This window comes from Ahaetulla prasina, chromosome 5 (genome assembly GCF_028640845.1).
Source record: "Ahaetulla prasina isolate Xishuangbanna chromosome 5, ASM2864084v1, whole genome shotgun sequence".
Classification (NCBI taxonomy): domain Eukaryota; kingdom Metazoa; phylum Chordata; class Lepidosauria; order Squamata; family Colubridae; genus Ahaetulla; species Ahaetulla prasina.
Window position 1 is genome coordinate 4,744,291 of NC_080543.1, and position 138,175 is coordinate 4,882,465.

General features: G+C 44.4%; 2 protein-coding genes across 6 annotated transcripts; both read left to right on the plus strand.

Moving 5' to 3' along the window:
- The first annotated feature begins 14,297 nt into the window (after nt 1-14,297).
- LOC131199386 (retinal guanylyl cyclase 2-like) lies at nt 14,298-71,190 on the plus strand. Its single transcript, XM_058185117.1, has 19 exons — nt 14,298-14,907; nt 18,909-19,210; nt 22,533-22,899; nt 25,753-25,872; nt 26,594-26,627; nt 29,528-29,618; nt 33,620-33,751; nt 35,947-36,027; nt 36,120-36,296; nt 41,251-41,407; nt 44,274-44,423; nt 46,275-46,423; nt 50,672-50,835; nt 52,089-52,281; nt 63,151-63,325; nt 64,439-64,537; nt 65,420-65,514; nt 69,206-69,291; nt 71,056-71,190. Exons 1-19 carry the CDS (start codon nt 14,298-14,300, stop codon nt 71,147-71,149), a joined length of 3,276 nt encoding a protein of 1,091 aa, XP_058041100.1. The 3' UTR covers nt 71,150-71,190.
- Nucleotides 71,191-90,789: 19,599 nt separating this feature from the next.
- On the plus strand, nt 90,790-110,073 carry LRRC32 (leucine rich repeat containing 32). 5 transcript variants are annotated; one of them, XM_058185977.1, is made up of 4 exons: nt 90,790-91,107; nt 96,764-96,887; nt 99,402-99,496; nt 106,183-110,073. In XM_058185977.1, exons 3-4 carry the CDS (start codon nt 99,407-99,409, stop codon nt 108,103-108,105), a joined length of 2,013 nt encoding a protein of 670 aa, XP_058041960.1. In that variant the 5' UTR covers nt 90,790-91,107; nt 96,764-96,887; nt 99,402-99,406; the 3' UTR covers nt 108,106-110,073. The 5 variants fall into 5 exon arrangements, with proteins under 5 accessions (XP_058041960.1, XP_058041961.1, XP_058041959.1 ...); XM_058185978.1 differs by having other exon boundaries at nt 99,405-99,496; XM_058185976.1 differs by lacking the exon at nt 96,764-96,887.
- The last annotated feature ends 28,102 nt before the right edge of the window (nt 110,074-138,175 follow it).

The following is a 138,175-nucleotide window of genomic DNA, read 5'->3' on the forward strand; positions in this document are numbered from 1 at the left end:
TTTTATATGTGTCTCTTGCAGGCAAATCACATCATTTTTAAATTGTTTCAAGTAGTGAAATATTTTCCTTCTTTTCTGAGCTGAATTCAAGCCATTAACATTCCATGACAAAATTCTATTTGCCATTACTGGCCTCCTGAAGCTTTGAAGCAAACAACGGAAGATCCTCCTCCGGTATCTTCCGTCTAGCTCCTCCCACAGCTTCCATACTGGGATCCTGACTTTTACTTTGAGACTGTTGCTCTTCTTTACGCTTAAGAGCTCCTCTTGTCACCCTTTGCTCTTGTGGTTCCTCTAATACTGGCAGCAAAGGCTCTTGGATCACCACGCCTTCTTGAATCTCTTGAAGTCACTTCTATTTCGACTTTCAAAACTGTAGAAAGAAAATCCTTTGCCTTTAAAACAGTGTCAATTCTATATCTCCTTCCTTGATAGAATACTGTCAGTCCAACTGGCACCTCCCATCTGAATTGAATCTGATGTTTTTTAAGTTCTTGTGTAAAAAAAGCAAATTCCTTCCTATCTCTTAACATCTTTGAAGGAATCTCTTTCAACACCTTCAGCTCCTGTTCTCCAATTTTTAAAGTTGTCTGATATGAAACTTGCAGAATCTGATTTCTCATAGTCCTTTTCACAAAATAAACCACAATGTCCCGAGGAAGCTTTCTCTGTCTTGCGATCCAGGAATTAACTCTATATATTTTATCAATTTGGTAAGCTACCTCTTGGGGTTCCACTTCAATAAATTCAGCCAATGCTTCTGATATAATTTTTCTTAAGTCTTCTCCTCGCTCTTCTTGCATACCACGGATTCTAAGAGCTCCTTCCATAAGTTTATATTGTAATATCACAACCTGATCTTCATTTTGATCCACTTTTTTCTGAACACCTTGCATTTTGTCTTCTAAATGCTTATTTGACTGAGAGATCTGTTGCATTTCTTCTTCCAATCCCTCAATTTTTTTACTCAATCCTTGAACTGCCATGAGAATATCTTCTCTTATTTTTGCATTAAAATTCTCCATCATCTCTTTTTGCCTATCTTCAGAAAGTTTTAATTGTACTTTCAATATATCCTCAAGACTTGGTTCAGATCCCCTTCTTCCAGAAGGCTTTAAAGGTTTAGCTGCCATTCTGTCTTCAAAAGAATCAGGAATTTAAACTTAACAACTTTCCTTTACTCCTTTCAGTATAAGAGAACTCCGTTTGTAACAATCCACAAATAACGCTACTTTGTTGTACTAAAAAATTTCACTTTCACTTTCAGACGCCATTTTAAAAGTCAATTAATCAGAGACAAAGAGAGGTTTCAAGTTTCAAAAAGGGAGTCGGTATACTTGCCGTGTTGATTCTACTTCAAAGATCGAACGCTTGTGAAATTCCCGTCTGCTTAGAAAATCAATCAATTTAATAAGTCCTTTTGAGCAGAAATGACCCCTACTCCTTTTTCCTGGAAAAAAAACAGGAGCGCGTTTGAAGTCGGAGATAGTGAAGTTCAGTGGGACCATAAATCCAGGAAAATTCGCTCTTAAGAGCAAACCCCCTGTCTAGATCTACCACTCCCCCACAACTCTGCATAAACCCTCTTATGCCCAAAGGGTATGCTAAGGTCAGTGAACAGTGATTTATACTGTTTCACTGACTTTTACGATCTTCTAACGGGGAGTGCCCTGTTAGAGCACCCGGCACGAGCGGTGACGTCACTGGAGCCCCACTGATTAATTGTTCTAACTGTCAGGAAATTTCTCCTTAGTTCTAAGTTGCTTCTCTCCTTGATTAGTTTCCACCCATTGCTTCTTGTTCTACCCTCAGGTGCTTTGGAGAATAGCTTGACTCCCTCTTCTTTGGGGCAGCCCCTGAGATACTGGAACACTGCTATCATGTCTCCCCTAGTCCTTCTTTTCATTAAACTAGACATGCCCAGTTCCTGCAACCGTTCATTGTATGTTTTAGCCTCCAGTCCCCTAATCATCTTTGCTGCTCTTCTCTGCACTCTTTCTACAGTCTCAACATCTTTTTTGAGTCCAACCAGGAGATCTCATTCCATTCCAGACAAATGGCTGTCCAGTCTCTTTTTAAAAGCTTCCGGCGCACCCAAAACCGCTGAAGGAAAGCTGTTCCACTGAATAATGAACTAATAAAAGAGAATATTTGTAGCTCAGGTTGACCTGAGGAGAGCTTGCTGCTCTCTGAGCTTGCTTGTTTCCTTGTAGACATTTCATGACCTAAACTAGGTATCATCAGCAGTACTGATTAACGTCATCTGCGATTAATTAACAGAATAACAGAGTTGGAAGGGACCTTGGAGGTCTTCTAGTCCAACCCCCTTGCTTGAGCATTAGTTCCTTCCTCTTCAAAACAGAATAACAGCGTAGGAAGGGACATTAGAGGTCTTCTAGTCCAACCCACCATTCAAGCAGGAGATCTCATACCATTCCGGACAAATGCCCATCCAATTTCTTCTTAAAAGCCTCCAGCGTCGGAGCACCCAAAACTTCTGGAGGGAAACGGTTCCACTGATTAATTGTTCTCATTAGCAGGGATTTTCTCCTTTTTTTTTTTCTTTCTTTCTAGGTGGCTTCTCTCCTTACTTCGTTTCCATCCTTCGCTTCTTCTCCTGCCTTTTGGAAAATAAGCTGATCCCCTCTTTTTGGTGGCAGCCCCTCAAATATTGGAAGACTGCTATCATGTCACCCCCCTAGTCCTTTCTTTTCATTAGACTAGACCAAGGGTGTCGAACTCAAGGCACGCAGGCTGGATTAGACTCACGGGATGCTTAGATCTGGCCCATAGGGCCAGCCTGGAAATAACAAAGGACTGCCCCACCTCCCAGTACCTCTGCTAGTGAAAACAGTCCATGAAGGGGCAGCACAAGGCTCGCCCTGTGCCCCATTTTTGGCCTGGACGGCCTCTTGCATCAACCTACCATGCAAGAGGCCATCCATGCATCGGGGCCTCCCATGCGCACCCCGTTTTGGCCAGCAGGGTGTTGCAGGAGGGCAACTACAATGCTAATCTGGCCCTTGAAGAAATCCAGTTTGACACCCCTGGATTAAGGTAAAGATAAAGGTTCCCCTGGCACATATGTGCCAGTCATTCTCCGACTCTAGGGGGCGGTGCTCATCTCCGTTTCAAAGCCGAAGAGCCAGCGCTGTCCGAAGACGTCTCCGGGGTCATGTGGCCGGCATGACTCAACGCCAAAGGCGCACGGAACGCTGTGACCTTCCCACCAAAGGTCACCAGTAGCCTCCCACCGACCTGTGTGCTCCCACAGAGAGGGCCTCCTCCGGGTACCGTCGGCCAAACAATGTCGGCTGGCGACCCCCAGGGGGAGGGCCTTCTCTGTGGGGGCTCCTGCCCTCTGGAATGAGCTACCTCCAGGGCTTCGTCAACTCCCTGACCTCCGGACCTTTCGCCGCGAGCTGAAGACGCTTTTGTTTCAGCGTGCAGGGCTAGCTTAAATATAGTTTTAATTGGGGTTTTTAAACAGGGTTTTTAAACAGGGTTTTTAATAGTATTTAAATTTTTAGGCCATATCTGGAATTAGTTTTTTATACTGCTTTTAACCTGTGTTATATGTATTTGTATTTTATTGGCTGTGAACCGCCCTGAGTCCTTCAGGAGAAGGGCGGTATACAAATTTAATAAAATAAATAAATAAATAAATAAATAAATAAAGGTGGTTCCTATTTCTCTACTTGCATTTTTTTTTAACGTGCTTTCAAACCGCTAGGTTGGCAGAAGCTGGGAGAAGTCACGGGAGCTCACCCCATTATGTGGCAGCACTAGGGATTCGAACTGCTGAACTGCCAATCTTTTGAGCGTCAAGCTCAACATCTTAGCCACTGAGCCACCTGTACTAGACACCCCCACCCCTGGACTAGACATATACCCAATTCCTGCTCCCGTTTTAGCCTCCTGCTCCCTATCGCTCTTTGATCTGACTTCTCTTGCCAGGGGTGGTGGGGTGGTGGCAGAAGAATTAAAGAACGTAATAGATAGACATGTTCGTGAAACGATCTCCAACAGGCTCATGTTTTCCTTTCCCTGTATTTTTGCAGACCCCAATCAGACCGTCGTTAAGCGAAACTGGCTTCTTTTGCTTGTGGGAAAGGACACAAATGGGGATCGAACGACCCTGGGCAGGCTGCAAACAGCGTAGAAGAGAAAAAGAGAAGAGAAACAACCATTAAGTAAATATGAGAGATGACTTGCTTCCCCGTCTTCTGGTTCACAACTCTAAAGTGCAAATACTTCATGAAATAATTCCCACTGAAATTAAAGAATTTTCTGGCTGCTCTTGTCTGTTGATAAGAATTCCCTTATCTTTATAAAAAAAATTAAAAAAAAGCCAAAACATTATTCTAGGGAGAGAGCGCCCTCTGGTGTCCTCAATCGGAAGTAAAATAGGGCAGAGAATGGATTTATTTATTTATTTTATTTTGTCACAACAATATATGTAGGTATCATACAAAAAGATTATATAGTAAATAAACACATATATGGGTAAATATAAGGAGGTATAAGCATATATATAGGAAGAAGAAAAGAAAAACAATAGGACAGGAGCGGTAGGCACGTTTGTGCGCTTATGCACGCCCCTTATGGTCCTCTTAGGAATGGGGTGAGGTCAGTAGTAGACAGTTTTTGGATAAAGCTTTTAGGATTATGGGAAGAGACCACAGAGTCAGGTAATGTATTCCAAGCACTGATGATTCTGTTACAGAAGTCATATTTTCTGCAATCTAGATTAAAGCGGTTGACGTTAAGTTTAAATCTATTAGTTGCTCTAGTATTATTGCAATTAAAGCTGAAGTAGTCTTTAACAGGAAGGACATTCCAACAGATGATTCTGTGAGTTAAGCTTAGGTCTTGTCGAAGGCGACGGAGTTCCAAGTTTTCTAAGCCTAGGATTTCAAGTCTGGTGGGATAGGGTATTTTATTGTTTTCAGAGGAATGGAGAACTCTTCTTGTAAAATATTTCTGGATTCACAGTACAGATGGACAACTAGAATAGAATAGAATAGAATAGAATAGAATAGAATAGAATAGAATATAGAATAGAATTTTTTATTGGCCAAGTGTGATTGGACACACAAGGAATTTGTCTTGGTGCATATGCTCTCAGTGTACATAAAAGAAAAGATACGTTCATCAAGGTACAACATTTACAACACAATTGATGGTCAATATATCAACATAAATCATAAGTGCAGATTTAGTAAATATTTTGACAGTGTTGAGGGAATTATTTGTTTAGCAGAGTGATGGCCTTCGGGAAAAAACTGTCCTTGTATCTAATTGTTCTGGTGTGCAGTGCTCTATAGCGTCGTTTTGATGGCAGGAGTTGAAACAGTTTATGTTTTTAACATAAACTGTTTATGAGTTGAAACAGTTGAAAACATAAAATGTTTATGTTTTGAACTCATAAAGTTCAAAACATAAAACAGTTTATATTTTATGTTTAACTCTGAATGGTCACTAAATGAACTGTCATAAGTCGAGGACTTCCTGTATATTAGGTGTAGCAGATGCATTACATTCTTTTCCATGTGACGTAACAAGAGTCCTTAAATAGAATAGAATAGAATAGAATTTTTTATTGGCCAAGTGTGATTGGACACACAAGGAATTTGTCTTGGTGCACACGCTCTCAGTGTACCTAAAAGAAAAGATACGTTCATCAAGGTACTATTCGTTTAGTGACCATTTGAAGTTACAACGGTACTGAAAGAAATGACTCCTGGCTGTTTTTCACACTTACGACCCTTGCTTGCATGCCCATGGTCACGTGGTCAAATTTGTAACCTTCCCAGCCGGTTTCTGACAAGTAAGTTAATGGGGAGAGGCAGATTGGCTTAATGACCATGTGGCAAAAGTGGGAAAAGTTCGTAAAATGGAGCAAGATTCACTTAGTAACCGGCTCGCTTAGCGATGGAATTTTAGGCTCAATAGTTGTTAAAGGCTACCTGTAAAGATTTTTTTTAAAAAAACAACAACAACTCTCTGTCTGTAAAGATAAAATACTTAATGAAGAATAATATTTTTTTTAAAAACAAAGAATTTATGAATTGACCCATGACAACAATTCTTAGGGCAAAGAACTATTAATTAGCACCGAAGGCTTTAAGGAATGAACCAAAGACTCTCTGTTCAATCCTTTTTTGCATACAGGCACCGGTTGTGAGGTGTTGAAAATAGTTGTATACGTGATGTTCAAACCGTATTCGGGATTTTGGACATTGCCCCGAAGTTAAACATCTCAAATGTCAAACTTCATGATTTCCTGGTGGTCTCCTGCCCTTTCCTTACAGCTGGGTAATACTGTACCCTACTGTCAAAGCATTGACCTTGCTTGTCAGAAGGTCGCAAAAGGGGATCCCATGATCCTAGGCAGTGGCGGGATTCATATAATTTAACAATCGGTTCTCTGCCCTAATGATTGGGTGGGCGTGGCCATGGTGGGCGTGGCCAGGAGCGTGTGACAGGCAGCACTCAGCCTCCTATACCGCCCTGGGAGCAAAAACGGGCCACGGGGTTGGGGATGCGCCACCCCACACCGCGCCGTGCTCCGTTTTGGGCCTAGGAGGCTTCCCGGCACTTACCTGGCAGCCAAAATGAGGCACATGGGGACTCCTGGAAGGGGAGGGGCAGGGAGGGGAGGGTCCAACCAGAAATTTAACTACCAGTTTGTCCAAACCGGCTGAATCCCACCCATTGATCCTAGTGTTGGAAGAAAAATCCAGGTCCGGTTCCAAGCCGGAAATAAAATGGAGGCTGCTTAAAGAAAGAAAAGTCCGTTTATGAATGAGCAGAACCACCAACAGCCTGTGATTCTGGGACAGCTGACAAAATGGAGTTGAGAGTGGGTGTGTTTTTTAATACCTTCTTGATCCTTACGGGGTCATGTAGGGTTCATTAGTGGCTCTATAGGCAAAAGGGGGAAATGCAAATCCTGGGTGTTTGTCTGAGCTGATCTTGTCAACCTCTGGCTTGCTTAATTGTGTCCATTTATCTGGAGTATCCCTCTGACTCAGTCTTTCTGAATGGATGACCAAACCTGACTTTCTAACAGCTGGCCTCCTCCGTGTCGGCTTGGGGCAGGGAGACTGAGTGTTGTGTCTGCGCCCCCCAAGCCGGGCCCCCTGCCAGAAAGTTACTTGGAAAGTGAGGGGGAAGGGCCATCAGGACTTACTTCGGGAGCACCGGCTTCCCTGGCTCAGTCCAGGAGCCAGAGGCAGGACAGGTGGAGGAGATAACGAGGCCTCCTGTTGTGTCTTGCCTGCTCTCACCGCAGCCGGGGTCTGCTTATCTGCTTCCGAACGCTGAAGAATGTCCTCCCGGCCCCAGCCCTGGCTCCATGCCCAGACAGGCTGAGGAGGGGGCATCTCCCGGCCCCAGCCCTGGCTCCATGCCCAAGCAGGCTGCAGAGGAGGGAGCATCCCCCGGCCCCAGCCCTGGCTCCATGCCCAGGCAAACGGAGCAGCTAGACCCCTCCCCCTCCTCCACAGCATGTGAGCCTGAGGAAAGTTTATTTCCAACAGCTGCTGATTGGAGTGGCCCTCGCATCAGAAGACTGGATAGGCGGAGGCAACAGAAGGAAGGGAGGGGCAGGCCTTAATGAGTGCTGAGTCATGGAGTCACACCCCATGGCCTATATAAAGGATCTGCTTTCTGGCAGTCTCTGAGTCAGGCAAATTTGAACTTATCTTGCTGAAGTCACTTTCTGGTCTCCTGCCTGCTCTGAGGACTTTGCTAGGACTTTGGGCAGAGCTGCAGAGGCAAGCCTGATTCGGATTTCCCTGACCCGGCCGTCAGCGGAGGAGTGGGACACGACACCTCCGTCCCCTGACTCTCCCCCCCCAGGTCACGCCTCTAGACCCAGCTGATGGCAATCAGGCCTGGCTGGACCCTAGGTTTTGTAGGCAGAAAAGGCGGGAACAACAGAAGCAGGGGTGGGGCAGGCCTAGGAAGTGCTGAGTCATGGAGCCACACCCCACAGGATATAAAAGCAGCAAGGGCTGCTATGCCTCTTCATAGCAGGCAAATCAACTGCTTGACTAGAGCTGAAGTAGTGTTTGTTGACTCATCGGCATCAAGGGAGATAACAGAGTCACTTGGCAGACGCTCGCTAGTTTGCTGCCAGAGCTGATAGTTGCCGGCTAATTAAGTCATCGCTCGGACTGAGGCGAGGGGGACAGAACATTGGGTTAGGTTTCTGCCTCCCTTAAGATTTTTCCCCCCATTTCTTCTTTAGGGGAAATAGTCTATCCTGCCTTTTTAATATCCTACTATATTTTAATAAGAGCAGGGGGAGGGGGCTGCGTGAGGCCCCCTGTGCCCCATTTTCAGCCTGGACTGCCTCCTGCAGCACCTTGCCGACCAAAACAGGGCACAGAAATCCTTAGGGGGGCAACGCACACCCTGGTTTGGCCGGCAGAGTTCTGCAGGAGGGATCCATCCCGTCTCCCCTCCCTCTCCGCCTGGCCCACGGCGGCAACTACAGTGCCGATCCGGCCCTTTGAACTAATCCAGTTTGACACCCCTGCTTTGTGGGGGGGGGGGGGTCCCAAGACCCAATCTACTAACCGACCAGCTGGTTAGCATTTCTGCTAATGAGTCTCTCTACAGCAGATGCCAAACACGTAAGAAAATGCAAACTTTCGTCAATATTCCCAATAGGCTCTGCTTTTACCGGTTTCTGTGCTCCAGCGATTTCTTCCACCGTTTGATCGCGGTGGGTTGATCAAAGGAGGGACATGCCCCGGCTTGTTCTTTCGCTCACAAATTAATGCCTTAGTCAAGCAAGTCCCTTTGTCATTTGCAAAAACCAAAACACACCGTCCAACAGATGGGAAAAATTAAAAAGCAAAACTTAAAAAGTACCTGAATGGCCCTTTCACATCTCATCTTCCTTTCTAAACCCTGCCTAGAAATTATGGATTTATTTTAATGTCTTCCAGGCAGAGACAGTAGAATAGAATAGAATAGAATAGAATAGAATAGAATAGAATAGAATAGAATAGAATAGAATAGAATAGAATTTTTATTGGCCAAGTGTGATTGGACACACAAGGAATTTGTCTTGGTGCATATGCTCTCAGTGTACATAAAAGAAAAGATACGTTCATCAAGGTACAACATTTACAACACAATTGATGGTCAATATATCAATATAAATCATAAGGATTGCCAGCAACAAAGTCGCAGTCATACAGTCATAAGTGGAAAGAGATGGGTGATGGGAACGATGAGAAGATAATAGTAGTGCAGATTTAGTAAATAGTTTGACAGTGTTGAAGGAATTATTTGTTTAGCAGAGTGATGGCGTTCGGAGAAAAAACTGTTCTTGTGTCTAGTTGTTCTGGTGTGCAGTGCTCTATAGCGTCGTTTTGAGGGTAGGAGTTGAAACAGTTTATGTCCTGGATGCGAGGGATCTGTAAATATTTTCACGGCCCTCTTCTTGATTCATGCAGTATACAGGTCCTCAATGGAAGGCAGGTTGGTAGCCATTGTTTTTTCTGCAGTTCTAATGATCCTCTGAAGTCTGTGATTATCCTCTGAAGTATATGAAGCCCATGCAGAGGTTTTAATGTAGACCAGGGGTATCAAAGTCAAGGCCCGCGGGCCGGATCTGGCCCACGATGTGGTCGGATCCGGCCCGCGCGGCTATCCTGGAAATGGAAAGGGGACGGCCCGCGTTGCTTCGGCCCATCCCATCCCAGTGGGCACACATGTGCGCAGGAGGTGGTGGGCACATGCATGCACAGGCCCAGCCCATGCCATCCCGGCGGGCACATATGTACACAGGAGGAAGCAGATGTACACATGAATGCTGGGATGGGGTGGGCTCTATCTATGTATGTGCAAGCCCGCCACCTCCTGTGCGCATGTCTGCCTGCCAGGTTGGCATGGGCCAGGCGAAGCGACGGGTGTGCCCACCTCCTCCTGCACACATGCACGCCCACCAGGTTGCGATGGGCCATGCCGAAGCGACGCGGGCCAGTCCCTTACCGTTTCCAGGATGGCCACACGAACAGGATCCGACCACACTGTGGGCCGGATCCAGCCCGCGAGCCTTGAGTTTGACACCCTCACCGTAGAGATTACCAACCAACTCACAGGAGATGTCATGTCCCATTCCTCCTCCGACGGCCGGGTCTGGGAAGTCTGTATCAAGCGTGGCCACGAAGCCTCTGCATCTTTGCCAAATTCCTGTCAAGAGTTCTCAGGGCAGGCAGGAATCCAAGGTGTGACTTCAGCAACCAGATTAGACTTTGCCTGACTCAAGGAATGCCAGAAAGCAAATCCTTTATATAGGCCATGGGGTGTGGCTCCATGACTCAGCACTTATCCAGGCCTGCCCCTCCCTTCCTTTTGCTGACGTCGCCTCTCCATTCTCGGGAAGCGGGGATCCGTCCACGGTGTCTTTCTGTCCTCCTGATCTGCTGCCGGCAATTCTAGCACGTGGCTGGCTTCGTGCTCACACGCTGTAGGAGGGAGGTTTGTTTGCTCATTCTGTCCGGGCATGGTGCCAGGGCTGGGGGCTGGAGGCATGCCAGGCCATTTGTCTTGCTCAGTCTGTCTGGGCATGGTGCCAGGACTGGGGGCTGGAGGAATGCCAGGCCATTCGTCTTCATTATCAGTCTCTGGCTGAGATAGCAGGAGATGGGAGGGGCCTGGCTGCGGAGAGGGGGGCGGGCGAGGCACAACGGGATTGCTGTTATGAAGAAGACAGAGGAGGAACAGAGATGGCATTCAGCTGGTTCAGACTGGTTCAGGCGAACCGGTAGTGGCCACCTGCCCGGATGCAATCCCATCCTATATCGCTGTGTTTTTGACGCCGCACGCATGTGAGGACGCCGCGCGAGAGCGAATTGCCGTGTTGTTTGACATGCACGCATCTGCAGACAGCGCGCAGGAGCGAATTACCGTGTTTTGTGACGCCGCTCGTATGCGCGGATGGCGCGCGCTGACATTTCCGGTGCTGGGTGAATTGGTTGCTAGAGTATGTGAAGCCCACTTCTAAAGAGGTAGATGTGTTGAATAGGTTCATCATCACCATGAGTTGTTTGTAAAAATAATAAAAAGTCAGGGTACAAATAAATAGATAAACTGCATCAGGCTGTCCTTTTTTTAGAAGCGGGATAAAAACTGAAAAACGAGGAGGCCTGTACAAAACTCCTGCATCCCATAATATTACTGCCAAGAGAATACATGCTCTTCCAACGAAGCATTCATCGTAAATCTCAAGAGGAAAATCTCCTTGGTGCGGAATCCTCCTTCTACTTCATATCTCCAATCACCGTTGGGGGGAAAAGGGCCAGCTTTTTAGAGAGCAAAAGGTGACTTGTAAAGTCATTTTTCCAGAATTATTTTCTTTCAGTTATTTTCTTTAAAAACAAACAAACAATAACTAAACGAGGACATCCATCAAACAGACGGTCCCTGAACGTTGTGGTTTTTCTGCATCGTGGTGTCCCTAACTTTGGACAATTCCACTCGAGAATTTGGTAAGTGGATTCCTGCCCTGTCAATTGCGACCATCCGAATAGCTTTTCCAAGTTTGGCTTTGGAAAGAGAGAATCAACTATTTCATTATTATTTCTTTTATTCATTAAACATGAAACTCAGTCAACTGGACATTTAACAATGCATCACAAATACCATTGACTGGTGCTAATGGTTGATACGGGTTGCTGCCAGCATCCTAGGTATCTACCAAGTACCTTCTTAAAATATATGTTGTTCTGAGTAGCGCAGTTCTTTTGCAGGAAGCTGCAATTTCTTGATGTGTTTTGTAAAATTCTTGGACATGGTACCAAGTGCCCTGATGACAATGGGTATAATATATCATCCATAATATGTACGTTTCGATGGCCAGGTTGTGCTACTTCTTCTTCTTCTTCTTCTTCTTCTTCTTCTTCTTCTTCTTCTTCTTCTTCTTCTTCTTCTTCTTCTTCTTCTTCTTCTTCTTCTTCTTCTTCTTCTTCTTCTTCTTCTTCTTCTTCTTCTTCTTCTTCTTCTTCCTTCTTCTCCTCCTTCTTCTTCTTCTTCTCCTCCTCCTCCTTCTCCTTCTTATTATTATTATTATTATTATTATTATTATTATTATTATTATTATTATTATTATTATTAAAATTCCAAATCATTGTAAACATCTCACTTGACTTGAGAAAGCTGCTTGATTTCAAGCAATATTTGGAAGTCGAGGCTTCCTTATCTGGACCGCTTGCTAGAGAGAGAATTTGAACTGTTGAAGGCTTTGATATATTTGAGGAAAAATTACTTTCCCTTATTATTCAGTTCTTCAAATCTCTCTTCCATCCGTCCACACATCTCCGTAAAACAAACCTCTGGTGGCTCAACAGACTAATGCAGTCTGTTATTAACAGCAGCTGCTTGCAATTACTGCAGGTTCAAGCCCCACCAGGCCCAAGGTTGACTCAGCCTTCCATCCTTTATAAGGTAGGTAAAATGAGGACCCAGATTGTTGGGGGCAATAAAAGTTGACTTTGCATATAATATACAAATGGATGAAGACTATTGCTTGACATAGTGTAAGCTGCCCTGAGTCTTCGGAGAAGGGCGGGATATAAATGCAAATTTTTTTTAAAAACCAGTTTAGAAATTGAGTCACTCACTGTATTTTATAGCGAGAGAATGAGAGGGAGAGGGAGGGAGGGAGAAAGAGAGAGAGAGATGAGACAATCTGTGTGTCTCCAGGTAGTCTCTCCAGGTAGTCCTCGACGTATGACCACAATCGAGCCCCAAATTTCTGTTGTTGTGAGGCATTTGTTAAGTGAAACTCTATCCATCCATCCATCCATCCATCCATCCATCCATCCATCCATCCAGATAGATACCATCTTTCCCTGAAAATAAGATCCTGTCTTATATTTTTTTGAATCTTGAAATAAGCGCTTGGCCTTATTGCCTTGCACTCAAAAGCCCAATTGGACTTAATATCAGGTGATGTCTTATTTTGGGGGAAACAGGGTAGATAGATAGATAGATAGATAGATAGATAGATAGATAGATAGATAGACAGACAGACAGACAGATAGATAGATCACATGATCATGGGGATACTGCAAAGATCGTAACTGTGAAAAATGGTCATAACTCACTTTTTTCCATTCCATTGTCACTTTGAACGGTCACTAAATGAACTGTTATAAGCCTAGGACCGCCTGCTGTTACCACACGCCTCCCACAGACCCGTACGCTCCCATAGAGAGGGACTTCTCAGGGTGCCGTCCGCCAAACAATGTCGGCTGGCGGCCCCCAGGGGAAGGGGCTTCTCTGGGGGGGCTGCTTCCCCGGGTTTACGCCAAATACCTGACCTTGGACTTTCCGTGTGAACTGAAGACACATCTTTTCATTCTTTAATGTTAAATTTATTAATTTTAAACAGGGTTTTAGTATGGTAAATTTTAATCATTGGGCTAATTTAAATAAGTTTTTTAAATTGTATTTTAAACTTGTATATTATATTGTTGGTTTTATTATGCCTGTACACCGCCCTGAGTCCTTCGGGAGAAGGGCGGTATAAAAATTAAATAAAATAAATGAATAAATAAAATAAATAATAGGACTAGCCATAGCAATAGCCCTTAGACTTATATACAGGGGTGAAATCCAGCAGGTTCTGACAGGCTCTGGAGAACCGGTAGCGGAAATTTTGAGTAGTTCGGAGATTCGGCAAATACCTACCTCTGGCTGGCCCCAAAGTGGGGAGGGAATGGGGATTTTGCAGTATCCTTCCCCCTGGAGTGGGGTGGGAATGGAGATTTTGCAGTATCCTTCCCTTGCCACGCCCACCAAGCCACGCCCACAGAACCAGTAGTAAAAAAAAATTGGATTTCACCACTGCTTATATGCCATTTCACAGGGCTTTTCCAGCCCTCTCTAAGCGGTTGACAGAGTCAGCCACTTGCCCCCCAACAATCTGGGTCCTCGTTTTACCCACCTCGGAAGGATGGAAGGCTGAGTCCACCTTGAGCCTGGTGAGATTCGAACTGCCAAACTGCTGGCAATCGGCAGAAGTAGCCTGCAGTACCGCATTCCAACCACTGCGCCACCTCTTGTACTTACAACTGACTCATCCAATGCGAATCTCTCAGTCCCGTCTTTTAACCTCTTCTCTCCTTCAACAGGTTGGTCATCCCCTATTTATGGTTGTCTTGGCCTCCTGAGCTGGGAATGCAATGGCTGATAAGCTTGTCTTCTCCTCGTATGTCAGGTGGCCCTCTTGGATCTTCTTGAACCTTCACAGGGTTATTATCTTCTTAGGGATGGTCCTGACACTTTCTCCAGCCTGTTGCCCGGCCCTTAAGATCGGTCTGATAGGACCTTGGTCCTGTGACTCCTACTTCTCCAATGCCCTGCCTGAAGTTGCCGCTCAACTAGCGATGGAGAGGATCAGGAAGGATCCTTCCCTCGCCGCGGTCCATCCGCTGGATTATGTATTGTTTGAGGAAGATCTCCAGACTTGGAAAGCAATGGCTAGGTTCGTTGACTCCCCCAAGAATCAGTCAGCATTCATAGGACCGCTGAATCCTAGCTATTGTGAGGTTGCCTCGTTGCTAGCTCAAGTTTGGAACCAACCCATGTTATCTTGGACCTGTCTAAACGATGACCTGGAGAAGCCAATTCACCAACCGTGGTTTATCAGAACTTTGCCTTCACCGGTTACTGTCCTCCTCAACATCTTGAGATATTTTAACTGGGCTCATGTCGGCATCATCTCTTCCAAGGGGGACTTTTGGATGGACACAGCCCAGAAGCTGGCTAGCATTCTCAAAAGCCACGGGCTACCTGTGGTTCTTGTTACCTCCACCGGGATAGAAACAGAAAAAGTAGAAGAGGCTTGGACCAAGATAGAAGCTTCTGGAAACATCAAAGGTAAGTGGGAAAGCGATCTGGATGGGAAGTTAGCAAAATGGAGATGGATCAGGTTCCCAACCTACATTTCAACGTCTTGGAAAAGCTTTCAAGATTCCATGGAAGCAAATATTTGGAGCTGTAGGGTCCTTGGTGGTCTCTGGGCTTGGTTGTTTTCTTGCAAATGTTTAATTACCCAACTAGGTAACATCATCAGTGCTAGAAAAGAGTGGGGATATTCTCTCTGGTTATATACTGGTGGCTTGCCCTGTCACTGTTGGTGGTCCCTTGATTAGGCTGTGTTGATTTTGGTGGTCCCTTGATTAAGCCATGGTTTACTCTTGGGTTGTTTGTCTGAGTTAGTTGTTCCTTGATTGAGGAAATTCCTTGATTGTTGGTCTAATATTTTCCTTCCTTCCTTCCTTCCTTCCTTCCTTCCTTCCTTCCTTCCTTCCTTCTCCCTCTTGTTTCTCCCCTCCCTCTCCTATTTCCTTCCTTCCTTCTTTGCTCTCTTCCTTCCTTCCCCCATTTCCCTCCTCCTTCCCTCCTTCTCGCTCCTATTTCCCCCCTCCCTCTCTTCTTCCTTCCTTCCTTCCTTCCTTCCTTCCTTCCTTCCTTCCTTCCTTCCTTCCTTCCTTCTCCCCTTGTTTCTCCCTCCTCTCTATTTCCTTCCTTTCTTCTTTGCTCTCTTCCTTCCTTCCCCATATCCTCCTCCTTCCCTCCTTCTCGCTCCTATTTCCTCCTCCTCCCTCTCTTCTTCCTTCCTTCCTTCCTTCCTTCTCCCCTTGTTTCTCCCTCCTCTCCTATTTCCTTCCTTTCTTCTTTGCTCTCTTCCTTCCTTCCCCATTTCCTCCTCCTTCCCTCCTTCTCGCTCCTATTTCCTCCCTCCCTCCCTCTCTTCTTCCTTCCTCCCTTCCTTCCTTCCTTCCTTCTCCCTCTTGTATCTCCCCTCCCTCTCCTATTTCCTTCCTTCCTTCTTTGCTCTCTTCCTTCCTTCCCCCATTTCCCTCCTCCTTCCCTCCTTCTCGCTCCTATTTCCTCCCTCCCTCCCTCTCTTCTTCCTTCCTTCCTTCCTTCCTTCCTTCCTTCCTTCCTTCCTTCCTTCCTTTCTTTTCCTCTTCTTTCTTTCGTCTTTGCCTTCCCCTTCTTTCCTTCTTTCTTCCCTCCCTCTGAATGTGTTAAGAAGTAAGCAGACCAGGTTCGGTAGGGCAAAACTCAGAAAGAAGTTAGAAATGGACTACAGGTAGTCCTCAACTTATACCCATTCGTTGAGTGACCGCTTGGACTTTTGTAACTGAAAAAAGTGACTTATGACTGTTTTTTTAAAAAAAATTGAATTTATATCCCGCCCTTCTCCGAAGACTCAGGGCGGCTTACACTATGTCAAGCAATAGTCTTTATCCATTTGTATATTATAGACAAAGTCAACTTATTGCCCCCAACAATCTGGGTCCTCATTTTACCTACCTTATAAAGGATGGAAGGCTGAGTCAACCTTGGGCCTGGTGGGACTTGAACCTGCAATAATTGCAAGCAGCTGCTGTTAATAACAGACTGCTTAGTCTGTTGAGCCACCAGAGGCCCAGTTATGACCCTTTTGCAGCATGCCCATGGTCACATAATAACAATTTAGAGACTTGGCAACTGCTTCGTATTGATGACGGTTGCAGTGATCTCCTTTTGCGACCTTCTGGGAAGCTGAGTCAGTGGGGCAGCCAGATTTGCTTAACAACCACGTTGCTAACCGAACAACCTCAGTGATTCCCTTAACAACAGTGGCAAAGAAAGCTCATCAAATGGATCCAAACCCAGTTAACAACCGTCTCGCCTAGCAACAGAAATTGGGGTGCACAATTTATTTATTTATTTATTTATTTATTTATCATATTTATATACCGCCCTATCTCCCTACGGACTCAGGGCGGTTTACAGGCAGTTAAAACACATATAAATACAGATTAAAACGACAATTAAAAAACTTATTCTAAAGCCCAAATCATTAAAACAGTATAAATAATAAAAAACCCCTTAAAACCAATTACTTTAAAAACCTAATCCAGTCCCGCGCAGATGAATAAGTATGTTTTAAGCTCGCGACGAAAGGTTCGGAGATCCGGAAGTTGACGTAGTCCTGGAGGGAGTTCGTTCCAGAGGGTGGGAGCCCCCACAGAGAAGGATTGTGGTCGTACGTCGAGGACTGCCTGTAACGAATTCAAGTCTCCAACTGATCTTTCAACTTTAATTGTGGGATGGATGCAGTGGTGGGATTCAGCCGGTTTGGGAAAGCCGGTACTTAAATTGCTGGCTGGCCCCTCCCATTCCCTCCCCGCCCCTTCCAGGAGTCCCTACACACCCTCCCCATGACCCGTTTTTGCTCCCAGGGCAAAGGTGGGTTTCAGCAGGTTCGGACCAGTTCTGGAGAACTGACAGCGGAAATTTTGAGTAGTTTGGCGAACCGGCAAATACCACCTCTGGCTGGCCCCGCCCCCATCTATTCTCTGCCTCCCGAGTCCCAGCTGATCGGGAGGAAATGGAGATTTTGCAGTAACCTTCCCCTGCCACGCCCACCAAGCCACGCCCACCAAGCCACACCCACAGAACCGGTAGTAAAAAAATTTGAAACACACCACTGTTTCAGGGGAGTGCAGGAAGCCAAGTACTGGCTGTCTCACCAGTGGTGGATTTCAATTTTTTTTACTACCGGTTCTGTGAGTGTGGCTTGGTGGGCGTGGCATGGCTTGGTGGGCGTGGCATGGCTTGGTGGGCGTGGCAGGGGAAGGATACTGTAAAATCTCCATTCCCTCCCCAATCAAGGGGAAAGTTACTGCAAAATCCCTATTTCCTCCCAATCAGCTGGGACTCGGGAGGCAGAGAATAGATAGGGACGGGGCCAGTCAGAATTTTTACTACTGGTTCTGTGGGCGTGGCTTGGTGGGCGTGGCTTGGTGGGCGTGGCAGGGGAAGGATACTGTAAAATCTCCATTCCCACCCCAATCCGGGGGAAGGTTACTACAAAATCCCCATTTTCTCCCGATCAGCTGGGCCTTGAGAGGCAGAGAATAGATGGGGCGGGGCCAGTCAGAATTTTTACTACTGGTTCTGTGGGCGTGGCTTGGTGGGCGTGGCTTGGTGGGCGTGGCAGGGGAAGGATACTGTAAAATCTCCATTCCCACCCCACTCCAGGGGAAGGTTACTGCAAAATCCCCATTCCCTCCCAATCAGCTGGGACTCGGGAGGCAGAGAATAGATGGGGCGGGGCCAGTCAGAATTTTTACTACCAGTTCTATGGGTGTGGCTTGGTGGGCGTGGCTTGGTGGACGTGGCAGGGGAAGGTTACTGCAAAATCCCCATTCCCTCCCACTCAGCTGGGACTCAGGAGGCAGAGAATACATGGGGGCGGGGCCAGTTAGAATTTTTACTACCGGTTCTGTAGGTGTGGCTTGGTAGGCGTGGCTTGGTGGACGTGGCAGGGGAAGGTTACCGCAAAATCCCCATTTCCTCCCGATCAGCTGGGACTCGGGAGGCAGGGAATAGATAGGGGCGGGGCCAGTCAGAATTTTTACTACCAGTTCTGTGGGTGTGGCTTGGTGGGCATGGCTTGGTGGGCGTGGCAGGGGAAGGTTAATGCAAAATCCCCATTTCCTCCCGATCTGCTGGGACTTGGGAGGCAGAGAATGGATGGAGACGGGGCCAGTCAGAATTTTTACTACCGGTTCTCCCAACTACTCAAAATTTCCGTTACTGGTTCTCCAGAACTGGTCAGAACCTGCTGAAACCCACCTCTGTGTCTCACCCCCCTGGCTACGCCCACCATGGCCACGCCCACCCAGCCGGTCATTAGAGACCCAGTTGTTAAATTATTTGAATGCTCCCACTGGATAGAAGTTCCTCCTATTGGAGGGTGTTGGACTAAAAGACCTCCAAGGTCCCTTCCAAGTCTGTTGTTGAGTTAATTCCATTTTTCTTTCCCTTCCTCTCCTGTGTCAGCAGAAAGTTTTAACCCCTTCCTTTCCTCCTCTCAGTCCTCCTCCTCTGCATGGCGTCTGCTCTCATCGGAGGGGAAGTCCAAGCAACCTTTCTAAGCAAAGCCCAGGAACTCGGACTGGCTGACGGCCGATACGTCTTTTTGCCCTACGATACTCTCTTCTACAGCCTCCCTTACGGAAACCATTCCTATTTCCTTCTGGAAAACGCTGGAGCCTTCCGGAAGGCTTACGACGCGGTGCTGACGATCACCTTACAGTCTGGAGAATGGACTTTCTACGAAGCTTTCCATAAGGCCCAAGAAAAAGGCGAAATAAAAGCGGATTTGGAACCAGAACAGGTCAGTCTCATCTACGGGTAAGTCTTCGACTTAGGACCGCAATTGAGCCCCAAAAAGTTATGCTTGCTAAGCGAGGCCTTTGCTAAGTGAGCTCAGACCCATTTTACGACCTTTCTTGCCACGGGCACTAAGTGAATCGCTGCAGCGGTTAAGTCGGTAACACGGTTGTTAAGTGAATCTACCTGCTCCGTTGATTTTGCTCCTTAGAAGGTTGCAAAAGGAGATTGCATGACCTCGGGGACACTGCGACCGTCATAAATATGAGTCAGTTGGCAAGCATCTGGATTTTGATCATGTGACCATGGGAACGCTGCAATGGTCATAAATTCTATTCTATTCTATTCTATTCTATTCTAGTCTAGTCTAGTCTAGTCTAGTCTAGTCTAGTCTAGTCTAAAAATGTGAAAAACGGTGATAAGTCGTTTTTTTCAGTGCCGTTGTAAGTAGAAACGGTCTCTAAATGAACGGCTGTAAGTCAAGGGCTACCTGTATCTTGAAGTCCATCATTCCGTGCGCAGCCGTAATATATTCGCGAGGATACCATAGCCTTACTGAATTTTCAACCTGGCCGCCTTCGCACAATACAATTAACCTGATTATAGAAATTATACCTTTTCTGGATTCACACAGTAGCTCCAGGCGAAATCTAACCAATCTCGATGGATTGGTACCACGGTTCGAGCAATATTCCTTCATGCCCACTGAAATTAAGCAAGGGTAAAACTAATCTATGGTCTTTCAACCATTCTATTTTTCGTTATGCCGATTGATAGATATACAATTGATCTACAACCAATTTCATTGTATACGTGATGTACAATGATAATAAAGGCTATTATTATATATATCTTTATTCATTCAACATGAAACTCAGTCAACTGAACATTCAAAAAGGCATCACAAATACCATTGACTGGTGCTAATGGTTGATACGGGTTGCTGCCGGCATCCTAGGTATCAACCAAGTACCTTCTTAAGATGTACGATGTTCCGAGTAGCGCAGTTTTTTGCAGTTCTGCTGGTGTTATTGCAGGAAGCTGCAATTTGTTGATGTATCTTATAAAATTCTTGGACACGGTACCAAGTGCCCCGGTGACAATGGGTATCCCTGTTACGTGTTTCATCCATAGCCGTGTAGTTTTGATGGCCAGATCGCGATATTTCACGATTTTTTCCAGTTCTTTTTCTTCGACTCTGGCATCTCCTGGTACCGCGATGTCAATAAATTGTACGTTTCGGTTTTCCACAACTGTGATATCTGGTGTGTTGTGTTTCAAGTGACGATCTGTCTGTATTCAAAAGTCCCAGAAGATCTTCACCTTCTCATTTTCTCTAACTTTTTCCATTTTATGTTCCCATGACTTTTTGGATACAGGCAAGTCATATTTTTTACATAATGATCAAGGATTAATTTAGGAACTCGGTCGTGTCTCGCTTTGTAATCAGTTTGTGCAATTTTGCTGCATTCACATATTAAATGTGAAACGGTTTTGACTTTGTTGTTGCAAAGTTGGCGGTTTGGATTGTCGGTGGATTTTTGTATCTTTGCTTTCATGGCATTAGTTTGTAAATTATTATTATTATTATTTTATTTACACAAAATGACAGTCTATACAGCAAACGAGATAATTATGCTGGATTTCGTATCACAGATCACTAGTCAAACACTTCCCAAGTGTTTAGGACTGCGTGATGTATCGGTGGATTATGTGAGCAGATCCCAGTAAGGTGGCCTTCTGCAGCCGACCAATGGTGATCTTGTCAGCGCCAATTGCTTTGAAGTGCTTGCCTAGGTCTTTAGGCACAGCTCCCAGTGTGCCGAGTACCACTGGAACCACCTGCACTGGTTTACGCCAGAGTCTGTGCAATTATTATTATTATTACTATTACTACTACTACTACTACTACTACTACTACTACTACTACATAGTAAGTATCACTGCGGGAGCCAGTTTGGTGAAGCGGTTAAGGCTTCAGGCTAGAAAGCAGGAGGTTGTATGTTCTAGGCCTGCCTTAGGGCATGGAAACCGATTGGGTGACCTTGGGCCAATCACCAGGAGATGGTGAATTCTAGTCCTGCTTTGGCAGGAAAGCCAGCTGGGTGACTTTGGATTAATCACCAGGAGACAGTGAGTTCTAGTTCTGCTTTGGCAGGAAAGCTGGGTCGGTGAATTTGGACTAAACACCAGGAGACGGTGAGTTCTAATCTTGCTTTAGCAGGAAAGCTGGCTAGGTGACTTTGGGCCAATCACCAAGAGATGATGAGTTCTAGTCCCGCCTTTGGCAGGAAAGCCAGTTGGGTGACTTTGGGCCAATTACCAGGAGACGGTGAGTTCTAGTCCTGCTTTGGCAGGAAAGCTGGCTAGGTGACTTTGGGCCAATCACCAAGAGATGATGAGTTCTAGTCCCGCCTTTGGCAGGAAAGCCAGTTGGGTGACTTTGGGCCAATTACCAGGAGACGGTGAGTTCTAGTCCTGCTTTGGCAGGAAAGCCAGCTGGGTGACTTTGGGCCAATCACCAGGAGACGGTGAGTTCTAGTCCTGCTTTGGCAGGAAAGCCAGCTGGGTGACTTTGGGCCAATCATCAGAAGGTGGTGAGTTCTAGTCCCGCCTTTGGCAGGAAAGCCAGTTGGGTGACTTTGGGCCAATCACCAGGAGACGGTGAGTTCCAATCCTGCTTTGGCAGGAAAGCCAGCTGGGTGACTTTGGGCCAATCATCAGAAGGTGGTGAGTTCTAGTCCGTCTTTGGCAGGAAAGCCAGCTGGGTGACTTTGGGCCAATCATCAGAAGGTGGTGAGTTCTAGTCCCGCCTTTGGCAGGAAAGCCAGTTGGGTGACTTTGGGCCAATCACCAGGAGACGGTGAGTTCTAGTCCTGCTTTGGCAGGAAAGCCAGTTGGGTGACTTTGGGCCAATCACCAGGAGATGGTGAGTTCTAGTCCTGCTTTGGCAGGAAAGCCAGCTGGGAGACTTTGGGCCAATCACCAGGAGACGGTGAGTTCTAGCCCCGTCTTTGGCATGAAAGCCAGTGGGCCAATCACCAGGAGACGGTGAGTTCTAGCCCCGTCTTTGGCATGAAAGCCAGTGGGCCAATCACCAGGAGACGGTGAGTTCTAGTCCCACTTTAGCCATGGAAGCCAGCTGGGGTTCTTTAGCCAGTGTCTGTCTCTCTCTCAGCCCAACCCACCTCACAGGGTTGTTGCTGTGAGGAAAACAGGAGGAGGGGGAAGGTGGGTTGGTATTTGCCACCTTGAATCATTTTGTCCAAATAATAAAGGAGGGAATGTAGAAGAACCTGTTGTTCCAACCTTGTGTTCTTCTGCAGGTCACTCCACTTTTTGGGACAATCTACGATGCCATTTACCTGCTCACAAAAGTCCTAGCCAAAGTAGCCCGGCCTCAAACTTCCGAACCTTTGGGAGCAACTTTGAGTCATCATGTCAGAAATTTGGACTTTGCCGGCTTCAGCCACAGGATTCAAGTCGACAGCAGAGGAAGGCCGCTGGGCAGATACATGATTCTGGACACGGATGGGAAAGGAAGTCACCTGTACCCGACTTACCTGCTGGAGGCATCTTCGGGCGTGATGCAGCCCCTGGGGAGGACAATCCATTTCCCTGGGGGGAGATCGCCCCCAGTGGATTCGGCCTGCTGGTTTGAACCCCACGTCCCCTGCGAAAGAGAGGACGCCTGTTAGTATCACACCGTGGGAAGAAAAAAAAAAACCATTTGCACAATGATTACCCTGCAAAAATATTGCCAAGAGCTTTCTCTGGCTCGTTTTCCTGCCTAGGGACGACCCTTCCCGATTTCCTGGAGTTGTGGGAATTGTCACTTCCATACGATTGGATGCTCTCCTTCAATGGAACAATGGTTTATAATAGTATTGGCGTATCTTTTCGGCGCTGAGTGCCCAAACCAAAACGCATGGGCTAGTTGAACACAACTTTTTGGAAAAAACAGCTGGAAAACGGCCCGGAAAACAGCCTGTTTTTTGGGCGTTTTTCAGGCTGTTTTTAGCCTGTTTTTCCAATAATGCATGTGCATCAGAGGTGGGTTTCAGCCAGTTCTGACCAGTTCTGGAGAACCGGTAGTGGAAATTGTGAGTAGTTCGGAGAACCGGTAGTAAAAATTCTGACTGGCCCCGTCCCCATCTATTCTCTGCCTCCGAAGTCCCAGCTGATCGGGAGGGAATGGGGATTTTGCAGTAACCTTCCCCTGGATTGGGGTGGGAATGGAGATTTTACAGTATCCTTCCCCTGTCACACCCACCAAGCCACGCCCACAGAACCAGTAGTAAAAATTCTGACTGGCCCCGCCCCCATCTATTCTCTGCCTCTCGAGGCCCAGCTGATCGGGAGGAAATGGGGATTTTGCAGTAACCTTCCCCTGGATTGGGATGGGAATGGAGATTTTACAATATCCTTCCCCTGTCACGCCCACCAAGCCACGCCCACAGAACCAGTAGTAAAAATTCTGACTGGCCCCGCCCCCATCTATTCTCTGCCTCTCGAGGCCCAACTGATCGGGAGGAAATGGGGATTTTGCAGTAACCTTCCCCTGGATTGGGGTGGGAATGGGGATTTTGCAGTATCCTTCTCCTGGAGTGGGGTGGGAATGGGGATTTTGCAGTATCCTTCCCCTGGAGTGGGGTGGGAATGGAGGTTTTACAGTATCCTTCCCCTGCCACGCCCACCAAGCCACGCCCACCAAGCCACGCCCACAGAACCGGTAGCAAAAAAAATTTGAAACCCACCGTTGATGTTCATGCGCACCGGTCAGCTGGTCTTTGGGTTTCCGGCGCTCCAGCCAAAGTCCAGCTGGCCGGCACTCATGTGCATGCTGGAAACCGGAACAGTAGCTGGCGACGGTGCAGGTGCCCACAGAGGGCTCTCTGTGCTACCTCTGGCACTCATGCCATAGGTTCACCATCACAGGTTTATAGCATCTTGAAAGGGTCAAACATCAACCAACCAACTATAAATGCAATTACTTGATGGATCCTTGAGGCAGTTCTGAGCTTGGTTGTTTTCTTGCAGATGTATCATAACCCAACTAGGTGATGCCATCTGTGATAGAAAGGAGGGGGCTTGTGAGGAGGAGGAGGAGGAGGAGGAGGAGGAGGAGGAGGAGGAGGAGGAGGAGGAGGAGGAATACTAATAATGTGGGCTGCTTGGTGCTTGCTAAGCATGTTTATTTTCTTGCAGATGTTTCATGACCCAACTAGGTAACTTCATCAGTGATAGAAAGTAGGAGGGTTGTGGAGAGGAAGAGGAGGAGGACGACTGTGGGGGTCCTTGGTGCTCTCTGAGCTTGGTGGTTTTTTACCCAGATGTTTCATTACACAACTAGGTAACATCATCAGTATTAGAAGAGAGTGGAGTTTTTTGGAGAGGAAGAGTAGAAGGAGGAAGAAGAAGATTGTGGGATTTTTGGTGCTTTCTACGCTTGGTTGTTTTCTTGCAAATGTTTCATTACACAACTAGGTAACATCATCAGTATTACAAGAGAATGGAGCTTGTGGAGAGGAGGAGGAGGAGGAGGAGGAGGAGGAGGAGGAGGAATACTGTGGGACGCTTGGTGCTTGCTAAGCGTGTTTATTTTCTTGCAGATGTTTCATGACCCAACTAGGTAACATCATCAGTGGTAGAAGAGAGTGGAGTTTGTGGAGAGGAGGGGGAGGGGGAGGAGGAGGGGGAGAAGGACTATGGGGCCCTTGGTGCTGTCTGAGCTTGGTTGTTTTCTTGCAGACGTTTAATGACCCCAACTAGCTAACACCATCAGTGTTAGAAGGCATTGGGAGAATATAAAGAATAGAATAGAATAGAATAGAATTTCATTGGCCAAGTGTGATTGGACACACAAGGAATTTGTCTTGGCGCATATGCTCTCAGTGTACATAAAAGAAAAGATACGTTCGTCAAGGTACAACATTTACAACACAATTGATGGTCAATATATCAATATAAATCATAAGGATTGCCAGCAACAAGTTATAGTCATACAGTCACAAGTGGAAAGAGATGGGTGATGGGAACGATGAGAAGATTAATAGTAGTGCAGATTTAGTAAATAGTTTGACAGTGTTGATGGAATTATTTGTTTAGCAGAGTGATGGCCTTCAGGAAAAAACTGTTCTTGTGTCTAGTTGTTCTGGTGTGCAGTGCTCTATAGCGTCGTTTTGAGGGTAGGAGTTGAAACAGTTTATGTCCAGGATGTGAGGGGTCTGTAAATATTTTTACGGCCCTCTTCTTGATTCGTGCAGTATACAGGTCCTCCATGGAAGCGAGAGCAAACCCCTCTTCCTCTTCCTCATAAACCCCACGCCCTTCTAGACTGGTGATATCACCTAGTCGGGTCATGAAACGCCAGCAAGAAAACAAGCAAGTTCAGACAACACCAAGGTCCCCACATTTCAACCCCCGAGTTACAAATAGTCTCCTTTACAAATGGTTGTAAGTCGACTAATGTAAGGACTATATGTCCTCACACTCAGATTGGTCAACTCTAAACCATCGTTGTTTGATCTCTGTTTCTTTGGCCAGATCCAGGGTTGCTGATCGTGATTCTACTACTGTCACCACCCATCTTTTTGCTTCTCTTTGGCTTGTACCTGACGTACCTCATCAGGTCAGCATTTGTCAACGCCGTTGTAACTTTGAATGGTAGGAGTGATGTATGGTGGCTTAGAGGTGGAGCTCTCGCCTCACAATCAGGAGGCTGTGAGTTCGATCCTAGGTAGAGGCAGATATTTCTCTCTCTGGGCACCATGAGAATATTATCTGCTGAACAAAACTCCGCATTGGCAACACGAAAGGCATCCGGCCATTAAAAAACTCCGCTTGCTCCATTCAGTTGCCCAGACTCCACCCCGCAAGGGATTATGGGGTTGTTAAAAGATGAAGATGATTGTAACTTTGGTCGCTAAATGAATGATTGTAAGTCGAGAACTATCTGTATAGGCTAGTTATGTTTTATAATAATGCAATCAAGCAATTCAAGGCACAGTGGTGTGGTTAAAACTTCACCTGTTTGCATGGCTCCTAAAAAGCAGGCGGAGCTTCGGCCAAGTTGCTGGGGCCACCGACTCTTTTAATAATAATAATAATAATAATAATAATAATAATAATAATAATAATAATAATAATAATAATAATAATAATAATAATAATAATAATTTAATTTGTATACTGCCCTTCTCCCGAAGGACTCAGGGCGGTGAACAGGCAGATAAAATAAAAACGATACATTTCAATAAAAACAATATTTAAAAAACTTATTCCAGTAGCCTAAATTTAAAATACTATACAAAATATAAAATAAACCCCAATAAAATCCGTATTTAAAAACCCCTATTAAGCCTATTTGACCTCACCCTGCAAACAGATCCATCTTCACAATGGCACAGTCTCGACCAGAGGTGAGTTTCAGCAGGTTCTCATCAGTTCTGGAGAACCAGTAGCGGAAATTTTGAGTAGGTCGGAGAACCGGTAGTAAAAATTCTGACTGGCCCCGCCCCCATCTATTCTCTGCCTCCCAAGTCCCAGCTGATTGGGAGGAAATGGAGATTTTACAGTATCCTTCCCCTGCCACGCCCACCAAGCCATGCCACGCCCACCAAGCCACACCCACAGAACCGGTAGTAAAAAAAAAAAGAAACCCACTACTGGTCGCGACCCATCCTCAACCAGGAATCCACTCCAGATTTTGTTCACAGCCGGACCGGAGCATCCTTTATCTCTCTCAGGAGCCTTTCTGGGTGGCCCAATTAGCTAATGATCTCAGGAAATCAATTGTGCTAAGTAAAGAAATTTTAAAGGGCAATTACGGCAGGCCAGATGTTTGGATTCCTCTGACAATTCAAGGCGGGAGAGCGAATTAATCCGGCTTCCTGCTTCATCTCTGAAAATAATAATAATGCAAAATTATTAACGGAGCCAAAGAAAACCCAGTGCGGCTGGACTTTTTCTATATCTGATACGAGAGATTGTATCTCCTAGTTTTCGTTGGAATACCGCTAAGGCAGGGGTGTCAAACTGGAGCAAAATGTGCTGCGGGAGGGTTACATCACCCCCACACCGCTAGGAGGCCTCCCTGCACTTACCTGGGAGCCAAAATCGGGTGCATGGGGACTCTTGAAAGGGGCAGGGTGGGAAGGGGCGGGGCCACCAAGCAATTTAACTACCGGTTTGCCTGAACTGGCACGAACCAGCTGAATCCCACCACTGCCCATGCCTCATTTTGGCTGCCGGAGGTACTAGAGGTAGTTCCTTTGCTATTTCCAGGCCGGCCCTACGGGCCAGATTTAAACACCCCACAAGCTAGATGTGGCCCACAGGTTGGATGTGGCCCGTGAGCCTTGAGTTTGAGACCCCTGCTCTAAGGCAGGGGTCTCCAACCTTGGCCACTTTAAGACTTGTGGACTTCAACTCCCAGAGTTCTGGGACTTTACGACTTGTGGACTTCAACTCCCAGAGTTCTGGGACTTTAAGACTTGTGGACTTCAACTCCCAGAATTCTGGGACTTTAAGACTTGTGGACTTCAACTCCCAGAGTTCTGGGACTTTACGACTTGTGGACTTCAACTCCCAGAGTTCTGGGACTTTAAGACTTGTGGACTTCAACTCCCAGAGTTCTGGGACTTTAAGACTTGTGGACTTCAACTCCCAGAGTTCTGGGACTTTAAGACTTGTGGACTTCAACTCCCAGAGTTCTGGGACTTTAAGACTTGTGGACTTCAACTCCCAGAGTTCTGGGACTTTAAGACTTGTGGACTTCAACTCCCAGAATTCTGGGAGTTGAAGTCCACAAGTCTTAAAGTTGCCAAGGTTGGAGACCCCTGCTCTAAGGCATTGTGCAAACTTAGCGACTGAATCAAACATGGGTTGCAAACCTGCCTTAGAGTTAGAAGGGGTGTCAGTTGGCCAACCTACACAGCCCCTACCTTACAGAAAGTCCTCGACTTATGACTACAATTGAGTCCCCAAAATTTCAGTTTATGTTAAGTGAGACATTTATTAAGTGAATTTTGCTGCATGTTACCACCTTTCCTGCCTCGGTTGTTAAGTGACTCCCCTGCGGTTGGTAAATTCGCAACTCGGTTGTTAAGGGAATCCGGCTTCCCCATCGACGTTGCTTGTCAGAGGGTCACACAATGGGATCGCTCCACCTTGGGACACAGCAGCGGTCATAAATACGAGCCAGCTGCCATGTGTTCGGATTTTGATCACATGATCATCGGGGATGCCGCAACGGTCGTGAGTGTTGCAAAACAGTCATGAGTCGCTTTTTTCAGTGTTGTAACTTGGAACGGTCACTAAAAGAACTGTTGTAAGTTGAGGACTACCTGTAATTGTTTGCTCAAAAGAGTTTTTGGGGTTCCAGAGACCTCTTGGGAGATCTAGGCCAGGGGTCTGCAAACTTGGCTCTTTTAAGACTTGTGGACTTCAACTCTCAGCAAAGCTGACTGAGGAACTCTGTGTTGTGACTCGTCCTCCCTCCTCTCCTCAGCCGGGCCCCTCCCGTCTCCAACCAGGCCTTTTATCAGACTCCGAATCTGATAATGAAGATGAACGGCATGTCATGCCTCCAGCCCCCGGCCCTGGCCCCATGCCCGGAGAGGATTCCAGGAGTGAAAGGAGTAGCCCAAGAAACCTCACTCATACAGCGTGTGTTCCTTTGGCTCAGCCTTCAGAGCAGGAAGCCAGCCAGGTGCTGGAATCACTCGGCCCTACTCCCTCTGACCCCTCCTTTTCCCAGACGCTGACAGCAGATCCAGTTGAAGACAATTCAGGGTGGGTGGACCCTCGCTTCCGGAGATCTGAGAGGCGACGCCAGCAGAAGGAGGGGTGGGGCAGGCCTGGATAAAAGCTGAGTCATGGAGCCACACCCCACAGCCTATATAAAGGACCTGCTTTTGGCATTCCAACCTTGAGTCAAGCAAAGTCTTATCTAGTTTGCTGATATCGGACCCTATCGCTGAAGTCACAACTTGGACTCCTGCCTATCCTGATAAACCTCGAAGGAACTTGACAGGCTGCAAAGGCTTCGTTGCCGAGTTTGTTACGGACTTCCTTGACTCATTCGTCGAAGTGGGGGGTGGGACACGCCACTCTGGGAGTTGAAGTCCACAAGTCTTAAAAGAGCCACGTTTGCAGACCCCTGACCAAGGCCAATCACCAGGAGATGGATATGTGTCGTGGATATGTCCACCACCTGGAGTTATTTGTAAAAATAATAGAGGGATCCGAATAAAATGCACATTTGTATGGCCATGGATGGTGGCCAAAGACACATGCCTGTTTTTGATCTCTTTTTCAGAAACAGTCACCCCAAATTCGTGAAAGGATCGCAGAGGCTGTTTCTGACTTTAGACGATCTAACTTTCGTGAACACCAAAATCAGTAGAATGGTAAACGCCTATGGAGATTCTCCGTCATCCAAGTCGTGGTTTGTCCCAATTTTGCGTTTTTTTTTTAAAGAGGCAACTGGACTTCCTGGTTTTTCTCTGAAGACGTTTCGCTTCTCATCCGAGGAGCTTCTTCAGCTCTTCAAAGACACAGGCCACTCTTTCGAAGACAGCAAAGTCCACATCTTGGACAGAGAAGACCGCTGGTGTGAAAGAGGGGTCTAAGAGGCCATCTGTATCCACCCTCTCTCAGCAGAGGGGGAGGGATATGATATCATCTATCTCCAATCTACAGTAGTGGCCAAAATTGTGGAAACCTTTTTGGGAAAAGTGCATTTTCTAAAACTAGCTAATAACACCACTTTTTGGGGGGGAGTAGTACCATAAAGTTATATATCAGTAATGGAAAGATAATTTAATCAAGAATGCAATGCAATAACTTTTATGAAGGATTTGCTGTTAGAATAGCAGCCACAGTATAAAGAAGAAAAGTGAAACATGTAGAAAAAATGAGATCTACAAAAATGATCCCCATGTCAGTTAATTCTTAGTTGGGTAACCTTTAGCATGAATTACGGCCTTACAACGTCTTTCCATGGAGTGAACCAAGTCTTTTAGTTCTGTAGCTGTTATAATGTGAAACCAAGATTGAAGGATGGCTTCAATTAACTGGGTTTTATTGCTAGGTCGTTTCTGACTAACAAGTGTGACTAACGTCTTTTTTTTTAATAAAAAAGTTTTATTTTTACATTCATATCCAACAACTCATCCAATGTACAGTCATTTCTGCTTATTTGAAAGACTATACACAAGAAAAATATATTTTAGAATGGAAAATGTGGATTGATTGATTGATTGGCTCCAACACTGGAAATTTTTAAGAAAATGTTGGATAACCATCTGACTGAGATGGTGTAGGGTTTCCTGCCTGGGCAGGGGGTTGGACTAGAAGGCCTCCAAGGTCCCTTCCAACTCTGTTGTTATGTTATGTTATGATTATATTCAAAATAAGTATCAGATAAAAAAATATTGAATAGCATATGAGTAAATTTAGGAAATATTTTGTATTAGATATATTTTTGAAGGAGAGGGGAATTGAGAGTGTGATTATATGTGGAGTGACTAGAGATTATAATTTAAGATTTATTTTGGATTATGATTGTTAGTTTTGATACCCTGCATTTTGTTCTGGGAAGTCGGGTGTGTGTGTGGGGGGGTAAGGGGGAGGGGAACTGGGGGGTGGGTTGAGGGTAGAGGATGGAGTGATGGTTAATATACAGGGATTATTGAAAATGTATAAATATAATTAATGTAGGGTCGGGTCTGCCCAGCTACCATTTTAGAATGGTGGGGAGGGAGGAAAGAGGAGAGAGTAGGAGGTAGGAAAGAGGAGAAGAGGGGTAGAAGAGGGAGAAGAGGAAGGAAGAGGGGTAGAAGAGGGAGAAGGAAGGTATAGGGTGGAGGGAGGAGATGATGTAGATAAGAGAAGGGGAGGAAGGTCTGGAAAGTAGAAGAAGGTAGAAGAGGGAAGAGAGTTAAAAGGAGGGGGTGGTGACTGGGCAAGCCCGACTAATTGTATATGACTGTACTAACAAGTCTTTAGTCGGCTCCATAGATTTTCAATTGGGTGAAGGTCTGAGCTATTCCCAGGCCATTCCATCAGAAAAAAGTTCCAGAACAAAAAAAAGTGGTGTTATTAGCTATCAACCCTCAAAAACATACTTTTCCCAAAAGGTTTCCACAATTTTGGCCACATGGAGGTTTTGGCTAACTGGAGATTTATCAGTGTTCCTGGGGACACTGATAAATTTCCAGGTAGCCTCAACGACTCTCTAAAACACTGGTGTCAAGGCCCAGGGGCCGGATCCAGCCAATGGGGTGCTTAAATCTGGCCCGCGGGGCTGCCCTGGATGACCTCTGGCAATAAAAATGGAGGTAATGAGGGTTGCGCGTCACCCCGAGCTCCATTTTTGCTAGCAGAAGGTTGCAGGAGGCAGTCCCAGCTGAAAACGGAGCTCGGGAGCCCGTGTTCGCTGGCGGAGCATTCGGGCCCACGGTGGAATTCACATAATTTACCTACCGGTTCGCCCAGCACCGAAAATGTGAGCGTGCACATGGACACGGCCTTCCGCGCAGGTGCTTTTCTCACACACGCGGCTTGCACACATGCATGTGGCTTGAAAACGTGGATAAATGCGATAGCATAGCGCCGGGGCGAGTGGGTGGCCCACCCCACCCGCAGGTCACTACTACCGGTTTGTCGGAACTGGTCTGAACTGGCTGAATTCCACCTCTGGTTCGGGCCACCACAGGTGCCCCCAACACAGTGATGTCATGCTACCCGTACCCACCCTGGCCACGTCCACCCGAGGTCAAACACAACCCCCATGCAGCCGTCAGTGAAATTGAGTTGGAGACTCCTGCTCTAAAAGAATGCAAATGACCAGCTCTGTCTGCAAGGAACATAAATCCTTCCATTCCCCACTGTTGTGTCCATGCCCCCCCCCCTGGCCCGAGCCGGGCCTCCTGCCAGAAAGTGACTTGGAAAGTGAGGGGGAAGGGCCGACAGGATTTACTTCGGGAGCACCGGCTTCCTTGGGTCAGCTCCAGGAGCCAGAAGCAGGCCAGGTGGAGGAGATAAGCCTCCATCCCCTGACTCTTCCCCCCCCCCCCCAAGGACACACCTCCATACCCAGCTGATGGCAATCAGGCCTGGCTGGACCCTAGGTTTCGTAGGCAGGAGAGGCGGGAACAACAGAAGCAGGGGTGGGGCAGGCCTAGGAAGTGCTGAGTCATGGAGCCACACCCCACAAGATATAAAGGCAGCAAGAGCTGCTGTGCCTCTTTGTAGCAGGCAAATTAACTGCTTAACTAAGAGCAGAAGTACTGTTTGACACATCAGCGTTGAGGGAGATTACAGAGAGACTTGGCAGACGCTCGCTGTTTTGCTGCCAGAGCTGATAGTGCCGGCTAATTAAGCCATCGCTCGGATGGAGGCAAAGGGGGAGAGAACACCCACCATCCAGTCAGAGTCGAAGAAGCCTCTCGGATGAGAAGCGAAACGTCTTCAAAGAAAAACCAGAAAGTCCAGGTGCCTCCAGAAAAAGCACCTTTGGGACACTAGAGTGGTAAGTCATATGGGACTGTCGCTTGCTGACACCTTAAAGGGGTGTGTGGCCAGGTATCCAAAAAGTCACGATTCTGGTCGGTTGCATCAGACATAAGTCCCTTTTTTTTCAGTCCTGTTGTAACTTCGAACATAAATGAATGGTTGTGTGATGACCCAGGGCGCGACACAAAGGCAACACAGCCAGAGAACCGATGTGAGTCCCTTTATTATCGCCAACTGTGCCCCCCAATGTCCCTTTCAATTCTCCAGCCTGGAGAGAGAGCTCTTCCACCCACCTGTAACAGTCCTTGGCTGACAATATTTCAGCCCCAAATGTTGTAAGTTGCAGAAAACTTCCAACTAAAAATCCAGCAAGGCAAGACCAGGGAATTATATTTTGCAGGGCAGTAAATCAAACTTGTTGGGAGGATGCCAGGATTCAAAGAAACACCAGATAAACTCAGCGTTTGTTCCCGACAACCGCTCCTCCCATTTGCCTCTCCTTTTAAACTCCATCAGCAGCTGTGCCTTGTAAAGAGGATCCGGTCCCTTTCTTCCCTCGTAAGCCACGCAACCCACTCATGTTGCTCTCTTCTCCATTCCTCCCTGCGCTGCCTGGGATGAGGAGGGGCTGGGCCTTGGTCTTCGTCTGAACTCCCTCTCCCTTGTTCTTCCTCTCCCCTGCTCTGCCCAGCCTGACTTTGCCCTTCCCCAGTTTCTTCCACAGCCAATAGATCCCCTCTCTCACTCTCTGTCAGCTGTTCCTCTTCCTCTTCCTCTTCAGATTCCCACAGGGGCCAGACAGGTTGCAAGTTGAGGACTGCCTCTATATGTTCTTTGCCCCATTGGTTTCCATCTTTGCTTAATCTCTTGCTGTGATTGTTTGCCTTCACAGTGGTTAACTCTGGACAATCTCAGTGAATCGAGAAGCTGCTCCGAAGTGCACAGCTTGAGATCCGTGACTCACTCGTTGTCGGTGAAAAGCACAACTCTAACCTACGAAACCTCGAATGTGGCTGTGTATGAGGTAACGTATAATGTGTATAAGGAACGTGGTGGCTCAGTGGCTCAGACGCTGAGCTTGTCGATCGAAAGGTCGGCAGTTCAGCGGTTCGAATCCCAAGTGCCACGTAACGGGGTGAGCTCCTGTGACTTGTCCCAGCTTCTGCCAACCTAGCAGTTCGAAAGCAGGTAAAAAATCCAAGTAGAAAAATAGGGACCACCTTTGGTGGGAAGGGAATAGCATTCCATGCACCTTTGGCATTGAGTCACGCCGGCCACATGACCACAGAGACGTCTTCGGACAGCGCTGGCTCTTCGGCTTTGAAATGGAGATGAGCACCGCCCCCTAGAGTCAGGAACGACTAGCATATATGTGTGAGGGGAACCTTTACCTTTATGAGGTAACAGGGACCTTGATGAAAAATGAGCAATGAGCATTTTTCAAGATGCCTTCTCGATCAATATCGATAAAGGCCAAATTAGGGCTATAGACAACAGATAATATTAGCTCTGTAAGGAAGACCAAGAAAGCATGTACATCATTGTATTTATTTATTTTATTTTTTTAAAATTTATTTTCCACATTCATTATTTTCATAAATAACTCAGGGCATCGAACACGCCTAATACCCTTCCTATTCTGGCCACATAAATGTGTATTTTTATTTGATTTATTTATTTGGATCCCTCCTTTATTATTTTTACAAATAACTCGGGGCGGTGAAAATGTCCGACAGACCTTCCTCCTCCTTTTTTTCCTCACAACAACAACCCTGTGAGGTGGGTTGGGCTGAGAGAACGGGATTTGCCCTAAGCTACCCAGTTGGCTTTCATGGCTAAGGTGGAACTAGAACTCACCGTCTCCTGGTGTTTTTGGCCCAAAGTCACCCAGCTGATTTTCATCTCTAAGGTGGAACTAGAACTCACTGTCACCTGGTGATTGGCCAAAAGTCACTCAACTGGCTTTTGTGGTGGAAATAGACTCACCATTTCCAGGTGATTGGCCAAAGTCACCCAACTGGTTTTCTGTGTTTAAGGTGGGACTAGAACTCACCATTCCTGATAATTGGCCTAAAGCCACCCAGCTGGCTTTCATCTGTAAAGTGAAACTAGAACTCACCATCTCCTGGTGATTGGCCAAAGTCTCCCAACTGGTTTTCATGCTTAAGGTGAGACTAGAGCTCACTGTGTCCCAGTGATTGGCTCAAAGTCATCCAGCTGACTTTCATGCCTAAGGAGAAACTAGAACTCACGGTCTCCTGGCATCTAGCCTGGTGCCTTAACCACTAGATCTTTTATTGTAAAGCTATAGTAACAAAACCTTGCAAGTCTGAATGTACTCCCCCCCCCATTTTTATTTTCATGAGAGTGGGGCCAGTCTGAGGTGTTTTCTCAAGTTATTTTCTTTGTCTGGGCTCAATCCCCGTTTATCTTGGTAAGATCCAAGCGACTGATGTTATGAATGGGCCTTACAACTGGTGGTTGCGCTTACAACTGTCATAGTCTGCCCACCATCCACAGATCACAATTCAAGTGATTCGCAACCGCATGTATTTACAACGGGTTGCGATGTCCCACGATCATGTGATCACCATTGGTGACTTCCGATGAGCAAAAAATCGATTGGCAGGAGCAGATTTGTTTTAACAAGCGCACGACTCACGTCATGGACGCAGTGAAAACAGTGGTAAAATCAGGCCCAACTCCCTTAGCGATTTAACAATGAAGGATTGCTTAGTGAAGGATGTTCCTGGTCCCATTTGTGGTTGTAAGTCGCGGACTACCCATAGTTAGTCTCTGTCTTCTTTAAACTTTGGTTTAAAAACTGGGGAGGGATTAAGACATTTTAGCAACGGGTTCTCTGCCCAGTTGCTGGGTGGATGTGGCCAGGGTAGGCGTGGCATTTTCAGCCTCCCCAAGCTCCAGAGGAGCCTCCCCCAGGCTCTGGAGGCCCTCCGGAGGGTAGAAACGGGCCCGTTTCTGGACTTCTGGAACTTTCGGGAGGCCCAGAACCTTGGCGCGGGCGCTGAACTTACCTGGCATCCAAAACGGGCCATGTGGAGACTCCTGGGAGGGGAAGGGAGGAATGGGCGGGGCCAGCCAGTCCTTGCAACGACTGGTTCGGCAAACCAGGTGTAAAATTAGCATCCGGTTCGCCCGTATTGGTCCGAACCGGCTGAATCCCACCCCTGTTTAAAACCTCTTGCTCTGCTTCAACAGGGTGACTGGGTATGGCTGAAAAAACTCGAGACCGCAGTGACCGCTGATTGGAAACAACGTGCAACCCCTGTGCTTACTAAGGTACGTAGCTCGGGAGTGTGGAAACAGTGCCCCGCCTACACGCCTTAACCGGGTGTTTCTCCTCGTTCTCTTCCTTTTCGATTTGTCTGCAGGTGAGGGAGTTACGCCATGAAAATGTGAATCGGTTCCTAGGTCTTTTATCCGACACGGGAGTTTCTGCACTTGTGATGGGCTTCTGCTCCAGGGGAAGTCTCCAGGACTTGCTACAAAACATGGACATAAAGCTGGACTGGATGTTTAAATCATCCCTTTTGCTGGATTTAGTTAAAGTAAGCCTCCTTCTAATTTCTTGATTTGTCCTCGCCCTAAGGTTCTACGTTTAGGCAAAAAAACCAAAGTGCACAGATACCATATATGTGGTACCTTGCTCAATAGAATAGAATAGAATAGAATAGAATAGAATAGAATAGAATAGAATAGAATAGAAGAATAGAATAGAATTTTATTGGCCAAGTGTGATTGGACACACAAGGAATTTGTCTTAGTGCAGATGCTCTCAGTGTACATAAAAGAAAAGATACGTTCATCAAGGTACAACATTTACAACACAACTGATGGTCAATATATCAATATCAAGGTTGACTCAGCCTTCCATCCTTTATAAGGTAGGTAAAATGAGGACCCAGATTGTTGGGGGGGCAATAAGTTGACTTTGTAAAAATATACAAATAGAATGAGACTATTGCCTTATACACTGTAAACCGCCCTGAGTCTTCGGAGAAGGGCGGGGTATAAATGTAAACAAAAAAATATATATATATAAATCATTAGGATTGCCAGCAACAAGTTATAGTTATACAGTCATAAGTGGAAAGAGATTGGTGATGGGAACTATGAGACGATTAATAGTAGTGCAGATTCAGTAAACAGTCTGACAGTGTTGATGAATTATTTGTTTAGCAGAGTGATGGCCTTCGGGAAAAAACTGTTCTTGTGTCTAGTTGTTCTGGTGTGCAGTGCTCTGTAGCGTTGTTTTGAGGGTAGGAGTTGAAACAGTTTATGTCCAGGATGTGAGGGATCTGTAAATATTTTCACGGCCCTCTTCTTGATTCGTGCAGCATACAGGTCTTCAATGGAAGGCAGGTTGGTAGCAATTATTTTTTCTGCAGTTCTAATTATCCTCTGAAGTTTGTGTTTTTCTTGTTGGGTTGCAGAACCGAACCAGACAGTTATAGAGGTGCAAATGACAGAATCATTTGTCTGTGTAGTAACTGTGAGTAGCAACTGTGAGAGGGATCTTGGAGTCCTAGTGGATAACCATTTAGATATGAGCCAGCCGTGTGCAGCAGCTGCCAAAAAAGCCAACACAGTTCTCGGCTGCATAAACAGAGGGATAGAATCAAGATCACGTGAAGTGTTAGTGCCACTTTATAATGCCTTGGTAAGGCCATACTTGGAATATTGCATCCAGTTTTGGTCGCCACGATGTAAAAAAGATGTGGAGACTCTAGAAAGAGTGCAGAGAAGAGCAACAAAGATAATTAGGGGACTGGAGGATAAAACATATGAAGAACAATTGCAGGAATTGGGTATAGCTTAATGAAAAGAAAGACTAGAGGGGACATGATAGCAGTGTTAACAATATCTGAGGGGCTACCCGAAAGAAGAGAAAGTCAAGCTATTCTCCAAAGTACCTGAAGGCAGGACAAGAAGCAATGGAAGAAAACTAATCAAGGAGAGAAGCAACTTAGAACTAAGGAGAAATTTCCTGACAGAACAATTAATCCGTGGAACAACTTGCCTCCAGAAGTTGTGGGTGCTCCATCATTGGAGGTTTTTTAAAAGAGATTGGACAAGTATTTGTCTGTAATGGTACAGGGTCACCTGCTTGAGCAGGGGGTTGGACTAGAAGACCTCCAAGGTCCCTCACAACCCTGTTGTTCTGTTAAAAAAAGATTGAAGGCCTATTTCATCCAGATGTAAAATTCAGTGCTTTATGTCCTTCAAATATGATAGATGATCCTAAAGGGAACTAGATGTTAGGTAGTCCTCAAGTTATGACTGTAATGGAGCCTGTCCTTTATGGCTGTAAGTTGTAACGGTTGTGGCCAACCTGATGTTACATTTTTATATTAAGTTGTTAAGTGAACACAACTCTTAAGTGCGACCCTACTTCAAACCCCAAGGAGTTAGACACGGTCAAGTCATTTATGGATGCTCAACCATCCTGCTTAAAGTAGCTTTCAAGCTTGCAAAAGGCCTCTAATTTTTTTTTATTTATTTAATTTTGTCACAATAGTATACATAAACATTGTCATAGTAAAAAAAAATGTATCATGAAATATGTTTCAAGACACTTCCAATTTTACGCGGGAGAAAACCCGAATAACCAAAGACCTACATATATATATATATATATATTTGTTTTCTGAGGTTTTCACGGGTGTTTGTATATAGGTCTTTGGTTGTTCGGGTTTTCTCCCGTGTAAGATTGGAAGTGTCTTGGCGACGTTTCGACGAAGTCTCATTCGTCATCTTCAGGCTTCAGCTTCGTGCTTCTGGGAGCAATGTGTGATCGCAGCTGTTTAAAGGTTAAAAGGAAGAAACAGTTAAAAGGAAGAAACAGCTGCGATCACACATTGCTCCCAGAAGCACGAAGCTGAAGCCTGAAGATGACGAATGAGACTTCGTCGAAACGTCGCCAAGACACTTCCAATCTTACACGGGAGAAAACCCGAACAACCAAGACCTATATATATATATATATATATATGTGTGTTTTCTGAGGTTTTGGTGTTTGTATGTAGGTCTTTGGTTATTCGGGTTTCTCCACATAATTGGAAATGTCTTGGTGACGTTTGAAGTCTCATTCATCATCTTCAGGCTTCAGCTTCGTGCTTCATTGCTCCCAGAAGCACGAAGGTGAAGCCTGAAGATGACGAATGAGACTTCGTCGAAATGTCGCCAAGACACTTCCAATTTTACGTGGGAGAAAACCCGAATAAGCAAAGACCTACATATATATATATATATATATATATATTTGTTTTCTGAGGTTTTCACGGGTGTTTGTATGTAGGTCTTATGTAACCAAAGACCTACATATATATATATATATATATATATATATATATGTATATGTAAAGGATATGCATAGCTATATTAATTAGATATAATAAAGAGAACAATAGGACAGGAACGGTAGGCACTTTTGTGCTCTTATGCACGCCCCTTATAGTCCTCTTAGGAATGGGGGGAGGTCAATAGTAGACAGTTTTTGGTTGAAGCTTTTGGGAGTTTGAGAAGAGACTATGGAGTCAGGTAATGAGTTCCAAGCATTAACAACTCTGTTACAGAAGTCATATTTTCTGCAATCAAGTTTGAAGCGGTTGACATTAAGCTTGAATCTATTTTTTGCTCTTGTATTATTGCGATTGAAGCTGAAGTAGTCATTTACAGGAAGGATATTGCAATAGATGATTTTGTGTGTTAAACACAGGTCATGTCGAAGTCGACGTAGTTGTAAGTTTTCTAATTCCAGGATTTCAAGCCTGGTGGCATAAGGTATTTTGTTGTTTTCGGAGGAGTGAAGAACTCTTCTAGTAAAATATTTCTGGACGCATTCTATTGTATTTATGTCAGAGATGTGGTATGGGTTCCAGACGGATGAGCAGTATTCGAGAATAGGTCTGGCAAATGTTTTGTATGCTCTAGTTAGTAGTGTAGAGTTTTTGGAAAAGAAGCTGCGTAAAATTAGGTTAACTACTTTTAGAGCCTTTTTTGCTATGTAGTTGCAGTGGGCTTTGGCATTTAGGTCATTTGATATGAGAACGCCAAGATCTTTGACAGGGTGAGGGTCGTCAGTAAGGTAATGACCATCAAGTTTGTACTCGTTGATACGATTCTTTTTTTCAATATGTAAGACTGAGCATTTGCTGGTAGAGATTCTTGGATGTGGTCCCAGATTCCTTCAGCCGAGGAAACATACATCAGAATTCATCACATTCACGGTATTTAATGCATCAAATGTAAATATGACTCCATCTGAATTTAAACAAACGATGTATCCACAGGAGTTTCCATGCAATCATGGCTGCCATCTTGTCTTCATTGACATTGGATGGTTCTGGAGTCAAACATTTAAATTTTGTCTTATCCCTGACAATTTCTTTGTGTCCCCTCCTCATTTTGGAGTGTGACTCACATATCCCCAATCATCATTCTTTTTTAGCGACCCCATAATCCCTTGCGGAGTGGAGTCTGGGCAACTGAATGGAGCTTAGTGTTTACTGGCCGGATGCCCTTCCCTGTCGCCAATGCGGAGTTTTGTTCCGCAGATATATTCTCATCAGTGCCCAGAGAGAGAAATATCTGCCTCTACCTAGGATCGAACTCACAGCCTCCTGATTGTGAGGCGAGAGCTCCACCTTTAGGTCAGCCACCACACCACTCCCCACATCCCCAACCATCCACTCTGTAAAAAAATGACCGTGGCCCTCATAAAAATCAGTTTGTCCTGTTCCAGTTGAAGTAAAAATCTTGAGGGCCTATTTCTGAAGGTTATAGTAGTAGCCAAAATTGTGGAAATCTTTTGGGAAAAGTGTATTTTTGAGGTTTGATGGCTAATAACACCACTTTTTTTTCCCTGGAGTTTCAAGATAAAACTATTCCACTGCTGGAATGGCCTGGGAAGAGCCCAGACCTTCACCCAATGGAAAATCTATGGAGCCGACTAAAGAAACTGGTTAGTCAGAAGCGACCCACCAATAAAACCCAGTTAATAGAAGCCATCATTCAATCTTGGTTTCACATTAGAACAGCTGCAGAACTCAAAGACTTGGTTCACTCCATGGGAAGACGTTGTAAGGCCGTCATTCATGCTACAGTTTATCCAACGAAGTATTAACTGACATGGGGATCATTTTTGTATATTTTGTTTTTTCTAGGGTGATAATTTTTGTATATCTCATTTTTTCTACGTGTTTCCCTTTTCTTCTTTATACCATTACTGCTATTCTAACAGCAAATCCTTCATAAAAGTTCTTGCATTGCATTCTTGATTAAATTATCTTTCCATTGATATATAATTTTATGGTACTACTCCAAAAAAAAAAAAAAAGTGGTGGTGTTAGCTAGTTTTAGAAAATGCAAGTGCATTTTCCCAGAAGGTTTCCACAATTTTGGCCACTATTGTAGTTTACTTTTTCTTCCGTTCTTTCTTCTATTGGCCAAAGAGGAAAAGTTTCTGGCCAAAGTTTCCCCTCCCCCCTTTTTCTTTTCCAGGGCATGAAATACTTACACAGCCAGGACATTAGCCATGGGCGCCTGAAGTCTCGCAACTGTGTGGTGGATGGACGGTTTGTGTTGAAAATCACTGATTATGGCTACGGAGAGCTAATGGCAGCCCAGGGCGTCTCCCAGCATCAGGCCTCTGCAGAAGGTATCTCTCTCTCTCTCTCTCTCTCTACCTATCTATCTCTATCCATCCATCCATCCATCCATTTATATCTATATCTGTCTGTCTGTCTGTCTATCTATCTATCATCTATTTATCCTTCATCATCCATCCATCTTCTCTATCTATCTATCTATCTCTATCCATCCATCCATCCATCCATTTATATCTATATTTGTCTGTCTGTCTGTCTATCTATCATCTATTTATCCTTCATCATCCATCCATCTTCTGTATCTATCTATCTATTTATCTATCTATCTATCTATCTATCTATCTATCTATCTATCTATCTATCTATCTATCATCTATTCTATCTATCTATATCTATCTATCCATCCATCCGTCCATCCATCCATTTATATCTATATATATCTGTCTGTCTATCTATCTATCATCTATTTATCCTTTATCATCCATCCATCTTCTCTATCTATCTATCTATCTATCTATCTATCTATCTATCTATCTATCTATCTATCTATCTATCTATCTATCTATCTATCATCTATTCTATCTATCTATATCTATCTATCCATCCATCCGTCCATCCATCCATCTATTTATATCTATATCTATCTGTCTATCTATCTATCTCTATCATATCTATCTATCCATCCATCTTCTATATCTATCTATCTATCTATCTATCTATCTATCTATCTATCTATCTATCTATCTATCTATCATCTATTTATCCTTTTTCATTCATCCATCCATCTTATCTATCTATCTATCTATCTATCTATCTATCTATCTATCTATCTATCTATCTCTATCTATCTATCTATCTATCTATCTATCTATCTATCTATCATCTATTTATCCTTTTTCATTCATCCATCCATCTTATCTATCTATCTATCTATCTATCTATCTATCTATCTATCTATCTATCTATCTACAGGTAGCCCTTGACTTATGACGACAGCCTCAAATCTCTGTTGTTAAGTGATGCATTTGTTAAGTGAGTTTTGCCTCGTTTTATGACCTTTGAGTCATAAAACAACTGAGTGACAGCAGTTGCTAAGTGAGTAACCCAGTTGCTACGTCAACCTGGCTTCCCCATTGCTTGTCAGCCGGTCGTAAAAGGGGATCATGTGACCTTGGGACACAGCCACGGTCATAAGTACGAACCGGTTGACAAGCACCTGAATTTTGGTCACGGGATCACGGGGACGCTGCAAAGGTGGCAACTATGAAAAACGGTCATTGTAACTCACATTTTTCAGTGCCGTTGTTGTAACTTCGGACGGTCACTAAACGAACTGTTGTAAGTCAAGGACTACCTGTGGCTGATTTATTTGCCATTCATCTCACGGTAAACAGCGACTTACTAGCAGTTGTTGTTTTTTTCTTAAGGAAGAAATTGAGCGCTTGGGTGAATTTCTATAAACGGCGTACTATGGAATTCTGGATATTATGCTTATATCGTTTTTAGGTTACTGTGGAGTAGAGAAAGAGGCAATGACGAGATAGATTGTAGAGTTAGAAGAGACCAGGGGTGAAATCCAGCAGGTTCTCACAGGTTCTGGAGAACCGGTAGCGGAAATTTTGAGCAGTTCGGAGAACCGGCAAATACCACCTCTGGCTGGCCCCAGAATGGGGTGGGAATGGAGATTTTGCAATATCCTTCCCCTGCCACATCCATCAAGCCACGCCACGCCCACGCCCACAGAACCGGTAGTAAAAAAAATTGGATTTCACCACTGGAAGAGACCATAGAGGTCTTCTGGTCTAACCCCCTTCTTGGTGTAGAGGCTGTCAGTACTTAATAATAATAATAATAATGATAATAATGATAATAATGATGATAATAATGATGATGATGATGATAATAATAATAATAATAATAATAATAATAATAATAATAATAATAATAATAATAATAATAATAATAATAATTTAATTTCTATACTGCCCTTCTCCCGAAGGACTCAGGGTGGTTTACAGCCAGCTAAAAACAACAGTAAATAATACAATGTACAATTAAAACCAATTTTTAAAAAACCTATTCAGTTTGGCCCATAATATAAAAAATACATAAAAAACCATATAGAACCCCATTAAAATTAATAATACTAATGGTATTATGCTACTTCTATGATAGATGACTATTCAGATGCAGTTTTCTGCTTAAAAAACATCAAAGAAGGAGAGGGAAAAGGGGAAAGGGAACGGGAAGGGAGGAAGAAGGAGGGAAGGAAGGAGAGAAGGGAAGAGGGAGGGAGGAAGCAAGCAAGGAAAAAAGGGAAAAAAGAACGGGAGGAAAAGAGAGGGAAAAGGAGGAGAGAAGGGAACGGAAGAGGGAGAGAGGGGAGGAAAGAGAAGGAAAAAGGGAGGGGGAGAAGCAAGGAACAAATGAAAGAAGAAAGGAAAGAAGGAAGGAAGGGGAGCGAAAGGGAAGGGAAGGGAAGATGGAGGGAGAGAGGGAGGAGGAAGGAAGGAAAGAAAGAAGGAAGGGGAGGAGACAAGAGAAAGAGGGAGTGAGGAAGGACCGGGAGAGAAACGAAAGGATCAATTGTTCTCATTTTTCCAATGGCCTTAAATTCACCTAGAAAAGAAACCAGAAAAAAATAAATAAAACAAAAACCATAAAAGTTCAAATGAGTGAATGCGCGATAACTTTCAATCCCAGTATGCTTTGCAGGGAAGTAAAGGTCCTTAAAGAATGATGAAACCGTTTCAAGTTTGCAATTTGAACCTAAAGTTTATAACTTAAAGTTATAAACAGCTACCCAACGTTTTAATCTGTATTGTAAGAGCTAGAGCAATTATTACAGAATCTCCCTGCAACCAGCTGTTGACTAACAAGGTTCTGTGTTTTGATTTTATTTTATTTTTATTTTAGGATTGCTCTGGACCGCTCCTGAATTACTGAGAGAGCCCGACGTGAACCCCAAAGGCACCTTGCAAGGCGACGTGTTTAGTTTTGCCATTATTCTGCAAGAAGTGATTCTCCGAGGGCCTCCCTATTGTACGATGGAACTGACAGCTGAAGGTGAGCTACTGTCAGTCCTGCCTCAGTTTAGAGGCTTAGAAAAGAAAGACCCTCGACTCCATTTGATGGAAGTGATAGGTTCTTTTACTAAAGTTAAGTGGCTGCAGCGAAAGTAAAGCAAGATCTGAATATCCCTGCACAAAGGCTACACTTTCCCCACACTTTCCCTGGCTGTCCCTCCATGACCAGTCCACCAGTGTCCAATAGGATGGCTTTCGGATGTTTTGGGAACAGCTAAAGGTTTTGGCACCGCTCACTGCAGTTTCGCATTTGGTTACCAAGCCAGGTGTCCTTGGAGGCTGGTCCAGATTGGCACCTCTGGTTCTCATCAACATGTCACCCCTCCCATTATTTGTCTTTTGATTCCCAGGCCAACATGTTACCACCCCAAATTCCTTTCCCGTCCCTTGCAATTTATGGCAGGATGGCCAGCGAAGTGAAGAAGCTGAAGATGGCAGACAGCTGACCTTGTTGTTCAAAGGTTTTCGCATCCCCTAAAGTCCTGTCTTAACACCGCGCTATAGGTAGTCCTCGACTTATGACCACAATCGGGCCCCAAAATTTCCATCGCTAAGCGAGACAGTTATTAAGTGGGTTTGGCCTTATTTTACAACCTTTCTTGCCACCGTTGTTAAGTGAATCAGTGCATCATTAAGCGAATCTGATTTTCCCCCGTTGACTTTGCTGGTCGGAGGGTTACAAATGGGGATCACATGACCCCAGGACACTCCAACTATTGTGAATACATGCCACTTACTACATGTCTGAATTCTGATCGCATGACCATGGGGATGCTGCAATGGTTATAAGAAGTCACATTTTTCAGTGCCGTTGTGACGTTCAACGGTCAGTAAACAAGTAGTTATAAGTCAAGGACTACTTGTACGGTGGAGCTGTTTGTAATTCAGAGCTTCAGGACCAAGGACAGCATCATAGCTGTCTCTTGAAGCTTTGGGTCTTCTAAGGCAGGTCTCTCCAACTATGGCCACTTTAAGACTTGTGGACTTCAGGTCCCAGAATTCCTCAGCCAGCCATGCTGAGGGCCTCATGGTAGGCCTGGCCCTGAGGCTTCCTTAGGACAGGTCTCTCCAACTATGGCCACTTTAAGACTTGTGGACTTCAAGTCCCAGAATTCCTCAGCCAGCCATGCTGAGGGCCTCATGGTAGGCCTGGCCCTGAGGCTTCCTTGGAACAGGTTTCTCCAACTATGGCCACTTTAAGACTTGTGGACTTCAAGTCCCAGAATTCCTCAGCCAGCCATGCTGAGGCCCTCGTGGTAGGCCTGACCCTGAGGCTTCCTTAGGCTATGGCCACTTTAAGACTTGTGGACTTCAAGTCCCAGAATTCCTCAGCCAGCCATGCTGAGGACCTCATGGTAGGCCTGGCCCTGAGGATTCCTTGGAACAGGTCTCTCCAACTATGGCCACTTTAAGACTTGTGGACTTCAAGTCCCAGAATTCCTCAGCTAGCCATGCTGAGGACCTCATGGTAGGCCTGGCCCTGAGGCTTCCTTGGAACAGGTCTCTCCAACTATGGCCACTTTAAGACTTGTGGACTTCAAGTCCCAGAATTCCTCAGCCAGCCATGCTGAGGACCTCATGGTAGGCCTGGCCCTGAGGCTTCCTTAGGTTATGGCCACTTTAAGACTTGTGGACTTCAAGTCCCAGAATTCCTCTCTCTGATAACTGTGCTTGCACAATACCTTTAAGTCGTACATTGAATTAACCCATTTTCTGTATCTGAGAAATCGCACAAAGCTATATCGTCTGTCCTCTTGGGAAGAGAAGAATTATTAGTGTGTCTGGCTCTGATGAAAAGAAGCTTCTTTGTGATTTTTTTCCTTTGGCCCAGAGATTATAAGCAAACTGAAGCAACCCCTGACGATGTTTCGTCCAAGTGTCCCGCTGGAAAATACCCCTCTGGAATATATCCAGCTGATGACGCAGTGCTGGAGTGAAGTGCCCAGAAGAAGGCCGACGTTTGACAAGATCTTTGAACAGGTTTATTTCTTTATTACATGGAGTTATTGATTATGTTGAGAGCCAGTTTGGTCCAGTGGTAAAGCCACCAGGATGGAAAGCAGGAGACGGTGAGTTCTAGTCCCGCCTTAGGCATGGAAAGCCGGCTGGGTGACGTTGGGCCAATCACCAGGAGATGGTGAGATCTAGTCCCGCCTTAGGCATGGAAGCCAGCTGGGTGACTTTGGCCAATCACCAGGAGATGGTGAGTTCTAATCCCGCCTTAGGCATGGAAGCCAGCTGGGTGACTTTGGCCAATCACCAGGAGACGATGAGTTCTAGTCCCGCCTTAGGCATGGAAAGCCGGCTGTGTGACTTTGGGCCAATCACCAGGAGATGGTGAGTTCTAATCCCGCCTTAGGCATGGAAGCCAGCTGGGTGACTTTGGCCAATCACCAGGAGACGGTGAGTTCTAGTCCTGCCTTAGGCATGGAAAGCCGGCTGTGTGACTTTGGGCCAATCACCAGGAGATGGTGAGTTCTAATCCCGCCTTAGGCATGGAAGCCAGCTGGGTGACTTTGGCCAATCACCAGGAGACGGTGAGTTCTAGTCCCGCCTTAGGCATGGAAGTCAGCTGGGTGACTTTGGGCCATTCACCAGGAGACGGTGAGTTCTAGTCCCGCCTTAGGCATGGAAGTCAGCTGGCTGACTTTGGGCCATTCACCAGGAGACGGTGAGTTCTAGTCCCGCCTTAGGCATGAAAGTCAGCTGGCTGACTTTGGCCAATCACCAGGAGACGGTGAGTTCTAGTCCCACCTTAGGCATGGAAGCCAGCTGGCTGACTTTGGGCCATTCACCAGGAGATGGTGAGTTCTAGTCCTGCCTTAGGCATGAAAGTCAGCTGGCTGACTTTGGCCAATTACCAGGAGACGGTGAGTTCTAGTCCCACCTTAGGCATGGAAGCCAGCAGGCTGACTTTGGGCCATTCACCAGGAGATGGTGAGTTCTAGTCCTGCCTTAGGCATGAAAGTCAGCTGGCTGACTTTGGCCAATTACCAGGAGACGGTGAGTTCTAGTCCCACCTTAGGCATGGAAGCCAGCTGGCTGACTTTGGGCCATTCACCAGGAGATGGTGAGTTCTAGTCCTGCCTTAGGCATGAAAGTCAGCTGGCTGACTTTGGCCAATCACCAGGAGACGGTGAGTTCTAGTCCCACCTTAGGCATGGAAGCCAGCTGGGTGACTTTGGGCCATTCACCAGGAGACGGTGAGTTCTAGTTCCGCCTTAGGCATGAAAACCAGTTGGGTGACTTTGGCCAATCACCAGGTGGTGAAAGCAGACCCCAATCCTGTGGCGACCTGGTAGGTTGGGATCAAGGGGGGAGAGATAGGTGGGGAAGGGGGCATAGCAGCATCTCTAGGGTCAGTCATAAGGGTGAATGGCCGCAGAAGCACTGCAGTGGCCATAACTTCAAAACAGGGTTGTAAATAGATTTTTTTGGGGGGGAGGGTCTATCCTGTTTGAGAAAGCAGGTTGGACTAGAAGACCTCCAAGGTCCCTTCCAACTCTGTTATTCTGTTCTATCATAACTTTGAATGGTCGTTAGTGACTGGTCATAATTTGAGGCCTATCTGTAGATGCAAGTGAGATATTAGGAGGAAGGTATCAGTGGCAAGAAATGTTAGCCAGTGGAACAGACTGACACATGAAGTTACGTATTCTCTCCTTCACTGGAGGGTCATGTGTCAGAGAACGTGTGGAGAGTAGACAGCGAGAGGCAGATGTGGAGGCAGAGGAAATACTTGGACTAAACATGAGTGATGTAGAGAGATATTCTTGGGGTTCCGATGGATGCCCTAATTCAATCATGAGCCTTGAGCCAAGTGTCAAACGAAATCCAGTTATTTATTAGGAGCTTCATGGTGGCAGGTTCCCAAATGTAGCCAGCTCTGACCCCACGTAATTTACAGCCTCAATCATGACCCTTTCCCCCCCCCCTTCTCCCAGGGTGGGTCATCAATCACATTCACCAACGGAGAAATTTTGCGGGCTGTAGAGATCACTCCCCACCAGCCACTGTGGGTAACCCTGGGAGATAGCCTTGGGAAAGATATGTCTGGAATGTGCTCCTGTCTTTGGCTGGCGAATTGCTTGGTCGGTTTCCCATCCCACTTGCCTACGGCAACTCGAAAGCGGCCCTGGGATGCTTTGCCACTTGACAGATATAAGATCCCAAGGGAGGAGCATCGGAGATTGGTCAAAAAGTCAATAAGAGTTGAAATACTAAAAAGGGCAGGAGATGATGGATAGATACAGAATACCTCTTAATATGGGATTTTGTTGTGCCTTGCCCGCCCTCTTCTCCTCAGCTGGGCCCCTCCCATCTCCTGCTATCTGAGCTGGAGACTGATAGTGAAGAAGAATGGCCTGGCATGCCTCCAGCCCCCAGCCCTAGCACCATGCCCGGACAGAATGAGCAAACAAACCTCCCTACAGCATCCCCGTGGTCATGTGATCAAAATTCGGACGCTTGGTAACTGGTTCATATTTATGACGGTTTGTAATGTCCCTGTTGTGCCTCGCCCACCTCCTCTCCGCAGCCGGGCCCCTCCCATCTCCTGCTATCTCAGCCAGAGACTGATAGTGAAGAAGAATGGCCTGGCATGCCTCCAGCCCCCAGCCCTGGCACCATGCCTGGGCAGACTGAGCAAACAAACCTCCCTCCTATAGCATGTGAGCAGGAAGCCAGCCACGTGCTAGAATTGCCGGCAGCAGATCAAGAGGACAGAAAGACACAGTGGACGGATCCCCGCTTCCGGAGAATGGAGAGGCGATGTCAGCAAAAGGAAGGGAGGGGCAGGCCTGGATAAGTGCTGAGTCATGAGCCACACCCCATGGCCTATATAAAGGATCTGCTTTTTGGCATTCCTTGTGTCAGGCAAAGTCTCATCTGGGTTGCTGAAGTCACACCTTGGATTCCTGCCTGCCCTGAGGACTCTGACAGGACTTTGGCAAAGCTGCAGAGGCTTCGTGGCCACGCTTGATACAGACTTCCCTGACCCGGCCGTCAGAGGAGGAGTGGGACACGACAGATTTGTCTTATTAAAAATTAGAAAATAGAGCTAGAAATTGGAAAAATGACCACCCTCAGATCACTACCACCGGTTTGCCTGAACCGGCTGAATCCCACCACTGCAGACAATGTACTGTTCATTAATAACTCATATATGTCAAATACTCATGTCAAATGATCTAAGTGCCAAAGCCCACTGCAACTACATAGCAAAAAAAGCTCTAAGAGTTGTAAACCTAATTTTGCGTAGCTTCTTTTCCAAAAACACCACACTACTAACCAGAGCATATAAAACATTTGCTAGACCAATTCTAGAATACAGCTCGCCTGTTTGGAACCCTCACCACATCTCTGACATCAATACAATTGAACATGTCCAGAAATATTTTACAAGAAGAGTTCTCCATTCCTCTGAATACAATAAAATACCTTATCCCACCACACTTGAAATCCTAGGCTTAGAAAACTTGGAACTCCATCGCCTTCGACAAGACCTAAGCTTAACTCACAGAATCATCTATTGGAATGTCCTTCCTGTTAAAGACTACTTCAGCTTTAATTGCAATAATACTAGAGCAACTAATAGATTTAAACTTAATGTCAACCGCTTTAATCTAGATTGCAGAAAATATGACTTCTGTAACGGAATCATCAGTGCTTGGAATACTTTACCTGACTCTGTGGTCTCTTCCCATAATCCTAAAAGTTTTATCCAAAAACTTTCTACTATTGACCTCACCCCGTTCCTATAAGGGGCGTGCATAAGCGCACAAACGTGCCTACCGTTCCTGTCCTATTGTTTTTCTTTTCTTCTTCCTATATATATGCTTATACCTCCTTATATTTACCCATATATGTGTTTATTTACTATATAATCTTTTCGTATGATACCTACATATATTGATGTGACAAAATAAAATAAATAAAATAAAATAAATAAAATAAATATGTTAAAGAAAAAACCGTAAATCAAATCATTAAAGAAAATGTGGACTTCAACTCCCAGAATTCCCCAGCCAGCATGGGAATTGAAGTCCATGGCTCTTAAAATTGCCAAGTTGGAGACCCCCTGGTCTAATGGATTCTGCATTGAGATAGGAAGGCTTGTTTCTAGTCAACCCACATTTAGCCTATAAAGATATATTTTGTCTTGCGGAATGATCAGCGTTGCGCCCCCAAATCCATCCCCAATTCCTTTCTTTTTTTTTTCTCCCCAAGTTCAAAACCATCAACAAAGGAAAACGGACGAACATCGTGGACTCCATGTTGCGGATGCTAGAAAACTATTCCAGCAACCTGGAAGAATTAATCAGAGAGAGAACGGAAGAATTGGAGGTGGAAAAACAGAAGACGGACAGACTGTTGTCTCAAATGCTTCCGTCGTAAGTGCAAAGCAAACCAGCCTCCCCGCGAGATACAGGTGGTTCTCGACTTACGACCACAAATGGGACCAGAATTTTCTTTGCTGAGCGTCTTAAGTGAGTCCCGTCTGATTTTTACGACTTGCGTTGCCATGGCGGTTAAGAGATTAAGGCAGCTGTTAAGCTAATTCAACTTTACCCGTGGATGAGGATTGGCAGGCAACCCAATTTTTATGACGTGACCACGGTTGTAAGTCTGAGGACTGGACGGAAGATCTTCACAGTCCCTTCCAGCCCCATGATTCAGGGACTAGTTTTAAGTCACTTTTTTCAGTGCTTCAAATTATTGTAAGTCAAAGACTACCTGCCTTGTGTTATGCCCTCCAGATTCTATTCTATTCTACTCTACTCTACTCTGTATTCTATTCCACTGTTCTATTCTATTCTATTCTATTCTATTCTATTCTATTCTATTCTATTCTATTCTATTCTATTTCCATTAATTCAATTCAATTCAATTCTATATGCTATTTTATTCTATTCATTTTCTGTTCTATTCTATTCTATTCTATTCTATTCTATTTCCGTTAATTCAATTCAATTCAGTTCAGTTCAATTTAATTCTATTCTATTCTATTCTATTCTATTCTATTCTATTCTATTCTTTCCATTAATTCAATTCAATTCAATTCTCTATTCTATTCTATTCTATTCTATTCTATTCTATTCTATTCTATTCTATTCTATTACCATTAATTCAATTCAATTCAATTCTATATTCTATTCTATTCTATTCTATTCTATTCTATTCTATTCTACTGTTTTATTGTATTTTCTATTCTATTCTTTCTATTCTATTCTATTCATTTTGTTCTATTCTATTCTACTCTAGTCTAGTCTAGTGTAGTCTAGTCTATTCTTTCCATTGTATTCATTTTCTGTTCGACTCTATTCTATTCTACTATTCTATTCTATTTTCTATTCTATATTCTCTTCTTTTTTGTCTCTTCTCTTCTCTTCTCTTCTCTTCTCTTCTCTTCTCTTCTCTTCTCTTCTCTTCTCTTCTCTTCTGTTCCTGTTTATATTCTATTCTATTCTATTCTATTCTATTCTATTCTATTCTGTTCTATTCTGTTCTATTCTATTCTACATGCTATTCTATTCAATTCTATTCTATCGATACATCCTGTATAATAGAAGGAATTCTGGGAGTTGAAGTCCACAAGCCCTAGAAGGGCCATTGTTCCCCATCCCTTCTCCTAATGCCATTTCAGGCCAGTGGCCGAAACGCTGATCAGGGGAGCATCCGTGGAGCCGGAATACTTCGATGAGGTCACCATCTACTTCAGCGACATTATCAGCTTCACTACCATGTCTGCCCTCTGTGAGCCTATTGAAATCGTGGACCTTCTAAATGACCTCTATACACTCTTTGACGCCATCATCGGCCATCATGATGTTTATAAGGTAGGTCCTTGTCTTTCACTTTTCCTCAAGACCTGTTGTGTCTGCGCCCCCCCAGAGCTGGCCCTCCTACCAGAAAGTGACTTGGACAGTGAGGGGGAAGGGCCGTCAGGACTTACCTCGGGAGCACCGGCTTCCCTGGCTCAGCTCCAGGAGCCAGAGGCAGGCCAGGTGGAGGAGATAATGAGGCCTCCATCCCCTGACTCTTTCCCCCGCTATGTCTCCAGACCCAGCTGATGGCAATCAGGCCTGGCTGGACCCTAGGTTTCGTAGGCAGGAGAGGCAGGAACAACAGAAGCAGGGGTGGGGCAGGCCTAGGAAATGCTGAGTCATGGAGCCATGCCCCACAGGATATAAAGGCAGCGAGGGCTGCTATGCCTCTTCGTAGCAGGCAAATCAACTGCTTAACTAGAGCTGAAGTACTGTTTGTTCCTGGGTGATTCATCGGCATCAAGGGAGATAACAGAGTCACTTGGCAGACGCTCGCTAGTTTGCTGCCAGAGCTGATAGTGCCGGCTAATTAAGTCATCGCTCGGACAGAGGCAAGGGAGGACAGAACAAGACCAAAGGAGTTTGTGACTCCCTTCTTCTGGGGTGTGTTTTGATTTTTTTCCCCCATCTATCCCACGGCCTTGATATTTGCTGGTCTCTCCCATCAGAGTCCAGGTTGAATCCTGGTTAAATGCTGCAGATGTGGACCAGGCGAGGGGTGAAATGCTCCCACTTCGGACCGGATCACCCAATCCAGTAGCGATGGTGGCGGATGATTTGGAAAACTGGTAGCAAAAATCCCTACCTCCCCCCCCCACCCCATGCCCAGCTAAGCCGCGCAATCATCAGAGATTTTTTTTTTTACTTTTAAAAGCATTTTTTCTTCAGCCAAAAAAATGCTTTTAAAAGTAAAAAAAAAAAAGCCTCTCATGATTGCATGGCTCAGCTGGGATCGTCAGAATCCTTTAAAAGCATTTTTTCGACAACCTCTTCGGCCGAAGAGGTTGTTAAAAAAAAAAAAAGCTGTTAAAACGCTCCTCTGGTGATCCCAGCTGAGTTGCCTGATCATCACAGGCTTTTAAAAGCATTTTTTTACAACCTCTTGGGCTGAAGAGGTTGTAGAAAAAATGCTTTTAAAAGTAAAAAAAAAAAGTTGGCCACGCCCACCCAGTCACATTAATAATAATAATAATAATAATATTTTAATTTATAGACTGCCCTTCTCCCGAAGGACTCAGGGCGGTTTACAGCCTAATAAAAACATAGATATAAATACAAAATAAAACACCAATTAAAAAACTTATTAAATAAGGCCAAATATTAAAAAATTGCAATAAAATAATAAAACCCCGTTAAAACCAAATTTAAAATTTAAAATTTAAAATTTAAAATTTAAAATTTAAAATTTAAAATTCTAGTCCAGTCCTGCAAATAAATAGATGTGTCTTAAGCTTGCGAAAGGTTCAAGGTCAGGAAGTTGGCGAAGTCCTGGGGAAGTTCGTTCCAGAGGATGGAGCCCCACAGAAAAGGCCCTTCCCTGGGTGTCGCCACTGTACTGCCTGGCTGACGGCACCTAAGGAGTCCCTCCTGTGAGAGTGCACGGGTCGGTGGGAGGCAATCGGTGGCAGCAGGCGGTCCCGTAGGTAACCCGGCCCTATGCCATGGGCGCTTTGAAGATAGTTACCAAAACCTTGAAGCGCACCCGAAAGGCCACAGGTAGCCAGTGCAGTCTGCGCAGGAGAGGTGTCACATGGGAGCCACGAGGGGTTCCCTCTATCACCCGCGCAGCCGCATTCTGGACCAACTGGAGCCTCCGGGTGCTCTTCAAGAGGAGCCCCATGTAGAGCATTGCAGTAATCCAGGCGAGATGTCATGAGAGCATGAGTGACCGTGCATAGGGCATCCCAGCCTAGAAAGAGGCGCAACTGGCGAACCAGGCGAACCTGGTAAAAAGCTCTCCTGGAGACGGCCGTCAAATGGTCTTCAAAAGACAGCCATCCATCCAGGAAAACGCCCAAGTTGCGCACCCTCTCCATTGGGGCCAATGACTGCCCCAAAACAGCCTGAAAACAGCCTGAAAAAGGCCTGAAAGCGGCTTGAAAATGGTCTGAAAACGGCCTAAAAACAGCCTGAAAACAGCCTAAAAACAGCCTGAAAACAGCCTAAAAACAGCCTGAAAACAGCCCAAAATGGCCCAAAACAGCCTGAAAACAGCCTGAAAACAGCCCAAAAATGGCCCAAAAACAGCCTGAAAAAAGGCCTGAAAGCGGCTTGAAAAATGGTCTGAAAACGGCCTAAAAAACAGCCTGAAAACAGCCCAAAATGGCCCAAAACAGCCTGAAAACAGCCTGAAAACAGCCCAAAAATGGCCCAAAAACAGCCTGAAAAAAGGCCTGAAAGCGGCTTGAAAATGGTCTGAAAACGGCCCAAAAACTACTTAAAAAAAACTTTTAAAGTAAAAAAAAAGTTGGCCACGCCCACCCAGTCACATTATTCCTCCTTAACAAGCCACGCCCACCCAGTCACATGACCAACCAGCCACACCTACCCAGCCAGGGGTGAAATTGCTCCCGGTTTGGACCGGATCACCCGATCCGGTAGCTATGGCGATGGGTGGTTCGGAGAACTGGTAGCAAAAATCCCTGCCCCTACCCCCTCCCATGCCCAGCTGAGCTGTGCTATCATCAGAGGTTGGTTTTTTTTTTAACTTTTAAAAGCATTTTTTCTTCGGCCGAAAAAATGCTTTTAAAAGTTAAAAAAAAAGCCTCTGATGATCGCGCAACTCAGCTGGGATCGTCAGAACCCTTTAAAAGCATTTTTTCTACAACCTCTTTAACCGAAAAAATGCTTTAAAGTAAAAAAAAAAAAAGTTGGCCACGCCCACCCAGTCACATTATTCCTCCTTAACAAGCCACGCCCACAGAACCGGTAGTAACAAATTTTATATTGGGTACAGAGAACCGGTTGTTAAGTTATTCAAGTCCCACCACTGGTTAGCATCGATCTATCATGAAGTGTTATTACCACTTTATGATGTCTTGGTAAGACCACACTTATTTATTTATTTAATCGCATTTTTATACCGCCCTATCTCCCGGGGGACCCAGGGCGGTTTACAGCCTAATAAAAACATAGATATAAATACAAAATAAAACATCAATTAAAAAACTTATTAAATAAGGCCGAATATTAAAAAATTGCGATAAAATAATAAAACCCCGTTAAAACCAAATTTAAAATTCTAGTCCAGTCCTGTGCAAATAAATAGATGTCTTAAGCTCGCGGCGAAAGGTTCAAAGGTCAGGAAGTTGGCGAAGTCCTGGGGGAAGTTCGTTCCAGAGGGTGGGAGCCCCCACAGAAAAGGCCCTTCCCCTGGGTGTCGCCAGTCGGCACTGCCTGCCTGACGGCACCCTGAGGAGTCCCTCCCTGTGGGAGCGCACGGATCGGTGAGAGGCAATCGGTGGCAGCAGACGGTCCCGTAGGTAACCCGGCCCTAAGCCATGGAGTGCTTTGAAGATAGTTACCAAAACCTTGAAGCGCACCCGAAAGGCCACAGGTAGCCAGTGCAGTCTGCGCAGGAGAGGTGTCACATGGGAGCCACGAGGGGCTCCCTCTATCACCCGCGCAGCCGCATTCTGGACCAACTGGAGCCTCCGGGTGCTCTTCAAGAGGAGCCCCATGTAGAGAGCATTGCAGTAATCCAGACGAGATGTCATGAGAGCATGAGTGACCGTGCATAGGGCATCCCAGTCTAGAAAGAGGCGCAACTGGCGAACCAGGCGAACCTGGTAAAAAGCTCTCCTGGAGACGGCCGTCAAATGGTCTACAAAAGACAGCCATCCATCCAGGAAAACGCCCAAGTTGCGCACCCTCTCCATTGGGGCCAATGACTCGCCCCCATAAGTCAGCCACGGCTGCAGCTGACTGTACCGGGGTGCCGGCATCCACAGCCACTCTGTCTTGGAGGGATGAAATACTGCATCTAATTCTGGTCACCAGAATTCAAAAAAAGAGGTTACGAGCCTAGAAAGAGTGCAGAGAAGAGCAACGAAGATGGTCGGGGGTCTAGAAGCTAACCCATATGATGAATGAGTGTGGGTACTAGGTAAGTCTAATCCAGCGGTTCTCAACCTGTGGGTCGCGACCCCGTTGGGGGTCGAATGACGATTTGCCAGGGGTTGCCTAAGACCATCAGAAATATGGGAAGTATACTTGCGAGTCGAAGAATGGTTGACTTCACAAGCCAGCTGCAGGCTCTTCAAATCGCTAGCCGAATTCGGCTTCAGGCGCGATGAATTAAAAAAGAGATAAATCTTTGCTCTGATGTCTCCCTCTCAAGCCAGCTGCAATCACTCCCAACCGCTAGCCTAATCTGGCTTCAGGCGCCATAAACTTAATAGGGGAGGAGTCTCCGCTTTAATGCCTCCATCCTCAAGTTCCAGGTTGCTTCTCTTCTTCTGGGATGTGTTTTGATTTTTTTTCCCATCTAGCCCACAGCCTTGATATTTGCTGGTCTCTCCCATCAGAGTCCAGGTTGAATCCGCTTAAAGGCTGCAGATGTGGACCAGACGAGGGGTGAAATGCTCTCACCCGATCCCGTAGTGATGGTGACGGGTGGTTTGGAGAACCGGTAGCAAAAATCCCTGCCCCCACCTCCTCCCATGTCCAGCTGAGCCGTGCTATCATGAGTGGTTTTTTAAAAAAAAAACTTTTAAAGTAAAAAAAAAAGAAGTTGGCCACGCCCACCCAGTCACATTACCCCTCCCCACCAAGCCACACCTACAGAACCGGTAGTAACAAATTTTATATAGGGTACAGAGAACCAGTTTTTAAGTTATTCAAGCCCCACCACTGGTTAGCATCAATCTATCATGAAGTGTTATTACCACTTTATGATGCCTTGGTAAGACCACACTTATTTATTTATTTAATCGCATTTTTATACCGCCCTATCTCCCGGGGGACCCAGGGCGGTTTACAGCCTAATAAAAACATAGATATAAATACAAAATAAAACACCAATTAAAAAACGTATTAAATAAGGCCAAATATTAAAAAATTGCAATAAAAATAATAAAACCCCCGTTAAAACCAAATTTAAAATTTAAAATTCTAGTCCAGTCCTGCGCAAATAAATAGATGTGTCTTAAGCTTGCGGCGAAAGGTTCGAAGGTCAGGAAGTTGGCGAAGTCCTGGGGGAAGTTCGTTCCAGAGGATGGAGCCCCCACAGAAAAGGCCCTTCCCCTGGGTGTCGCCACTCGGTACTGCCTGGCTGACGGCACCCTAAGGAGTCCCTCCCTGTGAGAGTGCACGGGTCGGTGGGAGGCAATCGGTGGCAGCAGACGGTCCCGTAGGTAACCCGGCCCTATGCCATGGAGCGCTTTGAAGATAGTTACCAAAACCTTGAAGCGCACCCGAAAGGCCACAGGTAGCCAGTGCAGTCTGCGCAGGAGAGGTGTCACATGGGAGCCACGAGGGGTTCCCTCTATCACCCGCGCAGCCGCATTCTGGACCAACTGGAGCCTCCGGGTGCTCTTCAAGAGGAGCCCCATGTAGAGAGCATTGCAGTAATCCAGACGAGATGTCATGAGAGCATGAGTGACCGTGCATAGGGCATCCCAGTCTAGAAAGAGGCGCAACTGGCGAACCAGGCGAACCTGGTAAAAAGCTCTCCTGGAGACGGCCGTCAAATGGTCTTCAAAAGACAGCCATCCATCCAGGAAAACGCCCAAGTTGCGCACCCTCTCCATTGGGGCCAATGACTCGCCCCCATAAGTCAGCCACGGCTGCAGCTGACTGTACCGGGGTGCCGGCATCCACAGCCACTCTGTCTTGGAGGGATGAAATACTGCATCTAATTCTGGTCACCAGAATTCAAAAAAAGAGGTTACGAGCCTAGAAAGAGTGCAGAGAAGAGCAACGAAGATGATCAGGGGTCTAGAGGCTAACCCATGTGATGAATGAGTGTGGGTACTAGGTAAGTCTAATCCAGCGGTTCTCAACCTGTGGGTCGCGACCCCGTTGGGGGTCGAATGACGATTTGCCAGGGGTCGCCTAAGACCATCGGAAATATGGGAAGTATACTTGCGAGTTGAAGAATCGCGCTCCAATGGTTGACTCCACAAGCCAGCTGCAGGCTCTTCAAATCGCTAGCCGAATTCGGCTTCAGGTGCGATGAATTAAAAAAGAGAGGAATCTTTGCTCTGATGTCTCCCTCTCAAGCCAGCTGCAATCACTCCCTATCGCTAGCCTAATCTGGCTTCAGGCGCGATAAACTTAATAGGGGAGGAGTCTCCGCTTTAATGCCTCCGTCCTCAAGGCAATCGCAAGCAGTTCAGATCGCTAGCCAATACGGCTTCAGGCGCGATCAATTCAAAACGAAAATAATTTTACGGTTGGGGTTGCCACATCGTGGGGAATTGTATTAAAGGGGTCGCCACATCGTGGGGAATTGTATTAAAGGGGTCACAGCACTATAAAGGTTGAGAACCACTGGTCTAATCTAACAAAGAGAAGGACTAGGGATGATATATATATATATATATATAGGAAGAAGAAAAGAAAAACAATAGGACAGGAATGGTAGGCACGTTTGTGCGGTTATGCGCGCCCCTTATGGTCCTCTTAGGAATGGGGTGAGGTCAATAGTAGAAAGTTTTTGGTTAAAGCTTTTAGGATTATGAGAAGAGACCACAGAGTAAAGTATTCCAAGCACTGATGATTCTGTTACAGAAGTCATATTTTCTGCAATCTAGATTAAAGCGGTTGACATTTAGTTTAAATCTATTAGTTGCTCTAGTATTATTGCAATTAAAGCTGAAGTAGTCTTTAACAGGAAGGACATTACAATAGATGATTCTATGAGTTAAACTTAGGTCTTGTTGGAGGCGACGGAGTTCCAAGTTTTCTAAGCCTAGGAGTTCAAGTCTGGTGGGGTAAGGTATTTTGTTGTTTTCAGAGGAATGGAGAACTCTTCTTGTAAAATATTTCTGGACACGTTCAATTGTATTGATGTCAGAGATGTGGTGAGGGTTCCAAACAGGTGAGCTGTATTCTAGAATTGGTCTAGCAAATGTTTTATATGCTCTGGTTAGTAGTGTGGTGTTTTTGGAAATGTTTTTGTGGATGTAATAGCAATCTTCCAATATCTGAGGGGCTGCCACAAAGAAAAGGGGCTCAATCTATTTTCCAAAGCCCCTGAAAAAGGCCTGAAAGCGGCTTGAAAAATGGTCTGAAAACGGCCTAAAAAACAGCCAAAAGTCGCCAAAAAATGGGTGGGGGCAGGTCCAGCCCCAATTGGCTGAATCCTACCTCTGCCTTTGAGGCAAGTGGCTGGGAGGCGGGGCTGGGTGTGATGAGTGACATCACCCACCCAGTCACATGACCAACCAGCCACACCTACCCAGCCAGGGGTGAAATTGCTCCCGGTTTGGACCGGATCACCCGATCCGGTAGCTATGGCGATGGGTGGTTCGGAGAACTGGTAGCAAAAATCCCTGCCCCTACCCCCTCCCATGCCCAGCTGAGCTGTGCTATCATCAGAGGTTGGTTTTTTTTTTAACTTTTAAAAGCATTTTTTCTTCGGCCGAAAAAATGCTTTTAAAAGTTAAAAAAAAAGCCTCTGATGATCGCGCAACTCAGCTGGGATCGTCAGAACCCTTTAAAAGCATTTTTTCTACAACCTCTTTAACCGAAAAAATGCTTTAAAGTAAAAAAGTTGGCCACATTATTCCTCCTTAACAAGCCACGCCCACAGAACCGGTAGTAACAAATTTTATATTGGGTACAGAGAACCGTTGTTAACTGAATCATTGCTGTTGTTAAGTTATTCAAGTGCCACCACTGGTTAGCATCGATCTATCATGAAGTGTTATTACCACTTTATGATGTCTTGGTAAGACCACACTTATTTATTTATTTAATCGCATTTTTATACCGCCCTATCTCCCGGGGGACCCAGGGCGGTTTACAGCCTAATAAAAACATAGATATAAATACAAAATAAAACACCAATTAAAAACTTATTAAATAAGGCCAAATATTAAAAATTGCAATAAAAATAATAAAACCCCGTTAAAACCAAATTTAAAATTTAAAATTCTAGTCCAGTCCTCTAAAATAAATAGATGTGTCTTAAGCTTTGCTAAAGGTTCAAGGTCAGGAAGTTGGCGAAGTCCTGGGGAAGTTCGTTCCAGAGGATGGAGCCCCACAGAAAAGGCCCTTCCCTGGGTGTCGCCACTCGGTACTGCCTGTTTGGAGACACAGTGAATACGGCTTCCCGAATAGAATCTACAGGATTGCGTAAGGATCGGGTATTGTGTCAAGTTGCAATGTTGGCGTGGCATTTAATCTTAAATTTGTCTGGGGTGGGTGGGTGCGGGCTGAGCTATTCCCCCAAAACCCCTGAAGGCAGGACAAGAAGCAACGGGTGGAAACCAATCAAGGAGAGAAGCAACCTGGAATTAAGGAGAAATTTCCTGACAGTGAGAATAATTAACCAGTGGAACTATTTGTCTTCAGAAGTTTTGTGTGCTCCATCACTGGAGTTTTTAAGAAGAGATGCGACAGCCACTTATCTGAAATGGTATAGGGTTTCCTGCTTGAGCAAAGGTTTGGACTAGAAGACCTCCAAGGTCCCTTCCAGCTCTGTTGTTCTGCATTCTTGCAAGCATTATATTAGAGAGCAGCTCTGGGAGTTGAAGTCCACAAGTCTTAAAGTTGCCAAGGTTGGAGACCCTGACTAGTTGTACCTACAAGGTCCTTTCCGACTGTGTCATTCTATTCTATTCATTCAACTGAGTCCAGCTCTCGGCAATTCTACAGCCCAGGTCTCTCCAACCTCGGCAACTTTCAGACTTGTGGACTCCAAGTCCCAGAATTCCTCAGCCAGCCATGCTGAGGGCCTCATGGTAGGCCTGGCCCTGAGGCTTCCTTGGAACAGGTTTCTCCAACTATGGCCACTTTCAGACTTGTGGACTTCAAGTCCCAGAATTCCTCAGCCAGCCATGCTGAGGGCCTCATGGTAGGCCTGGCCCTGAGGCTTCCTTGGAACAGGTTTCTCCAACTATGGCCACTTTCAGACTTGTGGACTTCAAGTCCCAGAATTCTTGCAAGCATTATATTAGAGAGCAAGCAAGGTGACCTTGATGGAAACAGACCAGTTTTGTTACCAGAGTAACGATGGAAAACCATAGTTTGAGCTCAAAATAACAAGAAGGCATGTGTCGGCCTTACCGGAGAGACAAGATAGGAAACAAGCCTAGATGAGTTAATTCTGCTTTCCTCCTTTCTCTTTCAAACATATATACAAGAGACGTACAAGAAATCATGTATGCTTTTTCTTTCTTGTTGGGTTGTTAAGTGAATCTGGCTTTGCTGTTGACTTTTGTCGGAAGGTCGCGAAGGTTATCACAGGACTCCAGGATGCTGCAATCGTCATAATTATGAGTCAGTTGCCAAGTGTCTGAATTTTTATTTTTATTTTCCCAGGCCCCTGTGCTGCAGGAGTGGTGGGCCTCACCATGCCCAGGTACTGCCTGTTTGGAGACACAGTGAATACGGCTTCAGGCGCCATAAACTTAATAGGGGAGGAGTCTCCGCTTTAATGCCTCCATCCTCAAGGCAATCTCAAGCAGTTCAGATCGCTAGCCAATACGGCTTCAGGCGCGATCAATTCAAAACAAAAATAATTTTATGGTTGGGGTCGCCACATCGTGGGGAATTGTATTAAAGGGGTCACAGCACTATAAAGGTTGAGAACCACTGGTCTAATCTAACAAAGAGAAGGACTAGGGATGATATATATATATATATATATATATATATATATATATATATATATATATATATATATATATATATATATATATATATATATATACGCTTAGCGTTATGCGCGCCCCTTATGGTCCTCTTAGGAATGGGGTGAGGTCAATAGTGGAAAGTTTTTGGTTAAAACTTTTAGGATTATGAGAAGAGACCACAGAGTCAGGTAAAGTATTCCAAGCACTGATGATTCTGTTACAGAAGTCATATTTTCTGCAATCTAGATTAAAGCGGTTGACATTTAGTTTAAATCTATTAGTTGCTCTAGTATTATTGCAATTAAAGCTGAAGTAGTCTTTGACAGGAAGGACATTACAATAGATGATTCTATGAGTTAAACTTAGGTCTTGTTGGAGGCGACGGAGTTCCAAGTTTTCTAAGCCTAGGATTTCAAGTCTGGTGGGATAAGGTATTTTGTTGTTTTCAGAGGAATGGAGAACTCTTCTTGTAAAATATTTCTGGACACGTTCAATTGTATTGATGTCAGAGATGTGGTGAGGGTTCCAAACAGGTGAGCTGTATTCTAGAATTGGTCTAGCAAATGTTTTATATGCTCTGGTTAGTAGTGTGGTGTTTTTGGAAATGTTTTTGTGGATCTTCCAATAGCAATCTTCCAATATCTGAGGGGCTGCCACAAAGAAAAGGGGCTCAATCTATTTTCCAAAGCCCCTGAAGTCTGTGTCTTTCTTGTTGGGTTGCAGAACTGAACCAGACAGTTATAGAGGTCCAGATGACAGACTCAATCATTCCTCTGTAGAACTGGATCAGCAGCTCCTTGAGCAGTTTGAGCTTTCTGAGTGTGGCGCAGAAAGAACATTCTTTGTTGTCCTTTTTCGGTTAATAGTTATGTAGGAGAATGGTACAATCAAAATATTGTATTTCTGGGGAGATGTTGTAACAGATGAAGACAGAAGAAGCAACAAGAAGACGAAGCCACCGAAGAAGCACCGAGATGACACATGGAAGGATCGATTGATGTATTAAGTGTTTGTTTGTGTATAAAATTAAAAAAAAACTTAAAAAAAAAAGAAATAGAAATAAAATTTTGATTTCCAGGTGGAGACCATCGGTGACGCTTATATGGTGGCATCAGGGCTCCCGAAACGCAACGGCCACAGGCATGCCGCTGAGATTGCCAACATGTCCTTGGATATCCTGAGCTCGGTGGGAGCCTTCAGAGTGAAACATATCCCGGATTTGCCGGTGAAGATAAGGATGGGGCTACATTCAGGTATCAAGGTGTATTTTTTTCTGTGTCATGTGATCTAATATATGAGGAGTTTTCCTTCTGGTATTAAATTTATTGAGGCCTTGAATTTTACTGACGACTTCTTTGTCGTGCCTGCTCGTTCCACGAAAATGGAGGTTGGTGGACACACCCTTGACATAATTTTCTGCTTCAAGTTCAAATCCTAAATTTGACTCCCATTTTAAAGCCGTGGATAAGGAATAATGGAAAGTGCAATGGACAGATGACAGGCTATACAGATGGGCCTCGACTTACGACCACAACTGACCCGCCCCCACTCCCAATTTCTGTTCCTAAGCAAAACATTTGTTAAGTGAGCTTTGTCCCGTTTTAGGATCTTTCTTGCCACCGTTGTTAACTGAATCATTGCTGTTGTTAAGTTGGGTTGTTAAGTGAATCTGGCTTTGCTGTTGACTTTTGTCGGAAGGTCGCGAAAGGTTATCACAGGACTCCAGGATGCTGCAATCGTCATAATTATGAGTCAGTTGCCAAGTGTCTGAATTTTTTTTATTTTTTTATTTTTTTTATACTCGTTCGTTGGAGTGGGAGTGGGACACGACAAGAAGCTTCTTCAGAGCCGGAAGTCCAGTTGCCTCTTGGAAAAAGCACCTTTGGAATTTGCTTTCAGAAGTTGTGGGAGCTTCATCCCTGGAGGCTTTCAAGAAGAGACTGGACTGCCACCTGTCTAAAATGGCCGTAGGGTCTCCTGCTCGGGCAGGGGTGGGGATTGGACTAGATCAGGGGTCTCTCCAACCTCGGCAACTTTAAAACTTGTGGACTTCCAAGTCCCAGAATTCTTGCAAGCATTATATTAGAGAGCAGCTCTGGGAGTTGAAGTCCACAAGTCTTAAAGTTGCCAAGGTTGGAGACCCCTGGACTAGTTGTACCTACAAGGTCCTTTCCGACTGTGTCATTCTATTCTATTCATTCAACTGAGTCCAGCTCTCGGCAATTCTACAGCCCAGGTCTCTCCACATCTTCTGATCTTGCACTGTTGGTATTTTTATTTTTATTTTTTGCCATTTTCTATGATCTGGTGGCAAAACCTAGATCCATCTGAGGTATTTTTTTAAAAAAATCTTTTTATTTTCCCAGGCCCCTGTGCTGCAGGAGTGGTGGGCCTCACCATGCCCAGGTACTGCCTGTTTGGAGACACAGTGAATACGGCTTCCCGAATAGAATCTACAGGATTGCGTAAGGATCGGGTATTGTGTCAAGTTGCAATGTTGGCGTGGCATTTAATCTTAAATTTGTCTGGGGTGGGTGGGTGCGGGCTGAGCTATTCCCCCAAAACCCCTGAAGGCAGGACAAGAAGCAACGGGTGGAAACCAATCAAGGAGAGAAGCAACCTGGAATTAAGGAGAAATTTCCTGACAGTGAGAATAATTAACCAGCGGAACTACTTGCCACCAGAAGTTGTGGATACTCCCAACACTGGAAGTGTTCGAGAAGAGATTAAGGACTAGGAGGTGACATGCTAACAGTCTTGCCATATTTGAGGGGCTGTCACAAAGAAGAGGGGGGGTATTAACTTATTCCCCAAAGCCCCCTGAAGGCAGGACAAGAAGCAATGGATGGAAACCAATCAAGGAGAGAAGCAACCTGGAATTAAGGAGAAATTTCCTGACAGTGAGAATAATTAGCCAGTGGAACTATTTGCCTCCAGAAGTTTTGGGTGCTCCATCACTGGAGGTTTTTAAGAAGAGATTGCACAGCCACCTGTCTGAAATGGTATAGGGTCTCCTGCTTGAGCAAGGGGCTGGACTAGAAGACCTCCAAGGTCCCTTCCAGCTCTGTTGTTCTGCATTCTTGCAAGCATTATATTAGAGAGCAAGCAAGGTGACCTTGATGGAAACAGACCAGTTTTGTTACCAGAGTAACGATGGAAAACCATAGTTTGAGCTCAAAATAACAAGAAGGCATGTGTCGGCCTTACCGGAGAGACAAGATAGGAAACAAGCCTAGATGAGTTAATTCTGCTTTCCTCCTTTCTCTCTTTCAAACATATATACAAGAGACGTACAAGAAATCATGTATGCTTTTTCTTTCTTGTTAAAAATAAAAATAAAAATCCAGCCTACAGGATTCACATCAGCCAAAATACTATGAGGATCCTTCACAATCTTAAAGAAGGTTACAAAATGAACTTCAGAGGGAAGACAGAATTGAAGGTAAGAAACAGTGGTGGGTTGCGTAGAAGCTACAAGATACTGGACTAAAATCCACACGTGGTTGGAAAAAATGATAAAAAAAGACATAGAATAGAATAGAATAGAATTTATTAGCCAAGTGTGATTGGACACACAAGGAATTTGTCTTGGTGCATATGCTCTCAGTGTACATAAAAGAAAAGATACCTCCATCAAGGTACAACATTTACAACACAAATGATGGTCATAGGGTACAATTTAACACTTAATGATACAACACTTAATGATAATCATAGGGTACAAATAAGCAATCAGGAACAATCAATATCAATATAAATCACAAGGATTACCAGCAACAAAATTACAGTCATGCAGTCATAAGTGGAAAGAGATTGGTGATGGGAACGATGAGAAGATTAATAGACTTTAATAGACTTTAATTAATATTAAATTAAATTAAATTAAATATTAATTAATAGACTTTTAACATAAACTTTAAACACGAGGTTTTTCTACTGGGGATCATACCCGAAACGTATAACAGAGAATTGAGATATTTGATTGTGAATGTAGTAACAGCGGCTAGAATTGTGTTTGCTAAAAATTGGAAAAATCAGAAAATACCAACGCAAGATGAAGTTATTAAGAAAATAATGGAATGTGCTAAAATGAGTAACTTGACATTTGAAATTAGAGAACAGGAAGATGAACAATATTATAAGATATGGGATTTATTTTAGCAATGATTAGATTAAAAAAATATGTTAATGAAGTTTGGTAGAGGTTTCTATAAAGTAAGAATCGTTGAGATACATATTGATTCAAGATGATGAAATGAATGATGCAATACAATTAATGTAAAATTTAGAATATTTTATACGGAATGAGGGAAGAAACACTTATAGTTAAATAAATGATTAATTGACCAAAATACTTGGGTATATATTAGATTAGTAAAATGTAAAGTTAGATAAATCATATTGTTATAAATATGGTGAAATTGCACAAAAGAACTGCGACCGACCAACCGACAGACTGTTTGTATTTGTATTGAAGATGCTTTTATGTATGTTTGTCAAAACAATTTTTAAAAAAATTACAAAAAAACCCCCAAAACCTGGCAGGAGGTTCCGCTCACTGACCCGAACATCTTCAAAAGTGATCTGCGCATGCGCAGAAGCTTCTGCCCATGTGCAGAAGAGTGCGCACGCGGGCACGATGCGAACCAGTAGTAAAGGTAAATAAAACCCAGCCCTGGTAAGAAGGTCCAGTGGGATGGCCTGGAATGAAGCTACGGATAAAGTTTCCCCTTGTCCAGTTGTGTCCTTGACTTGCAACCATTACTTTAGTGATTGTTACACTAAAGGTTACCCAAAAAAGTTACGACGGCACCAAAAAAAAGGGAATTACGACCAGAGGTGAGCTGCTTCCGGTTTGCACCGGTTCAGGTGAACCGGTAGTTAAGATATTGTGCAGTTCGGCAAACCTGCAAATCCCACCACTGGCTGGACCCACCCTTGCTTTTTTTTCAGCCTGTTTCCCGGGCCATTTTGGGCTTTTTTTCAGACCAAAACAGGCCTAAAAACAGCCTGAAAAACAGGCCTAAAAACAGCCTGAAAAACAGGCCTAAACAGCCTGAAAACAACCTGAAAACAACCTAAAAACAGCCTAAAAACAGGCCTAAAAATACCCTGAAAACAGCCTGAAAACAGCCTCAAAACAGCCTGAAAACAACCTAAAAATAGCCTGAAAAACAGGCCTAAAATAGCCTGAAAACAGCCTGAAAAACAGTCTGAAAACAGCCTGTAAAGCCTAAAAACAGCCTGAAAATGGCCTAAAAACAGCCTGAAAGCAGCCTAAAAACAGGCCTGAAAACGGCCCCAAAACAGGCCCCAAAACAGCCCTAAAACAGCCTGAAAAACAGCCTAAAAACAGCCTGAAAAACAGCCTGAAACGACCTAAAAACAGCCTGAAAAACAGGCCTAAAACAGCCTGAAAAACAGGCATAAAACAGCCTGAAAACAGCCTGAAAACAGCCTGAAAACACCCTGAAAACAACCTAAAAATAGCCTGAAAAACAGGCCTAAAAAAGCCTGAAAACAGCCTGAAAAACAGCCTGAAAACAGCCTGAAAAGCCTAAAAACAGCCTGAAAACAGCCTAAAAGCCTAAAAACAGCCTGAAAACAGTCTGAAAACAGCCTAAAAGCCTGAAAACAGCCTAAAAACAGGCCTGAAAATGGCCCAAAAACAGGCCTAAAAACAGCTTAAAAATAGTCTGAAAACAGGCCTAAAACAGCCTAAAAACAGCCTGAAAACAGCCTGAAAACAGGCCTGAAAACGACCCCAAAACAGGCCTAAAAGCAGCCTGAAAACAGCCTGAAAAACAGCCTAAAAACAGCCTGAAAAACAGGCCTAAAAACAGGCTAAAAGCAGCCTGAAAACAGCCTAAAAACAGCCTGAAAAACAGCCTAAAAACAGCCTGAAAAACAGCCTAAAAACAGCCTGAAAATGGCCCAAAAACAGCCTGAAAAAGCCCCCCAAAACGACCAAAAAACAGGCCCCAAAATGGGTGGGGGCTGGGCCAGCCAGTGGTGGGAATAGCCCCAACCGGCTGAATCCAACCTCTGCCTTTGGGGCGAGTGGCCGGGAGGCGGGGCTGGGTGTGATGAGTGATGTCGCCCACCCAGTCACATGACCAACCGGCCACGCCTACCCAGCCAGAGAATGCCTTGTTAAGTTAGTGAAGTCCACCACGGCTTGCAACCGTTTTCCCCCACTTACGACCATTGTAGTATCCCTGGAGTCACGTGATTCAAATTCAGACCACTTGGCAATGGGTTCATATTTATGACGGTTGCAGTGCCCTGGGGTCACGTGATTCCCCTTTGGCGACCTTCGGATAAGAAAAGTCAGTGGGGAAGCCAGATGTGCTGTGCTCCTAACGTAACAACTGCAGTGATTTGCTTAACAACTCTGGCAAGAAAGGTCGTAAAACGGAGCAAGGCTCACAACAACTCTCTCCCTTAGCGGTAGAAATTGTGGGCTCAATTGCGGTCGTAAGTCAAGGACTGCTAAGTGGGCAGGAGCTGGTGCAAGTAACGGGAGCTTACCCCATTGTATGGTGCCCGGGTCTCGGACCCAAGCTGCTCAGCATCTTTAACTGCTGAGTCATCGTGCTGGAATGGTGTCGTCCAATTGTTTCAAGGGACTAGTCCTCTTGACTTGCCTGTGATTCTGTTCATTGGAGGAAGCACAGCCACTGAAACAAAATAAGGAACTATAAAGGTAAAGGTAAAGGTTCCCCTCGCACATATGTGCTAGTCGTTCCTGACTCTAGGGGGCGGTGCTCATCTCCGTTTCAAAGCCAAAGAGCCAGCGCTGTCCAAAGACGTCTCTGTGGTCATGTGGCCGGCATGACTAAACGCCAAAGGCGCACGGAACGCTATTACCTTCCCACCAAAGGTGTTCCCTATTTTTTCTACTTGCATTTTTACGTGCTTTCGAACTGCTAGGTTGGCAGAAGCTGGGACAAGTAACGGGAGCTCACCCCATTACATGGCAGCACTAGGGATTCAAACCGCCGAGCTGCCAACCTTTCAATTGACAAGCTCAACGTCCTAGCCCCTGAGCCACCACGTCCCTTTTTAATGAGCTATACTATATATATAAAATACCTATTCTATTGGATTCACACGTCCTCTTTTTTAAATAGGGCAAAGGGCTGGAAGACACCTACTGGTTAGTAGGAAAAAGAGGATTCACGAAAACCCTCCCTCGACCTCCAGAAATAAAAGCTGGGTAAATATTATTGTGGTTGGTTGGTCACACAACCAGCCAGATGTTCAGGTTGGATTTGACATTTTTATCCAGCTGTCGAGGCCTTCCCAAGGACCTGGGACAGGCAGTTGTTGTTTGAAGATCTTTAAAGGTATCATTGCAAGTAAAAGAAGGAAGGAAAGAAGGAAAGAGAATGATAGAAGAGGAAAAAAGGGAAGAGGAAGGGAAGGAGAGAAGAAGGAAAACAGAAGGGGAGGGGAAGGAAGGAAGGAAGGAAGGAAGGAAAGAGTGTGAAAAGCAGGGGAGTAGAGAATGGAAGGGAAAATGAAGGCAGGAAGAGAAGAATAGAATGGAGGAAAGAAAGAAAGAAAGAAAAAAAGAAAAGAAAGAAAGAAGAGTGGGAAAGGGCCGCGGTGTGGCTCAGGCTGTAAGATTTTATTTATTTATTTATTTATTTATTATTCGTACTTTTATACCGCCCTATCTCCCTAGGGACTCAGGGCGGTTTACAGCCATATAAAAAACTTATATATATACAGGATAAAACATTAATTTAAAAAACTTATTACATAGGCCGAATATTTAAAATAGAGATATAAATAATAAAACCCATTTAAAACCAAATTTAAAATTTAAACATTTAAAAATTTAAAATTCTAGTCCAGTCCTGCGCAGATAAATAGATAGCCTGTTATTAAACACAGCTGCTTGCAATTACTGCAGGCTCGAGTCCCACCAGGCCCAAGGTTGACTCAGCCTTCCATCCTTTATAAGGTAGGTAAAATGAGGACCCAGATTATTGGGGGGGCAATAAGTTGACTTTGTATATAAATATACAAATATAATGAGACTATTGCCTTACACAATGTAAGCCGCCCTGAGTCTTCGGAGAAGGGCGGGATATAAATGTAAATAAAAAAATAAAAAAAAATTTTTTTTAAAAAAGGGAGGGGAGGAGAGAATGGAAGGAAAGATGAAGGAAGAAAGGAAGGAAGAGAAGAATAGAATGGAAGAAAGAAAGAAAAGAAAGGAAAGAAGAGTGGGAAAGGGAGGGGAGGAGAGAATGGAAGGGAAGATGAAGGGAGGGAGGGAGGAAGGAAGGAAGGAAAGGAAGGAAGGAAGGAAGGAAGGAAGGAAGAAAGAAAGAAAAAAGAAAGAAGAGTGGGAAAGGGAGGGGAGGATAGAATGGAAGGGAAGATGAAGGGAGGGAGGGAGGGAGGAAGAAAGAAAGAAAGAAAGAAAGAAAGAAAGAAAGAAAGAAAGAAAGAAAGAAAGAAAGAAAGAAAGAAAGAAAGAAAGAAAGAAGAGGGAAAGGGAGGAGGAGAGAATGGAAGGAAGATGAAGGGAGGAGGAGGAAGGAAGGAAGGAAGGAAGGAAGGAAGGAAGGAAAGAAAGAAAGAAGAGTGGGAAAGGGAGGAGGAGAGAATGGAAGGAAGATGGAGGGAGGAGGAGAAAGAAAGAAAGAAAGAAAGAAAGAAAGAAAGAAAGAAAGAAAGAAAGAAAGAAGAGTGGGAAAGGGAGGGGAGGAGAGAATGGAAGGGAAGATGAAGGGAGGGAGGGAGGAAGAAAGAAAGAAAAAAAGAAAAAGAGGAAGGAAGGAGAATAGGAAAGAAGAGAAGGGAATAGGAAAGAAAAGAAGGGAAAGACGGAGGGAGGGAGGGATAGAAGGTGTTGTAAGTCAAGAACTAGCTGTAGTAGAGGGTCTTCTGACATCTTCCTCACCATGTTCCCATTCTGTGACGTTCTCACAAGCCTCCTAACCTGACTTGTCCTCCTTGTTCATAGCCAACCCTGGCAAGAAATAATCACCCGAGAAATTAAAGCTGCCATGAAGATCTCCAAGAGGAAGTTCACGGACCAGCAGATCCGAGAGCTGTAAAATGGGTGCAGAGAGGAGGACCGACTTGCCCACCCTCCAAATCCCTTCCTTTCCTTTTCTGAGAAACTGGCCTTAAAAGCATTTGACCGCAATGAAATATCACTAGAAAGCATTTGACTGTGTCGTGTGGGATTCTTGAATTGTGTCCTGTGGGGGGGGGGGTCAGTACATGGCTTTTATGGACTGACAGATTGTGGGGGAAGCTGGGAAGGGAAGCAAGAGGGAGTGGACCTAAACCATTGGTGCTGTTGTGACCCAGGTTCCTGGACTCGGACTCCTGGACTCGGATGATTCAGAAAGTGAGGAAGAAGACCTGGCAAGGCCTGCTTCTCCTGGGCCCTCTCCCTCCCTGGCACCCACCCAAAGGGAGGAGGAGGGGCCGGCAAGGCCTGATTCTCCCGGGCCTTCTTCTGATTTGGCAACGCCCCAAGAACAGTTTTGGAGTGATGCAAGACTGCGCAGATGTGACCGGCGCGCGCAGCAGAGGAAGTGTTGGGACAAAGCCAAAGAATGATGGTCATGCAGTGACATCTGCAGAGACTATAAATAGGAGGCAGAACTTCCTGGTTTTTTGTCTTGGACAAAGCAATGAATTTGCGCGGGCAAACTGTATCAATGGAGGGAAGAATATATTCATGAGTAACTCTGGCCTTATCTATAATTTCCTAGTTATCTCCAGAGACTTGGCAGGCCCGTGGGTAGACGTGGCCAGAACATTTATCTATGTAAATAAATTAGAAAAGGCGGCCTTTGACTGACTCTTTGTTGGGAGTATTGGGGGAGGGAAACAGAACAGGTGCACTTAACAGAATAACAGAGTTGGAAGGGACCCTGGAGGTCATCTAGTCCAACCCTCCTGGTCAGGAAGAATTACAAGGAACACGTTTTTGAAACAGAATTTTAACACAAGACTGAAGATCGATAAGACAGATCCAGCTAGCCCTCGACTTAAATTCACAATTGGGACCAGAATTTACGTTGCTACGTAAAGAGGCTGTTAAGCGATCTGCACCCCATTTTTTCACCATTTGTAACCTTCCCAGCTGGCTTCCGATGAGCAAAGTCAACGGAAGAAGCTGGATCCACTTAACGGCCGCACGATTCGCTTAAGGACTGCAGCGATTCGCTTAACCGCCTATTGCAAAAGAAATAGTTGTAAAATCGTGCCTCGCTTAACAACCGCTTAGTCATGGAAATTTCGGGCTCGATTGTGATCATAAGTTGAGGCCTCACAACCATTTGTTTTGTGACCATTCCAAGTTACAGCAGCGGGTGAAAAAAAAGGAACTTATGACCGTTTTTCCCCCTTTATGACTGTTGGAGCATCCCCCATGGATCCAAATTCAGGTGTCTGGCAACTATTTATTTATTTATTTATTTATTAAATTTTTATACCGCCCTTCTCCCAAAGGACTCAGGGCGGTGTACAGACTAACAAATATAACTAACTCATATTTATGTCTCTTATTTATGACAATTGCAGTGTTCTGTCTCCTTCCCCACTTCGGAGCAACGAGCTGGCCTTCAGCCAGTGGATTCACGGCTCTTATCAGTCCTGGCAGAGAAATCGCAGCTGCCTGCCAAAGTTCAAACAAAAGACTCACATAGTGAGACTTTCAGCTCTTTTTGAAACGGTTCGGCTAAACTTTTGCTTCCCGTGGATTGAGAGCAGTCCCAAAGCTCCTTATATATCCTGTGGGGTGGAGCTCCTGCCCCACCCTTCCCTTTGATGACGCTGCCTCTCTAATCTTCTGAAGCGCGGGTCGATCCAAGCTTGATTATTATTATTATCAGCTGGGTCTGTAGGCGTAGCCTGAGGAAGGGAGGAATCAGGGGATGTCGGCCTCATTACGTCCTCCGACTGGTCTGGTTCTGGCTCCTGGAGCCAAGTCACAGGAATTGGTGCTCCCGAGGTAAGCCTTACCGGCCCTTCCCCCTCACTCTCGGAGTCACTTTCGGGCATGGGGCCAGGTTCGGGGGCTGGAGTCACAATATGCAGTTTTTACAACCATCTGACAAGCAAAGTCAATGGGGAAGCCCCATTCACTTAACAATTGGGTTCCTAACATAACGTCTGCAATGATTCAATCAGAATAGAGCTGGAAGGGGGCCTTGAAGGTCTTCTAGTCCAGCCCCCTGCTCAAGCAGGAGACCCTATACCAGGGGTCTCCAACCTTGGCAACTTTAAGCCTGGAGGACTTCAACTCCCAGAATTCTGGGAGTCTCAGAATTCTCAGGCAAGCGATTGTCCAATCTCTTCTTAAAAACCTCCAGTGAGGGAGGAACACCCACAACTTCTGGTAGCCAGCAGTTCCACTGGTTAATCGTCCTCACTGCTAGGAAGTTTCTCCTTCATTCCAGGTCGCTTCGCTCCCTTGATGAGTTAATTGATTCACAGAAAAAAAGGCAACACGATTGTTTTTCACACTTACGACCGTCACAGCCTCCCCCATGATCAAAATTCAGGCACTTGGTTAACTAATTCGTATTTATGACGGTTGCAGCGTCCCGGGGGGTGTGTGTCACATGATCCCTTTTTGCGACCTACTGACCAGCCAATTCAATGGGGAAGCCAGATTCACTTACCGACCATTTCACTAATTTAACAGCTGCAGTCGGAGATTCCCTTAACAACCGTGGCCGGCAAGGCGGGAAAAGGGGACCAAGTTCACTTAACGAGTGTCTCGTTTAGCAACGGAAATGTTGGGCTCCATTGTGGTCGTAAGTTGAGGACTCTCTGTATCGGGAGATTCGTTCCCAATTAATTTTGTTTCCCAAATTAAGGCATCGCCATCTCTGACCAGTAGGGGGCAGGCTGGACCCAACTTGCGTATCCCTGAGTGCGCGTGAACCTCGCCAAACATTTTCTCCCTTAAACTTTCTTAAACTTTCCCCCGCTCTTCATCCTCCCCATAGTATCGGCTTTCTCACCCTTGATATTAGCCAACCTTCCCCTCATTTTACACGCTGAGTAACAGACGGCTCCCTTTTTAAGAATCCTACTTTGGAATTCTTGACATTTCTTAGGGATGAGCATTTCCCCCCCCCCAAAGCTGTAAAACATCTGGAACGGCTGGACAGAAAAACTCTACGTGAAGTCTGGGAGCTTTAGCTCACAGCCAGCCAGCTCAAACTGCTTCAGTTAGTTTCCAACAGACTCTACGAGACACGCACAAGATGGATTTCCCACCTCAGGGAGTTCTCGGCTTACAACTGCTCATTTAGTGACGGTTTGACGTCACAACGGTACTGCAAAAAAAAAAAAAGACTGTTTTTCACACTTACGACCGTTGCAGCGTCCCCGTGGCCGTGTGATCGAAATTCAGACGATGAGCAACTGACACGTACTTATGACGGTTATGTGTTCACCTTTCGCGACCTCCTACCAAGCCAAGTCAATGGGGAAGCCGGATTTACTTAACAACTATGTTACAATCACCAGGAGAAAGTGAGTTCTAGTTTCGCCCTAGGCATGAAAGACAGCTGCGTGATTTTAGGCCAATCACCAGGCATCAGTGAGTTCTAGTCCCATTTTAGGTATGAAAGGTGGCTGGGTGACTTTGGGCCAATCACCAGGCGTCAGTGAGTTCTAGCCCCATTTTAGGTATGAAAGGTGGCTGGGTGACTTTGGGCCAATCACCAGGCGTCAGTGAGTTCTAGTCCCATTTTAGGTATGAAAGGTGGCTGGGTGACTTTGGGCCAATCACCAGGCGTCAGTGAGTTCTAGTCCCATTTTAGGTATGAAAGGTGGCTGGGTGACTTTGGGCCAATCACCAGGCGTCAGTGAGTTCTAGTCCCATTTTAGGTATGAAGGTGGCTGGGTGACTTTGGGCCAATCACCAGGCGTCAGTGAGTTCTAGTCCCATTTTAGGCATGAAAGGTGGCTGGGTGACTTTGGGCCAATCACCAGGCGTCAGTGAGTTCTAGTCCCATTTTAGGTATGAAAGGTGGCTGGGTGACTCTGGGCCAATCACCAGGCGTCAGTGAGTTCTAGTCCCATTTTAGGTATGAAAGGTGGCTGGGTGACTCTGGGCCAATCACCAGGCGTCAGTGAGTTCTGGTCCCATTTTAGGTATGAAAGGTGGCTGGGTGACTCTGGGCCAATCACCAGGCGTCAGTGAGTTCTAGTCCCATTTTAGGTATGAAAGGTGGCTGGGTGACTTTGGGCCAATCACCAGGCGTCAGTGAGTTCTAGTCCCATTTTAGGTATGAAAGGTGGCTGGGTGACTTTGGGCCAATCACCAGGCGTCAGTGAGTTCTAGTCCCATTTTAGGTATGAAAGGTGGCTGGGTGACTTTGGGCCAATCACCAGGCATCAGTGAGTTCTAGTCCCATTTTAGGTATGAAAGGTGGCTGGGTGACTTTGGGCCAATCACCAGGCGCCAGTGAGTTCTAGTCCCATTTTAGGCATGAAAGGTGGCTGGGTGACTTTGGGCCAATCACCAGGCCAGTGAGTTCTAGTCCCATTTTAGGTATGAAAGGTGGCTGGGTGACTTTGGGCCAATCACCAGGCGTCAGTGAGTTCTAGTCCCATTTTAGGTATGAAAGGTGGCTGGGTGACTTTGGGCCAATCACCAGGCGTCAGTGAGTTCTAGTCCCATTTTAGGTATGAAAGGTGGCTGGGTGACTTTGGGCCAATCACCAGGCGTCAGTGAGTTCTAGTCCTATTTTAGGTATGAAAGGTGGCTGGGTGACTTTGGGCCAATCACCAGGCGTCAGTGAGTTCTAGTCCCATTTTAGGTATGAAAGGTGGCTGGGTGACTTTGGGCCAATCACCAGGCGTCAGTGAGTTCTAGTCCCATTTTAGGTATGAAAGGTGGCTGGGTGACTTTGGGCCAATCACCAGGCGTCAATGAGTTCTAGTCCCATTTTAGGTATGAAAGGTGGCTGGGTGACTCTGGGCCAATCACCAGGAGACAGTGAGTTCTAGTCCCGCCTTAGCCATGAAAGCCAGTTGGGTGACTTTGGGCCATTCACCAGGAGATGGTGAGTTCTAGTCCTGCCTTAAGCATGAAAGCCGGCTGGATGACTTACTTTAAGCCAATCACCGGGAGTCTGTGAGTTCTAGCCCCGCTTTACACTGAAATTTCCAAGAACTACCATTAAATCACAGCTCCATCAGCTCACTTTGGCCCTCTGGAATTTTACTTGGCTAAATTAATCAGTTTGGGGTTCAAATGCAAATTAGCTGTGAGCAGGAATGAGGTAAGGATGGAGAGAGACCGGAGAAAGAAGGAATTTAATTTTCATTTCAAGCTTTTACGCCCCGGCCAAAAGAAGCTCTCAAGTTGTTTACAGATTCATCAAAGCAATAGTTAGTTCATGTCCTCCGACTTCTAATGTTAAACATACGGACGGAGGATGATGGAAAGAAGAGGAGGAGAAAAAAAAGCAGAATATTATTGCTTTCACAATGTTTGAATGACTCAGCTGGAATGGAAGTGATTTGCCTCTGGTTGGGTTTTAAGACTTGGCTGGGTGAAAAATTTTGGTGACGACAAAATTTTGTTCGGAGATTCCCTAATATGGCTGGGAAGCTGACAGTATTCACAGGATGAGGATTTGGGGGTTCGCATAGATCTCTTTCACTCAAACCAGGGGTGAAATCCAGCAGGTTCTTTCTGAGTAGCGGAAATTTTTAGTAATTTGGAGAACCGGCAAATACCACCTCTGGCTGTAGATTTTGCAGTATCCTTCCCCCTGGACTGAAGTGGGAATGGGGATTTTGCAATATCCTTCCCCCAGGAGTGGGGTGGGAATGGAGATTTTGCAGTATCCTTTCCCCTGACACACCCATCAAGCCACACCATGCCCACCAAACCACGCCCACAGAACCGTTAGTAAAAAAATTTGGATTTCACCACTGACTCAAACCATTCATCATCTCCTTTTAACGACCCCATAATCCCTTGCGGGGTGGAGTCTGGGCAGCTGAATGGAGTTAGCAGAGTGTTTGAATGGCCGGATGCCCTTCCCTGTCGCCGATGAGGAGTTTTGTTCAGTAGATATATTCTCATTGTGCCCAGAGAGAGAAATATCTGCCTCTACCTAGGATCGAACTCACAGCCTCCTGAATGCGAGAGCTCCAGCTCTAAGCCACCGCACCACTCTTCTTTCGCTCAAAGTCTCGAACCATTGATCCCACACCCAGATTCCATCAAAATTAACCTGGAGATGTGGGGATACAGGCGGTTCTCAACTGATGACTGAAATTGGAATCAGAGCTTCGGTCGCTAAGCAGTGCGGTCACTAAGTGAGTCATTTCTGCCATGTGATTAACTGAATTGCAGGTAGTCCTCAATTTATGGCCACAATTGAGCCCAAAATGCCTGTTGCTAAGTGAGACATTTGTTAACTTAATTTTGCTCCATTTTACGACTTTTCTTGCCACCGTGGTTAAGTAAACCAGTGCAGTTGTTCTATTAGTAACATGGTTGTTAAGCGAAACGGGCTTTTCCCGTCAACTTTGCTTGTCGGAAGGCCGCAAAATGGGATCACGTGACTCCGGGACACTGTGGCCGTCATAAATATGAATCGGTTGCTAAACGTCTGGATTTTGATCGTGTGACCATGGGCATGCTGCAACGGTCGTATGTGTGAAAAATGGTCACAAGTCACTTTTTTCCGTGCCGCTGTAACTTTGAGTGGTCACTAAACGAACCGTTATAAGTCAAGGACCGTCTGTACACGGTTGTTAAGTGAATCGGGCTTCCCCCATTGACTTTGCTTGTCAGAAGCAGACTGGGAAGTTTGTATTTAATTGGGACTCTGAAACTGTCATAAACACATGCCAGTTGCCAAGGGAATTTGCTTTAATGACTGTGTGATTCGCTTAACAACAGCTGGGATTCACTTAAAATTAAAAATTAAAAATAAATTTAAAAAAGATTGTAAAATTGGGCACAGCCATCTTGCTTAACAGGATATTCTGGTCTCAATTGTGGTCATAAGTTGAGAACTCCTGCCTTGGGAAGGGGGTTGGTGTAGAACTGGGGTCTTCAACCTTGGCAACTTTAAGCCTGGAGGACTTCAACTCCCAGAATTCCCCAGCCAGCAAAGCTGGCTGGGGCATTCTGGGAGTTGAAGTCCTCCAGGCTTAAAGTTGCCAAGGTTGGAGACCCCTGGTTCCTTCCGGCCCTCAGACTCTATGACTGTATACCTTTTCATTTGGCATTCAAATTTCCTTTTTCACTCTTTCCTAAGAGAGTTGGTTCCACACACTGATTTTTGTATCATTCTCCCATCCCTTATATTTATCCACGCTTCCGAAAAGAATCAAATCGTTTACGCGTTTGGGAGTTATATTTATTTTTTTCCCGCCATGCGTGGATGGCTTAGGCGTGCATTGGAAACGGTACTTTTTCCAAACAGCTAGAAAACAGCCGCCGTTTCTCCTTCATCCCTCCGTTTCCAAATCCCATTTTTGAAATTCCGTGATCTTGTCCTCATACATTCGTGTACACCACCCAGCTGAATAAATGATTTCTGTGGAATCACTCAGGATGTTGCAACACTTTCCCCCCTCCCAAAGTTATTCGTCACTTTCGCCAAATTCTGGCACGTAACTCACTGATTTGCACCCATGACAACCTGGATGGCCAATTTCATACACGTTGCACTTTTTCCAGGGCATCTTATAGGGGAATAAAACTCTCCTGCCTACAAGCTTGAACTGGGTGAAGTGAGATCATCAAGTCACCCCCCCCCACTGAAGAAAAGACAGAATGATCTATGGCTGGTACAGGAAGCGGTCCATGTTTGAGGGTTTGTTGTACGTGAGAGAGAGAAAAAGAGAGAGACGAAAAGAAAGAAAAGGAGAGAGAGAAAGAGAGAGAAAGGAGGAGAGAGAGAGAGGAGGAGGAGGAGGAGAGAAGCAAATAGAAGGAGAGAAAGAAGAAGAGAGAAAAGAAGACAGAGAAAGAGAGAGGAAAGAGAAAGAGAGAGCAAGAAAGAGGAGAAAGAGAGAAAGAGGGGAGAGAAAGAAAGAAAAAAGAGGTCAGAGAGAAAAAAGAGAGAAAGGGAAATGAGAAGTACAGAAAAAGAGAGAAAACAAGAGAAAGAGAGAGGAAAGAGAGAAAAAAGAGAAAGAGAGAAAAGAGGAGAGAGAGAGAGGAGAGAGAGGAGAGAGGCAAAGAGAAGAGAAAGAAGAAGAGAGAAAGAGAGAAAGGAGACAGAGAGAGAGAGAGAAGAAGAGAGAAAGAAGACAGAGAAGAGAGAGAGGAAAGAGAGAGAGAAGAGAGAGAGAAAAGAGGAGAAAGAGGAGAGAGAAAGAAAAAGAGGTCAGAGAGAAAAGAGAGAAAAAGAGAAAGAAATGAGAAGTACAGAAAAGAGAGAAAGAAGAGAGAGAGAGAGAAAGAGAAAGAGAGAGAAAGGAGAAGGAGAGAGCGGGGAGGAGAGAGGCAAAGAGAAGAGAAAGAAGAAGAGAGAATGAAGAGAGAAAAGGAGACAGAGAAAGAGAGAGAAAAGAGAAGGAAAGAGAGCGAGAAAGAGGAGAAAGAGAGAAAGAGGAGAGAGAAAGAGAGAAAAAAGAGGTCAGAGAGAAAAAAAAGAGAAAGAAATGAGAAGTACAGAAAAAGAGAGAAAACAAGAGAAAGAGAGAAAGAGAGAGAAAAAAGAGGTCAGAGAAAGAGAGAGAAATGAAGGAGAAAAGAGGAGAGATAAAGAGAGAAAATAGAAAGAGAGAAAAGGAGAGAAGGAGAGAGAAAGGGAGAGAAAAGAGAAAGAGAGAGAAAAAGAAAGAGAGGAAGGGAGGGGAGGGGAGACCCAGAGCAAATTTGGTGGCTAAAGCACCAGGCTAGAAAGCGGGAGATGGTGAATTCTAGTCCCGCCTCATCATCTGGGTGACTTTGAGCCAGTCCTTCTCTCTCAGCCCAACCCACCTCGCAGGGTTGTTGTTGCTGTTGTGCGGAAAACAGGAGGAGAAAATTTGGTTGGATATGTTCCCTGCCTTGAGTTATTTGTAAAAAAAAAAGAAAAGAAAGAATAAAGGTGGGAAATAAACACATGAAAATAAAAAGAAAGAAAACAAATAAAACGTGCGGCAGGAAACATCTGAGACGAAAGGCAGCGGTGGAGTGTATTTGTTGTGTAGGATTTGCACAGGAAGGTGTAACGTTTTCTGCCAGGAAAAAAAGTCGGAGGCAACACAAGGGATCCAGAAAGAGATGCCAGACTGGCTAGAAAGGAAATTCTCAAGATTCCAACAGATCCATTGCTATCTTAACACCAGAGATGGTATTCAGCGGGTTCAGGCGAACTGGTAGCGGCGCCTGTGGGTGGGCCTGCCTGCCTACCCGCCCTGGCGTAATGCTGTCAATTTAGCCACATTTTTGAGGCCGGGCACATGTGCGGAAGATGTGCGTGTGTTGTGTCTCGTCCGATCTCACCACCACAGCCGGGGTCTGCTTATCTGCTTCCGAACGCTGAAGAATGTCCTAGCATGCCTCCCGGCCCCAGCCCTGGCTCCATGCCCAGACAGGCTGAGGAGGAGAAAGCACCTCCCGGCCCCAGCCCTGGTTCCATGCCCAGACAGGCTGAGGAAGGGGCATCTCCCGGCCCCAGCCCTGGCTCCATGCCCAGACAGCTGAAGAAGAGCAAGTATCTCCAGCCCCCAGCTCTGGCTCCATGCCCAGACAGGCTGAGGAGGAGGAAGCACCTCCCGGCCCCAGCCCTGGTTCCATGCCCAGACAGGCTGAGGAGGAGGAAGCATCTCCCGGCCCCAGCCCTGGCTCCATGCCCAGACAGGCTGAAGAAGAGCAAGTATCTCCAGCCCCCAGCTCTGGCTCCATGCCCAGACAGGCTGAGGAGGAGGAAGCACCTCCAGCCCCCAGCTCTGGCTCCATGCTCAGGCAAACGGAGCAACTAGACCCCTCCCCCTCCTCCACAGCATGTGAGCCTGAGGAAGGTCTATTACCAACAGCTGCCGACTGGAGTGACCCCCGGTTCAGAAGAATTGATAGGCGGCGGCGTCAGAAGGAAGGGAGGGGCAGGCCTGGATAAGTGCTGAGTCGTGGAGCCACACCCCATGGCCTATATAAAGGATCTGCTTTCTGGCAGTCTCTGAGTCAGGCAAAGTCGAACATATCTTGCTGAAGTCACTTTCTGGTCTCCTGCCTGCCCTGAGGACTTTGCTAGGACTTTGGCAGAGCTGCAGAGGCACGCCTGATTCGGATTTCCCTGACCCGGCCGTCAGCGGAGGAGTGGGACACGACAGCGTGCCAGCAAAGCGCATGCATAGATGGCCGGGCGCATACACGGAAGGCACGTCGTGCACGAACCGGGTGGTAAGAATATTGGAAACCCACCGCTGCTTAACACCAGGAGATCAGGTTCTGTACAAAATCAGATGAAAGCAATTAAAAAAAACAGTTCTCGTCTGTTCAGGTAGTCCTCGACTTACAACAGACCGTTTGAAGTTACGACGGCACTGAAAAAAGGAACACAATCGTTTTTCTCACACAAGTATCGCCGCCTCCCCGTAGTCACGTGATCAAAATTCAGAGGCTTGGCCCCTGGCATGTACTTATGACGGTTGCAGTGTCCCGGGGTTATGTGATCACTGTTTGCGACCTTCTGACAAGCAAAGTCAATGGGGAAGCCAGATTCATTTAATGGCCATGTTACAATCACCAGGAAACGGTGCAGGACCCTGGTGAGTTCCTAGGAGACTCCAGTCTCCCAGCCTCTACTGACTTTTTGAAACTCCCGCCATTACGGCCACCCTTAAAGAAGCTTCTTCAACCACCCAATCTCTCCATTTTAAATTTCCCGCCAAATCTCACTGTTACCATAGTGACTCCCCATTACCATAGCAATTGCCAAATTGATTACCATTTAAAGTTAAAGAGAGAGACATAAAATTAAAGATACTTGATTAAGTGACAGATACTTAATTATTACTAAAATTGGAAAGAGTGTGAAATAAAACAAAGGAATAAGAAATATTATCATTATGCCAGCCAGAAAATCCAACGCTGATAAAATCTTAGAAACAAGATTAATAACTATTGAACAAAACTTAGATAAAAGATTACAAGCTATTGAACAAAACCTAGAAAAAAGAATACAAAATATTGAACAAAATTTAGAATTTTTTTTTTAACAGTTATTGAACAAAGCTTCACAAACTTGATAAAACAAATTTCAACACTAAAAAATGAAAACTCAAATGACCTAAATCTCTTCCAAACTCATCTATCATCACAAAATACACAACCTAATGCACAACCTTCAACTCTACCCGGACAACAAATTAATACAACACAACCTAAGCAACAAATAACTACAAACCAACTAATCAGAGATGCAATGGAGAGAGGTCAAAAAATAAATAATGCAATATTATTTGGACTTGAAAACACTAATGAACCAGATATCAATAAGATTCACAACATCATTGGAAATTATAACGCATTAACCATATTCCCAAATGAAATAATTGCTGTCTCCAGAGATGGACCAGAATATAAAAACAGCGATAGGTCAACAGCACCAAGATTTTGTAGGGTCACATGCATAAACGAGGACTGTAAACGTAAATTCATTTATACTATGAACTCAATTGCCAAAACCAACCCTACCTACAGTTCCAGTCCTGCCTGAGGCATGAAAGCCAACTGAGTGACTTTGGGCCAATCACCAGGAGACAGGGAGTTCTAGTCTCACCTTAGCCATGAAAACACGCTGAGTGACTTTGGGCCAGTCTCTCTCTCTCTCTCTCTCTCTCTCTTAGCCCAACCTACCTTGCAAGACTGTTGTTGGGAAAATAGGAAGAGAAAGTGGGTTGGATACGTTCGCCACCTTGAGTTACTTGTAAAAATCATAAAGGCTGGATACCAATTGAATAAAGAAATAATAAATACACCATTGAAATCGCCCCTTGTAGTAGCCTACTGCTACTACATGCCTCCCACCGACCCGTACGCTCTCACAGAGAGGGACTCCTCAGGGTGCCGTCCGCCAAACAATGTCGGCTGGCGGCCCCCAGGGGACGGGCCTTCTCTGTGGGGCTCCACACTCTGGAACGAACTCCCCGGGCTTACGCCAGATATCTGACCTTCGGACATTCCGTCATGAACTGAAAACATATCTCTTTATTCGCGGGCTGGCTTGAATGGAATTTTAAACTCAAATTTTAGCAATTTTAATGGGGTTTTGGTTTTATGGTAAATTTCTTAAATTTTCAGGCTCATTTAATAAGTTTTTAATTGATATTTTAACTTTGTATATTGTATATTGTTCTTTGTTGGTTTTATTCTGCCTGTACACCGCCCTGAGTCCTTCGGGAGAAGGGCGGTATAAAAATCAAATAAATAAATAAATAAATAATAAATAAATGTTTGGGTCGGGATGAAATTTAGTTACCTTCCCTACCGGTTCGCAAATGTGCACATGCCGTCGTCCACACATGCGCCAAGGCTGAAAATTGTCGCAAAAAAGGGACATAATAATAATAATAATAATAATAATAATAATAATAATAATAATAATAATAATAATAATAATAATAATAATAATAATATTTTAATTTGTATACTGCCCTTCTCCCGAAGGACTCAGGGCGGTTAACAGCCAAATAAAAACGACAGTCATATAAATACAATACAAATAAAACAATAACTAAAAAACTTATTCAAAATTTGGCCCAAATTTAAAATACAATTAAAACCCTAAAAAACCAATTAAAAATTAAAAACTCATAATAACACCTAAAAATTCTATGCCAGTCCTGCGCGGAAAAATAGATACGTCTTCAGCTCGCGGCGATCATGATGTCCGCATGGGTGGGCGGGGCTTCACGCAGTCGGCCCCTCCGAATCGCACGATCTGGTAGAAACCGGCTGAATTATAGCCCTGGTTTGCGTGTGATTTGAGGATTCCCAGATGGGTCGACCTGTTAAACCTACAGAAGAAAAGATAATTTTCAGGATCTCATTTTGAACCGGCTCAGCCTTTCTGCTTCCCAACCTTTCGACTTAAAATATTTCCAGCCCTCGTGCCGGATGAATAAGAATTGCAGATGTTTCTTGTTTTATCCAAACTGGACCCAATAAAAATGTCTTAGGACAGTGACTAATATCAGACATTTGAAGGCCGGTTGATAAAAATGGAGAAACGGAAGCCGTCTCCTCGGACCGTCATGCAGAGGCGCTGGGATCGTAAAACCCTCCGTTGTCACTGAGCCTCCGCCAGGATGGAAAGCCCTTTAATCCCCCCCCACCTCCACATCTGGATGGTGTCTGGGGTGGGGTGGAGGGTGGGGAAGCTGGTCTCAATTGTGGCCGCATGACATGGATCTCCTGGGCAAACCGAGGACAACAGACGAGATGCTAAGAATGACATGAAAGAAGTTGGCTTTGGGTTCACGTCCCCGTTTTGCGGTACGACAAATCCACAATGGCTGCTGCTTTGAAAAGGCCTCTTTGTTGCACCCAGTTTGGTGTTCCCAGTTCAATCCTTGAGAATTTTCATTGTTCTAGACCAGGGGTCTCCAACCTTGGTCCCTTTAAGACTTGTGGACTTCAACTCCCAGAGTCCCTCAGCCAGCCCCTCTGTCTATCTGTCTATCTATATATCTATCTACTATCTACTATCTATCTACCATCTATCCATCCATCCATCCCTATCTCTATCTATCTATCTATCTATCTATCTATCTATCTATCTATCTATCTATCTCTATCTATTATCTATCTATCTACTATCCATCTACCATCTATCTATCTATCTATCTATCTATCTATCTATCTATCTATCTATCTATCTATCTATCTATCTACTATCTATCTACCATCTATCCATCCATCCATCCATCCATCCATCCATCCATCCCTATCTAACATAACATAACAACAGAGTTGGAAGGGAACTTGGAGGCCTTCTAGTCCAACCCCCTGCCCAGGCAGGAAACTCTACACCATCTCAGTCAGATGGTTATCCAACATTTTCTTAAAAATTTCCAGTGTATCTATCTATCTATCTATCTATCTATCTATCTATCTATCTATCTATCTATCTATCTACTATCTATCTACCATCTATCCATCCATCCATCCATCCATCCATCCATCCATCCATCTCTATAATTTATCTAATCTATCATCTATCTAGTTATTTAGCTATCATCTAGCTATCTAGCTAGCTATTATCCCTCTCTCTCTCTCTATTCAGTATCCATCCATCCATCTATTCGCTTTGTGACAGTGAGTTCCGCAAATTAGGCACCGCATAAATAAAGTGGTTGTTTAAAAGACTCGGCCGCTGTTGCTCCTGTGTCTTCAGCTCTGTTTATCTTGATCTATGCATAAAAGGGTGCGCTGCTGTTTATTTAAATACCTTCTAAACATCTTTTTTAAACAGCGAACAATGGAAAAAAAATTAAATCTGAAAGCATTGATCTTGAATTGTGACATCCATCCAAGCTGACTTTATTTCCCAGGGCATTTTCTCTTCCTAAAATATATGTGCCAAAATATTACTGTTGTTATGACTGCTATGGTTGTGGCTGGGCTGAAATACTGAGGCATAAAATTTGTGTGTTTTTTCCCCCTCATATTTTCCTTCGGGTCATTACACTTGTCACATCAATTGTCACATCGGATTGTGCTTTGAAATAGCTGCTGTACTAACCGTAAAAGCTCCCATTCAGTTCATAAACCAACAATGTGGGGCAACATTTTGAAGGCCGGTTGATAAAAATGGAGAAACGGAAGCCGTCTCCTCGGACCGTCATGCAGAGGCGCTGGGATCGTAAAACCCTCTGTTGTCACTGAGCCTCCGCCAGGATTGAAAGCCCTTTAATCCCACCCCACCTCCACATCTGGATGGTGTCTGGGGTGGGGTGGGGGGTGGGGAAGCTGGTCTCAATTGTGGCTACATAACATGGATCTCCTGGGCAAACCGAGGACAACAGACGAGATGCTAAGAGGGACATGAAAGAAGTTGGCTTTGGGTTCACGTCCCCGTTTTGCGGTACGACAAATCCACAATGGCTGCTGCTTTGAAAAGGCCTCTTTGTTGCACCCAGTTTGGTGTTCCCAGTTCAATCCTTGAGAATTTTCATTGTTCTAGACCAGGGGTCTCCAACCTTGGTCCCTTTAAGACTTGTGGACTTCAACTCCCAGAGTCCCTCAGCCAGCCCCTCTGTCTATCTGTCTATCTATATATCTATCTACTATCTACTATCTATCTACCATCTATCCATCCATCCCTATCTATCCATCTATCTATCTATCTATCTATCTATCTATCTATCTATCTATCTATCTATCTATCTATCTACTATCTACTATCTATCTACCATTTATCCATCCATCCATCCCTATCTATCTATTTATCTATCTATCTATCTATCTATCTATCTATCTATCTATCTATCTATCTATCTATCTATCTATCTACTATCTATCTACCATTTATCCATCCATCCATCCATCCATCCATCCATCCATCCCTATCTAACATAACATAACAACAGAGTTGGAAGGGAACTTGGAGGCCTTCTAGTCCAACCCCCTGCCCAGGCAGGAAACTCTACACCATCTCAGTCAGATGGTTATCCAACATTTTCTTAAAAATTTCCAGTGTATCTATCTATCTATCTATCTATCTATCTATCTATCTATCTATCTATCTATCTATCTATCTATCTATCTATCTATCTATCTATCTATCCATCCATCCATCCATCCATCCATCCATCCATCTCTATAATTTATCTAATCTATCATCTATCTAGTTATTTAGCTATCATCTAGCTATCTAGCTAGCTATTATCCCTCTCTCTCTCTATTCAGTATCCATCTATTCGCTTTGTGACAGTGAGTTCCGCAAATTAGGCACCGCATAAATAAAGTGGTTGTTTAAAAGACTCGGCCGCTGTTGCTCCTGTGTCTTCAGCTCTGCTTATCTTGATCTATGCATAAAAGGGTGCGCTGTTGTTTATTTAAATACCTTCTAAACATCTTTTTTAAACAGCGAACAATGGAAAAATAAATAAATCTGAAAGCATTGATCTTGAATTGTGACATCCATCCAAGCTGACTTTATTTCCCAGGGCATTTTCTCTTCCTAAAATATATGTGCCAAAATATTACTGTTGTTATGACTGCTATGGTTGTGGCTGGGCTGAAATACTGAGGCATAAAATTTGTGTGTTTTTTCCCCCTCATATTTTCCTTCGGGTCATTACACTTGTCACATCAATTGTCACATCGGATTGTGCTTTGAAATAGCTGCTGTACTAACCGTAAAAGCTCCCATTCAGTTCATAAACCAACAATGTGGGGCAACATTTTGAAGGGTACACATCGTGGCTTCTCAATCTTAAAAGGCATCTTCTTTGCTACAGATGAGATTTTTAAAAAGGAAAAATAAAAAAACCTCCCTCAGTTAAAAAAGACTATTGGAAGCAAAAGGAAAGAATATAAAGTTGACTTCTTTGATCAGGACTAAAACTGGAAAGGCTTTTATAAAATTCCGGAATCCCTTTATTATTTTTCAGCCAACCTCTGGAGAAAAATGACGATGAGGTTCAGATTTCTGAATTGTTGGGGATGCCCAGGGAAGAAGTGAATAACACATGTAAGTTGATGGGGATGAGAATCATTTATTTGCCTGTAGTTATTGCAAAGAAGATTGGCAGTTGCTTAAATATTCTTTTTTTGTCTTTCTCCTTCTCCGTCTCCTTCTTCTTCGCTCCCCTCCGTTCTGGTCCTTTCTCCTCTCCTCTCTTTTTTCCCCTGCCCTGTATACTTATTTTCCTTTTCTTTTTTCTCTCTCTGATTTCAGTTTGTGCTATTTTGTAAAATTGCAAAACTCTTTCATAAAAAGTACATTGATAAGCTCAATCTGAGCTTAATCCATTGAGCTGAAATATGCAGGATAAAGGGACCTTGGAGGTCGTCTAGTCCAACCTCCCCATTGCTTGTCAGAAGCTTACAAAAGTTGACCCCATCACCCTGGCACACTGCAACTGTCATAAGTCCATGCCAGTTGCCAAGGGTCTGAATTCTGATCATGTGACCCTGGGGATGCTGCAACGGGTCATCAGTGCGAAAAGCGATCGCAAAATGTGAGCGTCTAAAAGTTCACTAAAATTTGAAGTTTTAGTGGCTTCGGTGCCTCTGTAACCACTAAGAGGGAAAGGTAAAGGTTTTCCTCGCACATATGTGCTAGTTGTTGCCGACTCTAGGGGGTGCTGCTCATCTCCGTTTCAAAGCCGAAGAGCCAGCGCTGTCCGAAGATGTCTCCGTGGTCATGTGCCCGGCATGACTCAACGCCAAAGGCGCACGGAACGCTGTTCCCTTCCCACCAAAGGTGGTCCCTATTTTTTCTACTTGCATTTTTACATGCTTTCGAAACTGCTAGGTTGGCAGAAGCTGGGACAAGTAACGGGAGCTCACCCCATTACATGGCAGCACTAGGGATTCGAACCGCTGAGCTGCCGACCTTTTGATCGACAAACTCAATGTCCTAGCCTCTTAGCCACCGTGTCCCCTTCTGTCAGTAAATAAGCTGTTGTACATCAAAGACTACCTGTATCCATGTGCGTGTGTCGTGTCCCACTCCTCCGCTGACGGCCGGGTCAGGGAAATCCGAATCAGGCTTGCCTCTGCAGCTCTGCCCAAAGTCCTAGCAAAGTCCTCAGAGCAGGCAGGAGACCAGTAAGAGACTTCAGCAAGATAAGTTCGACTTTGCCTGACTCAGAGACTGCCAGAAAGCAGATCCTTTATATAGGCCATGGGGTGTGGCTCCATGACTCAGCACTCATTAAGGCCTGCCCCTCCCTTCCTTCTGTTGCCTCCACCTATCCAGTCTTCTGATGCGAGGGTCACTCCAATCAGCAGCTGTTGGAAATAAACCTTCCTCAGGCTCACATGCTGTGGAGGAGGGGGAGGGGTCTAGCTGCTCCGTTTGCCTGGGCATGGAGCCAGGGCTGGGGCCGGGGGGTGCTCCCTCCTCTGCAGCCTGCTTGGGCATGGAGCCAGGGCTGGGGCCGGGAGGTGCCCCCTCCTCAGCCTGTCTGGGCATGGAGTCAGGGCTGGGGCCGGGAGGTGCCCCCTCCTCTTCAGCTTGTCTGGGCATGGAGCCAGGACTGGGAACGGGAGGCATACATTCCTCCGTGTTCGGGAGCAGATAAGAAGGCCGCGGCTGCTGTGAGAGCGGGCAAGACACAACAGCGTGTGTGTGTGTGTGTGTGTGTGTGTGTGTGTGTGTGTGTGAGTAGTGGGTTTCAATTTTGGCCGCTACCGGTTTTCTCGCTACCGGGCATACACAGAAGCTTCCGGGTGGGCGGGCGGAGCCTCCCGTCGCTGCCGCTACTAGTTCGCCCAAACTGGGGTGAACCAGTAGCAACCTACCACTGGTGTGTGTGTGTTTGTGTGTGTGTGTGTGTGTGTGTGTGTACAAACAATTAATCGGTAAAACAGCTTGTCTCCAGAAATTGTGGCTGCTCCATCACTGGAAGTTTTTAAGAAGAGACTGGACAGCCATTTGCCTGGAATGGTACAGGGAGTCCCCGAACTTACAACACTTCACTTAGTGACCCAAGTTACAACGGCACTGAAAAAAGCGACTTATGACCGTTTTTCACAGTTACGACCTTTGCAGCATCTCCATGATCGAGATTCAGACGCTTGGCCACCGACTCGCATTATGACCGTTGCCGTCCCAAGGTTGTGTGATGATCCCCTTTTGCGACCTTCCAACGAGTCGACAGTCGATGGGGAAACCAGACTCACTTAACGTCTGTGATCCTAACCAAACAACTGCAGCGATTCACTTAACAGCCGGGGCAAGAAAAGCCGTAAAAAAAGGACAACATTGTGATTTTGGGTTTTACCAATTAGATCTATCTATCTATCTATCTATCTATCTATCTATCTATCTATCTATCTATCTATCTATCTATCTATCTATCTATCTATCTATCTATCTATCTAATTCATATTGCCCCCTATTCAATTGATAGATCCTTATAGAAATGGCTAATTTATATTATTATGAAGAAACTAAAAGTTGTGATTTGATGTTAACGTTTCTTTCTTTCTTTCTTTCTTTCTTTCTTTCTTTCTTTCTTTCTTTTTTCTTCCTTCCTTCCTTCCTTCCTTCCTTCCTCCCCCCCCCTTTCTTTCCTAATCCTTCTTCACTTTTCTTCGCCCCCACTCCGCCCGCATTGTTTTCCTATTTTCCTTTGTATTTGGTATCTTATTTTATCTTCTAACTCAATTAAAAATGTTAACAGAGATTCACTTCAGAGCCGGGTTACTAACTTAACCCATTGCAGTGTTACGCTTAACAACGGAGGTAAGAAAATTCGTAAAATGGGACACAACTCGCTGAACCTATGTGTCACTTAACGACACAAAATTTTGGGGCTCCATTGCGGCCGTGAGTCGAGGGCTACCTGTATAGGGGAGGGTTGGACTAGAAGACCTCCAAGGTCCCTTTCCCGACTCTGCCATCCTGTTATTCTACAGTCTTCCCAGGAAACCCAGACGAGGTGAATTAAATAATAACAATATTTTGGCACTCCGGGAGAATGAAACACACACCCCTCCAACTTCCACCCTACTCCACCCACCGCCTGGCTATAAAAATCTCTCCCCAGCTAAAATTCATGTGTTCTGTCTGGAGGATTTTGCTCGGCAGAAGCCAGGATAAATTCTCAGCCCTCCTGCCCGGAGACAAATCTACGAGAAATAGTTTTGCTCACCCACTCGGTTCCTCGGGTGACTTAATTCTGACCCACCCACCCACTCCACTGTTTCTCCCACCTCCCTCCTTTGGACGGCTGCTGGTCAGCAAATCCAGTCCATTCCCACCCACCCACCCACCCACCTCCCTAAGGAGAACCTTCTCACAGCTTGATCCAGCTGGACCATCTGGAAAAAGAGAACATTAGAAAGCTGCGGACAAACGCCGGGCGAAGACACCGAACCTTTTTACTGCAAAATTAGGTGGGTATCGGGAGATCGGAGCCCTGGGAGGCAAGACTTTTGGGATGGGGGCTGATGTGTGTGTGTGTTGTGCGTTGTGGTGTGTGTGTGTGTGTTTCAGGGGAGAGGAAAATATAACCAGATGCTGCAGGGACGTGTTTTGAAAACCTCTGCCCGGATCTTTTTTGATCGGGGGGAATTGCAATAAATGAGATAGCTGTGTTTTGTTTTGTTTTCCCCTTATCACAAGGAAAATGGGTGGGTGGTGGGGATTGGAGCACGATAGAGTAGAAATGAGGCTGTTTGGAAATATATTTTTTTCTTCCCCCTGCCTGCCTGCCGGGGGGAAGCGAGGGGTTTATTTTCCAAAGCAAGGCAAGAAACGACGGATGAAAACTCATCAAGGAGAGAAGCAACCTGGAAATTAAGGAGGAACTTCCTAACGGGGAGAACAATTAACCAGTGGAACTGCTTGCCACCAGAAGGTGAGCGTGCTTCAAAACTGGAGGTTTTTTTAAGAAGAGACTGGACGACCACTTGACTGGAATGACATAGAGTCTCCTGCTTGAGCAGGGGGCTGGACTAGAAGACCTCCAAGGCCCCTTCCAGCTCTATTCTGATCGATATTGACTTAAGCGTTTGCTTTCTCAAACTCGTAAGTAAGTTCCGTTCAATGGCATTGGAACATGGGTTCTGGGATATTAGTTTAGGATCCCTTGGCATGTTTCTCCCCTTCTTTTAGAACATAGAATCCTAGGGCCGTAAGGGACCTCAGAGGTCATCTAGTCCAACCCTCTGCTCAAGGCAAGAGACCTTTATACACCATCCCATCAAATGGTTGTCCAATCTAGTTTTTGAAAACCGCCAGTGAAAACCCACAATTTTCGGAGGCAAGTCGTTCCACTGATTAATTGTGCTGACTGTCAGGAAATTTCTCCTTCGTTCCAAGTTGCTTCTCTCCTTGATTAGTTTCCACCCATTGTTTCTTGTCCTGCTTTCTGGTGCTTTGGAGAACATGTCAGTCTCTATGACAGTCCCTCAACTAGTGGAAGACATTATGTCTTCCCTTTAATGGGCTGTCCTTTTATTGAGGAGCTTCCTTAATAAATAAAGTTTAATGTCTAGTTTAATGAAAAGAAGGACTAGGGGAGACACGATAGCTGTGTTCCAATATCTCAGGGGTTGCCACAAAGAAGAGAGAGTCAAACTATTCTCCAAAGCACCTGAGGGTAGAACAAGAAGCAATGGGTGGAAACTAATCAAGGAGAGAAGCAACTTAGAACTAAGGAGAAATTTCCTGACAGTTAGAACAATTAATAAGTGGAACAACTTGCCTGCAGAAGTTGTGAATGCTCCAACGCTGGAAGTTTTTAAGAAAATGTTGGATAGCCATTTGTCTGAAATGGTGTAGGGTTTCCTGCCTGGGCAGGGGGTTGGACTAGAAGACCTCCAAGGTCCCTTCCAACTCTGTTATTATGTTATGTTATGTTATGTTATTTTTTTTATTTTTTATTTTTATTTTATTTTATTTACATTTATATCCCGCCCTTCTCCGAAGACTCAGGGCGGCTTACAGTGTGTAAGGCAATAGTCTCATTCTATTTGTATATTTACAAAGTCAACTTATTGCCCCCCCAACAATCTGGGTCCTCATTTTACCTACCTTATAAAGGATGGAAGGCTGAGTCAACCTTGGGCCTGGTGGGACTAGAACCTGCAGTAATTGCAGGCAGCTGTGTTTTAATAACAGGCTTCTTACAGCCTGAGCCACACCGCGGCTCAGTTATGTTGTTATGTTATGTTATGTTATGTTATGTTACGTTACGTTACGTTACGTTACGTTACGTTACGTTACGTTACGTTACGTTACGTTACGTTACGTTATGTTATGTTATGTCCCATTGAATACAATGGGACTTTAAATTACAAGTAACTACTGTATGTCTAAAGGAGCTATGCATGAAAGTAAGAAATATTAACAGAACACACCCTGAATGTCTTCTATAGGGGATGGAAACTATACAGCAGTCTAAACCGAACGCAGAATAAAATAGGACAGTATAATTCAGGGCTTTCCAAACTTGGCAACTTTAAGACTTGCGGACTTCAACTCCCAGAACTCCTCAGCCCCAGTTGGCTGAGGAATTCTGGGAGTTGAAGCCCGCAAGTCTTAAAGTTGCCGAGTTTGAACACTCTGGCATACAGCTGGTCCTTGACTTCCGATCACAATTGAGCTGAAAATTGACGTCGTTCAGTAAGACATTTGTTTTGCCCCATTTTACGACTCGTGCCACGGTCGTTGAGTGAATCATTGCAGTTGTTAAGCTAGTCACACGGTTGTTCAATCAATCTGGTTTCCGCCATTGACTTTGTCGGTCAGAAGGTCACCAAAAAAGTGATCACATGACCCCGGGACACTGCAACCGTCATAACTACGAGTCAGTTGCCAAGCAGCTGAATTTTGATCGTGTGACCGCGAGGATGCTAAAACGGCCATAAGTGTGAAAAATGGACATAAGTCACTTTATTTTCAGCGCCGTTGTAATTTTGAAGGGTCACTAAACGAACTGTCGTAAGTCGAGGACTACTTTTAGTGCAAAAGGGGTTTGACGGCTGGGGAAATTTCAGAGGTGAACGATGTATTTATTTATCCCTTCATTTATTAAATTTATACGCCACTTATTTCATTCTGAAAAACGACTCTGGAAAGATGTTACTCTTCCTGTTGTATATGTTGCCCTTCACACAATTCCTTTCAAAAAACACCATTTTGGCACAAATAACTGAAAATTAAACTATTTATGGTTGGCTAAGCCTCCCTCACATATTTTCAGACTAACCAAGATTAAGGTAAAGATAAAAGTTCCCCTTGCATATCTGTGCTAGTCATTCCTGACTCTAGGGGGCGGTGCTCATCTCCGTTTCAAAGCCGAAGAGCCAGTGCTGTCTGAAGACGTCTCCGTGGCCATGTGGCTGGCATGACTCAACACCAAAGGCGCACAGAACGCTGTTCCCTTCCCACCAAAGGTGGTCCCTATTTTTCCTACTTGCATTTTTTAAGTGCTTTCGAACTGCTAGGTTGGCAGAAGCTGGGACAAGTCAAGGGAGCTCACCCCGTTACGCGGCAGCACTAGGGGTTCGAACCGCTGAGCTGCCAACCTTTCAATCAACAAGCTTAGCCACTGAGCCACCACGTCCCACTCTACCAAGATTAACATTGTTCAAACTCAACCAGCAAATGTCTGTCTGCTGGATTTGCAACTGATCCGTTTAACGCTATTTCAGAAATACAGCAACTTAGTCTGGATGGGACCTTGTTAAATCTATGGCAGGCATATAGCTATCACAGGTATAGTCCTTGACTTATGACCACAATAGCCAATATAGCCATCACAGATATAGTCCTTGACTTATGACCGCAACGGAGCCCCAAATTTAACATTGCTTATCGAGATGGTTGTTAAGTGAGTTTTGCCCCCGTTTTGCGACTTTTCTTGCCACAGTGGTTAAGTGCATCACTGCGGTTGTTAAGTTAGTCACATGGTTGTTAAGTAAATCTGGCTCCCCCCCTTGACATTGCTTGTCAGAAGGTCGCAAAAGGGGTTCACAGGGTCATTTGCAACTGTCGTAAGTACAGTAGTGGCCAAAATTGTGGAAACCTTTTGGGAAAAGTCTATTTTCTAAAACTAGCTAATAACGCCACTTTTTTGGAGGAAGTAGTACCAGTGGTGGGTTTCAAATTTTTTTACTACCGGTTCTGTGGGCGTGGCTTGGTGAACATGGCAGGGGAAGGATACTGTAAAATCTCCATTCCCACCCCACTCCAGGGGAAGGTTACTGCAAAATCCCCATTCCCTCCCAATCAGCTGGGACTCGGGAGACAGAGAATAGATGGAGGTGGGGCCAGTCAGAATTTTTACTACCGGTTCTCCAAACTACTCAAAAGTTCTGCTACCGGTTCTCCAGAACTGGTCAAAACCTGCTGAAACCCACCTCTGAGTAGTACCATAAAATTATATATCAATGGAAAGATAATTGAACGAAGAATGCAATGCAATAACTTTTATGAAGGATTTGCTATTGGTATAGCAGTTACAGTATAAAGAAGAAAAGTGAAACACATAGAAAAAAACGAGATCTACAAAAATGATCCCCATAGAAAAAACGAGAGATACAAAAATTATCACCCATGTCAGTTAATCCTTAGTTGGGTAACCTTTAGCATGAGTAATGGCCTTACAACGTCTTCCCATGGAGTGAGCCAAGTCTTTGAGTTCTGCAGCTGTTCTAATGTGAAACCAAGATCGAATGATGGCTTCTATGAACTGGGTTTTATTGTTGGGTCGCTTCTGACTAACCAGTTTCTTTAATGGGCTCCATAGATTTTCCATTGGGTGACGGTCTGGGCTATTCCCAGGCCATTCCAGCACGGGAATTTATTTAGTTATTTATTTTATTTTATTTTATTTGTCACAACAGTATATATAAGCATAAGCATGAAAATAACTATATAATATATAAGCATATTATATGAGCATAAGTATGTAATAACTATATTAATTGGATATAATGAAAGGAAACTCCCCCCCCCCAAAAAAAGTGGTGTTATTAGCCATCAAACCTCAAAAAGATCCTTTTTCCCAAAAGGTTCCCACAATTTTGGCCACTACTGTATGAGTCAATTGCCAAGCATTTGAATTTTCCTGCCATCACTTTTGCAACCTTCTGATGAGCAAAGTCAAGAGCGGAACCCTTTTTTTCACTCAACAATTTAACAACCGTTTTTACCAACGTATAGAATCGAATCGAATCGAATCGAATCGAATCGAATCGAATAGAATAGAATAGAATTTATTCGCCAAGTGTGATTGGACACACAAGGAATTTGTCTTGGTGCATATGCTCTCAATATACATAAAAGAAAAGAAAAAAAAACCTTCATCAAAGGTACAACATTTACAATACAAATGGTGGTCATAGGTTGCAATTTAACCCTTAATGATAGCAACAAAAAGTTACAGTCATACAGTCATAAGTGGGAGGAGATGGGTGATGGGAACAATGAGAAGATTAATAGTAGTGCAGATTTAGTAAATAGCTTGACAGTGTTGAGGGAATTATTTGTTTAGCAGAGTGATGGCCTTCGGGGAAAAAACTGGTCATGTGTCTAGTTGTTCTGGTGTGCAGTGCTCTGTAGCGTCTTAATATATTTTAATATATAGATAAATATATATAATATATTTAATATATAAATAAATATAAAGTAGACTGGACAACTTGCAAAAATGGCACACCGAAAACTAAGAAAAACTTTAAAATGGGTCCATACCGGCTGTTTTCCCCCAGGTTTCATTAGAGGCTGCCAGGAGGGGAAATCATTCCTCAGTTTCATCGGCACTTAAGTCCAACTTGCTCGGTCGGATAAATCGGATAAATAGAATAAAGTCCCATTAACTAAACCAACCTCCCACCAAATGCTACTACTAAATCCATTCCCTAAATCCTCCTTGCGTGTGACATTCACCAAGCCTCCTGTGTGTTTCTGCCCTGGCTGGATTGAATTATTTGCTCACAATTTGGGGTTTTGCAGCTGGACCACAGCAACCACGGGGGGTGGTGGTGGTGTTTAGCCCTCCGTCTTCCCGCAGAATGATTGAAGAGCTCTCCTCTTCCACAGGGCCCGGAAGCTTCCGTGCCTTTTTGCCCTTTGGCTCCTTTGAAGACTCTGGCAGACTCAGAAAGCCTCAAGTCAACAGGCAGCCCGACCCGTCCCTGCTGCGTTGCCCCATAAAATACTCAGGGTAAGATAACTGGGCTCCTGTAGCATGGTTAGCGTGTTTCTTTCTTCCTTTGTCTCTCCGTCCCTGTTCCTTCCTTTCTTCATCCCTCCTTTTTCTTCTTTCTTCCTCCTTACCTTCTTCCTCCTTCTTCCCTCCCTTCCTCCCTCCCTTCCTCTCCCTCCCTCCGTCTCTTCCATTTTTCCTTCCTTCCTTCCTTCCTTCCTTCCTTCCTTCCTTCCTTCCTTCCTTCCTTCCTTCCACCTTCTCGCCCTCCCTCCCTTCTATTTACCTTCCTTCCTTTCTTTCCTTCCTCCTCCCACCCTCTTTCTCTCTCCCCAACAGCTCCTCTTCCTTCCTTCCTTCCTTGCTTCCTTGCTTCCTTCCTTCCTCTTCCCTTCCCTCCCCTCCCCTCCCTTTCCCACTCTTCTTCCTTCCCTATCTCCTCTTCCTCCCTCCCTTATATGATCCCCTTCCTTCCTCCCACTCTCCTTTCTCACTATTTTACCTCTCTATTTTCCTTCCTTCCTTCTTTCGTTCCTTCCTTCCTCCCTTCCTTCCTTCCTCTTCCCTTCTCTCCCCTCCCTCCCTCCTCTTTCTCCCTCCCTTATACTATCCTCTTCCTTTCTTCCTTCCTCCCATCCTTCCCTCCTCCCTCTCTCCTTTCTCACTATTTTACCTCTCTATTTTCCTTCCTTCCTTCCTTCCCTTCTCTCCCTCCCTTTCCCAGTCTTCTTCCTTCCCTCTCCTCTTCCTCCCTCCCTTATGTTCCCCTTCCTTCCTCCCACTCTCCTTTCTCACTATTTTACCTCTCTATTTTCCTTCCTTCCTTCTTTCGTTCCTTCCTTCCTCCCTTCCTTCCTTCCTTCCTCTTTCCTTCTCTTCCTTCCTCCCTCCCTCTTTCTCTCCCCAACAGCTCCTCTTCCTTCCTTCCTTCCTTCTTCCTTCTCCCTCCCTCCCTTTCCCACTCTTCTTCCTTCCTTCCGTCCTCCTCTTCCTCCTCCCTTATACTATCCCCCTTCCTACCTTCCTTCCTCACATCCTTCCTTCCTCTTCCTTCTCTTCCTTCCTTCCTCCCTCCCTCTTTCTCTCTCCCCAACAGCTCCTTCCTTCCTTCCTTCCTTCCTTCCTTCTTCCTTCCTTCCTTGCTTCCTTCCTCTTCCTCTTCCTTCCTCCCTCCCTCCCTTCCTCCTTCCTTCTTCACATTATTCCTTCCTCCCTCTTTTCTCTCTCCCTCCCTTCCTTCCTTCCTTCCTCCCTCCCTCCTCTTCCTTCTCTCCCTCCCTCCCTTTCCCACTCTTCTTCCTTCCTCCTCCTCTTCCTCCTCCCTTATATGATCCCTTCCTTCCTCCCTCTCTCCTTTCTCACTATTTTACCTCTCTATTTATTTTCCTTCCTTCCTTCCTTCCTTCCTTCCTTCTTCTTCCCTTCTCTCCCCTCCCCTCCCTTTCCCACTCTTCTTCCTTCCTTCCGTCCCTCCTCTTCCTCCCTCCCTTATACCATCCCCCCCTTCCTACCTTCCTTCCTCACATCCTTCCTTCCTCCCTCTCTCCTTTCTCACTATTTTACCTCTCTATTTATTTTCCTTCCTTCCTTCCTTCCTTCCTTCCTTCCTTCCTTCCTTCCTTCCTTCCTTCCTTCTCTCCCCTCTCCTCCCTTTCCCACTCTTCTTCCTTCCTTCCCTCCCTCCTCTTCCTCCCTCCCTTATACCACCCCCTTCCTTTCTCCCTTCCTTCTTCACATTATTCCTTCCTCCCTCTCTCCTTTCTCACTCTTTTATCTCTCTATTTTCCTTCCTTCCTTTCCTCCTCCTCCTCCTCTCACCCCATAATCCTCAACTGGGACTGTCCCCAAGTAGAATTATCTAGGCATCTTCCAAAAAATCAAGGTGACAGGTTCCATATACAGGTTGGTGTTAGCAAAGTCTTTAAAAGACACAAGGAAACCGATAAATTTCTCAACTTTGGCCACTTTAAGATCTTGCCAGCTGGGGAATTCTGGGAATGGAAGTCCAGAGATCTTCAAGCAGGGGTCTCCAAACTTGGCCACTTTAAGACTTGTGGACTTCAACTCCCAGCTTTGCTGGCGCAGGAATTCTGGGAGTTGAAGTCCACAAGTCTTAAAAGTGGCCAAGGTTGGAGACCCCTGTCTTAAAGCACCTTAGGTTGAAAAATACTGCAGGTACCTTTGCTAGAAAGAGAGATGGACAAAGCTAGAAAAAAAAACCTGCCAGGAACTCTGGTTTTTTTGTTTATTTGTTTGTTTGTTTGTTTGTTTGTTTTTAAAAAGTGGCTGAGATGGGACATCGAGGTCCAATCCCTGGAAATGACAGCTCAAATAAAGCCCTGAACTTCTTGACAGTCCACATCTGGCTTCCCCCTTCAACAGTTCTGCAGCTGGATGTCGACGCTGCCAAAGGCTGGTGAAATTCCCACCGTTTGCGCCAGCTGTTTACGTTCAGCCGAGCTCGGCTTTTATCCCAGGGTTTCCCACGGACAGTCTGAGCTCTAACCACTGCTCCTTTCTCCCTTTCTCTAGAAGCCATGAAATTCTACCTCTTACTCTTCTTCTGGGCTGTTCTAAACGGCGGCATCTCGACGTATCGGCCCCTCGCGCTGGCGCCCTGCAAAATGGTAAGGGTTTGGCTTAGCCGAGAGAGGGGAAAAAACAAGGAAAATCCATTTGCAGCAGGTAGTCCCTCGACGTACGGCCACAATAGCGCCCAAAATTTCTGTCACTAAGTGAGACGGTTGTTAAGTGTTAAGCGAGCTATCCCCCCGTTTTACCACCTTTCTTGCCACCGTGGTCGATTTGTTTAATTTGGCCGGCGAATTTCATCCATCGTCTTGATTCGTGCCTTACGCTGAATCTTAATCTAGCCAATTGGCTGTGTTGGCCAACATGCACGGGGGCTACAACAGTGGTCGGTTGCTACCAGTTCGTACCAGATCGGACGAACTGGTGGCGGCACTGGGACGCTCCAACCTGGAAGCTTCTGTGCTTGTGCAGTAATGCTGTGCCTGCGAGCACACACACACACGAGCGAACCAGTAGTGACGGGATTTGGAACCCGCCCCTGGGACAGTGATGGGTTTCAAATATTTTTACTACCGGTTCTGTGGGTGTGGCTTGGTGGGCGTGGCTTGGTGGGCGTGGCAAGGGAAGGTTACCGCAACATCCCCATTTCCTCCCGATCAGCTGAGAATTGGGAGGCAGAGAATGGATGGGGGCGGAGCCAGTCAGAATCCTTACTTCCGGTTCTCCGAACGACTCAAAATTTCTGCTACCGGTTCTCCAGAACTGGTCGGAACCTGCTGAAACCCATCTCTGCCCTGGGTTACAACGGAGTTGTGTAAACAGAGGCACAGAATCAAGATCACGTGAAGTATTAGCGCCGCTTTATAAAACTCTAGTAAGGCCACCCCTGGAATACCGCGACCAATTTTGGTCACCGTAACTACAAAAAAGATGTTGAGACTTTGGAAAAAGTTCTGAGAAGAGCAACTAAGGGGATCAAAGGCCTGGAGGAAGAACGGCTGCAGGGTTTGGTTCTGGCTAGTCTAAGGGAAAGAAGAATTCGGGGTGACATGATAACGGTATTCCAGTTGATGGGCTGCCCCAAAGAAGAGGCAGTCAAATTATTCTCCAAAGCACCAGAAGGCAAAACAAGAAACAACAGATGGAAACCGATCAAGGAGAGAAGCAACCTGGAATTAAGGAGAAACTTCCTAACAGTGAAGGACAATTAACCAGTGGACCAACTTGCCACCCGAAACCGTGGGTGCTCCATCACTGGAGGTTTTTAAGAAGAGACTAGACAGTCACTTGTCTGAAATAGTACAAGGTTTCCTACTTGAGCAGCAGGCTGGACTAGAAGACCTCAAAGATCTCTTTCTATTCTATTCTATTCTATTCTATTCTATTCTATTCTATTCTATTCTATTCTATTCTATTCTATTCTGAATTCTGTGCTGTGCTGTTCTGTTCTGAATTCTGAATTCTGTTCTATTCTAATTCTAATTCTAATTCTAATTCTAATTCTAATTCTAATTCTAATTCTAATTCTAATTCTGAATTCTGAATTCTGAATTCTACTCTACCCTACCCTACCCTACCCTACCCAATTCTGAATTCTGAATTCTATTCTAGTCTAGTCTATTCTATTCTAGTCTAGTCTAGTCTAGTCTAATCTAGTCTATTTCTGAATTCTAATTCTAATTCTGAATTCTACCCTATCCTACCCTACTCTATTCTATTCTATTCTATTCTATTCTATTCTATTCTATTCTATTCTATTCTATTCTATTCTGAATTCTGTGCTGTGCTGTTCTATTCCGTTTTGTTCTGTTCTGTTCTGAATTCTGAATTCTGTTCTATTCTAATTTTAATTTTAATTCTAATTCTAATTCTAATTCTGAATTCTGAATTCTGAATTCTACTCTACCCTACCCTACCCTACCCTACCCTACCCTATTCTGAATTCTGAATTCTGAATTCTATTCTATTCTATTCTATTCTATTCTATTCTATTCTATTCTATTCTATTCTAGTCTAGTCTAGTCTAGTCTAGTCTAGTCTAGTCTAGTCTAGTCTAGTCTAGTCTAGTCTATTTCTGAATTCTAATTCTAATTCTGAATTCTACCCTATCCTACCCTACCCTACCCTATTCTTTTCTTTTCTTTTCTTTTCTATTCTTTTCTATTCTATTCTATTCTATTCTATTCTATTCTATTCTATTCTATTCTATTCTATTCTATTCACTAAGCAGGTTTAGCTGATGGCATGAAAGCATCTGCAAAGCTGTTCACTGAACGGGTTAAGCGAACGCCAGCCAATAAGAGATTGAAGGCTTTCTGCTAAATTACAGCTGATGCAATGTTTGGATTAAAGCCTTTGGCTTTTGTGCAGTTGCTGCTCTGAGGATCCAGAATCAACAGTTCTCGTTTCCTATCTTTAGCAAGCAGCAGAGATTCAATATCCCGCCGTCCGAGATCACTGTAAATGATGCAATCCAGGAAAATCGAGATCACAAGATCTGTTCGCTTGCTCTTACGCTGTCCAGATGATGGGCCAAGGAGCACTTTTCTTTCCTATGGCAACGAGCAGGGGAAGATGGGAGTTGTGGGCCTAACATTATGGAGGGCTAGAGAAGCCCCTGCCTGACTCTGCAAGGAGAGATGTAGCAATCCTGGGCCAAAGATTCATAGTACAGGTGGTCCTTGCTTTATGACCACAATTGAGCCTGAACTTTCCCTGGAGAAACGAGACCGTTGTTAAGTGAGTTCTGACCCATTTTACAACCTTCCTCACCCCCGTTGCGATGCTTGTGCGAAAATTTCCGTCGCTAAGCGAGACGGGTGAGTTGTGCCCCATTTTGCCATCTCTCTTGCCACCGTTGTTAAGCGAATCGCGGCAGCCGTTAAGCAAGTCACACGGTGGTCAAGCGAATCTGGTTTCCCCCCCCCTTGACGTTGCTCGTTAGAAGGTCGCAAACGGGGATCACGTGACCCCGGGACACCGCAACCGTCATAAATATGAATCAGTTGCTAAGTGTCTGAATTTTGACCAGGTGACCTTGGGGAGTTTGCAACGGTTGGGTGAAAAATGGTTATAGGTCCATTTTTATCCGTGCCGTCGTAACTCTGAATCGTGACTGAATGAATGGTTGCCAGTTGAGGACTCCCTTTGTGAGTTTCCCATAATGAGGTTGTAAAAATCCTCATTGGAGGAGGGAAATTAGAAGAAGGAAAAAGTGTGCATTCCTATTTAGAACAGAATAGAATAGAATTTTTATTGGCCAAGTGTAATTGGACACACAAGGAATTTGTCTTGGTGCAGATGCTCTCAGTGTACATAAAAGAAAAGATACGTTCATCAAGGTACAACATTTACAACACAATTGATGATCAATATACCAATATAAATCATAAGGATTGCCAGCAACAAGTTATAGTCATACAGTCATAAATGGAAAGAGATTGGTGATGGGAACTATGAAACGATTAATAGTAGTGCAGATTCAGTAAATAGTCTGACAGTGTTGAGGGAATTATTTGTTTAGCAGAGTGATGGCCTTCGGGAAAAAACTGTTCTTGTGTCTAGTTGTTCTGGTGTGCAGTGCTCTGTAGCGTTGTTTTGAGGGTAGGAGTTGAAACAGTTTATGTCCAGGATGCGAGGGATCTGCAAATATTTTCACGGCCCTCTTCTTGATTCGTGCAGTATACAGGTCCTCAATGGAAGGCAGGTTGGTAGCAATTATTTTTTCTGCAGTTCTAATTTAGTGAAAGGAATAAGAGGAAGGGGAGAAAAAACCCAGATTTTGCTGGTTTTTCAGAAACGATATCAATAGAATTTGAGTGACAACGTCATATCAGTGTTTCTCAGTTTTAGCAACATGAAGATATGTGGATTTCAACTTCCAGAATTCCCCAAACAAGCATGCGTACCTTGCTTATAATTTATATATAATTTATTGGGGACTTTCTCCACTCCATGTTTTCCTCATTCCGTTTCATTGTGGACAATCAGGGTCCAGCTCTAATGCTGCTTGGAGAACTGAAAAATAATGGCAATTAAAGGAAATAGTCCACCATTTGAAGTTCCCCTAGAATAACAGGGTTAGAAGGGACCATGAAGGTCTTCTAGTCCAACCCTCTGCTCAAGCAGGAAACCTATACCATTTCGGATAGATTGTCGGGGGGGGAGAATAGACAGACAGATAGTCAGAAAGGTAGATTATATACATACATATTTAGAGAAGGGGGAGGGAGAGAGGGAGAGAGAGAGAGAGAAAGAGAGGGAGAGATATGATGGATAGATGATGAATAGATGATAGGCAGATAAACAGACCATAGAAAGATAGATGATAGAAAGATAGATGATAGAGATGAAAGATGGGTAATAGATGAAGATTGAGAGAGAATGAGAGACAGAGAAAGGATGAGAGAGAATGGGACAGAGCAAAAGAAAGACAAAGAGAGAGAGAGAGAAAGAAAGAAAGAAAGAAAGAGGGAATGGGGAGAGAGAGAGTGAGAGAGAGAGAGAGAGAGAGAGAGAAAGGATGAGAGAAAGAATGGGAGAGAGAGAGAGAATGAGACAGACAGAGAAAAAGACAAAGAGAGAGAAAGGATGAGAGAGAGAATGAGAGAGAAAGAACGAGAGAGAGAGAGAGAGAGAGAGAAAGGTTGAGAGAGAGAATGGGAAAGAGAATGGGACAGAGAGAGAGAGAAAGAGAGAGAGAGAGAAAGGATGAGAAAGAAAATGGGAAAGAGAATGGGACAGAGAGAAAGAATGGGAGAGAGAGAATGAGACAGACAGAGAAAAGACAAAGAGAGAAAGGATGAGAGAGAGAATGAGAGAGAAAGAACGAGATAGAGAGAGAGAGAGAGAGAAAGGATGAGAGAGAGAGAATGGGAAAGAGAATGGGACAGAAAGAGAGAGAAAGAGAAAGAGAGAGAAAGGATGAGAGAGAGAGAATGGGAAAGAGAGAGGAGAGAGAGAGAGAGAAAGGATGAGAAAGAAAATGGGAAAGAGAGAGAGAATGGGAGAGAGAGAGAGAATGAGACAGGGAGAAAAAGACAGAGAGAAAGGAGGAGAGAGAGAACGGGACAGAGAGAATGGTTATTGGCTATCGTTCCTCCTCTAAAAACCGTCTGCGTGGCCAACCTTTGAGCTGATATTCCCATGAGTGATGCCCTCAGTGGTTCCCTGGATCACTAACACGCTTCCGTTTAAAAAAACTTTTTTAAAATAATAATAATAATAATAATAATAAAGAATCCAGGGTCTGACATCGCCTCAGTGGGGCAGTTCCTGCCGAGCTGCAGTCCTTGTGAACCCGAGACATCCTGTTTTCTTTCGGCATTTTTTCTGGTCCCCTCTGGGAATGCCCTTAATAGACTGGGGCCCCTCCACCAAGGAGCTGTATCTGTCTCCGAGAACAAAAGCCAGAGAGGAAGGGAAGTCTGGACAAACTTAGAAGAAGTTCAGAAGGAGCCTCCAAGCCAGGAGGACAATCCGGTGCCTGGCAGGAAATACGGGGAGTCCTCAACTTAACGACCGCAATTGGGATCAGTCGCTTTGTACAATGGGCTCAGGGGTGAAATGCTCCCGGTTCGGATCGGATCGTCCGATCCGGTAGCGATGGCGGTGGGTGATTCGGAGAACCGGTAGCAATAATAATAATAATAATCTTTTTTTCTTCCTATATATATGCTTATACTTCCTTATATTTACCCATATATGTGTTTATTTACTATATAAACTTTTTGTATGATACCTACATATATTGTTGTGACAAAATAAAATAAATAAATAAAATAAATAAAATATAATATAATAATAATAATAATAATAATAATAATAATAATAATAATAATAATAATAATAATAATAATAATAATAATAATAATAATAATAATAATTTAATTTGTATACCGCCTTTCGCCCGAAGGACTCAGGGCGGTTTACAGCCAAAATAAAATACAGCAACACATACAATACTAAAAACAGACATTAAAAAACTTATTAAATTTGGCCCAATTTTAAAATACAAGCAAACCCTAAAAATTAATAAAAGATAAGATCCATAAAATCAGCTAAAAAATTAAAATTAAAGCCAGTCCAGCAAGACGGAATAGATAAGTCTTAAGTTCGCGGCGAAAGGTCCGAAGGTCAGGTATTTGTCGAAGTCCAGGGGGAAGCTCGTTCCACAGGGTAGGAGCCCCCACAGAGAAGGCCCTTCCCCTGGGGGCCGCCAGTCAACATCGAAATCCTTGCCCCCCCCGCCCCCACATGCCCAGCTGAGCTGAGCGAGCATCAGAGTTTTTTTTTTTTAACTTTTAAAAGTATTTTTTCTTCCACTGAAAAAATGCTTTTAAAAGTAAAATTCGTGCAGTATACAGGTCCTCAATGGAAGGCAGGTTGGTAGCAATTATTTTTCTGCAGTTCTAATTATCCTCTGAAGTCTGTGTTTTTCTTGTTGGGTTGCAGAACCGAACCAGACAGTTATAGAGGTGCAAATGACAGACTCAATAATTCCTCTGTAGAACTGAATCAGCAGCTCCTTGGGCAGTTTGAGCCGCAGGTTGCTGACCTCTGGTGTAAGCCATCTGGAGTCCCTCTTTGGAAGCCATATAAATGCGCATAACAAATAAATAAACGAAGTGTTTGGGAAAAAAAAATCATCGTAGCAACAATGGAAGTTTGACAATCAAATCGATTGTTCCTAGAAATCATAGGAAGCCCTTCTATTAATGAATCTGCGAACGTGAATATCGTCACAATTTTTATTCTCCCCTCTCTCTCTTCTTTCCTACAGAGAAACCTGGAGGCGTTTTGTCAGAACGTGGATCTTCACCAGGTGCCTCCAGAGCTTCGCCCCGACGTGTCTAAAATTGACGCCTCCGGAAATAAGATTCAAAATGTCACCGAGACGCCACTGACCTTCTACGCTTCCCTCCGACACTTGGACTTAAGTTCCAACCTGATCGGATTTGTCCAACCTGGGGTCTTTGCAGAGATGAAGAACCTGCAGGATGTCAACTTGGCCAACAACCAGCTCTATCTGTTGGCTCAGGAAGACCTGTGGGTTGGGTTACTACCCCAAGTCAGGAGACTAGATCTGTCTCGCAACAGTCTGTACAACGGGATGGCCGAACACTTCATCCACCAGGCGCCTTCGCTGCGACATCTTTCCTTGGCAGAAAACAGCATCATACACATTTCCCAGAACATGTTCCAAGGGACTCCAGAGCTGGTGGAAGTCAACCTGCACAACAACATGATTATGGAGATAGAAGGAGGCGCGTTTGAGAGTCTGACGTATCTCTCCAAGCTGAATCTCTCCATGAACTCCCTCACTTGCATCGTTGAGTTCAACCTCAGGCAGTTGGAAGTTCTCGATCTCCATCGGAACAGCATCGAGTCCTTCCACTCCACCCAGTCGGAGGAGGAGGAGGAGGACTTCAACTTGATCTGGCTTGACCTGAGTGAGAACAAGCTCCTTCGCTTCCCCATTCTCCCTCAAAGAAACAAGCTGGCTTACTTGAACCTAACCAACAACCTCATGCAATTTGTTATGGTGGACTTCCATAGCAACGTCGACTACCAGTGGGAAGATTGGCCTCAGTATCCCAACAATTCCCTTCCTCCCTACTTACCCGCCCTGTTATCCTTGGACCTCAGTTACAATGAGATCCAATCCATCCCAAGCCAATTCTTTGACTCCATGTTGTCCCTCCAATTCCTTAATTTAAGCAAAAATTGCCTGCAGACTTTTGAGACAAGCAATGAGCTGGCCTCGTTGTCCATCCTTGACCTTAGCTGCAACTCTTTGAAGAACCTTAAGTTGGACACCAAGACCTTGAGTGGTTTGCGGGAGTTCCACCTCCAAGACAACCATCTTCAAGAGCTGCGTCCAGATATCTTTCAAGGTCTCCCGCATCTCCAGTGGCTTGATCTGAGGAACAACAAAGTCCACCTCTGTGACTCGCATTCAGGATCAGGAAGGCACCGATTGTCTGCTAAAGTTCCTCATGGTTGTGTCTCGTTTGTGCGAGTTCCCGAACTTCAATATTTGTATCTTTCGGCCAATCATTTGAAGAACCTACCCATGTACAACTTCTTTGGGACTAAACTTAGGGTCCTAGATGTCTCCATGAACTGGGGACTTCAGATAGAAGCCAAGTCCTTGGTAGGCTTGGAATTCTCGCTGGAATATCTAGATTTACATGGGAATGGCCTGACCACTCTCAATGTAGATTTTTCTCTTTTTCCTCACCTCAGATATCTCAATCTATCGTACAATCAGCTTAGCTGGTTGCCTCCTTGGTCAGAAGACTGTTGTGTCCTTGAAGTCTTAGATCTTCACAACAACAGCTTCAACAGCTTGAAAAATAGCCAGATTCCAGCTCTGGAGAAAAACTTACGGAATTTGTACCTAGTAGGAAACCCGCTGAGTTGTTGTGGGAACATCTGGCTTTCTCAAATGATCCATAAAGCCGTGGTGGAGATCCCTGATCTAGACTTAGTCAAGTGTCAGTTTGCCCGGAGTTTGGGATTTGAGGAAGAAGAAGTCCACGTGAGCCACGTCAAACCAGAAGACTGCGAGAGAGAAGACCTCAAGAAAATTAGTGTTTTGATTTTTTTGGCGGTTCTGCTGGTTCTCTCGTTGATTGTCATCGGAGTGGGTCTGGTTTGTTGTTATCGGAGACACTTATTTGGGCGCCATTACAAGGTGTAGACCGAGAGAGATCTCGCACAGTTGTGTTTCCATCTCTTGGACCCTGGACAACACCCTGGAGCCAAAGGGGTAATTCGATTCCACTAGGGAGTTTTTCAAAACGCTGTGAAAGTTCGGATGATAAGATTGTGATTCATTCTTACATCCAAGTGATCATTCAGGGAGAACATGGGCGAAGATACTCTCTTATGGATTCAGGGAGAACATGGGGCCAAGGTACTCCCGTATGGATCTAGAATTGGGCTTCCCAACCTTGGCAACTTAAAGAAGGAGAACTTTGAGGTTCTTCTTAAAGAATTTAAGAAGAAAAGAAAACCTGAAATGGTATAGGCTTTCCTGCTTGAGCAGAGGGTTGGACTAGAAGACCTCCAAGGTCCCTTCCAACTGTTATTCTGTTATTCTGCTCCTTTGCATATATCTAGTGTAATGAAGAGAAGGACTAGGGTGACATGATAGCACTCTTCCCATATTTGAGGGGCTGTCACAGAGAAGAGAGGGATCTACCTATTCACCAAATCCCCTGAGGGCAAGACAAGAAGTAAGATTATCAAAGAAAAAAGCAACCTAGAACTAAGGAGGAATTTCCAGACAGTGACAACAATTAACCAGTGGAACAGCTCGCCACCAGAAATTATGGATGCTCCATCACTGGAAGCTTTTAAAGATGAGATTGGACAAACCATGGTATAGGGTTTCCTGCTTGAGCAGGGGGTTGGACTAGAAGACCTCCAGGGTCCCTTCCAACTCTGTTAAGATGGGTGGACTTCAACTCCCAGAATTCCCTAGCCAGTTGTACATGACAGAACGAGCACATTATGTTATATTCTGTGATCCTGTTAAAATTTTCTGGATCTATTTTGCTCGGAGGATGGACGATAAATTAAGACGCACACACATCGCTCGCCTAAGGTCATCCTAGGATTGTAAGGGGGCAGTCAGAGATGCCAAAATGGCGGCTGCAACCCTACAATGAAAGGCCTGGCCACTTTTTATAAGCGTGTGAAACACAACCACAAGTGATACCATCGACAGCTTCCACCTCACACTGTTCCGGATTTGTGGAGTGTACTCAATTGTGTCCTTTGTTGGAGTCAGGGGCTCAATCGCAGGGATGCAAGAGGTCAAAAAAGTCAAGATGGCGGCCACACTGAGGCGATTGATGGCACCATTGCGGCTGCCATCTTGACTTTTTTGACCTCGCTGGGTGCAGACACCCCTTGCTCAGTAAGCAGGAAGGTCTGAAGGGATACAAATAATGGACCTCACCAATATTATTGTTATATTATGTTATATTTGCACTGTCTGCTTTTATTGGCAAGCATGAAGAAATGGACAGATCTTTCGAAACAAGCAAAATACTATAAAATTACACTCAGATACTTTTTCATTTTTTGCGGGGGGCAATGATATAAAAAGCAGGGACTTTGATTGGCGGGAAGGAGATTTCTCCCTTCTGTCTGTTTTCTCTGAGATCTCTTAGTGGTCTCCCGTTCATTGCCTCACCCCCCCTCTGACTTTTGCATGGGAAAAAACAGACAGATCCTTGCAAACCAGCCAAGTACCATAAGCATTGATAAGTTTATAATAAGTTTATATACCTTTATAAGTACCACAAAATCACACTCAACTTCTGTTTCATTGGTGTGTTTTTTAAAAAAAAAATATATATGTGAAGTATTTCCTTTTGTTTTGGGTTTTTTTCCTCAAGGTTTTTTTCCCCCCATCCTGCCTATTTTCTCTGAGATCTCCTAGTGGTCTCCCATTCATTTCCTCACCCCTCTGACTTTTGCGTGGAAAAAAACAGACAGATCCTTCCAAACCAGCAAAGTATTGATAAGTTTATAATAAGTTTATATACCTTTTACAAGTACCACAAAATCACACTCAACTTCTTTTTCATTGGGTTTTTTTAAAAAAAAAAATATATGTGAAGTATTTCCTTTTGTTCTGGTTTTTTTAACCCCAAGGTTTTTTCCCCATCCTGCCTATTTTCTCTGAGATCTCCTAGTGGTCTCCCATTCATTTCCTCACCCCTCTGACTTTTGCGTGGAAAAAAACAGACAGATCCTTCCAAACCAGCAAAGTATTGATAAGTTTATAATAAGTTTATATACCTTTATAAGTACCACAAAATCACACTCAACTTCTGTTTCATTGGTGTGTTTTTTTAAAAAAAAATATATGTGAAGTATTTCCTTTTGTTTTGGGTTTTTTTCCTCAAGGTTTTTTTTCCCCCATCCTGCCTATTTTCTCTGAGATCTCCTAGTGGTCTCCCATTCATTTCCTCACCCCTCTGACTTTTGCGTGGAAAAAAACAGACAGATCCTTCCAAACCAGCAAAGTATTGATAAGTTTATAATAAGTTTATATACCTTTTACAAGTACCACAAAATCACACTCAACTTCTTTTTCATTGGGTTTTTTAAAAAAAAAAATATATGTGAAGTATTTCCTTTTGTTCTGGTTTTTTTAACCCCAAGGTTTTTTTTTCTCCATCCTGCTTAGTTTTCTTTGTGATCTCCTAGTGGTCTCCTCTCCAAGTTCAAACCAGCCTGAATTTTATATTTTTAATTTTCGAGATCAGCAGGAATGGTCTCAGCTTTGTCACTTCTTGTAAATTAAGTTTCCATATTTTAGATGTGGGGCCTTCCCCAGATGTGTGGGGCCTGGAACAATTTTCCTGGTTTTTTTTGTTTTTTTAAAAAAATATAGAGAGTTTTGTCTGGCCATGGGTGCAATTTAACTGAATGGAAGGATCAAACTACCTCTCCCCTTTTATGTGATCCTTCTTTTCCTGCAACAGGAAAGGAATTGTGGCTGGCAGGAAAATGGGAGTCAATTGTGTCTCTGGAAACGCCCAATGGCTGCACATTGAACCGGCATCGTATGTGCCTTTGTGTACGTAGGAAATTGTGTTTTAATGGCTGTGTGTTCACAGAAAACACCTGAAAAAATCCAGAGTCCCACAGCATGCGAAGGTTAACATTGGTTTCAATGTGTCACAAAAAGCCAGAACCTGGTTTAAATTCAGGAACCAGGTCAGGCATATTGTGTGAACAGAGCCAATATAAATGTGTGAATGGAAGTGTCCACTAAGTATGGTTTTTTTAAAAAAAAAAAATCAAGAAGGCAGCTTGAAGATGCATTGTAAGCTCCACCTGTATGTGGGATGCGCTGCTGTGGCCTCCATCTTGACTTTTTTGCCCGGTGTTGCCCTTCAACCTTGTCTGCTGGATCGCCAGTATGGGCCAAGGAGTTGGGCAAAGGGAACTAGATGAATGTGGAAGATCCTGGTTTGATTGACCTATGTTAAACCCCAAACTGGAGTAATACAATAGTATTGTTCATGAAAATGTTTTGTTTAAACAAATAAACTATATTATGCAATGCTGGGATGATCTCTGTTATTCTGTTGTGTAACTTTCTTTCTTTCTTTCTTTCTTTCTTTCTTTCCTTCCTTTCTTCCTTTCTTCCTTTCTTTTTCTTTCTTTCTGTCCTTCCTTACTTCCCTCCTTTTTCCTTCCCTTTCTTCTTCTTCCTCCCCTTCTTCTTCTTCTTCCCCTTCTTCCTCTTTCTGCTTCTCCTTTCCTCCTCCTCTTCTTCCTTTCCTCCACCTCCTCCTTCCTTTCTTCTTTCTTTCTTTCTTTCTTTCTTTTTCTTTCTTTTTCTTTCTTTCTCTTTCCTTCTGTCCTTCCTTCCTTCCTTCCCTTCTCTTCTCTTCTCTTCCCTTCCTTTCCCTTCCTTCTTCTTCTTTTTCCCCTTCCTTTTCCTCTTCTTCCTCTTCTTCCTCCTTCTGCTTCTCCTTTCCTTCTCCTCTTCTTCCTTTTCTCCTCCTCCTTCCTTCCTTCCTTCCTTCCTTCCTTTCTGTTTCCTTCTGTCCTTCCTTCCCTTCTCTTCCCTTCCTTTCCCTTCCTTCTTCTTCTTCCTCTTCCTTTTCCTCCTCTTCTTCCTCCTCCCCTTCTTCCTCCTTCTGCTTCTCCTTTCCTCCTCTTCTTCCTTTTCTCCTCCTTCTTTCCTTCCTTCCTTCCTTCTTCCTTCTATTTCTACTTCTTCTCCTCTTCTTCTTCCTCCCTTCCTTTCTTCTTCTTCTTCATCATCATCATATTTCTCACCTTTGTTTGGTCAACTCAAGTTGCCGTATATATATATATATACCTGATATTCCCATCACCCACTGTTTGGACTTGAAGTCCAAACTCTTTGGCTGGGGAATTCTGGGAGTTGAAGTCCATACATCTCAAAGGTCCCCTTTTGTAAAGCGAAAAAAACAACAATCCAACAACACCATTGAACCATTGGAGGAATGGACCTGGGAGGAGACAAATGCCAACCACCAACACGTCCTACCTTGCAGGACTGTTGTAGGAGGCCTGCAAAGGGGATCGGGAACATTTGTGTCATCTGCAACTCACCAGCTTCATTTAAATCATTTTTGTTCAAAGCCATCTGGGCTTTGCAAATCAGTAGGTGGGTCCATATAAGAATCGGGTGTGTATATGAAGAATAACCATAGTCATGCATTTCAGTTTCCCAAGAGGCTAAATTACAAAGCAAATTTTTGCAGATTTCCCTGGAATAAATTAGTCGCCCCGTCTGCTTGGAGAATTTCTCAAGAGAAGGCAAAGTTTGAGTCACTCGTACTGTCTGTTTAATAAAAGAGCAAAGTAGACTTTGGAGCTGTGCCCAACAAAAGACAATATTTTTGGCCGGCAATCCAGCTATTGTTTCTCAACAAACAGGACACAACTGTGCCTGGACATAAAACCAGAAACACGTGGTAGCCATTGTCCTCTCGGGGAAGAAGTGTGCCGGCGGCAAAAAACTTTTTTTAAAAAAAGTTTCAACTAAAAGGAAAGGTAGCTAATATCTCAGTTCCAATATCTCAGGGGTTGCCACAAAGAAGAGGGAGTCGGGCTGTTCTCCAAAGCACCTGAGGGTAGAACAAGAAGCAATGGGTGGAAACTGATCAAGGAAAGAAGCAACTTAGAACTAAGGAGAAATTTCCTGACATTTAGAACAATTAATCAGTGGAACGACTTGCCTGCAGAAGTTGTGAATGCTCCAACGCTGGAAGTTTTTAAGAAAATGTTGGATAACCATCTGACTGAGATGGTGTAGGGTTTCCTGCCTGGGCAGGGGGTTGGACTAGAAGGCCTCCAAGGTCCCTTCCAACTCTGTTGTTATTATTATTAGCCAGCTGGGTTATTTTCTAACCTCCAATTAGAATAGGGACCTTGGAGGTCTTCAAGCAGGAGACCCTACACCAGGGGTCTCCAACCTTGGTCCCTTTAAGACTTGTGGACTTCAACTCCCAAGCTGGCTGAGGGACTCTGGGAGTTGAAGTCCACAAGTCTTAAAAGAGACCAAGGTTGGAGACCCCTGCCCTACACCATACCAGACAGGTGGATGTCCGGTCTCTTCTTAAAATGCTCCAGCGATGAAGCAACTTGCCATATTTAAGATCTGTGGACTTCAATACCGCAAGCAAGTAACCTGTGTTTTACCCTCTGCGCATGCTCAGAGGGTCCAAAAATCGCACATGCGCGGCGCGCGCGCCTCCAAACCTGTAGGATAGGTAGGTAGATTTCACCCCTGCTCTGCGGTGAAGATGCTTGGCAACTGATCCATATTTATGACGGTGGCAGCATCCCTTTGGCGACCTTCTGGCAAGCAAGATCAATGGGGGAACCCCAATTCACTTAACAACCGTGTCGCTGACTTCACGACCGCAGAGATTCACTTAACAACTGTGGCGAGAAAGGTTGTTAAAGAGGGCAAAGTTCATTGAACATCAGCCTTGCTTTGCAAGGGAAATTTTGGCCTCGGCTGTGGTCATAAGTCAAGGACCCACCTGTATGTCCCTTGTCTCACCGTCTGTGATTCACTGCCCTGCCCCTTGGGATCTTGGTCATCTCTAAATATTGAAACCATTGGAGGCCTCTCATATTGTGCTTTTAAATTAAAGGCTGCGCACAGCTAGAAAACCACCACAAAGGAGAATTTTTCTGGGAAGGAACTCTTGAGGGGAGGTGCTGTGTCAGATCCCTGTGCTGGATGACTAAAGAGAACACAAGTTGAATGGTGGAATTTGATATTTCTTTCTTTCTTTTTTTTTTAAAAAAGTAAGACCAGATGCTACTATTCAGGAACCAAGAAAGAAGGAAGGAAGGAAGGAAGGAAGGAAGGAAGGAAGGAAGGAAGGAAGGAAGGAAGGAAGGAAGGAAGGAAAGAAAGAGGGAGGAAGGGGATGATAGAAGACAGAGAAAAGTAGAGAGGGAGGAAGGAAAGAAGAGAAAGAAAGGGGAAGGAAGGAAAAATGGGAGGGAGGAAGGAAGGAAGGAATGAAAGAAGGAAGGAAGGAAGGAAAGAGGGAGGGAGGGGATGATAGAAGACAGAGAAAAGTAGAGAGGGAGGAAGGAAAGAAGAGAAAGAAAGGGGAAGGAAGGAAAAATGGGAGGGAGGGAGGAAGGAAGGAAGGAATGAAAGAAGGAAGGAAGGAAGGAAGAAAGAAAGAAAGGAAAGAAGGAAGGAAGGAAGGAAGAGAATGATAGGAGACAGAAAAGAAGGGAGGGAGGAAGGAAGGAAGGAAGGAAGGAAGAGAAGGAAAGGGGAAGGAAGTAAGGAAAAATGGGAGGGAGGGAGGAAGGAAGGAAGGAAGGAAGGAAGGGAAAGAGGGAGGGGATGATAGGAGACAGAAAAGAAGGGAGAGAAGAGGAAAGAGAAGGAAAGGGGAAGGAAGGGAAATGGGAGGGAGGGAGGGAAGGAGGGAGGGAGGGAGGAAGGAAGGAAGGAAGGAAGGAAGGAAGGAAAGAAGGAAGGAAAGAGGGAGGGAGGGGAAGATAGGAGAGAGAGAAGAAGGGAGGGAGGGAGGAAGAGAAGGAAAGGGGAAGGAAGGAAAAATGGGAGGGAGGGAGGGAAGGAGGGAGGGAGGGAGGGAGGGAGGAAGGAAGGAAGGAGTAATGGTCATAATCAGTGGTGGGATTCAAGTAATTTAACAACCGGTTCTCTTCCCTAATGATTTCTTCTAACAACCAGTTTGCCAAACTGCTCAGAAAGTTAACAACCGGTTCTCCCGAAGTGGTGCGAACTGGCTGAATCCCACCACTGGTCCTAACTGTGAAGAATGCTCATAAGTCACTTATTGCAGTGCGGTTGTAACTTTGAATGGCCACTAAGTGCACTGTTGTAAGTCAAGGACTGTCTCTATTTCAGAAATAAAGGAGACAAATAAATAAATAAATATAGATTCCAACACTGAATGGGAGATTTAAGTCGGGAGGCCCAAATGGCTCTAATTCTATGGATTCATTCTCTTCCAGTTGAATCGGACCCAAATTAAACATTTCAAGGTTTTCTGACCACCGAGGCTGCCTAAAGCCACCTAAAACCACAACCTCGGATTTGATAATAGTTTCATTGGTTTTCTTTTATTTATCTTCAACATATATATATATATATATACAACCCACATGAGCTGTTTACAAACTTTAAAGCAAAAAAATGCAAATACCGCAGCTTGCTTGCGATTCTCTTTCCTACTGTTGACTTTCATGGTTTCCTGATGACAGCTTGAGGTCACTGGAGCATGTGCAGAGAAACACACTGAGTCGAGGAGGGTAGGATGGCCACCCATACACACCAAGGGTGAAATGCTCCCGGTTCGGACCAGATCGCCCGATCCGGTAGCGATGGCGGCAGGTGGTTCGGAGAACTGGTAGCAAAAATCCCTGCCTGCCCCCATGCCCGGCTGAGCCGCTTGATCATCAGAGGTTTTTTTTTTTACTTTTAAAAGCATTTTTTCTTTTAAAAGTAAAAAAAAAAGTCTCTGATGATCACGTGGCTCAGCTGGGATCGTCAGAATCTTTTAAAAGCATTTTTTTCTACAACCTCTTCGGCCGAAGAAGTTGTAAAAAACAAAAATGCTTTTAAAAGGTTCCTCTGACAATCCCAGCTGAGTTGCCTGATCGTCACAGACTTTTTTTTTCTTTTAAAGGTAAAAAAAAATGCCTTTAAAAGGAAAAAAAGCCTCTGACGATCAGGCAACTCAGCTGGGATCGTCAGAGGAGCCTTTTAAAAGCATTTTTTTCTACAACCTCTTCAGCCGAAGAAGTTGTAAAAAACAAAAATGCTTTTAAAAGGTTCCTCTGACAATCCCAGCTGAGTTGCCTGATCGTCACAGACTTTTTTGTTCTTTTAAAGGCCAAAAAAAATGCCTTTAAAAGAAAAAAAAAGCCACTGACGATCAGGCAACTCAGCTGGGATTGTCAGAGGAGCCTTTTAAAAGCATTTTTTCTACAACCTCTTCGGCCGAAAAAATGCTTTTAAAAGTAAAAAAAAAATGTTGGCCATGCCCACCCAGTCACATTACCGCCCCACCAAGCCACGCCCACAGACTATCTAACAAAATGAAATTCAGTGATGAGAAAAAATAAAGTTTTACATTTAGGCAAGAAAAAAATCAAATGCACGGGTACAGGATTGGTGCAGTGGTGAGTTTCATTTTTTTTTTTTGAACTACCGGTTCTGTGGGTATGGCTTGGTGGCGTGGCTTGGTGGCCATGGCTTGGTGGGTGTGGCAGGGGAAGGATACTGCAAAATCTCCATTCCCTCCGCACTCCAGGGGAAGGATACTGCAAAATCCCCATTCCCACCCCACTCCCGGGGGAAGGATACTGCAAAATCCCCATTCCCACCCCACTCCCGGGGGAAGGATACTGCAAAATCCCCATTCCCACCCCACTCCCAGGGGAAGGATACTGCAAAATCCCCATTCCCACCCCACTCCCGGGGGAAGGATACTGCAAAATCCCCATTCCCACCCCACTCCCGGGGGAAGGATACTGCAAAATCCCCATTCCCACCCCACTCCTGGGGGAAGGATACTGCAAAATCTCCATTCCCTCCGCACTCCAGGGGAAGGATACTGCAAAATCCCCATTCCCACCCCACTCCCGGGGGAAGGATACTGCAAAATCCCCATTCTCACCCCACTCCCGGGGGAAGGATACTGCAAAATCCCCGTTTCCTCCCAATCAGCTGGGACTCGGGAGGCAGAGAATAGATGGTGGTGGGGCCAGTCAGAATTTTTACTACCGGTTCTCCCAACTACTCACAATTTCCGCTAAGGGTTCTCCAGAACTGGTCAGAACCTGCTGAAACCCACCTCTGGATTGGTGGTACCTGGCTCAATAACAGTAACTGTGAGAGGGATCTTGGAGTCCTAGTTTGACAATCAGAACAGAATCACAGAGTTGGAAGGGACTTGGAGGTCTTCTAGTCCAACCCCCTGCCCAGGCAGGAAACCCTTACACCACTTCAGACAAGTGGTTATCCAACATCTTCTTAAAGACTTCCAATGTTGGAACATTTACAACTTCTGGAGTCAAGTTGTTCCACTGGTTAATTGTTCTAAGTCAGTGGTTCTCAACCTGTGGGTCGCGACCCCGTTGGGGGTTGAATGACGATTTGCCAGGGGTCGCCTAAGACCATCGGAAATATGGGAAGTATACTTGCGAGTCGAAGAATCGCGCCCCAATGGTTGACTCCACAAGCCAGCTGCAGGCTCTTCAAATCGCTAGCCGGATTCGGCTTCAGGCGCGATGAATTAAAAAAAGAGAGAAATCTTTGCTCTGATGTCTCCCTCTCAAGCCAGCTGCAATCACTCCCAGTCGCTAGCCTAATCTGGCTTCAGGCGCCATAAACTTAATAGGGGAGGAGTCTCCGCTTTAATGCCTCCGTCCTCAAGGCAATCGCAAGCAGTTCAGATCGCTAGCCAATATGGCTTCGGGCGCGATCAATTCAAAAAAACAGTTTGCGTGTCTGGAAAAAATATTATTATAAGTTAAATTATAAAATTCCTATATGGGTATGTCCTAGGCACGCAGTAGAGAATATAAATATAGAACAGGAACAAGAAATGATTACTTATAAAGATCTTTTATACAATGAGAGGGGAAATTTACAACTAAAATCTTTGGATACATTAAAAGAAGAAGGGAGGAATTATACTTGGTTTCAATATGGACAGTTAAAGGCTAGATGGAAAGAAGATCAGAAAATTGGTATCATTCAAAATGAAGAAAATCTGGTTAAACAAATTAGAAATCAAACTCAGGGGCATATAAAGAGATTGTATACTGTGTTGATAGAAATAGATTCTGAAAGAGATTTAATAAAGGATTGTATGATAAAATGGGCACAGAATATTCAAGAACCAATAATGTTGGAAACATGGGAAAAAATTTGGGTTAGAAATGTTAAATTTACATAGCGCAGAATTTAAGGAAAATTTTTATAAGATGTTTTATAGATGGCATTTAGATCCTAAGAAATTATCATGTATGTATCCAGATATGCAAGCGAAATGTTGGAGATGTAATTGTGATGATGCTACATATTTTCATGTATGGTGGACTTGTAAGAAAATTAAGTCTTTCTGGATAAGAATCTGGTGGATTATGCAGAATGTTCTGAAGAAGAAGATAAAGTTCCTACCGCAATTTTTCCTTTTGGGAATAACAACGGACTGTACAGTGATTGAGACTAAGTTGATTTTGAACTTAATAACAGCAGCACGACTGTTGATTGGACAATATTGGAAGAAAAAAGAATTACCCACAATAGAAGAATGGATATTGAAAGTTTCCAATTTGGCTGAGATGGCTAAAATCTCAGCCTTCTTGAAAGACAGTACTCAAGAAAAATATTTAAATGAATGGAAGAACTGGATTGATTATATTCAAAATAGATATCGGATTAAGAAATTTCGGATTGCTTTTGAATGAAGGATGTTATTTTGATTTTAATGGAAGAAGTCAGGTTATGTGAGAGAAAGATTATAATTGTGTTAGATTTTAAAAAGTTTAATGTATGACTGTTTTGTTTAAGGAACTATACCTTGTGTTTGCTCCGGGAAGTCCGGGGGGGGAGGGGGGTTTAGGAGGGAGGGGGGGAGGGGGAAAAATTTAATTGTTGTAAAACTTTTTTAATAAAAAAAAAAAAAAAGTTTGCTGCTTTTTTCCTCCTTCTGCGGCCGCTGAGGCACGCTGAGATCACTGCAAAAATAATTTTATGTTGGGGTCGCCACATCATGGGGAATTGTATTAAAGGGGTCACAGCACTATAAAGGTTGAGAACCACTGTTCTAAGTGTTAGGAAATTTCTCCTTGGTTCTAAGTTGCTTCTCTCCTTGATAAGTTTCCACCAGTGATGGGTTTCATTTATCTTTGCTGCCAGTTCGCTCGCTATCTAAGGGGCTGCCATGCACCCGGCTTCAAAAACGTGCCTAAATAGGATGGTATAGAGCTGGAGTGGGTAGTTGGAGTGGGCCCACTCGCGATTTCCACTACAGGGTTCGGGCAAACCGGTATGAACTGGCTGTATCCTCTGCTGGAGATCCTTTCCAACTTTGCCTTACACAATGTAAGCCACCCTGAGTCTTCGGAGAAGGGCGGGATATAAATTCAAATAAAATAAAAATAAATAAATAAATAAATAAAATCTGTTATTGTGTCTACCTGTATACACTTAATTTGGGCAACAGGGCTGCTTCAATCACCTCTTTTTTTTTAATCATTTGTTTTAATTATTATTTTAAAAAAACAAACCACATACATATTATTTTGAACAAGATATCAGCCAGGTACATAATCAAACATATTTCAAATTTTCCCCCTCATTGTATTGTTTATCCAATATTTTTCCCTTCCCCTCTTAAAATGTTATTTATTTGCACATTTCCATTAAAATGTCTATTCCATCCCCCTATCCTGAAATCAAGTCTAGTCCCTATATTTTTGCCCCCTTTCTTGCCCCTCCCTTATTCATAAAAAATGCATGTTCCCCCCACAATTCTCTTCCTTTCCATTCCTTATACTCACTATCTATAATCCTTGCATTTCACAAGATGCAACAATAATTTTACCTAATTTTATCAAAAACAGACCAATAACAAAACAAAAAAAGGAGAGAGAGAGAGAAAGAAAGGCAAGGAAATATCTATAACATCTCTCATTCATTTGAACCTCACCCTTTAATTTCAAAAAGGTCTCCCATCACGTATTATTTCATAATCCAATTCCAAAAAAGAAAAGTAAGGTATAAAACAAAATAAAATCTAGAGAGTTCATCTATTCTTAGTAGAAGAGCAAATTAAAAAGGAGCAAACATTCCTTGTTTCTTGAAATTTTTTTTGTTTTTTATTTTATTTTATTTTATTTGAATTTATATCTCACCCTTCTCCGAAGACTCAGGGCGGCTTACACTGTGTTAAGCAATAGTGTTCATCCATTTGTATATTATATACAAAGTCAACTTTTATTGCCCCCAACAATCTGGGTCCTCATTTTACCTAGCTTATAAAGGATGGAAGGCTGTATCAACCTTGGGCCTGGTGGGGCTTGAACTTGCAGTAATTGCAAGCAGCTGTGTTAATAACAGACAGACTTAGTCTGCTGAGCCACCAGAGGCCATCTACAAGGAGCCCAATTCCAGTTCTTACTGGGCATTCCCAACTTCTCTTGACCCCCAAACCTACAAGACAGATTTGGGAAGGGTTTTTTTGTCATCAGCGTCCATATTCTAACTATGGAACACCCCCTGAGTCAGACAGGAAAGCTGAGCAATCTGGAAAGTCTTCGCTAAAGCTTCTAGACATCCCATAAATTAAAAACAGACCCCCGGAGCAAAATCCATAGCCGGGTTGTGACTAGAATGTGTGCAGCTTTGGAAAGGAATCGGTATTAAAATGCGCTTCATGCCAGTGGTCAATGAGCCAGCTGATATCGTGGTATTTTTAGAATGAAGTCATGCTATTACTAAAAAGATTTATGCGAAATCATTTGAGTCGTTTGGCTCCCTCGGAACTTTGCTCAGATCCTGGGATGGGTAGATCCAAAACAGAGACAGGAAAAGAGAGAGAGACACAGAGAATGAGAGAGAGAGAGAATGAGAAAGAGAGAGAGAGAGAGAGAGAGAGAGAGAAAGAGAGAGAGAAAGAGAAAGGATGAAGAGAGAATGAGAGAGAGAATGGGACACAGAGAGAGAATGAGAGAGAGACAGAAAGAGAGAGAGAGAATGAGAAGGAGAGAGAGAGAGAGAATGAGAGAGAGAGAGAAAAAGGGAAAGGATGAAAGGATGAAAGAGAGAATGGGACACAGAGAGAGAATGAGAGAGAGAGAGAAAGAGCGAGAGAAGAGAGAGAGAGAGAGAGAGAGAGAGAGAGAGAAAGAGAAAGGATGAAAGGATGAAAGAGAGAATGGGACACAGAGAGAGAATGAGAGAGACAGAAGAGAGAGAGAGAATGAGAAAGAGAGAGAGAGAGAGAGAATGAGAGAGAGAGAGAAAAAGGGAAAGGATGAAAGGATGAAAGAGAGAATGGGACACAGAGAGAGAATGAGAGAGAGAGAGAAAGAGAGAGAGAGAATGAGAAAGAGAGAGAGAGAGAAAGGATGAAAGAGAAAACGGGACACAGAGAGAGAGAGAAAGAGAGAGAGAAAGAGAGAGAGAGAGAATGAGAAAGAGAGAGAGAGAGAAAGAGAAAAAGAGAAAGGATGAAAGAGAGAATGGGACAGAGTGAGAATGAGAGAGAGACAGAAAGAGAGAGAGAGAATGAGAAGGAGAGAGAGAGAGAGAATGAGAGAGAGAGAAAGGATGAAAGGATGAAAGAGAGAATGGGACACAGAGAGAGAATGAGAGAGAGAGAGAAAGAGAGAGAGAGAGAGAATGAGAAAGAGAGAGAATGAGAAAGAGAAAGAGAGAGAGAGAGAGAAAAAGGATGAAAGAGAGAATGGAACACACAGAGAGAATGAGAGACAGAGAGAGAGAGAATGAAAAAGAGAAAGAGAGAGAGAGAAAGGATGAAAGAGAGAATGGGACACAGAGAGAGAATGAGAGAGAGACAGAAAGAGAGAGAGAGAGAAAAAGAGAGAGGATGAAAGAGAGAATGGGACACACAGAGAGAATGAGAGACAGAGAGAGAGAATGAAAAAGAGAAAGAGAGAGAGAGAGAAAGGATGAAAGAGAGAATGGGACAGAGAGAGAAAGAGAGAGAAAGAGAGAGAGAGAATCCATATTTTTTTTCTCTAAAATAAGTTTGATTTAAACTCCATTAAAATGGATGGATAACTTCCAGGGCATTTAACGGTTTGGTGATGTGATGAGCTACGATCTGATTTGATTTTCCAATTCCATTTAAAAAAAAAAACCAACCCAATCCAGTTCAGAGAGGTCCTGGCTGCTGTCTGAGCTGGGGTGTTTTCTCGCAGACGTTTCATTACCCAAACTAGGTAACACCATCAGTGCTAGAAGGAAGTGGGGGGTTATGAAGAGGAGGAGGAGGAGGAAGAGGAGGAGGAGGAGGACTGTGGGGTCCTTGGTGCTCTCTGAGCTTGGTTGTTTTCTTGCAGACATTTAATTACCGAACTGGGTAACATCATCAGTGCTAGAAGGGAGGGGGATTGTGAAGAAGGAGAAAGGGAACAGGAGGAGGAAGAGGAGGAGGAGGAGGAGGAGGATTGTGTGGTCCTTGCTGCTTTCTGAGTTTGGTGGTTTTCTTGCAGATATTTCATAAGCAAACTAGGTAAGGGTTTGGCTCCAGAAGTTGTGGGTGCTCCATTATCACTGGAGGTCTTTAAGAAAAGACTGGAAAGCCATTTGTCTGAAATGGTGCAGGGTCTCCTGCTTGAGCAGGGGGTTGGACTAGAAGACCTCCAAGGTCCCTTCCAGCTCTGTTATTCTGCTGTTATGGACGTGTATATCCATGCACGGGATAAGCGTGGTAAATATCTCCGTTTCTTCTAATCCATTTTGTCTCCAATCTGGTCACCTGCAGATATTATTTCGTTACATCTTTGGCTGCACGCAAACCCTAAATTTCTATTTAAGTGAGGCATTTATTATGACAGGTTTGCCCCATTTTACAACCTTTCTCGCCACCGTTGTTAAGTGAATCACTGCACTTGTTAGCTTAGGAACACGGTTGTTAAGTGAATCTGGCTTCCCACACTGACTTTGCTTGTCAGAAGGTGTTCTGTCCCCACCACCTCAGTCCGGGAGGCACGAGCGATGACTTAATTAGCCGGCAATTCAGTCCACGGCAGCTATCAGCTCTGGCAGCAAACTAGCAAGCATCTGCCAAGTTTCTCTGTTATTTTTTCTTGATGCCGGCAAGTCAACCAGGAAACCAGGAACAAACGGTACTTCAGTTCAAGTTCTCTGATTTGTTCGCCACGGAGTAGTATAGCAGCTCTTGCTGCTTTTATACCCTGTGGGGTGTGGCTCCGTGACTCAGCACTTCCTAGGTCTGCCCCACCCCTGCTTCTGTTGTTCCCGCCTCTTCTGTCTACGAAACCTAGGGTCCAGCCAGGCCTGATTGCCATCAGCTGGGTCTGGAGGCGTGGCCTGGGGGGGGAGATACAGGAGACAGAGGTCTCGTTATTTCTTCCACCTGGCCTGCCTCTGGCTCCTGGAGCTGAGCCAGAGAGGCCGGCCCTGCAGAAGGGAGCCCTGACGGCCCTTCCCCCTCACTCTCTGAGTCACTCTCTGGCAGGGGGCCAGGCCCGAGGGGGGGGGCTGGAGCCACAACACTAGGTCACAAAAGGGGATCAACAGCCATGGTCCTTGGGACACAGTGACGGTCATAAAAATAAGCCAGAAGTTGTCGGTGCTCCATCAATGGAGGGTTTTTAGAAGAGACTAGATAGCCATTTATCTGGAATGGTGGAATGGGTCTCCTGCCTGAGCAGAGGGTTGGACTAGAAGACCTCTAAGGTCCCTTCCAACTCTTGTTATCCTGACACATGGCTTACTTCAGGCACCCTGCTCAGCACCTACCCAGAGTGGCCAAAGATTAATTACTCTGGGTTATCACTTCGCTTCGTTGGCTTAGAAGAATGGAAGGATAACTTTTTACAGCCTTGAAACTCGACAGAGGTCTAACTTCCTGTGTAGATTACTACTCAGAGAAAATACTGCAAAGATTAAAGAGGTTTTCATGGGCCAGGAGTCCCATCTTTACAGATAACGAAAGATCCCCCTCTTGAGCTGCGTGCTTTCTATTCCAACCAATTGACCATAAATGGACTTTGTGCTTGGTGTCGCATCAGCCGTAATCTTCATTTCTCTTAGTGAGTGTTTTTTACTCCCTTTGTAAAGAAACCTCTGGCATGTCAGTAATTGGGCAGACCAAAACTAGAATCATATATGCTGGAAGGGAGCTCAGAGATCTTCTAGTCCAACCCCCTGCCCAAGGCAGGAGTCCTTGGACCATCCCGGAGAAATGACGGACCAATCTTTTCTTGAAAACCTTCAGCAATGGAGGACCCATAGTTGCGGGAGCCAAGCTACTCCATTGAGTCTGTCATCTGCACCTCCATAACTGTCTGGTTTGGTTCTGCAACCCAACAAGACAGACACAGACTTCAGAGGATCATTAGAACTGCAGAAAAAATAATTGCTACCAACCTGCCTTCCATTGAGGACCTGTATACTGCACAAATCAAGAAGAGGGCCGTGAAAATATTTACAGATCCCTCACATCCTGGACATAAACTGTTTCAACTCCTACCCTCAAAACGACGCTATAGAGCACTGCACACCAGAACAACTAGACACAAGAACAGTTTTTTCCCAAATGCCATCACTCTGCTAAACAATTAATTCCCTCAACACTGTCAAACTATTCACTAAGTCTGCACTACTATTAATCTTCTCATCGTTCCCATCACCCATCTCCTTCCACTTATGACTGTATGACTATAACTTTATTGCTGGCAATCCTTAGGATTTATACTGATATTGTTTCCTGATTACTTATTTGTACTCTATGACTATCATTAAGTGTTGTAAGTGTTGTACCTTGATGAAGGTATTTTTTCTTTTATGTACACTGAGAGCATATGCGCCAAGACAAATTCCTTGTGTGTCCAATCACACTTGGCCAATAAAAATTCTATTCTATTCTATTCTATTCTATTCTATTCTATTCTATTCTATTCTATTCTATTCTATTCTATTCCATTCCATTCCATTCCATTCCGTATTCTATTTTATTCTATTCTATTCTATTCTATTCCATTCTGTATTCTATTCTATTCTATTCTATTCTATTCTATTCTATTCTATTCTATTCTATTCTATTCCACTCCACTCCACTCCACTCCACTCCACTCTATATTTTCTATGCTATGCTATGCTATGCTATGCTATGCTATTCATTGTTTGATTGTTCTCACCGTCAGGAAATTTCTTCTTAGTTCTAGGTTGAATCTCTGCTTGTTAAGTTTCCCTCTATTGCTTTTTATCCTACTTTCTGGAACTTTGGAGAATAAGTCAACTCCACATCTCTGACTGCCCCCCCAAGTATTGGAAGACAGTTATGATGTCACCCCTAATTCTTCTCTTTGCTAGACTTGATCTAATCTAGTTGTTGTGACCGAGGCCCAAGTAGTGATTACCAAACACAATTCAGTCCTCAACAAACTTTATTTTATTAAAACAGCTGAGAATTAATCCGTTCTCAGCTGAGTTTAAAACAAATCCTTCCTAAACAGTCCTTCGGCCTTATCACCAACCTTTGTTGTCTTTGACAACCTGCCAAAGGCTTTTCTTGGCAAAAACCCCACAAAGTTCAAGAGACGCTGACAAGAAGCATGGAAATCAATGTTGCTTTTCTACAAAGAACCCAACGGCTCGTTGCTGCTCTTTTAAGTGCTATGGAAGGGGCCAATCATCTCCTGGACTTACTCCCAAGTCGTCCTTTTTGCTTCAGCTGCTCTTGCCTTCTGCCAGCTCTTCACATGCGTGCACTAGGAACAGGCTCCTCCTGTTCTTCTTCCTCTCTGCTGTCTGTCTCTGGAGGCTCCGGAGTCCGTGCATTGATCCCAGATGGCCCTGGCCCCATCTCTGCCTCCGATGCAGAGCCCTCGTCCGGGCCTTCCCCTGACTCCAGGATTGGCCCATGGTCCTCCCCAGCCTCCTCACTGTCTGACTCCGCTGCCAGCTCCGCAGGCTGCTGGCGAACAACCACACTAGTTCCCTCAACCATTCGTCATAAAATTTAGCCTCCAGATCCCCTCTCCTCTTTGTGATTCTGCTCTGCGCTCTTTCTAGAGTCTTAGCTAACTGGACACATTTTTTAAAAATAAAAATACATTCAAAACTCTACACTACAGTTAAAGCGTTCATGTTTCAAAGATGGTTTTTCAAGAAGCAACTGGACTTTAGGCTTCCGGTTTGGCTCCGCTGTGTTAATGGCGGCAATTTCAGTCCGCCCGTTCTTTGTGATTCTGTGAGAGCTGTTTAGACAGTGCTAATCTTCTGTCAACAGCTCGTAAATCTCTGCCTCGGGCAAAGAGGGGGAGATGAGCATTTGAACTGAAGTTTGAGCCCCCAAGAAAAGCCCCAGAATGATTTCTGGTGGTTTGATGGGAAAGCAGCTCGCCGATAGTTCAAAAAGCTCCAGAGTCCAGAACGCCTCTGCAAAAGCAGAGCAAAACGCAGCGCCCATCTCCGTGACTGAAGAGGATTATGATAAATTTTCAACACGGAAGAATCGAAAGCAGGAAGGCTGGCATTTGCTTGTAAGATGATTTTAACTCCCTGACAGAGAAGTTATTTGAAGAGTGGAGATGAAGAAAGATGGCGTTTTGTTTTTTGAAAGTGAAAGCTAAGGAAATGCTGATTACAATTGCTGGTGTGGAACCTCTACGAAGAAAATAACAAGATTTTTTTTTCTAAATGGAATTCTTTTTAAAAAAAATCTATTTCTTTTTTTATTATCTTTTTTACAGTGTTTAAGAAGAAAAATTTATTGGGTTTTTTTTTTTCTTTTATTCCTCCCCTTTTTTTTTTTTCTTCTTCTTCTTCTTGATATTACTTAGTTTAAAATGGCTTTTAAGCAAAGAGATTTAACCACTTCTAAATTATTGGAAATATCTTCACTTCAGGTACGGAAATTGAAAGAAGATATTAAAGACAGTCTAAGGAATTTTTACAGGAGCTTATGGGCTCATCTTTCAGAAATACATCCAAAATTTAATGAAATGGAGAGAGAAATACTGGATTTTAAAGATTTGGTGGAAGAGCAGAGTAAGGAGATGAAAAAATTAAAGGAATCAATTACTCCATTATTGTTATCTAGTACACAGACAGAAGAAAGACTGAATGAATTTAACCAAATTAATTTAGATTTGCAAAGGAAAATAGATGAAGTTCAAATTAATTTGAATTTAGAAAATAAAATAGATGATATTCAGGTTAAGGCTGATAAGGCAGAGGAAGAAAGGGTTATATTACAATATAAATTAATGGAATATGCTATAAGGGTAAGGGGTTTAAGAGAATTTAAAGAGGAAAATTTGAAAGAGATTTTTATTCAGGCCCTTGCCCAGATAGAGGAATGGAACCAGAAGATTTTGAAGTTAATATTGAAAAATTTATCGTGTTAATTCCTGGTGGGCAAGGCAGAAGTGTTTACCGAGAGATGTGGTTATTTATTTTACAAATAAGAGGATTAGGTATGGAATTTTGCAAGCATTTTATAAAAATAAATTTCAAATATTAGGACAAGAAGCAATGGGTGGAAACTAATCAAGGAGAGAAGCAACTTAGAATTAAGGAGAAATTTCCTGACTGTTAGAAAAATTAAGTCAGTGGAACAACTTGCCTCCAGAAGTTGTGGGTCACTGGAGGTCTTTAAGAAGAGGTTGGAAAAACCATTTGCCTGAAGTGGTGTGAGGTTTTCTGCCTGAGCAGAGGGTTGGACTAGAAGACCTCCAAGGTCCCTTCCAACTCTGTTATTCTGTTATTCTATTCTCCACAGCACCTGAGGTTAGGACATGAAGCAATGGGTGGAAACTAATCAAGGAGAGAAGCAACTTAGAATTAAGGAGAAATTTCCTGACTGTTAGAAAAATTAAGTCAGTGGAACAACTTGCCTCCAGAAGTTGTGAATGCTCCAACCCTGGAAGTTTTAAGAAGAGATTGGTGATGGGAACGATGAGAAGATTAATAGTAGTGCAGATTTAGTAAATAGTTTGACAGTGTTGAAGGAATTGTCTAAACTGAGTTGGTTTTGCCCAATTTCACAGTTATTTTTTCAGGAATTGTGAATTATGGACAATCATTAGTGGAATAACTTGCCTCCAGAAGTTATGAATGCTCCAACCCTGGAAGTTTTAAGAAGAGATTGGTGATGGGAACGATGAGAAGATTAATAGTAGTGCAGATTTAGTAAATAGTTTGACAGTGTTGAAGGAATTGTCTAAACTGAGTTGGTTTTGCCCAATTTCACAGTTATTTTTTCAGGAATTGTGAATTATGGACAATCATTAGTGGAATAACTTGCCTCCAGAGGTTGTGAATGCTCCAACACTGGAAGTTTTTAAGAAGAGATTGGTGATGGGAACGATGAGAAGATTAATAGTAGTGCAGATTTAGTAAATAGTTTGACAGTGTTGAAGGAATTGGCTAAACTGAGTTGGTTTTGCCCAATTTCACAGTTATTTTTTCAGGAATTGTGAATTATGGACAATCATTAGTGGAATAACTTGCCTCCAGAGGTTGTGAATGCTCCAACACTGGAAGTTTTTAAGAAGAGATTGGATAACTTTGTATGTATGAAGTGGTTTTAGGGTTTCCTGCCTAAGCAGGGGGTTGGACTAGAAGACCTCCAAGGGCCCTTCCAACTCTATTATTCTGTTCTATTCATCCAAGAAGCTTCTTGACTAGAAGACCTCCAAGGTCCCTTCCAACTCTGTTATTCTGTTCTGCTGTGTTCTGAAATCATAATAGAATAGAATAGAATAGAATTTTTTTTATTGGCCAAGTGTGATTGGACACACAAGGAATTTGTCTTGGTGCAGATGCTCTCAGTGTACATAAAAGAAAAGATACCTTCATCAAGGTACAATATTTACAACACAATGATGGTCAATATATCAATATAAATCATAAGGATTGCCAGCAACAAAGTTACAGTCATAAAGCCATAAGTGGAAAGAGATTGGTGATGGGAACGATGAGAAGATTAATAGTAGTGCAGATTTAGTGAATAGTTTGACAGTGTTGAGGGAATTATTTGTTTAGCAGAGTGATGGCCTTTGGGAAAAAACTGTCCTTGTGTCTAGTTGTTCTGGTGTGCAGTGCTCTATAGCGTCGTTTTGAGGGTAGGAGTTGAAACAGTTTATGTCCAGGATGCGAGGAATCTGCAAATATTTTCACGGCCCTCTTCTTGATTCGTGCAGTATACAGGTCCTCAACGGAAGGCAGGTTGGTAGCCATTATTTTTTCTGCAGTTCTAATTATCCTCTGAAGTCTGTGTCTTTCTTGTTGGGTTGCAGAACCGAACCAGACAGTTATAGAGGTGCAAATGACAGACTCGATAATTCCTCTGTAGAACTGAATCAGCAGCTCGCACAACCATAACCGATTCCATAGATTTTAAACCTAGTGACCGGCTTCACATCGTATCTTAACGCCAAACCACCCAAACCCCAATCTTGGTTCGGCTCGAGGCATCAACACAACCACCGTGCGAACTGCAGAATTTGTAAAACAGGGAACGTTCACCATTTTAAATTCACCTTCCCGGCTTGCTTTTAAACAGCCTCGTTTTCGTAATCTTTGAAATTTATGCATTTTGGGATTTTTGGCACGGTTCACGTTGGCCCGGAAAGGGGCGGCTTGTGTTCTAAATTTGGCTTAAAAGGATTGCCATCTTTCATCCCTTTTCTGAATCATCTTGTGTCAAAACCGGTTTTGGGGTGGGGGAGATAATAACTGGGCAAGATGTGTTGTAAGGGAGACCCAGTAATCTCCCTTCTGGGACGAATAATCTCTTTTTTACGACGTGAATTTACTTTGTTGTGCTTGGGAAAAGATAGGACTTTCGGTTTGTCGGAACGGTGAGTCATTACAATGCTAGTTTTTTTTGATGGAGGATCTGAAGCTATCTTTGGGGGCTTCAAGTAGTCGGTGGATGACGATGGTGGTTTAATGTGGTGAGTGAGAATTTACCACATGAAGTTCAGGGTGAGACGTGACCATTGAGGTTGGAGTCAGGACTGTTTTCCTTAATGAGTCAGATGAATAGATTCAATGGGTGTTCGTTTCTGTCCCAAATTTACGTACTTACAGCAGTTCGTTTAGGGACCGTTCAAAGTTACAACGGCGCTGAAAAACAACCCCAGGACATTGCAACCGTCATAAATATGAACCAGTTGCCAAGCGTCTGATTTTGGAACACGGGGATGCTGCAACGGTTGTAAGTGTGAGGAACGGTCACAAGTCACTTTTTTCAGGGCCGCTGAGATGTCAGACGGTCACTAAATGAAGCGTTGTAAGTTGAGGACCAGCTGTATTCCCCGTGAGCCGTGGTGGCGCAGGGGTTAGAGTACAGTATTGCAGGTTAACTCAATGTTCACTCCAGGAGTTTGATCCTGACTGGCGCAAGGTGGACCCAGCCTTCCGTCCTTCTGAGGTCGGTAAAATGAGGACCCAGATTGTTGGGGGCAAGAGGCTGACTCTGTAAACTGCTTTAGAGAGGAAGGAAGGAAAGGAGGGATGAAGGAATGAGGGAGGGAGGGAGGAAGAAAGAAAGGAAGGAAGGAAGGAAGGAAGGAAGGAAGGAAGGAAGGAAGGAAGGAAGGAAGGAAGGAAGCTGTGGTGGTGCAGCGGTTAGAATGCAGAATTGCAGACAAACTCTGCCCACTGCCAGCAGTTCGATCCTTACGGGCTCAAGGTTGACTCAGGTTTCCATCCTTCCGAGGTCGGTAAAATGAGCACCCAGATTGTTGCGGGCAACAGGCTGACTCCGTAAACCGCTTAGAGACAGTGGATGGAAGGGAGGGAGGGGAAGGGAAGAGGGAAGGAAGGAAAGGGAAGGGGGGAAGGGGAGGGAAAGGGAGGGAGGGAGGGAGGGAGGAAGGAAGGAAGCTGTGGTGGTGCAGGGGTTAGAATGCAGAATTGCAGACAAACTGCCCACTGCCAGCAGTTCGATCCTTACGGGCTCAAGGTTGACTCAGGTTTCCATCCTTCCGAGGTCGGTAAAATGAGCACCCAGATTGTTGCGGGCAACAGACTGACTCTGTAAACCGCTTAGAGAGAGTAGATGGAAGGGAGGGAGGGAGGGGAAGGGAAGAGGGAAGGAAGGAAAGGGAAGGGGGGAAGGGGAAGGAACGAGGGAGGGAGGGAGGAAGGAAGGAAGGAAGGAAGGAAGGAAGGAAGGAAGGAAGGAAGGAAGGAAGGAAGGAGCTGTGATGGTGCAGTGGTTAGAATGCAGCATTGCAGGCAAACTTTCCCCACTGCCAGCAGTTCAATCCTGACCCGCTCAACGTTGACTTCCATCCTTCCGAGGTGGGTAAAATGAGGACCCAGATTGTTGAGGGCAATTCAGCTGTGATGCTCAACATATCAATTCTTAGCGTGCTGGCTGGAGAATTCTGGGAGTTGAAGTCCACCCACCTTAAAGTTGCTGAGGTTTGAGAAATGCTGCTGTGGTTTATTTTGCTGGGAGCGCAAGAAATGGTAATGCAAATGCTGATGTCAAAGGTTAAATAACAGACAGGTATGAAGAACGGTTGCAGGAATTGGGTGTGGCCAGTCTAGAGAATAGAAGGGGCTGTCTCAGGGGCTGCCACAAAGAAAAGGGGGCCAAATTATTCTCCAAAGCACCTGAAAGCAGGACAAGAAACAACGGGTGGAAACTAATCCAGGAGAGAAGCAACCTGGAATTAGACAATTAACCTGTGGAACAGCTTGCCACCAGAAGTTGTAGGTATTTCATCAATGGAGGATTTTAAGAAGAGACTGGGCAGCCACTTGCCTGGAAAGACCTCCAAGCGCTATTCTGATTGATCGACTAGACCCTAAGTGGACGACACTCAATCACGTAAATTTGTACCCTGACACTGTGGCCCCATCAGGGCTTCTGCTAGACCCCAGCGTGCATTTTTGGACCAGTTTGTCATAAATCACACGCTTGAAAAGAAGAAGAAGAAGGAGAAGGAGAAGGAGAAGGAGAAGAAGAAGAAGAAGAAGAAGAAGAAGAAGAAGAAGAAGAAGAAGAAGAAGAAGAAGAAGAAGGAGAAGGAGAAGGAGAAGGAGAAGGAGAAGAAGAAGAAGAAGAAAGGAAGGGAAATTCCCCCTCAAATTTCATCTGGATTACAGTATATTCAGGAAACGAGCGTCACCGAGGCGAGCGTGGAAAATAATTAACACCCGCTATGATCCATAAGTGAGCAGCATTCCACAAAAACCAAGCACGGCGTCATGGCCGTGTCAGTGAGGGTTTTGTGGTTGTATTGTGTGACACCGAACTAATAATGGTTTTGGCCAGTGGTGGGATTCAGCCGGTTTGCACCGCTTCGGGAGAACCGGTTGTTAACTTTCTGAGCAGTTTTGGCGAACTGGTTGTTGGAAGAAATCATGAGGGCAGAGAACCGGTTGTTAAATGACTTGAATCCCACCACTGGTTTTGGCGGGTTCTGCAAAATATTTCATTTATAGTCCTTGACTTACAAATCAGTCGTTCACAGTTGCCAACGGCACTGAAAAATGACTTAATGACCGTTTTTCACACTTAGCATCCCTGTGGCCAGTCAGCCAAATTCAAATGCTTGGCAAGTGGTTCATATTTATGACAATCGCCGTATCCCGGGGTCGCGTGATCCCCTTTTGTGACCTTCTGACCAGCCAAGTCAATGGGGGATGGGGGGAGCCAGATTCACTTAACAATGGTGTTCCTAACTCAACACCTGCAGTGATTCACTTAACAACGGTGGCAAGAAAGATTTATTTATTTATTATTTATATTTTTATACCGCCCTTCTCCGAAGACTCAGGGCAGTGTACAGCCAGAATAAAACAGTAACACAGCAGTTAAAAACAATATATCAATAAAAATCTAATTCGATTTGGCTAAAAGTTAAAAATAATAAGATCAAAATTATAAAAGACCCTATAAAACCCTATAAAACCCCATTAAAATTCCCATTAGGCCAGCCCTGCTCGATGAAATAAGAAGGTCTTGAGCTCGCGCTTAAAGGTAGTCCTTGACCATAAGATCATAAGATGGTCCCTTCACAGCTGTTTAGCTTAGCCATGGAAAGGTTAGGCTCAAATACTACCCGTGTTTGCATTTAAAATGATCAGCTTCCAGTTTTGGAGCACAAACAACTTCTGGTGGCAAGTCGTTCCACCGGTTAATTTTTCCCAACTGTCAGGAAATTTCTCCTTAGTTCTAGGTTGCGTCTCTCTTTGGTGAGTTTCCATCTGTTGCTTCTCGTCCTTCTTTCGGGTGCAGGACAGGGGGACAAGGGGTCCTGGCATGCTGTGGTCCATGAGATGGTCAGACATGACTTAACAACTGAACAGCAATATGCGATGTTTTGGTTATACATAAAGAGTTTGACCAGGGAATATAAGGGTTGGATTTGCATATGCTAAACTATGATTTGCTTTTGTTGTTGTTGTTGTTAGTTGCAAAGTTGTGTCCGACCCATCACGACCCCATGGACAACGTTCCTCCAGACCTTCCTGTCCTCTACCATCCTCTGGAGTCCATTTAAGCTCACGCCGACTGCTTCAGTGACTCCATCCAGCCACCTCGTTCTCTGCCTTCTTCTTTTGCCCTCCATCGTTCCCAGCATTCGGCTCTTCTCCAGGGAGTCCTTCCTTCTCATTAGGTGGCCAAAGGATCTGAGTTTCCTCTTCAGGATCTGGCCTTCGAAAGAGCAGTCAGGGTTGATCTCCTCTAGAACTGACTGGTTGGGTCGCCTTGCAGTCCAAGGGACTCGCAGGAGTCTTCTCCAGCACCAGAGTTCAAAGGCCTCCATTCTTTGGCGCTCAGCCTTTCTTACGATTTGCTTTAACCATAGTTTATTGTTGAAACATGAAGAATGGTTTGCAAGAATCGGATCTGTCTAGTTTAATAAAAAGAAGAACTAGGGGGAACATAAAAGCAGTTTTCCAATATTTGAGGGGCTGCCCCAAAGAAGAGGGAGGTCGAATTATTTTCCAAAGCACCTGAAGGCAGGTCAAGAAGCAACGGATGGAAACTAATCAAGGAGAGATTCAGCCTAGAACAGAGAAGAAATTTCCTGGCAGGGAGAACAATTAACCAGTGGAACAACTTGCCACTAGAAGTTGTGGTTGCTCCAACACTGGAAGTTTTTAAGAAGAGAATGGACGACCGTTTGTCTGAAGTGGTACAAGGTTTCCTGAGCAGTGGGACAGCAGATGTCCTGAGAATGGGGTTTCTTGAGCAGGCAGGAGGTTGGGCTAGAAGACCTCCAAGGTCCTTTCCAACTCTTGTTATTCTGAAGAATTAGGGGCGAAGGGGAACTTGTATGCGATGGTTTCCGAAATGCAACATCTGAGAAAAACAAACCTATCTCAAAATAAACGTGGCCAGCCTGGGAAACAGGATGGAGGACAACTTCCTCGCGTGAGCGCTGGCCTCTGGCCTCGAGGCTCAAAGGAATATTTGATTTGGATAAGAGGACAGGAAGTTCCTCCCCCAGGCAGAGCGCTGGTGAACTTGGGGGTGTGTGTGTGTGTCTTGTCTACAGGTAAGTCCTCGACTTTCAAACTAAAACGGAGCCTAAAAGTTTCCGTTGGTAAGCGAGGCAGTTGTTGAGGGCATTTTGTCTCATTTTACGACTGTTTTGCCACCGTTGTTAAGTGAATCATTGCAGAATAGAAAATGGAATAGAATACAGAATGGAATGGAATGGAATGGAATGGAATGGAATAGAATAGAATAGAATAGAATACGGAATGGAATGGAAATAGAATAGACTAGAGCAGAGTAGAATAGAATAGAATAGAAAACAGAATAGAATAGAATAGAATAATAGAATAGAAAATAGAATAGAAAACAGTATAGTACAATAGAATAGAATAGAAAAGAGCAGAGCAGAGCAGAGCAGAATAGAATAGAAAATAGAATAGAATAGAATAGAATAGAATACGGAATGGAATGGAAATAGACTAGACTAGAGCAGAGTAGAATAGAATAGAAAACAGAATAGAATAGAATAATAGAATAGAATAAAGTAGAATAGAAAACAGAATAGAAAACAGTATAGTACAATAGAATAGAGTAGAAAAGAGCAGAGCAGAGCAGAGCAGAGCAGAATAGAATAGAATAGAATAGAATAGAAAATAGAATAGAATAGAATAGAATAGAGTAGAATAGAAAACAGAATAGAAAACAGTATAGTACAATAGAATAGAGTAGAAAAGAGCAGAGCAGAGCAGAGCAGAATAGAATAGAATAGAATAGAATAGAATAGAATAGAATAGAATAGAAAACAGAATAGAATAGAATAGAATAGAATAGAGTAGAATAGAAAACAGAATAGAAAACAGTATAGTACAATAGAATAGAGTAGAAAAGAGCAGAGCAGAGCAGAGCAGAATAGAATAGAATAGAATAGAATAGAAAACAGAATAGAATAGAATAGAATAGAATAGAATAGAATAGAAAACAGAATAGAAAACAGTATAGTACAATAGAATAGAGTAGAAAAGAGCACAGCAGAGCAGAGCAGAATAGAATAGAAAATAGAATAGAATAGAATAGAAAATAGAATAGAATAGAGAGTAGAGCAGAGCAGAGTAGAATAGAATAGAGTAGAATAGAAAACAGAATAGAATAGAGTAGAGCAGAGCAGAATAGAATAGAAAATAGAATAGAATAGAAAATAGAGTAGAGCAGAGCAGAGTAGAATAGAATAGAAGGAATGGAAATAGAATAGAATAGGATAATAGAATAGAAAATAGAATAACATAACAGGTAGTCCTTGAATTACAAAGTTCAGATGCTTGGCAACTGATTCGTATTTATGATGGTTGCAATGTCCCGGGGTCACACAATTCCCTTTTGCCACCTCCTGACAAACAAAGTCAAAGGGGCGAGCCCAGATTCACTTAGCCACCGTGTGACTAACTTAACAACTCCACCGATTCACTTAACAACCATGGCAAGAAAGATGGCAAAATGGGGCACAACTCACCCGTCTCACTTAGCGACGGAAATTTTGGGCTCAATTGTGGTCGTGCGTCGAGGACTACCCTTATTTTTCCACAAACCGATCCACAGTTTCAGACGATTTTATTTTGAGGAAGAAAAACAAACCCTACCTTTTATTGTGCTTTTTGACTGTTTCATTTGCAAGCCGATTTATACATCTTACAGTAGTGGCCAAAATTGTGGAAACCTTTTTGGGGAAAGTGTATTTTTGAGGTTTGATGGCTAATAACATCACTTTTTTTGGGGAGTTGCAAGATAATCTTATTCCACTGCTGGAACGGTCTTGGGAATAGCCCAGACCTTCACCCAATGGAAAATCTATGGAGCCGACTAAAAAAACTGGTTAGTCAGAAGCAATCCAGAAATAAAACCCAGTTAATAGAAGCCACCATTCAATCTTGGTTTCACATTAGAACAGCTGCAGAACTCAAAGACTTGGCTCACTCCATGGGAAGGCGTTGTAAGGCCTTAATTCATGCTAAAGATTTCCTAACTAAGTATGAACTGACATGGGGATCATTTTTGTAGATCTCGTTTTTTCCACGTTTCCCTTTTCTTCTTTACACTGCTATTAGCAAATCCTTCATCAAAGTTATTGCATTGCATTCTTGATTCAATTATCTTTCCATTGATATATCATTTTATGGTACTATTCCCCAAAAAAGTGGCATTATTAGCAGGGGTTGGATTCAGCCGGTTCGGCCTAACCTGTAGCTCCGACGATCAGCTGGGCCCACCGCACCCACCCCTGCCCTATACTGACCTGTATTTCCTTTGTTTTGAAGCCCAGCTGATAGGCGGGGCAGAATGGATTGCCGAGTCCCAGTGGGGCTGCAGTTGAAGTTTAAATTTTAGAGCTGTTTTCAAGTGTACTGCGTGCACGGAGCATGTGTTTGGCGCACACGTGCTAAGCCAGTGGTTCTCAACCTTTATAGTGCTGCGACCCCTTTAATACAATTCCCCACGATGTGGCGACCCCCAACCGTAAAATTATTTTCGTTTTGAATTTATCGCGCCTGAAGCTGTATTGGCTAGAGATCTGAACTGCTTGCGATTGCCTTGAGGACGGAGGCATTAAAGCGGAGACTCCTCCCCTATTAAGTTTATGGCGCCTGAAGCCAGATTAGGCTAGCGGTTGGGAGTGATTGCAGCTGGCTTGAGAGGGAGACATCAGAGCAAAGATTTCTCTCTTTTTTAATTCATTGCGCCTGAAGCAGAATTCGACTAGCGATTTGAAGAGCCTGCAGCTGGCTTGTGGAGTCAACCATTGGAGCGCGATTCTTCGACTCGCAAGTATACTTCCCGTATTTCCGATGGTCTTAGGCGAACCCTAGCAAATCGTCATTCGACCCCCAACGGGGTCCCGACCCACAGGTTGAGAACCGCTGTGCTAAGCGAACCGGTTTGTTCCATCGGTTAAATCCAACCACTGGTTATTAAGCTAGTTTTAGAAAATACACTTTCCCCAAAAAGTTTCTACAATTTGGGCCACTACTACTGTAGATTTGAGCCTATGGCCAGAAGAAGTTTTTAGGGCCGGTTTGCAAAACGTTCCACATCTGGGCGTCTTTTTCAAAGGGGCCCTTAAGTTTGGAAAAATATGACTTAGACCCTCTTTCTTTAAAAAATAAAAATAAAAAGGAAAAGCACATTGCTGCGTCTGGGGATGGGAGGAAAAAAAAACTCCTTTTGAGTTTTGATTTGAGATCATGCATCTTCATAGACATTTGCACAAACGCCTCACGTGCTTCCATAAATTGGCGTTAAATATTGACGCTGGTTTGAAGAGAGGGGGGGAGGATGAGCCTTTTGTGAACGGGAAGAAAGAAAGAAAAAAATCACATGCCTGAAACACGCCTGGTTTCAATTTATATCCAGTCTAAACAATCCCCAGAAAGGAATTGATTGTTATTCTAAGTTGGCTTTGGAAGAGATTTTAAAATGACAACTGGGAGGGGGGTGGGGGTGGGTGGGTTGTTGCAAACAACTGATTAAAGAACAGACCCAAGCAAGAAGGCTTCTCATCCAGATTGTGCA

Excerpts from the sequence above, each read along its gene's own strand:
- LOC131199386 (XM_058185117.1), top strand. The coding sequence starts at position 14,298 with ATGGTCCTGACACTTTCTCCAGCCTGTTGCCCGGCCCTTAAGATCGGT. Across the intron at positions 22,900-25,752 it reads CTGCGAAAGAGAGGACGCCT|ATCCAGGGTTGCTGATCGTG; the intron begins GTTAGTATCACA and ends TTCTTTGGCCAG. Across the intron at positions 33,752-35,946 it reads CGAATGTGGCTGTGTATGAG|GGTGACTGGGTATGGCTGAA; the intron begins GTAACGTATAAT and ends CTGCTTCAACAG.
- LRRC32 (XM_058185977.1), top strand. The coding sequence starts at position 99,407 with ATGAAATTCTACCTCTTACTCTTCTTCTGGGCTGTTCTAAACGGCGGC. Across the intron at positions 99,497-106,182 it reads CGCTGGCGCCCTGCAAAATG|AGAAACCTGGAGGCGTTTTG; the intron begins GTAAGGGTTTGG and ends TCTTTCCTACAG.